Source organism: Hippopotamus amphibius, chromosome 13, assembly GCF_030028045.1.
Source record: "Hippopotamus amphibius kiboko isolate mHipAmp2 chromosome 13, mHipAmp2.hap2, whole genome shotgun sequence".
NCBI classification, from domain to species: Eukaryota; Metazoa; Chordata; class Mammalia; order Artiodactyla; family Hippopotamidae; genus Hippopotamus; species Hippopotamus amphibius.
The window spans coordinates 72,023,595-72,167,773 of NC_080198.1; the positions used below are offsets into that span (position 1 = coordinate 72,023,595).

At 37.9% G+C, this 144,179-nt stretch overlaps 2 protein-coding genes across 6 annotated transcripts; both read left to right on the plus strand.

Annotated features, from left to right (window-relative positions):
* Window positions 1-18,353: 18,353 nt before the first annotated feature.
* On the plus strand, window positions 18,354-58,214 carry LOC130835244 (cGMP-specific 3',5'-cyclic phosphodiesterase-like). 5 transcript variants are annotated; one of them, XM_057706677.1, is made up of 5 exons: window positions 18,354-18,997; window positions 27,896-27,985; window positions 38,898-39,018; window positions 40,019-40,122; window positions 58,071-58,214. In XM_057706677.1, the coding sequence occupies exons 1-3, from the start codon at window positions 18,413-18,415 to the stop codon at window positions 38,934-38,936; spliced, it is 714 nt and encodes a 237-aa protein (XP_057562660.1). In that variant the 5' UTR covers window positions 18,354-18,412; the 3' UTR covers window positions 38,937-39,018; window positions 40,019-40,122; window positions 58,071-58,214. The 5 variants fall into 5 exon arrangements, with proteins under 5 accessions (XP_057562660.1, XP_057562661.1, XP_057562663.1 ...); XM_057706678.1 differs by lacking the exon at window positions 58,071-58,214 and adding an exon at window positions 56,359-56,376; XM_057706680.1 differs by lacking the exons at window positions 40,019-40,122; window positions 58,071-58,214 and adding an exon at window positions 38,089-38,408 and having other exon boundaries at window positions 38,898-39,003.
* Window positions 58,215-62,641: 4,427 nt separating this feature from the next.
* On the plus strand, window positions 62,642-86,234 carry LOC130834493 (rho GTPase-activating protein 20-like). Its single transcript, XM_057704637.1, has 9 exons — window positions 62,642-62,745; window positions 68,453-68,528; window positions 72,185-72,251; window positions 77,653-77,828; window positions 79,219-79,380; window positions 82,812-82,921; window positions 83,459-83,648; window positions 84,872-85,001; window positions 85,932-86,234. Exons 1-9 carry the CDS (start codon window positions 62,642-62,644, stop codon window positions 86,060-86,062), a joined length of 1,146 nt encoding a protein of 381 aa, XP_057560620.1. The 3' UTR covers window positions 86,063-86,234.
* Window positions 86,235-144,179: the final 57,945 nt, after the last annotated feature.

The following is a 144,179-nucleotide window of genomic DNA, read 5'->3' on the forward strand; positions in this document are numbered from 1 at the left end:
TAAATTTGCATTCACTTAGAATGGCCACCTGTGCCTGTAAACAGGCTCCTTGGTAGAATTATTTCTACCTTATTTGATTTAATTGTTGTTTGACATTCATGCATGCTTCTCTGTTCTCTCCCCAAACTGAATGGTCTGCACTCAGTAGTAAGTCATTGAATAGAAGGAAGGTTCTGGCCCTCCTTAACTCTCATGTAAACACCTGTGAATTTTGGTTGACCTTGAAAGCAATTATCGCTGCTATATTTTACATTATTTCCTATAATTATCTTTCCTTAAAAGCTATAGCTTGTAGCACACAAATAGATGCTTTTTAGCAATCAAAACCTGTTTCAGTGAATTTTGAGAGTGTCAGTTGAACATTTCATAATATAATCTATTGGCATAAAAATTAATTTGAGACTAGTAACTAAAACCTATGGAAAACTTCCGCCCTCGCTATTATAGAAAACTTTGCAGTCCTGCAGGTTTGGGATGCTGTGTTCATTAAGGGCTTTAATGCTTGTACATTCACAGATGGAGCCTTTTTGGTGCTAATGCCACTTTAACAGCTGTTGTTATTCTTGACAGCATATTAGAATAATTTATCTTTCATTGGTTACTAATCAGCTCTGTGATTGTGGGGGATGTTTTTGATCCTTTAGTATTGTAGGGGTAATATGATTGACTTTTATTGCTTTGTTTTGCACTAGGCAAAAGCTTGAGAATATTTGGCATATACTGGAAATAGGAGATATTAAGTGAGGACAACTTTTTATGGCTACTTGGATCAAAGTCCAGAAACAGAAGTTTTACACTCCCATGTAGTTTTCTATGCTAGACTTTTTATTTGACATTGCAAAGCTGTGGTGAATTAGTTGATGTTTCAGGTCCTGTGTTTGGGATTTTCTTTTTCTCTTTCTTTTTCTTTTTTCTTTCTTTCTTTCTTTCTTTCTTTCTTTCTTTCTTTCTTTCTTTCTTTCTTTCTTTCTCTTTCTCTTTTTCTTCCTTCCTTCCTTTCTCTCTCTCTTTCTTTCTTTTTTTCTTTCTTTCTTTTTCTTTCTCTTCCTTCCTTCCTTTCTTCCTTTCTCTCTTTATATCTCCTTCTCTCTCTCTTTCTCTTCCTTCCTTCCTTCCTTCCTTCCTTCCTTCCTTCCTTCCTTCCTTCCTGTGTCTGTCTCTCTGTGTGTGTGTGTGTCTCTAAAAGCTATAACCTTTTATTTGCATGATATTTATCTTCAAGTCAGATGATGGGTGTAAAATAAATCTTGCTGTTCGATCTTAAAAATGATTGTTTCTGTGATCATATAGGAATATAAACTTTTCACAATTTTCAAACGAGTTGCTAAGCATATTTTGTTAAGCAGTCACTAATACTGAAGATAATAAAGTCCTGTGGGCATTGACTCAGTCTGGCTTTGATATTATTTCTATTTTCATTATGGTAATTCTGGTGTAATAATGTCCTTTTATCCGTGTATTGCTTATGACCAGGGTCCTTATAGCCAGCTCTAAGACACCTTTTAGTGCCCTAAAAGTACTCATGTGGATTGAATTTGCATAGGATTGAATCTGGAAGAATCCATAGGAGCCCCTGAAATGTTTCTCATTGCTCTTCTATCACCAGTGTTCTCAGGGTTTCATATTCAGTTCCATTTTGAAAGCCCCCAATACAAGATCATGATTCCTAAAACTGTGGCAGAACTAATCAGTGGCAATTAGTCATTCAAATCTATTTGCTTAGTGTAACACTTAAATAGGCTTGTAGTACAATTCAGCAGCTTTTTTTTGTTTTTGATCTGGAGATCTATAGAAATCACCAGTATTTTCTTAATATTGTTTTCAGTACCTAAAGATGAGCAGTTTTTAGCATTTTGATTATGTTGTGCAACCCAATTTCCTTTCTAAATAGTTCCACCTGAAGAAATGACTTGAGTCTGGTTTCTGATACGATTTCTTTTAAAATATATGAAAATGCTTTCAAGTTGTATGGGTAAAGTTTGTACCTTCACCCTTATCTGATTACAGAGAGTATGTCTTACTAAGATGCATGCTTCCCTTCTTCTAGATTTGAAAACACGAATTAACCTAAACATGCTTGAACTTCCTAATACTTTTTAATAATGCTTGGGAAAGAGTTCTTTCGTACGAGAAAAGTCTTTAAAAAAACTGCTTGGTATTTATTAGTTTGTCCCTCAAATATTTTTCAAACTAACAATTTATTAAACCCCTAACTGTTGCGTTAAGTTAGATTTTTTCTTTGTTCTCAGGGCTAATTGTAGGATAAAACCTCTTGCTTTGGTAAGGGCTTCAGGGCAATTAAATAAATCACTGAGTTGATTGATAGTGGACGGTTGAAAAATGACTAATTTTTGAATTTAGACTGCACACTAGCTACTGACTTTGCAGGACTTCCTATGAGATTACTTTAGCTGGACAGATGTTGATTCAGTTGATCAATGTTACAGCTGATTGATGTGGCCTTGGAAATATCTGTTAAATCAGATTCTCAGTAAAAAAAAAAAAAAAAAAAAAAAAAAAGTGCCTATGAATTACAACCTAAGAATAAAAATTGAAGAAACTCTTTCCACATGAGTCATTCGTTTGATATTTAGCTCTGTAATCTTATTTAATGACTTGGTATTCTCACTTTATTTTGAATCATATTTTTTTTCATGGTGTGAGTGCTTTATTCATTTTCTCTAACTGGTAGGAATTTCTACTTATTGCCAACTAAATATTTAAGGCAGGTAAGGTAAACTAAGTGTTACGTTCATAAGAATCATCCTGATGAATAGTCTAAAAAGCTTTATAAAAAGCCTTCTGTATATGGATGTATACATAGATGTATATATACACATACCCCATTTGTAGTTTGTAGTGAACATGCTTTTTAAAGTCTTAGGTGCCATTGTTAGCTTCTGTATTCTTTGAGACCTTTCCCTTATTTCTGAATTGTAAAGTAAAATTAACTTTTTGCAAATTGTCTTCTCGGAATAATTTTATTATATCTAAACTTGAGAAAGAAAAGATCCCTATCTGATCTCATATCCCTGGTAATAATTATTTTTTAAAAAGTCATCATTTCTACTTTCTGTTGAATAAGTATACTGAGGTTATAAGAAGAGAAAAAACCCTGATTTTTTAAGCTGATGAAATAATTAAAACACACAGGATCTTTGAACTGTAGAGTTAGAGGAGATCATGTCCAGTGTTCCTCAAATTTAAGTAATGTTTACCTTGTAAGAAAGACATTCTTATTGATCCCCAGTATCTTCGTTAAAAAGCTTTTGGTCACAAGTGACAGAATCGCATCTTAAACTCATACAAAATTAACTGACAATTGACATTCCTGGAGTTTGGTTTGGGTGTGAAATTCACCTGATGAAATAATCTTGTCAACATTCTTTTTGTCTGTATATCTGTCTAATCAATCTTCCTTCCTTCATTCCTTCTCTCCTTCCCTCCCTCCCTCCCTCTCTCCCTCCCTCCCTCCCTCTCTCCCTCCCTCCCTCCATCCCTGCTTCCCTCCATCCCTTTGGCCCTATGCAGCTTTGGCTTTATTCTCAGGCAGGCTTTCTTTGTGCACTGGAAAAGTTTCTTCTTGGCAAGTTTACCTGGGTCTTAAACTTTTGATGTTTGAGAAGTACCTTCTTATCCATATCAGTCATCTCAAGATTACTTGGCCTTGCTTGCATGACTTGCCTGCTCTGGACCTGTCATTGTGTCAGGAAGAATAGGGGTGTCTCACTACTTTGTTGGGGCAGGTCGCCCATAGTGTGATACGTCAGTGGGGGAGGAGAAATTCCCCAAAGAAAGTGATGTCAGCACCTCCAGAGGTTCCAGAGATCTGCCATACCTAGTACTGACTTTCTCTTATTTTAATGTTACTTAAATGTGGAATTCTTAAGAGTAGGTATAAGTTAATCCTAGTTATAGCAATTATACAACTAATACCAAAAAAAGTATATAAGTTAATTATGAATTAAATGATAAAACTCTAGCCAAATGTAAATTGACAGGCTTCATTAAATCATCCTGGTAAGCGTGACTGTGGCCCTGATTCCCCTGTGGGGGTCTGGTGAGGTCCGCTTGCCTTGGCTGCAGTTGCCTCCTGATGATTGTTTCTCCCAATGGGGCCCTCTTAACAGTCGTGCAACTTTTAGTGCCATAGCACAGTACACCAGCTTTGGGGTTTTATTTGGCTTGAAAGCATATTTGCATATTAAATCTACTTTTTTTTCTCTTTACCCCCGAACCATTGGGCTGCAGTGTGATTGTAAACAGAAATATAAACTTGACTGCTAAAATTGCAGGATAGTATTTGGTTATAAGGTGGTCATCCCAATCATTTAAAGTATATGTCTTTTACTTTTTTTTTTTTTAGGTTTTAATTGTCATTAGTGTGAAAACGCAAAACTGAAGCATTTCCATAGAAAAACTACAGATCTTCAAAACATACTTGCTTTGGACTGTCCCGGCTTCTCGTACCTTAGATTGAGACATGCCAATCTAGTCCAGTCTTTCCCATATCTAAGCTGCAAAACAAATCGGTTTACATATTTACAGTATAGATTTTGCTTATTAGGTTTTCTTTCAGATGTAAGCAGGTTTTCCATGAAAGAACATTTTTCATATATGTGATTGTGAATGCATGGAAAATTATAAAACATGTCTCTTCCAACTCTTGGTCAAATTTGAATGTAAAAATATGAAGCAGTTGTGCATTTTATTTATATTTGGTCCCAGTAAGCGTCTCAGATGTTCTCATAGCTGGAGAACACTTGGGAACATCAAATAACTTTAGGCAGCATTTGTTTCTAAACCATGCCAGAAGCAAAGGAACTACTCACTGTAACATCAGAGTAGAGATTATTGGAGGAATCACTTGGAGGTGTCCCAGATCGCCCATTTCATTTAATACCGTTATAGTATGTTAATCTTTTATTCATCCAAACCATTGCTTTTTTTTCTTTCCTTTTTTTTTTTAATTGAAGTATAGTTGATTTACAGTGTTGTGTTAGTTTCAGGTTTACAGCGAAGTGATTCATCTTTTTCAGATTCTTTTTCATTGTAGTAAACCATTGCTTCTTAAAGGGGATGCTGTTTGGCATTCCGTAGTGATACTTTTTGTTGTTGTGAGAAACTGTTCCGCGTGTTGCAGGATGTTTAACATCCCTGGGCCCCAGAAACTAAATGTCAGGAGCACCCCGATTATTGTGACACACATTTCCACATGACCCCCAAAGGCTGGCACCACTACTTGGTTAGGAGCCACTGTTCTGAACCCTTTAAAATTTACTTCTATTTATGGTGGTTAAGGGCCCCAGATAAGATAGATTTAAGCTTCAACCCCAGAACTACCGCTTTGTTAAAAGTACCTTTAGGTACTTTATTTGCTTTCCCTGCAAAATGGGAATAATAGCATTTACTTCTAGTGTTCTTAAGGAATTTAAAGGAACTAATACATATTTCCTTATCTTTTTTAGACTGATTTTCAGTAGGTTACTGTTTATTTTACTGAGAATCATCAGTGCTTTAATTATAATTGCAAACTTTGAGTCACCCCCTTATTCTGATAAGTGGGAATTAGAACAACAGAACAGGGACTTAATAGACTTTGTGTCCTTCTCATTTTTAGATGAGTTTTTATTAATGGTTGGAACAGAACCTTTTGTGGATTGTGTAAGGTACTGGAAAGGGAATTGAAATGGGAGTCCAGACCTCCTGCCTGTGTTCCCAGCTTTGTGACTGGCCCAGGTTAATTAATCTTGGCTTTAAAATGGGAGATAGGAGGGGGTGAGAAATCAAAGCAGAGAAATTCATAAATGAGTTTAACAATCTCTTTCAGCTCTAAGCATTCTTGATTCTCACCAGGAGAGCAGAATATCAGCTTCTCAGATTGAATAGTTTCCTTCTTTAAGTATTTTCCAAGTATGAGTGGTGGATCTAGGTCAATTATGCAAACAACACAACTAAAACTGTGTAAAATTAGGATCCAAGAGCAGAAGAAATATCTAACATTATATTTTATGTGAGTTATTTTTATGTTTTTCCTACAGATCATTTTATCACATTTCCCTATGTTATCAACCATCCCTTTTTAGACAGGAAATTAGTGTACTCTTTGTAATTCTGGTTTTAAGTGGTTAATTCCCATCAGTGATGGAGAAAGGCACTGGAGAGAAAGAGAAAGGGGTCATGTTTTAATAGGAGACTTAAAAACATGATTGTGCACTGTGTTTGTGGATCATTCAGGGCCTGTAACTTTTTCCTTTGTTTTGTTTGAGGCACCCTGCAAATCTCTGTAATGTTACTCAAGGGTAACATCCTTGAGACCCAGATATCAGCCTACCTATAGAATTCCCCCAAGTAAGCCCCCTTGGGTGGGAACTAAAGTGGACCAATTTTAATCCCCAGATCTCCTGTAGCAGAGTGTTAAAGCATTGTTTTTATCAAGTGTTGATATTTAAAACCATTCTCCAGTTTAGAGGTATGGTTGTTATGAAATATTGCTATGGTTTTTATCATAAGTAATTAGTTGTATATTTTATCACATTTGTTGTCAAACAGTTTTATTATATCTGTGATGTTTTGAAAAACTCATCACCGAAATTCTATAACTTATTTTTAAAAATTAAATTCTGAGTAGTAATAGAAAGACAGTGATTTTTCTCAAGAAACAAAACACAACACTGTTCAGCTCTTAATCTTTGTGCATTATTCAGGAAATTATGTCATATGTAAGTGTAGTTATTGGTCTAGGGAGTCTATGTTTTTTCAGTTCTAATTTGAGAAAATACCAACATTGAAACAATTTTTTTTTTTTTGCACAAGTGTTTCTATAGAGAAATTAGTGCTTTTAAACTAGGAGCTTAAAAAGAAACAAATGGGTAGCATCTCATTATTCTGTAGAAACCCATGAATAAATTATTTTTATTTTTACAAAATAAATTTTGAAAATATATTTCAGTTAATGTTCGATTAACTTGGGAATTTCCTGGTGGTCCAGTGTTTAGGACTCAGTGCTTTCACTGTCAATGGCCCGGGTTCGATCCTTGGTCAGGGAACTAAGATCCCACAGGCTGCATGGCGTGGCCAGAAAAAAAAAAATTCAGTTAACTTAAAAACAGTAATGACCACATATTAAACACTGTGTACTAGACTCTATGCTATTACTTTATAGGCATCATTTCCCTTAATTTTCTGAAGAACGCGATGAGGGTTAATGCCATTATCTCTATTTTATAGAGAGTGAATAATGCACCTGAGGTCTTATCTCAGAAGCAGCTCTGGGGTTGAAGCCTCAGTCTGTCCCACCAAGAGCCCTTACCCACCAATCTCTACTGAAGTTCAATATTCAATATTAACGGAAGCAAAGCAAAGACTCATAGATTTAATGTCGTGAGGAATTTAACTCAGGAAGAGGCTAAAGTTTCTCCTAGGGCCTCTTAATGTGCAAGCACGTTACTAAATGAGGTGCCTAAAGACTTTGCCCAAGTGGGTTTCGTTTCCATATATAATTTTAGAGTATGAAAAGTGGGACCTCGCCAATGACATTTTAAAATAGAACGGCTGAAAACTTGGGTACTAGACTGTTATCATTGTATTTTTAGTATTAGAACACAAATACCCTAAGTACAGTATATTTTCAAAGAATTTTTATCCTCTGATACGTTATTTTAGGCAAGAGTATGAAACACATTAAACTAGTTGCTCTACAAGTAGATTTCATCTAATTATATTTTTAACCCGTGAGAATTATGTTTACATCAGAATTTTACACTGCTTTGTAAATTTTTCTTTTCCTTACTTTTCTAGATGCCAGGAAATAGTCTATAAAACCTAGACAAAGTATTTAAATTATTTTTCCCTTTCAAGGCATCTGGAATACTGAATATGTACTTTAAGGTATTTCTGTCTTTTTAAGATGAGTGAGCACAGTAAAAGCTATTGCTTCGTGGAGCCCCTTTGTACACAGTTGAGAGTGCATGTGTGTTTGTGTTTGTGTGTGTGTGTGTGTCTCCCTTTTGCTAACCGTATTTGAAATGGTATGTGAGAATTTGCATCCCACTATGCAGTAAGTTTTGCATATTCTATTTAATACTTCTAGATAGTAAGCATTTGGAAGAAGCTATGACTTGTTTAGATTAGTGGGAAATTTCTAGAACACAAATTATAAACTGTAGTTTTCCTCCCTGGGATAGGTAATAATATTGAGTGAAAATTAGAAATTGCAAAAGGGGGAAAGTTGTCATTCGTAACAGAGTATGTGCCATCATCTGGTGACATTCCATTTTTTCAATGGATATTACTAATCAGTTTATAAAATTTTTGTAGAATATGAGATGAAGCATAGCTCATATCTAAAACTTAAACCTATTTAAATATCCCGCAAAAAGATATTCTTAGCTTGGTACCATTAAATTTAATCATTAACTTAATTGAATCTATCATTTTAAGAATGATACACTTTTCATCTTTAAAAATATGAGCACACAGGATGTGTAGGAATGAAATATGTAGCACTTTGTTTCTACCATGTGTGTAATTTTGATGAGATAACTCTTTGTTAAAACCGTTGTAAAAAATGACAATTCACCTCCTAGGCTTTATACCCCCTAGAATTTCTTCGATGCTTTTTTCTTATCATTCACGAATGAATTTATTCTTTCCATTTCTCTGTGTATTACCAAAGATCCCAAATGCCCGACACTGGAAATGTCAAGCTCAGCCTTTTCCTGCAGCAGCTGCTAGAACCTGGCCGCCTGGCCTTTTGAGTGCATGAACTCATTTAGTTTTGTAGGGTGCTCCAGCCACAATGAACATTGTCTTGAAGGATGCAGTGCCGTTAGGGCTTTACAGAAGCCTCCTGAAATCCAAATATGTTAAACGTTATTCCTCATGACACTGATTTTTGTATTAAATCATCATTGCACGGGTGGGACTCTTGAGCTGCAAGCGTCTTCAGTAAAGTAGAATACTGATAGTAGACTTCTGATTGGATTCATTGTTTTAAGAGATTCGGGGTTTAAAATCAAAGTCACATTTATGATAACTCATGGCACGTTTTGATCAGCTTCCAGTGGCTGTATTTCCAGCTATCTAATTAATTTCAATCTTTTGGGTTCTTTACTTGCTCAGGAAGGGAAAGGATCCCTTCGTGAGCCCTGAGCAGCATCTCTGGTACCTGTACGTTTGAAAGCACAGATGGTATTCACATTCATGTTACCTGAGTGAAGTAACTCCCAACATTGATTTTGGCACCCTCCAGGGTTTCTCCAGTTATTTTAAGACATATTGTAGAAGTTTAAAAACAAAACTACGTCGAATTTACCCATTTTAAAAAGGTGTATAATGCAACTCATTTATGAGGTGAGAAATTTTGTGTGTAATAAAATGTGGAAGGAAATAACTGACTGGAGAATAATAAAACAGATTTCGGTGAGGAGAGAAGGAATGACTTAGATGGGGTGTTAAACATCGGGATCTTGCCATCGATTATAAATTCTTGGCGTTAATTTTTATTGCATTTCCCTTGGCTGTGGGTTTTTTTCAAGGGTCCCGGGCCTGTTGTCCTTCATTAACCAGGGCCTGTTGTCTTTCATTAACAGCCTTGTAAAAGTTAAATCAACTCAAAGACTTCAAGAGGTCTGTTCTGCTTTCGATTGCAGGGCAGTTAGCAAGGACTTGCTGATACCTGAAAGCAGAGTCACTAAGTTATCAGTGCTTGTAGGAGAGGGTGGAATACCTTTGTGGAATGTGCATCCATTTTGTTCTTTTCGTTCAAATGGCGAGGATGTAACTTATGTAGAGTTATGATGTAACTCTTCTTTTTAGAGGGAGAACTCAGTGGGATTCTATAATGAGTGACAATCTGCAGTATCTGCTTTGGACAAGTACTCTGGATGCTCAGGGTGCAGGTAGTCAGCCTGTTTCCAAACCCTCTTAGGCCCACTCAGCCTGTGGGCCTGTACCACCAGGAATACAACCTTTTTCTCCCTCACTTTCCTGATTCTCTTGGCTGGACTTTAGGAGGGAGTGAACAGCCATGGCTCCTTACCCCAGCCCTACGTCTCCACTGGAATGAATCCTAAGGGTCTAGGAGATAGCAACATCTTCAATATATGGAAGAGATTTTGAAATGCTTCCATGTGCGTTTTCTAACTTGACTCGCACACCAACCCTGTGCGGTGAGTGAAGGAGGAAGACGTCTTTTGCCTGTTTAAAAATGAGGAAGCTGAGGGGCAAAAGGAGATGACAAGAGTTGACCAACCTAATCCTCATCACCTACTGGCCCGTTCATCATGTAAGCAGGCTTCATGACCTGTTCATATGGCTGACCGTGTGTACAATGAAGAACTTGTACTCTGGAGAAAATGAACTCCAGAGAAGTTGTGATTGGTTCAGCCTCACATCTGTGTATTCTTATAGTTGGAACTAGAGTTCTCTCCTGATGGCCAGTTTGGTATTCTTGGCTTCATACTCTGCTGAAGAAAGTCAGCACCTTGTGCTTCATGAAGAAGTTAGAATAGGCAGTATTTCCCCTATTATACAGAGGATGAAATCGAAACTCAGAAGAAGAAAATTGTTTGCCACTGGTCACAAATCCCATTGGTAGCAAAAGCTAAGATACAGATTGGAATTTAGGATTTATGGCTGAAAAACACAGCTTCTCGGGGTGTGGTTGTAAGTCCCAAGAGTTTTTAGCACTTAGTCAGCCTCCCTTTTATAAGTAGATTGCAGTTTGTTTTTTCTCTATTAAATATATGGTATAGTTTGGACAGTAAAATGAAAAAGCTTGATTTAAGGAAGACTTTTATGCCACAAATTATTAATCCAAGAGCTTTCAAAAGGTTCAGTTATCTTACACAGGATCCTTTGTGCTCTTTCAATGATAAAATTAGTATTAGTGATTTGATAGCCTGGAGCTCATTAGCATGCTGCATAGAACCTGCTTTTTTCTTTGTTGTCTACCTGCCAACAGTTTCACTTGGGAAAAATAGAATATCGAGTGACTAGTGTGGCCAGCTAAAATATAGGACACCCAGTAAAATTTGAATTTTAGATACTGCTGATATTAAAAAATTATTCATTGTTTACCTGAAACTGAGTTTTAACTGGATATCCAGGATTTTTATTTGCTAAATCTAGCAGCCCTGAGAATTATTCTTCTCTTGAACACATTTATTATATATTCTTTTCAGTGAATCATTTTCGGTTTGTAAAACATTTTATGCTTTCAGAGAAACATAGGCATGGGATTCAGTCAGATTTTTTTTCAGGACACTATCCTTAAGAATCTTGGTTCTCTGAATCCCTTGAGGCAGTGTTTTTACCTCAGTGGTTAAGTGTGCTGTCCTTTTATGATCTGGATGGAAAGAATTTAGTTAGAGGATGTGTATTATAGGTGATTTTATTTTCTCTATGCCTTGTGTGTTTAAATTTGATCTTTGACTCTTTCAGATGCAGCTAGACATTATGAAGTGTCTTCGTGACAAACATTGATGTTCTGGGAACTTTTAGGTTCTTGTAGGCCGTAAGACTTGGATTAGGAGACCCAGATTTGATTCCAGGTTTTGTTACCAGCTTGCAGAATGTGTTTGGTTCAGCCATTTAACTTAGCTTCATAATTTAGAAACTGGGATTGTGCATGCCTGCTTCACGAGGTTTAAATAAAATGGTGCTTTTTTTTCCCTTCCAATATCACTAATGTAAATACTTTTCAAAATCTCAGAGACTCAAGGAAGAGAAAGAAGGGAAAACAGAGATCCTATCTCAGGCCAAAGAAGTGATTTGCCCCATCAGAGCTACCAGCCAGGTTTCTTGAATCCCATCTGGTATATTACCCTCATATCTGACATGTTCATCTTTCCATCTTTTTTCATTCACATGCAGTTACATATAACTTCATATGACAGCAAATTCAGTGTGTGTGTAAATTCGCTGCTGGACACAATATAAGCTTCAGTTTGGGGAGGAGAGGTCTGGGCTTGCTCACTCCTGTATCCCTAGTGCCTGACACACTCAAGGACCTTCATGAGAATAATTTATTCTAGAAAAAAAAGGACACAAAAGTGAATCCAATTAAAACGGAAAAATATCAGTGAAAAGGCTTTGATTGGAACTTTATCTTGAAAAATGGAACCGTGGGTTATAAGAGTAAATTTACCTTATTTTAGATTTAAGAAGATTTAGATTATAATGAAAACTCCAAGCTATTAAAATAAACAATTTTCTGGCAAGGCTGTATCGTAAACACAAGTATCTTTACTTCTTATTTGGCATTCGCAGCAGGATCCTAAAGAGAGTCTTTTTTCCTCAAATATAGTTTTTTAAAATTAATATTTGACGTTTTTCCAGCAGCCTTTCTTAATCTAGAATGCAGTTCTTTGAATAGAATTCTCTTTTCACGTGTTTGTTATATCATGATCCTTGTTGATTTTTTCCAGTTGTTAGCTGTTTTTTAATTGGACTTAACCCTTAATTATCAGTGGCTTTATGTAATATTAGAATAGTTCTCCAATATCACCTTGGTTTCCTTCTAGAAATTCTATATCTTACATAAGAGTGTAAAATTTCAGTCTCCAGGTGATTTGTATTTGCAGAGATTAAAGTATTAAAAAACAATCAACAGGAGATGATAGATATTAGTCTTAGGAAGGAAGGCCCACTTCATACAGCCACATAGGTCATGCACTGCAAAACCTCAAGGGATGCCTAAAGAGAGAGAGGTGTGAGAGAGGATTTAATTTCATTTATGCTTGGTTTATAAGTGATTGTTTTGATGTTATGATAACATATGTTTTCCTACGCAGGGACATATCTACAGGGACTCGGATGATCAATAATGTGGTCGTGAGAAAACCCTTCCCTCCATGACTGGTAGTTAATAAAAATTGTTGATTGAGTCACTGAATATACCAGATCTATTTTTCCTGTGTCATTTAATACTGAGTTCATCTCTCCAAGAAAATATCTAAAAGTAAAACACTTGTGACACAATTAAATATAATACAAAACACCTAACAAAGAATTTTTGGACACTGGCTTAGTTTAAGACATATATTAGGCCCTATAGGATATCCTATAGGGTAAATTAGCCATGGTCAGTTATGAGACTCACATCCAAAGGAAGATGAACATTAATAGCTAAAACACAATGTTGATTTTCTGTAACAAATATACCAGCATTCAGATTTTCAAAGGACTATTGTCCCTTTTAATGCAGTTAATTTAGGAGGCTTCATTTATTTATTCATTCACACAAATAGTTATCAAGGACTTAGTATGTGCAAGGCATTTTCTAAGTACAGACATGCAGCCGTGAACAAGACAGACAGACAAGTATGACATTTACATCTCCTCGGAGGAGGCAGACAATAAACCAACAGATTGATAAACAAGAAAAATAGAGGATAGTAAGAATTCAGATAGCGTGGGGGGAGAACATAGTGTGTCGAGGCCACTTGAGGTGGAGTGATCAGGGAAGACCTGTCTGCGCAGGGGCTGAGGAGCTGCGATCAGCCGGGTGCAGGTGAGTAGAGTGGTCCAGACTGGGGGCAGTTAGAGTTTGATGTGATGAGGAGTATCAAGGGGCCGGCATGGGCGAGAGGGGCTATGGTAGGGGATAGAAAGAGTTTGAGTTTGAGTCTCAATTCAGTGAGAAGCCAAGTAGGGTAGTTAAGATGTTAAGGTTTTCTTTGTTCAAAGATGACTCTGGCTGCTGTGTGGAGAATGGATTGAAGGGAGGCTAGTATAATATCAGAGAGACCAGTTAAGGGGCTGTGGCCACAGTCCCAGGTGAGAGGTGGTGGGCTTGGATCAGGGAGGTAGTACAGGAGATAGAAATGAACAGACTAGAATATAGGGTTTTGAAAGTCACGTAGACAAGACTTGGCTGCTGGATTGGACGTGTGAGTTGAAAGAAACAGAAATTCAGAGTAACTCCTAGATGTTTGGTTGAGTAGCTAGGGAGATCATGGTGCTACTTATTAATATGAAGAAAACTGTTAAGGAGTGAGGTTGAAGCAAGACGAAGGATGGGCCATTAGGAATTCTGATTTCACAATTTTAAGGTGTCTGTTTAGATGTTCAGATGGAGTTGTCAAGTAGGTGGTTTGATTAAAAAATTTAAAAGTTGATCACCATTTTTCAATGAGAGGATAAGAAATAAGTTGAGGCTGTGTTTCAGGTTTGTAGCTGAAATAGTTAAAATGCCTATTTTTGTATGCATTTGAGAATGTGTTACATGTACACACTTTTAAATCACATGAGATGTTAAGTTAAATGTATTGCTTTTTTCTGTCTTACATTTTATGAAACAGCTTATTCAAATGCTTCCTGTGCATTTTTCACATACATGTCTGACATCAGTGTCTTTGGCACTACTGCTGTGATTCTGGAGGTAATGCAAGCATTTCCCAAAGTATGTCCCCCTCATTTCTGTCAAAGTTTTTGAGATACAGCATTATTTTATTATCAGCGTATGTTCTCATCGCTGGAAATTTTGTCCCAAGCCTTGTCATGAATTTATAAAACATTAGGCAATTATATTTTAAAAGATTCTGTGCTGTAGGTATACACCGGGGATCTGTACAGTATACTTACTACATTGCTTTTCTAAAAATAATTTTATTTATTTATTTATTTATTTATTTATTTATTGGCTGCGTTAGGTCTTCATTGCTACGTGCGGGCTTTCTCTAGTTGCGGAAAGCAGAGGCTACTCTTCGTTGTGGTGCATGGGCTTTTCAGTACAGTGGCTTCTCTTGTGGCAGAGCATGGGCTCTAGGTGCATGGGCTTCAGTAGTTGTGGTGCACAGGCTTAGTTGCTCCATGGCATGTGGGATCTTCCCAGACCAGGAATTGAACCCATCTGTGTTCCCTGCACTAGCAGGCGGATTCTTTTTTTTCTTTTTTTTTTAATTTTTTAGTTATCTTTGTGTCATTTTTTTAAATTTAAGCTCTTTTTCGGAATATAATTGCTTTACAGTGCTGTGCCAATTTTTAAGGTACACCAAAATGAATCAGCTGTATTTATACACATATCCCCACCCTCCCGTGACTCCCTCCAACCCTCCCTATCCCGGCCCTCTAAGTCATCACCCATCATCGAGTTTGTCTCCTTACGTTATGCAGGAACTTCTCATGAGCTATATATTTTACATTTGGTTGTGTATATATGTCAAAGCTACTCTCTCACTTCGTCTCAGCTTCCCCATTCCTTCCCCCTCCCCCAACCCTGTGTGCTCAAGTCCATTCTCTACATCTGCATCTTTATTCTTGCCCTGTCACTGGGTTCATCAGTACCTTTGTTTTTTTTTTTTAGATTCCATATGTATGAGTTAGCATACAGTATTTGTTTTTCTCTTTCTGGCTTACTTCGCTCTGCATGACCGACTCTGGGTCTATCCACCTCATTACAAATGACTCAATTTCATTCTTTTTTATGGCTGAGTAATATTCCATTGTATATATGTGCCACAACTTCTTTATTCATCTGTTGATGGGCATTTAGGTTGCTTCCACGTCCTGGCTGTTGTAAGCAGTGCTGCAATGAACATTATGGTACATGTTTCTTTTGGGATTATGGTTTGCTTTGGGTATATGCCTAGTATTGGAATTGCTGGGTCATATGTTAGTTCCATTTTTAGTTTTTTAAGGAACCTCCAAACTGTTTTCCATAGTGGCTGTACCCCAACTTACATTCCCACCAGCAGTGCAGGAGAGTTCCCTTTTCTCCACACCCTCTCCAGCATTTATTGTTTTTAGTTGTTTTGATGATGGCCATTCTGATTGGTGTGAGGTGATACCTCATTGTGGCTTTGACTTGCATTTCTCTAATGAGTAGTGATGTTGAGCATCTTTTCATGTGTTTGTTGGCCATCTGCAGGTCTTCTTTGGAGAAATATCTATTTAGGTCTTCTGCCCATTTGTGGATTGGGTTATTTGCTTTTTTGGTATTAAGCTGCATGAGCTGCTTGTATATTTTGAAGATTAATCCTTTGTCCGTTGCTTCATTGGCAAATATTTTCTCCCATTCTGAGGGTTGTCTTCTAGTCCTGTTTATGGTTTCTTTCCCTGTGCAATGGCGGGCGGATTCTTAACCACTGCACCACCAGGAAGCCCTACATTGCTTTTTTAAAAACTAATTATTATTATTATTATTATTATTATTATTATTACTATTTTGGCCCATGCTGCGTCACATGCAGGATCTTAGTTCCCCAATCAGGGATCAAACCTGTGCCCCCTGCACTTGAGGGCATGCAGTCTTAACCGCTGGACCACGGGGGAGGTCCCTACATTGCTTTTTAAAGAGAACTTTAAAATTTATACCTGTATCTAACACTTGGAATTATGGGGTAATCCTGATCATATCTGTGTTATCTTTTTTTTGACCCATTTCATTCTAGACTGGTGTCATTTCAGGGTAGTACAGTATTTACCAAACAATAGTTGCTGTTCAAAATAAAATAATTAAGGGAACATTCTATAAGTGAAAGACTTAGTAGAGACTCAGAAAAAAGGCTAACTCTTCTTTCTCCCTTCTGGATCTTCTTTTTTCACTTAATAAATTGTGATAACTATTCACATCAGTACCTATGACCATTTTTAAATGTCTGCCTAGTGTTCCCTTTATAAATGTGCCATGATGTGTTTTTTTTTTTTTTTTTTTTTTTTTGGCACGCGGGCTTAGTTGCTCCGTGGCATGTGGGATATTCCTGGAGCTGGGATCGAACCCGTGACCTCTGCATTGTCAGGTGGATTCTTAACCACTGCGCCACCTAGGAAGTCCGCCATGATGTGTTTTTGCCAGGCTTCTGTTTGTGGTATTAGGTTGCTTCTTATCTTCGCTATAACAAAAAGTACCACAGTAAATAAATACCCTGGTACTTCTTTTCCCACATGCGTAAAATCTGTGGAACAAAGGATAAATGCATTTTAAAACTTGTTAGCTATTGCCTACTTGCCCTCTGAAGAGGTGTTAACAATTTCTATTGCATTCAGAAGGATTAGAGAGTGCCTGTTTCCCTGCACTCTCCAAAATGATACACTGTCAAACTTTTTTATCCTGGCTCCTTGGTAAAAATAATCAGTAAGTCATTGTCAAGTGGAGATTGCATTGCTTTTATAGGGCAGTTCTTTTAAGTATCCTCAGTGGTAGCAAGTTTCTGTCTCTTGAAAGTGAATTTGAGTTTCAGAAAAAGTCAAGTCTAATGCATAAGATATACATTAAGTTAGCTTTTACTCTAGGTTTTTGTGGTTTTACTTGCTTGTTTTGAGAGGAAGGCTTAGTGAAAAACAAGATCTAACTTTAAGATAAAACAAATATTCTTTCTACTCAATACTCTGTAATGGCTTACATGGGAAAAGAATCAAAAACAGAGTGGATATATGTATAACTGATTCACTTTGCTGTACAGCGGAAACTCACACAACATTGTAAATCAACTGTACTCCAAAAAAAATTAATTTAAAAACTAATATTCTTATGTGGCTCTTGAAAATTTTTAGAAGTTAGTTTCAAAAGAAGAGTTCCAAAAATGTCTAAAGTAATGGCACCATCAGTTGGCATGAGAATGCAGCTTCCCAAGAGGAATTGTTTGACCTGAACAACAATCATTTGGATGTGTATGATCTCTGGCATATTTGTTTTAAAAAATCACCCACTGTGAAGGCTTTAGCCCAAATGGGTTCTTTTCATGGGATGGCACATTAATAACATAAATAACTTAAGTTTTCTTGGACTGAATTTTCTATATGTTATTACCTACCTTTTTTGTTTTCTCCTTTATACAAGGAGCAGATAATCTAGAAGAAGAGATCATCTTTACCATTAATTGAACAAATCTTATTAGGATGATTTTAATGGAAATCTATAATCTTTCTACCACATACCGGATCAAGTGGTTTATATTTTCCATTTCCCTTTCTAAATCTAATCTATATGTAGCGATATAGATTAAAACAACTATCTACAATTAAGCATATTAGCTAGCCAATTTTATATAAATTTTTAAAAATTTTTAAATATTTAACTTCAGAAAAAGTTGTATGTTTTAAATAGCAGATAAATTTCCATATTTATATTTTCCTAAGACTCTTGTCAAATTTAGTGTCTTTTACTTTAACACAAACTGATTTGAGAGGAGCAGACTTGACAATGTGTTATAAATCAGATATCTGAAAATACACGTTATAGGAGTTAGGCTTTATTAAAATGTTCACTGAAGCAATTGTCCTCTAGAGTTTTTCAAAATAAAACTGTCTTAAATAAACCATCTTGTTTTTATTTTCTATGACAAATCAATCATTACCACATCAGTTTACCATGAGCGGACTTTTAGAAGCTTTCGGGGGTAGCAATATTTAAGAAGGGGTATTCCTCCAACATTTACTGTGTCTACATGTTCTTTTCTGCAGAGAAATGGTCAATGCATGGTTTGCTGAGAGAGTTCACACCATCCCTGTGTGCAAGGAAGGCGTCAGAGGCCACACGGAAGCTTGCTCTTGCCCCTCGCAGCAGAGTCCCCGTGCAGAGAGCAGCGTCCCTGGAACACCAACCAGGAAAATCTCCGCCTCCGAATTTGATCGGCCTCTTAGACCCATCATCGTCAAGGATTCTGAGGGAACTGTGAGCTTCCTCTCTGACTCAGAAAAGAAGGAACAGATGCCTCTAACCCCCCCAAGGTTTGATAATGATGAAGGGGACCAGTGCTCAAGACTCTTGGAATTAGTGAAAGATATTTCTAGTCACTTGGATGTCACAGCCTTATGTCACAGAATTTTCTTGCACATCCATGGACTCATCTCCGCTGACCGCTATTCCCTGTTCCTTGTCTGTGAGGACAGCTCCAATGACAAGTTTCTTATCAGCCGCCTCTTTGATGTTGCAGAAGGTTCAACACTGGAAGAAGCTTCAAATAACTGTATCCGCTTAGAGTGGAACAAAGGCATCGTGGGACATGTGGCTGCTCTTGGTGAGCCCTTGAACATCAAAGATGCATATGAGGTAAATAAGAAACAGAGGCGGGGTGGGAGGTGGAGCGTGGGTGGGGCCTTGGACAACTACTGTGAATTGTGGGGATATTTGAAACTGAGATGTAAAAATGTGCATACTTGTTAAAAATGGGACTGTATGGTAAGGACCTCCCCATCTTTTAAATGCCAGAGTTTCTTCACTGGGGGCTGAATCAAGGATAGAGGCCTGAGGGAAATATTGTCTTGTTTTCCTGCTTAATGATAATTTAACATAGCTCATCTCACAGTTGTATTCTTTCATCTTTTTACCTGATCACTATACATATCCCCTATCTATGTTATCTCCACATGAACTTCTGGGGACTTTACTAAGATTCTAAAATGATAGGTCCAAAAAGTGTCAGAAAACCAAACCCATAGTCTTTTTAAATTCATTCATTCAATTCATCATATTCATTCATTTGAAGTCCCTTTGACACCAAAGTCTGAGTTTCTTACTTTCCACTCTTCCATTTCATTAAACAAATAAATGTGTGGATAGCTCTAGAAAATGGACATTTTTGCCCTACAATATTTCAATGGAAAGATTTGATATTTCTTCCACTTTTGCTTCCATTATGAACAGATCTTTATTATGGACTTAAAGTTTACACTGTATGATTTTTCAAATTTCCCATTTAAAATGATTCTTTTATTAATTGAATTAGAGTTTTTAAACAAATCATCTTAATTGAATGACACTTAGTATGTTTATGAATTATGTTCTGGCATCATGATAGAACAATTATGCTAGTTACTTATCATGTGGTACACTTTGAAGATTCCATAATAATACCAGCTTGAGGCTCCTCTGTGTCATTTGAGGGGTCATAGATGTTTTATTCACTCCTGTACTCCTGATGCCTAATACAGTGCCTGGAACATACACAAGTGTTAATAAATATTGATTGGGAGAAAATTATAGTAGATGAGATAAATAAGTAGACTAGATAGCAGGTCATAATTGATCCAGGGAAAATATGTTAGGTTCAGGGAAGCAGGAGATCACATATAATTGGGGAGATGGAGAGAGGTTTCTTTGAGGAAGCAATGATTGATATGGACCCTGGAAGATGGATAAGATTTCAGTAGATTGAGTCGTGTGCATATTGAGATCCAGTTGCAAAAAGAAGTTTGAGGAAGAAACAGGAAGTTGGACCATGGGGTGCTTGTAAGGAAATGTGTGGGTGATAGTATAGACGTTGAGGAGCTACTGGAGATTACTGGGGTCTTAAATGCCAAGCTGAGGAGTATTCATTTGATTCAGAGCCATGAGGACTAATTAAAGATGGTTTGAAAGGGGGACTGGCATGATTCAGACTGTGCTTTAGAAAGATGAATATTATGGTGGCCATAAAATGAATTAGAGGGAAAAATACTGGAAACTGGGAGGACAGGTTAAATAGTCTGAGGGAGTAAGCACCTGAACCAGAGCACTGGCCTTTGAGACCAAAAGGAGGGAATGGATTAAAGATGAAGAAGCTGAATCTGCTAGACTTGGCAGCTAACAGGAGGTGGAAGTGAGGAGAAAAGAGGAGTTGGAGAAGACTCAGGTTTTGAAGTTGGGTGAATAAGTAATAGTAACTGGTGAGAAATCCTGAGGGCAGGTATCTGGGGGAAGATGTGATAGTTCAGATTGGCTAAATCCTGAGATAGCTTTCAGAATCCACTCTATACCAGCAGTCTTTTCAATTTTGATTCTTCACGGAGCTATCTCCATGACCTCTTTGAGCTCTGTAAGTAATGTCACAGCATAGCAGACTCCAAGAGGGGTATTAAGGACACAGCTGAAGGATCGCTGCCAAATTTGCAGAATTCCCTTCCTGTCTTAGGTGACAGCTGGGTTTCCGCTTTTCAATGGCACTATAGTCCCAAGTACAGTAGGACCATAAATATACTACAGCTTTGCGGGGAAAGCCTTCATCTGTTTGCATGGTCCTAAATTTCTCCAGCCCTGAGAATTTCTTCACTTATATGCACGTTATTTAACCTATTTACCATCTTTAGAGTTTTGATGGTGTAATCTTTGTTTTGCAGTTAGTAATGATTTAATTCTTGTACTGCCATCTAAAATAGGCTCAGTGTCCTTGATTTGCAGTGACCCCAGACTGAAGCCTCTTAGTCTGTGGATTTCTCATGTTGCTGCTTCACCCTTGACACCCTTGATCTGTGTTTATAGAGGCCTTGCAGAAGTTATTCCCATCCCAGGAATTTCATTAGAAGTTGTGGGATTGATCTGGGCCATAATTTACATTGGTATTAACAGTGGAAATCAGTTGGCTAGTGGGTAATTCATCACTTAGCCCACTCATAATTTGAATAGTCAAAATACTGTCTCATAGCCGTTTATGAAAATCGTCAGAATATGAAAGTACGTTCTTTGTTTTCTGAGTCCTACTTCTTTAAATACGTGTCTGTGAAAATGACACATTTCTTCAGCTTATGAGACCACAGAACACTTAAAAATTAATAATGTAGCAGTAGAAAACCAAGAAGTGGCCGTGAAACAAAGTAGTGCTCAGATTGAAGCTAAGAGTAAAAAAATAGTCTGCTAGATAGATTAATTGTAAGAAATGGTCAACTTTTGATTTGCTTTTTAAAACTTTGCAACAGAATGATATAAATTTAGGGATTCAACTATTTTGTTGTTAATAAAATAACACATTCATATGTTTAAAATAGAAGACAAGGTCCACAATTTAGACCAGTGAGTTTCAATTAGACCACAAATACCAATGGTGTTCAGTCACACATCATCTCCTCCTTCATCAGCCCCATCATTCGTGCAAATTTCTTGAATGTGGCACAGTATTTATTAATAATAAGATATTAACACATAATAATCAGAACAACTATATAAATATGTTGGCATTATCCTCATATGTGAAAACTAGATATCATCCAATATCTAGATTGAATTGTGTATTAGTCAGTGTTCTTCAGAGAAACAGAACCAGTAGGATATCCAGAGATAAATAAGTGATTTATTGTAGGGATTAGCTCACTTGGATATGGAGGCCTAGAAGTTCCACAATCTGCCCACCATCTGCACAATCTGGAGAACCAGATAAATTGATGGTATAATCAACTGAAGGCCTAAGAATCAGGGAGGGGTCAATTGTGTAACTCTGGTTTGAGTCCAAAAGCTTTAGTTCCAAGAGCTCTGATGGACAGCAGGAGGGCAAGAGAAGATGGATGTCTTAGCTCCGAAAGCAAATTCGTCCTCCCTCTCCCTTTTTGTTCTGTTCAGGTACTCAAGGGATTGGGTGATGCCCACTGTGTTGATGAAGATCTTCTTTACTCATTCTCCTGATTCAAATGTTCATCTCTTCTGGAGACGTCCTCATAGACACACCTAGAAATTACATTTTATCAGCCACTTGGGTATCCCTTCGCCTAGTCAAGGTGACACAGAAAATTAACCATCGCAAATTGCTTTGAACCCCTGGTTCCATGTCCTGTGGAAGCCATAAGCCTCCCCAAGATTTCCTATGTCAAAGGATTTACATTGTCTAAACAACCCTTTTTCCTAAGTCAACTGGAATGCAAAACTTGTACTCTTCTCTTGTTTCCTGGAGACAGCCTCTCCATGGATACCATGATTTCTAGGGAGGAAACTTGGAAGGTCTTAGGGAACGGTCACATTGCCACTCATGTGGCCTTCACCCACCCCCACTTTATTCCTCCCTTTTCAGTCCTTCTCCAGATAAACAAATCTTCACCAGCTCTCATCCTACAGGTCTCACTTGCTACTCAAGTGAATTTCTGATGAATGAAATTATTTCTAAAATGAATTTTCAGAGGAAAGAAAGAACAACAGCAACTGTTTTAATTTTGATAAGTCTTTAATTTATCAAAATTATTAATTGTGATAAATTTGATAAATTTGTCATGGCATAATTGTACTCCAGGAAACACAGTTTGGGAACTGCTCTATCTTTGTTCAATGTTCTAATAATCTTTAGGTATTCCACTTTGCGGAAGAAAACCGACATATAATTTGGCAAGTCTACTGTGTTATTTCCGTTTTCGTTTTCTTTTATCTTTTATTTTTATATTATTTCAAGCTTACAGAAAGGTTGCAAGACCAGCATCACAAACTTGTGTATACCCTTTATGCAGATTCTCCAATTGTTTATATTTTGTGCCATTTGCTTTATTATTTTCTTTTTTTATGTATAATGCATGTAAGTAATATATGCATATTATTTTTTTCTGAACCATTTGGAGACTTTTTTATGAGTATATATTTTCTAACAAGAATATTCTCTTACACAATTGTGATACATTAATCAAAATCTGGAAATTTTATGATACAGTACTCTTATCTGACATTCTATAGTCAAATTTGGTCAGTTGTTCCATGATGTCCTTTATAGTTGTTTTTTCCCTCTGATCAAGGCTCTAATTCAGGATTGCATATTGCATATACTTGTTCTATCTCTTTAGTCTCCATTAAATCTGGAATAGTTTCTCAGTGTTTATCTTTCTTAACATGTATTTTGGAAGAATACAGGGCAGTTATCTTGTAGAATGTTTTCCTTGAATAGATACAAGTTAGGCACTTTTGGCAGGAATACCACAGATGTTGACCTTGAGACCTTGTTTGGTTTTACAAACAACAGTCAGTTCTTCACTTCTCCTGCACCCGCTTTGAGCTACATTCCAGCTCAATTCAGACACTAGCTACCTGGAGTTAGTGCAGACCCCACAGGTTAAGGACTCAGTGCCACAGTATTGTCCCCGCTTCAGATGCCAGCCATAAATAGGATCCCCACATCCATGTCTGGCTAGCTACAGATTCAGGAGTCCCCTGCTCAGATTTGATGATTTCTTAAAATGACTCAGAACTCAGAAAGCACCATAATTAACACTACAGTTTTATTATAAAGGATACAATTCAGAAATAGCCAAACAGAAGAGATGCATAGGGCAAGGAACAAGGTGGGGGACACAAAACTTCCATGCCCTCTCGAGTGGGAGGAGGGGCAGTGCATCACCATCCCAGCACACAGATGCCGTCATAACCCAAATCTCTGACAAATGGGGCAAGAATATACAATGGATAAAAGACAGTCTCTTCAGTAAATGGCGCTGGGAAAACTGAACAGCCACATGTGAAAGAATGAAATTAGAACATTCTCTAACACCATACACAAAAATAAACTCAAAATGGATTAAAGACCTAAATGTAAGACCAGACACTATAAAACTCCTAGAGGAAAACAGAAAACACTATAAAACTCCTTAACATAAATCATAGCAATATCTTTCTGAATTCATTTCCTTATTCTTTATATATGTGTGCATGTGCTCAAGCCATGTTCCAAGCTCTTTACTCCTCTCTGTAGAATCTCTTATCTTTCTCTTCAAGCTGAAGAGCTTTCATTAACTCTTCTTTAGTACCCGTGTGGTGGTGACCAATTCTCTGATTTCGTTTATCTGAAAATGCCTTTATTTTGACTGTAATCCTAAAAGATATTTTCACTGCCTGGACAATTCTTAGTTAATAGTAGTTTCCTTTCAACACTTAAAATGTTCTCCCACGTTTTTCTGGTTTTAATTTTTCTTATGAGAAGTCAGCCAGCCTTCATTTTTCACCTTATGAGTTTCACAATATATGTCATTTTCACACTATGTGTGTATGTTTAAGGTTTTCACTAATGTTGGGAAATTTTTGGTCATGTGTTTATTTTTTCTGCCCCATTCACTTCTCTTTGAACTCCAATTGTATATATGTTAGACCATTTGATGTTGGACTCAGAGAACACTGAGGCTCTGTTAAATTTTTTATAGATTTTTTTTTTTGTCCTCTCAGTCCTTTTGACTAGATATTTTCTGTTGATCTATCTTCAGGTTCACTGACCCTTCTGTTGTTTCCAGTCTGTTGTTAAATCCATCAATGAACTTTTGTATTTTTCAGTTCTAGAATTTCCATTTGGCTTTTTTAAAATACTTCTTTCTTTCTACAGAGATGTCCATCTGTTCATTATTACCATATTTTCTATTCAGTCCTTAAACACACTTATAATAGCTGCTTTAAAGTCCCTGTTTGTTAATTCCAACCTCTGAATCATCTTGAGGTCATTTTCTATTGACTGCTTTTTTTCTTTACTGTGGGTTTCAATTTCCTATTTCTTCACACATGTTGTGATTTTTTTAAAATTTTTTTATTGTAGGTTGGATATTGCGAATGTTTTGTTGTGGGGCATTTGGATTATATCAACTTCCTTTAAAACAGGACTGACCTTTGTTCTTGTAGGCAGTGGAGTTCCTGGAAGAGGCTTTCTGTCTTGTCAGGTTTGGTATTATTATTTGTTAGGATGGATCTACTTTAGTTTTAAATTTAGTCTTAGGAAATGTTGTCTGAATCTAGGGTATGGTCCTTACTTCCAAGGAGTGGCCCTTCTGTGTCTCAACTGAATGCCTGAGGTGCCTAGTAAGGTATCTCCTCTGGTGGGTGGGACCCCAGTGTCTTCAGACATTGTTATAATTGGTATCACCACTTGCTTTCAGGCTTCAACAGGTAATTTTTGCTGCTTCTCTTAGAGTCTTGCCAAATACATGTCTGAAGTGACTAGCCACTCAGTCTTCTGCCACTCCTTTACACTCCCTACCCCCACCCACAACACTGCCTCTCTTATCAGGTACTTTGCCTTGCACATTCCAGCCACTTTAGAAGCCCTGAATTCAGTTCCATTTGGAACTATTACTCTGGATGCCAATTGTCTTCTCCTCCTGGGGGAAAAGTGCACCCAGGAAGAACCAGATTAATTCAAGTCAGTCGTGTGTATTCCCCTCTTCACTGTGTGTGTTTTAGTTATTGCATGTATGTGGTCTAATCTTATATTTTTCAGCTGGAGGGCAAGTCTGGTACTAGTTATTTTATTATGAGAGATGCGTATCTAAGCTTTGTGTTTTTTTTACACTGTCATGTTCTCATAAACAGTGAAAGAAATAATCACAATAATAGTTGTGCTCTATTTTTCTTTCGATGGGGCTTAGAAGTTCTCTATGTGTTTACAGCCCCTGCAGTGGGTGCATTGTTAAAGGAGAATTCTTTGAGATGCTAAAATTCGCTTAAAGTGATTTTGAAGCATACATTCCTCCTACCTCCTTCAATAAAGAGTGAAATCCAGGGCTGCTGTTTATTTTAAACTTCCAGTATGCACAAAAAAATTCTGTGAAAGTCCTTCTAATTTCAGACTCTTGCTTTGCTTAGATAGTTGGGTTGAATCCTCTTTTTTATAAATTGGTCTTGTAATTCAGATATTCATTAACAAAATAATTGCTGAGGATGCATTACTATTCATATTTTGATTATTAGCTTGTAGAATAATTCACTATATAAATTCATAATTTTTAACTTCTTTTACTTCATCCATGTCAGTATCCTGTCTGCTCTCTTTAGATACCTAGCAATATAGTATGTTATTTAAGAACTGCTTTTTGGAAACATTCAGCCAAGGTTTTCTCTGTCTTTCAATATAACTTTGAGCTCTTTTGCAGAAAAATTAAAAATGCAATCGTGTTTATTTATAATATAAAATATTCATATTGATTTTCCACCATTTTATAACTTTTCTTCTGAAATTTTCTTTACTGCCAAAGTTTGGTCCTCTCAGGGGAAAATTGGCCTCATTTCTGACCCTAGTTGATGGAATCTAGTGTAATCATTTACTTCATTCACAGCTTTGGCTTTGCGTGACTTTAGACTAATTAAAAAAAAAAAAAAACAGAAATGACCTTCAAAGATGAGGATTTTTCCAGTGTGACTATTCCATATTCTCTGAAGGGAATTCCAAAAGCAGAGTTTTTAGAACAATAATGCTATTATTAGGTTGAGCATGTAAGTTCCCAAGGCAGTTGCTTTGAAGGGAACAATATGCATTCAGATGTTTATGTTCTGGTATGTTTGCTTCCATTCTAATTGTATCTCATATACTGGTCTCTGTCCATTTCCTCAAGTATATTTTTCCTCCTACCTATAAGATTTGCTTTAAACTATAGTAAGCTAAAAATGATCATATTGGATAACTATGATATCATTTGTTAATGATATCATGATTTCCTTCATTTATTGAACAAATGTTTCTGAGTTCCTGTGCTAATAGTGGGAATACAGTGATGAACCAAAAAAAAGCCCCTCGTAGAGTTTACAGCCTACCTTTAATCTTCTCAATCTGGTTTAATGGAAAATAGCCTGTATCTTTCTTTCTTTAAGCCACATTTAGAAATTTTACACTTTTCAGAAGTCCTTTGTGATTATTGAATGTGCAAGGATGTATTTTGTAAAAGGGGAGAGAGATTCAAAAGATTGAGAAATTGATTATAGATGAAGGCCATGCAGTTTTATTATATACAAAAAAGGTAAGATTTTAATTCTTATGCACATCTGAGATAGAAACACAGAACAGTGAGGAAATATATAAACAGTCATTATGAGGGAAGTCAAGTCAGTATTGGAATGGTCATTTTGGAGGTGATGGGTTTTATAGGAAAAGTTTCAGACCAAAGATGCGTTTCTTTTTCAGAAGAATCAGTGAGATGGAAATAGGCAAACGGTATTACAGAGGGGGAGAGTTGCCACTTTCCCCCGAGTTTAAGTGAGGCTGTCTAAATTGGTTAATATTTTGAATTTCCTTTATTTCTTCACATTTGTTTCCATCTATATTTTTTCATAAATACTAGCTGCTAAAAAACCCTTAAATTTATCTTTGTCCAAGATGATGTGTACTTATATGCTTTGATGCCTCTTACAATGATAAAATTGTCATTCAGAGCAACAAGGTGAGTCAAAGGTTAGATTTCTCTAATCCTATAAAGCAGAAAAATCAAATCAGTCTTTGAACAGGTCAGTCACTAAATTGAATTTCTTCTTCCTTACTAGGATCCTCGGTTCAATGCAGAAGTTGACCAAATTACAGGCTACAAGACACAAAGTATTCTTTGTATGCCAATTAAGAATCATAGGGAAGAGGTAAGCCAGTTTTCCATTTTATAAAAGGTCATTTGGAAACATTTTTCTTCTTTGAAAAAAGTTTTTTCACTTTGCGCACTTATGAAATAATGCTATAGTGACAAGTTAACTATAAAGTGCTTAAATGTTCTGCTTGATGTGTTTTATTTAGACTTTAGTAATAGGGTTGAATCCTGATACTTTACTTTGACCTAGAAATAAATTTTAGACATGTCATTTCTGTACCTCTCTTTCCTGAGGACCTTACTGACTCCTAAGATACATAATTTCTATTGTGGTTGTAATCAGTTTATTTCATATTATATTTTAAACATCTCAAAAACACTTATTTCATAAATGGTTATCCATTGCAGTGGTCGTCAGCTGATTTTTTTGTTTGGATGCAAAATGAGGTTTTGAAAAAATGGAAATTGCAGCCAAGTCCAAGCAAAATTTATTGTGAAATTATAACAAGCCATTGAAAATAAGTTAGTTTATATTTCATCTAACTAGAAGGTTTGGATTCTGTAAGCACTGAATTCTCTCTTCATTTTACATTTATTTGAAAAAAAATAGTTAATACATTATCATTTAAACTGAGCGCTTCAAATGAATGTTCTCAGTCCTGTCTGCACATTACAATCAACTGTGAAACTCTAAAACATTACCAATTAAATCAGGATCTCTAAGAGCTGGGTCTAGATACTGATACATTTTTAAAGCTCCCCAGATAATTCTGAAGTGTAGCCAGAGTTGAAAATCATTTCTTTAAGTGAAAACAAATAGATTGGAAGAGCCCATGTTTGTGGTTCTTAATCTTGGCTACACATTAGAATCACCTGTGGAGCATTTAGAAGTTGTCATGCCCAGGTTTCACCTTAAATCAGAATCTCTGGGGTTGGGACCCAGGCACATCAGTATTTCTATTTTTTTTAAGCTCTTTATTGGAGTATAATTGCTTTACACAGTTGTGCCAGTTTCTGCTGTACACCAAAGTGAATCAGCTGTATTTATACATACATCCCCGTATCCCCTCCCTCCCACGACTCCTTCCTGTCCTCCCTATCTCACCCCTCTAAGTCATCACCCATCATCCAGTGGATCTCCCTGTGTTGTGCAGCAGCTTTCCACTAGCTAGCTGTTTTACATTTGGTAGCGTACATGTCAGTGCTACTTTCTCACTTCGTCCCAGCTTCCCCTTCACCCCCACCCCTTGTCCTCGAATCCGTTCTCTACATCTGCATCTATATTCTTGCCCTATCACTGGGTTCATCAGTACCATTTTTTTTAGATTCCACATACATGAGTTAGCACACAGTATTTGTTTTTCTCTTTCTGGCTTACTTTGCTCTGTATGACAGACTCTAGGTCCATCCACCTCATTACAAATAACTCAATTTCATTCTTTCTTATGGCTGAGTAATATTCCATTGTATATATGTGCCACATCTTTTTTATCCATTCATCTGTTGATGGGCATTTAGGTTGCTTCCATGTCCTGGCTATTGTAAATAGTGCTGCAGTGAACATTGTGGCACATGTTTCTTTTTGGATTATGGTTTTCTCAGGGTATATGCCCATTTCTCCAGAGAAGACATGCAGATGGCTAACAAACACATGAAAAGATGCTCAACATCACTCATCATTAGAGAAATGCAAGTCAAAGCCACAATGAGGTATCACCTCACACCAGTCAGAATGGCCATCATCAGAAAATCTAAGAACAGTAAATGCTGGAGAGGGTGCAGAGAAAAGGGATCCCTCTAACACTGTTGGTGGGAATGAAAATTGGTACAGCCACTATGGAAAACAGTATGGAGGTTCCTTAAAAAACTAAAAATAGAACTACCATATGACCCAGCAATCCCACAACTCGGCATATACATCAGTATTTCTTAAAGCTCCCAGGTGGTTATCATGTGCTGCTAGGGTTGAGAACCACTGCCAAGAATACGAGAAACACTTTGCTGATTCTACTTGATTTATATTCGGATTCTGATATCTTTCCTTTCCCTCCCCCATCCAGTCCTTTACCAAGTCCCATCGCTTTTTTTTCTGTTAGTGTTTCTCATTTCGATTTCTTTCTTTTCATTCCTGCTGCCTGTACCATCATTCAGATCTTGAAGTAATGCCTAAACTTTTAAAATATTCTTGTAAGGGGTTTTTGTACTTTAAGTCAATTTTCCTTTAATCCACCCTGCATATGCCCTTGGGAATTTTCCTGAAACACAGCTTTCTAAATCAGTGCTTCTAAAACAGTAATGTGCATATGACTTTTTTTATTTATTTATTTATTATTTTTTGGGGGGGTACACCAAGCTCAATCATCTGTTTTTATACACATATCCCCATATTCCCTCCCTTCCTTGACTCCCCCCACCTCGAGTGCCCCCCACCCTCCCCGCCCCAGTCCTCTAAGGCATCTTCCATCCTGGAGTTGGACTCCCTTTGTTAGACAACAACTTCCCACTGACTATCTATGCATATGACTTTTAAACTGCAGATTCTGAGTTCAGGCGGTCTAGGTGAGACCTGAGTGAGGTTCTTTTCTAACAAGCACCAAGTTGATGCCAGTGTCCGCAGATCACAATTTGATGAACAGGATCCTAAATCAGTCACTTCTCAGTCGTCTAAGATAAGTTCTCAGTGCCTTAGAGTTGCTATGTGGTTTCTTAAGAGGGTAGTTACAGCCACAGTTACTGAAAATCCCTGTAGCTAAAACATGCAAATGAGCTTAAATAATTGATTAGCTAATTAATTGTGAATGAATAAATAAAATTGAAAAGGCCATGCATGGACCAGTAGTGTTCTTAATCGGATCGCCAGATAAAGCAAATAAAAACCATGTCTTATGCAATATTGGGGACATAGATTATATTAAAAAATTATTTGTTGTTCATCTAAAATTAAATTTGACTGGATGTCCTATATTTTATCTGGCTGCCCTAGTTATAAACCAAGGACTATGATTGTGTGCACTTAAGAAGATGATGTTCAGCTTTTAATTTGTAAGTATGTTTTAAAACCATGGCCTGAAAAAACAACTTTGTACTGGCCGAGAGACTCAGCTTGAATCACACTCTGGTGAAATATCTCTTCCTAAGTAGCATGAACGGTGGGGATTGGGGGAAGCCATGAGCAACAAAAACCCCAGGGTGAAGCAGGTGAGACTGCCCTTCTGTAAGAGAGCGTCCTCTGGATCCGTGCACTTCTGTCTTTATGGTTACCAGTGAGGGTGATGTAAACTAAAACACCAATAACAAACCCCCCTGCTGTAGTGAGGTGTAAATTACGTACCATATAATTCACCCATTTGAAGTGTATAATTTGATGAGATTTTGACACATGCATGTGTAGTCATATAAACACCACTGTCATCAAGATACAGAACATTTCTGTCACCTCAGATAGTTCCCTGTACCGCTTGTAGTTGATCTGCTCCTCCTCCCTCAACCCCCAACCCCCACAATCACCGCTCTGTTTTCCATCACTATTGTTCTGCCTTTTCTAGAGTGTCGTAGAAGCCATATACGTGGAATCATACAGGAGGTAGTCTTGTATGTCTGGCTTCCCTCACTTAGCGTAACGCTTGTGAGATTCATCCATGCTGTTGCATGTGTCCGTGGTGTGTTCCTTTTTATGGTGGTTATTCCATGGTATGGGTGTGCCACAATCTGAATATCCGTTCATCCATTGACAGACATTGAGTTGTTTCCAGGTTTTGTCTTGTTAGGAGAAAAGCCGCTGTTGATGTTTGTGTGCAAGTCTTTTTGTGAACATGTTTTCATTTCTCTTTGGTAAATATATGAGGGGAATTTCCAGGTCATGGGTGGGTATATGTTTAATTGTATGAGAAACTTGCAAGCTCCTATCCAAAGTGGCTGTACCATATACTTTCTTACCAGCAATGAATGAGAGTTGCAGTTGCTTCACATCTGAGGCAACACATGGTATTGTCAATTTAAAAACATCGTAGCCATTCAGTTTGATTACGTGAATGAATAACCCCACTCTCAGTCAAGAGCCGTCCGCTCACCAACAGACCTGATTAAAGTGGATTCAGCTACAGGTCCCCAGATTGGGATTGTCCAGAGCTCTCCCTAAGCGTCCTGCTGGGTTCCTCAGGATCCTCAGGGCTGTCTGCCTCCACACTCCCTCATCCTCTCCTGCTGCCTCTGTTTTACCCTGTGATGACTTGATATAAGGCTGGGCTCTTCACTTGTTTCCACAAAAGTTTTTTTCACACGAAGCATTTCATGAGATTAAAAAAAAAAAAAACCTTCAGTAACTTCACTGGAGTCTTAGTAACTTTACTGATGGGAAGGTTTCCAAATACAGCTTTTTAAACATCTTGCTGACCCTCCCCATTCTCTGTCCTCTCCCCCTTGTTCCCTCTCCTCCCACGCTCACACTGCCCTGTTTGAAATTATTTCCTGTGAGAATTATTTCTTCAGAAAAAAGGAATGAAGAGAAACAGTCAGAAAAACAGGCATACGCTCAGCATGGCTGTTGTAGTATAAAAAGTAATCTGGCTGACTGAGAACCACAGCCCCTAAGAAGATGCAATATATGACTTCCAGAATTATCTTTAAATTTACAGCTACGTAAACAAACTCAGGGCAATGTTTGCTGTTGTGTACACACAGTAGAAAAGTACTCTTTCTCCCACGAGCGTTTGAAATCAAAATAGAGAGTCACAGTAAGGCTTTTGGGAGTAATTCTTAAGATTGCTTGCTGTGGGCTTGAATCCCATCTTCACCACTTACTTGATGAGTAGCCAGGATGGAATTGGTGAATCCCTTCATTCTTCAGTTCCCTCATCTGCACAATGAGGGTTATAAAAGGACCCACCTCATAGGGTTGTTGTGAAGATTAAATGCGTTTGTGCATGCAAAGGGCTTAACATATTTCCTGGCACACTGGAAGTGACTGATAAATGTCAGCTGTTACTTTTGAAAGGAGATCTAGAACTAAGCAAACTCTTAGGAGAAACAAGGAATGATAAGTTGTATGCAGAGGTCATCAGCCACATTATAACCAGTCAGCTGAGATCAAATGACAACCCAGCACCGTCCCTGACTTAACTGGTCTGTTACCCTCTAACACACTTTACGCTTAAAAGAAAAAGACTTTTCATTGTTTTTCCTCATAAATGAGGCAAAGTGAATTTGGTTTCTTCTCTCTGTGTTAGTCCAATTGTACTCATTCCGACTAATTACCAAGGAACCTAAGATGAAATGTGGTTGTTCATAACATGTCTTGGTACCTTTTCGTGACTCTAATTTCTTAAGGTGCCAACTCTGAAGAGCTGCTTGAATGGAGCAGTTGACTATTGAATGCTAAAGTCTGAACTACAACACAGTCCAGAAAATTCAGAAAGATTTTTAAGATTCAGTAAAATCTGTAATCACTGCATCTGCCTCTCTTCTTGGGAAGTATTTCAACTAATTAAAATTTTTCGAGAGTTCTTTTCATCCGTGTTATAACCATAAGTGTAATAGCATAATGCCTTTTTAGAAGTCAGGATCATAGATATTCCTCAAACCTCTATGACAGAATTATTTTTGAATCGTAAAGGATAAGTTTTTGCAATTTTCTCCTCTCTGTACTCTCTTCTAAGACAATGGAATTAATGGGCAGTGTGGTGGGGGTAGGGTGGGGACTGGAGAAGCTAGAGGAAGCTAAAATAATTTATTTTGGAAAGGTCACAGAGCTATTGGCTAGAGAAAATGAATGAAGACAAAAAGTAAAGGGGTCAAGGGAGAGAAGAGAGACAGCCCAGGCTGTATAATAGAATAGTTAGAGGAAAGACAGGGTAGGACTTTGGAAATAACTGCCTATCCTGTGGAAGCTATTCTAAGGACTTGACATATATTCTTTCATTTAATCTTCATAACAACCATAGGAGGTAGTTATTATTTTATTCCCACGTAACAGATGATGAAACGGAGACACGGGACATTTAGGGAACTTGGCCAAAGTCACAGAACTAAAGACTGGCGAAGCTCAGATTCAAGCCTAGACAAGAGGGTTTCTTAAAATTCTGCCGTGGATGACGACTGCACTCTCTTTTCTTCCCCCTCAGTGTTTTCTTGAGCCACTGCAGTCAACATGTAGATTCCTGTTGATTTGGGGGTGGGAGGTACACTGATGGGAGATGCGGCTTCACATATTGTAGAAGCAGGGCTCGAAGGGGGAGACAAGGAGAGCTGGCTGTACCCTGATGGTTCTTCAACGTCAAGTGTTGAGACCACTCTGCAGACAAACTTTTTAAAAAGAGAGAGAGGGGTAGCAGGGAGAAAGAAGGCAGGGGAGCAGGGGCGGGGGAGAGAAAGAGGGATCAGAGTCACATCCTCTGTAATGTCTTAAGAGGACTCCATCTAGTAAACAAGAAGAAATTTTTACCAGGGATGAAAGAGTTACAGGAGCATGTTTCATGTTCATCTGGGCCAGTGTGCTCTGTGATATGCACAGGAAGCATCATGAAAAAAATTTGCAGCAAGTGTGTGAATGTTTAGGGCTGCTGTTAAATTTCTTTCAGGCTTAACGCTGGATTTTTCAGACCTGGGCACTTGGATCCGTTTTTTATTTTTGTCACGTGCGTTACTTATTTCTATAAGCAGACGTTTCTTTTATGCTTAGTAAAGAAGTGCAGGGAAACTCAACTCTTTCTAGCTCAGATGACCTATTTCTGAAATCCTGCCCTCTCTTGAAGTATTGCTTGTTATGACATGGTAGCGATGAGTGCTTTTTTTTCTTTTTTTAATTTGTAGGGGCTGCACCAATGAGGTGGAAGCCAGGACATTGTGAAATAATGCATGTTCTATGAAAATTTTGTATTGATCTGAGGTAGAGATTCTATCCAATAATATCAGGCTAGGCATAACCTGTTTTCTCTTGGTTGAATGTCAACTCCAATTTTTATTAAGTAAAAATCTAATTTGGAATCAGAGCTCTTATCCTCCTTCTCTGTTTTTATCATTTTGATTTTATTTTATCATATTTGATGATATACTTATAATTCTTTGATGAAATGTAACAGTTATAATAAAAGATTTATGGTAAGTTTTTTTACAGTATAAGGGAGCATTTTTAGCTAAATATCCAGTTGTTTATATATTCTTTTAAAAGAAAACTGACAAACTTCAAAAAATATCAGCTAATTTTATGAGATTTTTATGAAATAAGTACAATACTTTGATGAATCAGAGATTTAATGTCTGCTGAAAATCGTAAAGTAAAGCATTAATGGAATCAAAAGTGTAATTCTAGCTGCAATATACAAAAGTAAATGTTTTCTAGAATTTAAGGTACATAACTTTATCTGCTGATCCCCTCCTAAATTATCTTGCTTTGAAAGTAATTGTTGAATCACTGCACTAAGTAGAGCCCTGGTCTAGGCAGTGAGGATATGAAAAAAAATGAAGCAAGGAAGATACTTGAAACTTTTTTTTCAATTTCAATGAGAGGGAGACCTTATATACCAAAAAGCAAATATCAATGCAAGGTAGCAAGACAGATGTTAAATAAGTTCAATATTCAACACATAAGTTCGAAGGAAAGTCTGTGGATTTCAGGAGCTGGAGGAATCACAGAGGAAGGCCGAAAACTGTGGTTTCATACAGCAGATCCCTGCTGTGTTTATCCCACAGGCTTAAGAGAGGAAGCTGGAACATGCTTTCTGTGAGAGGGTGGAGGCAGGGTGGATGCTTGCCTATGATCTTCAGCTCGCAGTACTGACTAGGGCTTTTCTTAAACTTGACCCGTAAGCTTGGAACAGATAAACGTTACAGCTTTATACATAATCCTACAATTCGAAGTCAGACTAGATGAAAATAGAGCTACAAGAATAAGCAGAGTTTAATTGCAGACTGTCAGTTGATCTAGATCTATTTTAGTCTTAAAGAATTGGCTACTTATGTGTTTTTTGAAAACTTATAAATTGTGCATTGCATTTATTCCCCTGTGATATTTGTTTTAGAAACAAAACAGAAATACTCCGAAAAGTTTCCATTGGTACTGGACTTGATATGGTGATGGTGAAGATCTTTTCCTTTTTTTTTTTTCCACATTACCCTTTGAATAACAAACAAGTGTATTTTACAAAGAAGAAGATGGTAACCACTTTCCTAAGGAAAAAAACATTTCTTAAGAGCATCAGATGAAAAACATAGTGCTAGTAAGTTAAATCCCTGAGGCTACACTGCTGATCCAGGAGAAGAAAGAATGAATAAAAGCTTGAGACTGAAAGTTAAGTTAATGGTAGGCTATATTTACCCAAATCTTATTTTCAATGCTCAGAAAATTTGGTTCAGACTGAATGCTATGTTTTATTCAATATAAAGTTAATCTTCATTGGTACTTTTAGAATTCCAGCAGTTGTTGGAATGCCTTGCATTTTTCATTTGATAGAGCATTTGTAAGTTTAATTTTGAGAAGTTTTATATAGATCCTGAATTATGGCTAGTAGAGGTCTGGAACCAGCTGCAGGTAAGCGAAAATAATTTCTTTGTATAATATCTGACCCAGAACCACATAATGAGACCTTGGGATGGATTTTGATTATTAAATAATGTTCATGCATTCTTAAAGAGTTAAGGTAGTTGTCAGTGAAATTGCTGCTCTCAATAGATATATGTATGCAAACATCTTTATTCATCTAAGAGCTAAGATTATATAGGCAAAGTGCTTTAAAAACTATGTACTCTGTATTCCTTCTTATTAAATCCTCACCTAAAAGTTCTTACTTGTTTCTCTTCTACCATAAAGTGAAAATTAATATTCTGGGTGGAATTCAAATAAAAGTATAGAGTTGGTGATCTTATAAAATTTTTGAATCATATCTTATCTCTCTCTCTCTCTTTTTTTTTTTTTTTTTTGCATCACTTGGTAGCAGTGAAATAAAGTGAAGATGACCTGGATTTAGAACTTCCAGATGCATTTGATTATTACACATTATTTGATGATCCTGTGTATGACATTAGTGATCTCTTACAGCATAACAGATTACCCTAAGCTTAGTGATTCTGAACACGAGCCTTTCCTATCTCGGTTTCTGTGGTTCAGGAATGCCAGAGCGGCCTAGCTGGCTGGGTGGTTCTGGCCCAGGTTCCCTGCCCGTGGCTGCACTCAGGATGCAGCAGGGAGGCCTGACTCACGCTGGAGCGTGCACTTCCCAGAGGGCTCGCTCGCGTGGCTGCTGGCAGGAGGCCTCAGTTCCCGGCCAAGCAGGCCTCTCTGTAGGTCACTCTGTGTCCTTGACACACGGCAGAGGGTGAGCAAGGAGGAAGCAGCAGCGCCTTGCACGTCCAAGTTGTTCACCTTCGCTTCACGGTAGCTGTTCATTAGAAGCCAGGCCTCATGTCCGACCCAAACTCAGGGAGGGCAGTTAGGTCCCACCTCTTGAAGAGAGCAGCATCAAAGGATGTGTGGAGATACTGTGAAACCACCAAAAGTCCTAAGAGTACTTTGAGGCTTTAGTCTCTTTCCTTAAAACTGGTCAGATGATAAATGAGGAACTCTGCTTGTTAATTAAAATAATATCTTAAACAATAAGGACCTACTGTATAGGACAAGAAACTGTATTCAATATCTTCTAATAACCTATACTGGAAAAGAATCTGAAAAAGACTATACGTGTGTGTGTGTGTGTGTGTGTGTGTGTGTGTGTGTGTGTAAAAACTGAGTCACTCTGCTGTACACCTGAAACATTATAAACCAACCATTCTTCAATTAAAAAGATCTTAAAACATAGTGTTTTCTCAACCTTTCATGTTCTAAAAATAACATCAGCTACCAGAGACAGCATAGACTGGATTTAAAATAAGGTGGTAAGTTGGAGTGTGTGCCCTGCCAGATTGGCTTGAATCAAAGGGAAAAGAGCAAGTAGAATTAAAAGAGGAGAACTGAGGAGGAGAAGAGGAAGATCCCTGCTGTTTGAGCTGCGACAAATGATTGGGGTATTAAAAGTCTTCTAAAATATTATGTCACAAATGCAGGTCTTCGTGAGGTCACTCTTTGTGTGTAGCTTAAGTACTTTGCTTCTTAATACCTATGGAAAATGCTCACTGGTATATCCTTATTATCTCTCTGCACCATTGTTTTTCGCCTCCCTCGTGGATCAGGATTGGAGGGAATGTGTCTAGTATTTCGGCACAGTGTTTGCTTGGGTGTAAACTGGAGGCGAGGCCATGCAGGCAAGCTGAGGCGGGATTGTGAAGAGTCGGCAAGTTGCCATGCAAAAGAGGTGCTGGATTTTTTTTTTTTTTTTTAAGCCAGGAAACATTTGCTGTCATTTAAAGATCTGTGTGGCCAGAGTGTTAAGGATGAACAGTTTTCTTTGTTTAATCTCTAACCCAGAGCCACATGATTTGACATGATAGATTTTGATTTCCATATTTGTTCATATGCAGGGAAAACCCTGGGTCTGGAAGCAGGGAAGCTGGTAAGGAGGCTTTTGCATAATCCAGACTAGGGGTGGATTTGTTACACTTCTGTTTGGGCAATTGAGGGATTGATTTGATGGAGGGTTAAGTAGAAGGAAGAATCTAGAATACTTTCTAGGTTTTTTAGGTAGATGTAATGGGGTAGAATTGTGATATTCCCTAAAGTGAAACATGCTACAGAGAGAATTGGTTTGTGGGGATCAAAACCATTAGCTCTTTTTTGGGGGGTATGTTTTGCTATCTGTTCCTTTCTCCTCTCTCCTCAAATCTCAGTGCTGCATCCCCATCCTCACTTTCAGCCAGTGGTCTTGCTTACTGAGAATTTGAAAACAGGAGCTAGGTTATTGATGGGGCAAGTTTTCTGTATAATTTGGAGGAGATCCATAATAGCAGTGGTAGAAATTTGCTGAGGATCGGAAGTAGGACCTAAGAAAAGAATTGCTTTGTATTTCCGTGAACCAAAAAAGATGCTTTGTTATGTATTACAGAATGGTTATACAAGTGTTCAGTTCAGAAATTGGTGGTAGTCATCTCAAATATTGAAAGTGGGGAGGTCCTTGAAAGATGGCAGTTTGATATTGAGTGTGACAAGACTGCAAAAGATGACAGGTAAGTAGGAATTTAAATTATTTCCACCTTAATATGCTTGTTCTAAAACTTGTTGTCTTTACTAAATGAGTTCTAATGATATTGAACAAGTTTCATATAAGGTATAGTTTTTTCTACAATGTTTAATTTGATCTTCAGTCTCCTATGGAAAAGAATTGTGCTTATGACTTTAGCATGTCATTAACTTCTAGTACTTTTAACATAATTGCCTTTAGTCTAAATTGGTGAATTTCAGATTGTAGTATTTATGGTGGTATATGCAAAACTACATATGATGTACTAGGTGGCCCATGTAATGAATTGTTTAAAACTGCTTTTAACCATAAGGGATTATCCTAGACTCTCCCAGCTTAAGGTGCAACTCTGTTGCATTGCACTTAATGCCACAGATTTCCTAAGACACTTCATAAACCCTGAAGTTTCCAGACCACCGGAATGGGAAATGCGCATCGTTATATGCTGATGTCTAGCATTGTCCTAGGCATACTTACCTGTAAATTCAGAACCATTTCTCATAATGAAATGTAGTTTGCTTCTGAAGCCTTTGGTCTATTTTAGGAAATGTTTAGCTTATAAAAATAATTTGATATACAATTTAATATCTTGTTTTAGACAATAGGGAATTAGACATTTAGGCATTACTAAAAATGCCAAAATGACTATATCCGTTAAACATTTTAGATACCACTGTTATTTTTATTTTTTAAGAGGTGCTGAAGCTTTCCTAACTTGAAGCACTTGGCAAATTTTCTGGTCATCTGATACAGAATGACCTGATACTAAGACCAACCCTAAAAAAATGATTAGAAGGATAAATGAAATAATAAAAATACGTAGTATGTCTACTGTGGTATGGGTCCTAATGATACACTCATTTTTTAAAAACACCCCTTTTTAATGTATTACTTCTTTGATTTTGGAGTCATTAAATCAGATAAATAACCTTACAGATGTTTTCAGTAAGTCATTAAAACTTAAACTGATTTGATCTCTTTGATAGTGCACCCAGAGAAAAGTCTCAGAAAGCTATCCAAGATGAAATCCGTTCAGTGATCAGACAGATGACAGCTACAGTGACATTTCTGCCACTGTTGGAAGTTTCTTGTAAGTATTATACAACTTCACATTGACTTAAATTTGTTGGGGAAAAGACTAAGCTACTATTTTAAGAATTACCATTTTATTAAATTTTTTCTTAGTTATCAATATCATGTAATAAAACTAAGGAAGCATTATAAAGGAAAAGTAATGTTATATGCATTCTGTAAAATCTGGAAATGCTGAAAAGAAAGGAATTAAAGTATTCCACAGTACTCACCCTTGAATGTTTTAATGTAATTCCTTCCTTAATTTCTTATACATTTTTATGTATTGATATATATTTAAGACTACAGCTATAATTGTGTCTTACTTGTCTACCTTCCTTACTCCTTCAAACATCACATGTGTGCTGAATACCTACTATGTGCCAGACTCTGTTCTAGGCACTAGGATACTGCAATCACAGAACCAAGATGTCAGTTCTCCTGTAGGTTATATTCATGTTATCCCATGTTACTGATTATACACTTTCTACAAATATCTTTAACGGGTTTCCTCTTTAAAGAAAAGAAAAAAACTTGAAGTTTTCATAAGATAAAGTGAAAGGAGTGCAATATTTTCTGTACTACAGTAAATTTCCATTGAGGAAAAGCAATTAACTAGTTATTACAGACCAGGCTAAACTACTTTTCTAACACTATGAGTGGTTCAAAATGTGAGGGAGATAGGGCAGGCAGTTTTACTTTTGAAAAAATAATGTAGTTCAATGATTTTATCTGCAATTTAGGTTCATTTGATCTCCTGATTTATACAGACAAGGATTTGGTTGTACCTGAAAAATGGGAAGAGTCGGGACCACAGTTCATTACCAATTCTGAGGAAGTTCGTCTTCGTTCATTTACTACTAGAATTCACAAAGTAAATAGCATGGTAGCCTACAAAATTCCTGTCAACGACTGAGGATGAGATAAAGACAGTATAATGTACTTGTATTCTCAAATGTGGTTTTCCTGAAACCAAATCAACTGTAGTTGATATGTTTTATTTCATTGGCTAATTTTTAGATGGGGAAAACTTAACATTATGCTTTACTGAATCTGTGCATAACCGTTCCATTCCTTGGTACCTGTTTCACTTTCCATAGGGTTGACGTAAGTTATTGCACACTGTTCCAAAGGGAACTAGCAGATTACATCAGCATTGTAATGTCAGTTCCTTTGATGATGGTAACTGTAGATGGAAAAACTTTTGCGATACAGCTAAATGTCTTTCTAAATCAGACCTTTTGGTCAAGCACCTTGACTCAGAGTATACAGAAATATCTAAATATAAAATAGAGCAAAAGAAATATGAATATTGAGAACATGTGTTTAGATCTTGAAAGGAACTAATGATAGTCCATAAGTAATGAAATATTGATCCTGTTAGGTCCCTTTGCCATTTATTTGTATAGTTTCCATATTGAAAAGTTTTCCAATTATTTGATTTTAATTTATATAACTCGAATCTATGAAGCCATGGATAGTCCTGCTATTCAAATTCCTGTGATACTGAACTTTTCAGAATGTCTTTTTATGTTTTATAAAATCAAGCTTTAAAGGACAATGATGAAATAAAGTTAAATGTGTATGTTCTAAATTTGTCTTAAAATATTCTTATATTGGTGTGGTGTTGATACAGTTAAATAGTTATAATGGATTCAGTGCAGCATATTATTTCTTGTGCCTACTATGGTTAGCCTAAGAATTCAAAGTTGAGTAAGTCTTGAGGTACTTTCACTTTAATGGACAAGCTTTTATTGTACCCCCTTCATCTCAACAGTACATTTAAAATAAATGTTCTTTTTATGAAATGATAAATGTCCTTTGGAATTAATTCAGTTTAGCAAATGTTGAGTTGTAGAACCTTTCTGTACTCTTAGCCTACTGCCAGTCTAATGTTCCATATACAGTTGACCCTTGAACAGGGCAGGGATTGGCTCACTGACCCTCCAAGCAGTTGAAAATCCCAGTATAACTTATAGCCAGCCCTCCACATCCATGGTTACCCCATACCCATGGATTCAACCAACCACAGATCGTGTAGTACTGTAGTATTTATTACAGTACTGAAGCTTGAGATCTTATGAAGGAGAGGAAAATACACAGCAGAGGACTATGAAGTAACCAAACAGTTTACTTCATTATGTATTGTCTTTGTTGTTTCACCTGGATAATCTTCTCTCTGATCCAACAGTGTGCTTGTTAAGAATAAAGGGCAATGTCTTATATTCTTCCATCTCTTAGAGCTGCTGGACGAATAGGTGCCCGTTTTTGATGATGGGTATCATGAATGCTGTTGCAAAAGCCAGTCTCTGAAGTGTTGTTGAAGCTATCTAACAGGTTCACCCACAAGTCTTCCTAAATAAGAAAGTAGTTACTCGGAAATACTGTTGATTTAGGGATGGTCAAGAGTCAACATTTGAATTCTTGAGCTGTTCATAATCTGTTAACATTTGAAATATGCGTTGAGAAGGAAAGCAGAAATAGAACTTGAGTAAAAATATGGAGAGTGTTGAAAATCATGGTCCTGTTTTTAGGAAATACGCTTGAACGTTTTTATAGAAAGCAATGACTGCTTCAGGGAACGCCGAATGTGCCCTCTGTTAGACAGTGGGAATAATGATGTGGTTCTTCCCCTCCCCGCCCCCAAAAAAGCTCACCATTGTATATTACTGATGACGCTTAAATTTCCATCATGTGTATTTTTGACAAATTAAGTGACCTTTAATATTAGTACTTTTCATTTGTGATTTATTATGTTACTTCTGCTTTAAGAGTTATGTCCAAAAATTAATGCTGTGGATTTGAAACTCTCAATAACAAGCTTCTGCCATACAATCTGTTGCCCACAGGTTACTCTATAGTATCAGGTCTGCATCAGCTAGGCTCTTCTTTTTTTGAAAACAGCAAAAATTGGTGCTGAAAAATTTAATGGAATAATATTAGCTACGTAAAGAATCAAAGGGAAGGCTGAAAACCAGAGGACTAGGGCAGCCCCAGGGATTTTCAGTGACAAATTTGTGCGATCTGTATATCTTTATGTAATAAATGGGTCACTAGTGTTACTCAGTGATCTATCCAAATGACTCAGGTTGATGGTTTAAAAAAAAGTGACAATGAAAAGCTTTATTTCCATTTTAACAAGTTGAGATGTAAGACTAAGAATTCTGGGAAATTGCATTTTAAAATACCTTGATCATTTCATCTCGGCCAACATCCTTAACATGGTTAAATTAGACTTCCCACACCATTTGCATGTTAATATTTACTCTTGTGAGAATTCTGAGGAGCTAGTCATGATCTCTCTTACCTCTTATAGATTATATGTCAGTTCAGAATTACACATATTTGAGTTGAGTGGGAGCCAAGCTATAAGCTTTAGTGATTAAACGAGATTGGGAAAGCTTTGGTCTAAGGTTCCAACTGGACTTGTTCCACCCTCTTTCTATACCGTGAGGCACACCCTGGGAGGGAGGTACTTAAACCAACAGATGAAAGAATTGTGACTGACTTCCACACCGTGTTAAATATAGAGAAGCTAAGATCCCAAGAGTCTGGTGGGCCTCTAGAGCTGCCTGGGCTCTGACTCAGTTTTGCTTACCAAGGAGGTAGAGGAATGAAACCAGGTTCCAGGGGAGCCCATCAAGTTCTGAAATAGAGCCCCAGAAGGGACTGAACCATACCTGGTCTTCAGGATCCTTCTCCCAGTACCATCAATCCGACAGAGAAGCCAAGCCTGTGGGAATTTTTACACATAGGTTTAACAATCTCATGTATCAATTGGCTTTTGTTGTAGAGCAAACAACCATACCATTAGCAACAATAAGCATTTTTTCCTCAAGTCTGCAGGTCAGCTGGGGTGTTTATCTCATTCTCAGCTAAGCCTGCAGGTCATGTGTCTTGTTCTACCACTGAAGGGGCAGTGACTAGCCAGAATTCTCGAAGCTTCGGTTCAGAACTTGCACACTGACACTTCTCCACATTCCACTGGCCAAGGCACGTCTTATGGCTAAGCCAAACGTCAGTGGGGAAGGGAAGTATACTCCTCCCAAGGAGATGGGGGGAGAGGTATGACAATCCCATGACAGGATCTAATAGACCAGGGGTTGGCGAACTTTTTCCGTAAAGGGTCAGATACTAGTTTAGGCTTTGCAGCCATATGGTCTCTTGCACCTACTCGAGGGATTCAGTTGTAACTTGAAAGCAGCCTTAGACAACAGGTAAATGAATGAGCATGGCTGTGGTCCAATAACAAAAACCAGATGGTGGGCTATATTTGGTCCATGGGTTGTAGTTGGCTGACCCTGTAATAGATCTGTTTGCTGTTTTGTTTACAAATATTCAAACCCCTCCCTGGTTCAGAGCAATTGATTCTATGATATTCAAGGCTCACATTTAAAACAGCATCATTTGTTTTTTCCATCCATGGTACCTCAAATGGGACAGCTCTCTGTCTTATCTCAATCCTGTATTCTGTGAAACACAACTGGCTATTTCTTTAAGGTACTCCTCAGGACACCCCACAGTGAATTATGATCTGAAAACTTGGGAAGGGAGGTTCTTTAGCACATGATGCATACAGAGATTCCAAATAGCATAAAGACATAGACATTACCTTCTGTTACCATTTAATTGCTTCATCTGTGAAATTTACCTTAATTTTATCTGTGAAAGATCAGAATAGCTACAATGCTATATTGTAATACCTGTATTTTCCACCAGGTGTCACTAATGTTGGGATCCTTAAAGTGAATTTCCTCTGACTCTAAAGACTACAATATTCAGCTTTTCTTACTGGAAGTTAACACTGGTATTTCTGTCTACAAAAATGTAAAGATACCGGGGGGAGGGGGGAACACAGCATCTGTCTTTTGCTAGGCACTTCACATGAACTATTTCATTTAATTCTCATGCTTTGGTGCACAAACAGAATTGCAGAGTCAGTGTGCATGCAAACGGCACCATGTTTTTTAAAGTTTAGATGGTCTCTTTTGACCACAGCCAAGGAAGCTCATCTGACTCCACAACAAGCACATCAAAAGCAATTCTTCTTCCGCCTTTTCTTAATGGTTCTTACCTTCTACATCCTTTGAGCAATTGAGTGTCCTGAACAAATTACTTTTTCTTTACTGGGCTTTAAGTTTCATTGGTGAGTTTGTATTTATGCTTTCCTCAGATGACTTTGACCAATGAATGGAAAGAACCAAAACACAGAGGACTTTATCCTATACCTTATCTATACTGTTTACAGAATAAATCAAGTATGAATTTTCAAGCATCTGTGAAACAGTTTTCCAACTAATCAGGAGAATTGTTCATTTAACAATCTCAGTTACTCCTTGGGGAATTAATTTTTTTGCTTAACTTGTAAATAATAGTTTCTCATTCTTTTTCTATTCAGTGTATGAAATTGTAAAGTTATTTTGTTCAATGTAACCATGATAAAGGTTTGTGTTGGAATAACTGTGAAATAGAACCTGTCTGCTAAACTTCAAATTTTATGAGTTATATTTTCTAAAAACAGATCTTCAGTGATCTTTCCGTTCTTGAATGTGGCTTTGAAAGCCAGCAGTATTAACCTACGCTTATTAAAAAAAAAAATCTAGCTGGGAAAGCTACTTAATCTCCATTAGAGTTGACAATCCTGTTCCAATCTGGCAAAAACACTGTAGCCCTAGCAACAAAACTATTAGAAAAGGCCTAGAGAGAAAAATGTCAGAGTTGACCCTCTGATTTCACAAGTCAGTTTATGTTACCACTTCACCTATTTTTGTCCTCCTGCCATTTGATCTATTTTTATACTAGAGAAACATAATATAGTTTCATTTATTTGTGTAAAGTCCGTTTTCATCCATGTTTATCTGCATCATTTTGCTATGCAAGCCTGTTTGCACCAAGGAACTTGCATGAGATCAAAATCTTTATTATCTTGGAATTTTATCTGTGCTGGAAAAGGCCGCTGAGCATAAGGAGGCAAACCATACTCTTTCTATGCAAGGGAAAGATCTCAAAATGTCTTTAAAAACTATCTAGATATGAACATATTGAGTGGATGCCTAGACATGGATATGATTTCTATTTGAATGGCAGTCTCACTAAGTGCAGAAGTTAGTGGTTTTAAAGATTGAGTCAGTGATATCCAAAATATTTCATTTCTAAAATACAGTTCTTGGATCACTGTACTCAATCATAATAGTCAATACAGCTCTGTAGAAAACAGTTCAAAGCTTCCAGATCTAAGAAAAGAAATTTATAGGTAATGAGCATCTACTGCGTGCCAAATACCAATTCGGTGCTTTACACCTGTTCAGCCTGGTTCCTTCTAGGTGGGGAAGTGGGAGACTTGGGCTACAGCCTGTGGTCTTGGAAACTGGTGATGGGACATAGGCAGAGCCACGAAGCAAAGAAAATGATGAAGTCTGAGTTCCAAATGACAAGTCCTCCAGAGTAAGGAATAGCTCCAAAACTTCAGGTCTGTGAGGGGAGAAGAGTGTGGAAAGAGAAGGACTGGATCCAGAATGAAGGTTGTATAACTGCTGATCCCCAGTAAGTCCCAGAGGATAACCGTGAAGGAACACTGAGTAGGGAGAAAGAATCCTTCCTAGAGTATCTTTAGCTCAATTTGTGGGCAGGGAGGGGATCCGGCATCAAGTTAGTACATTACACATGCATTATCTCAGTCCTCACAACAACCCAATGAGAGTTACTATCCCCATTTTATACCTGTAAACAGTGAGATTCAGGAAGGTTAAGTAATTTGCCCAACTTGAAACATCCAGAATACATCCCCAGACCCGACTCCAAAGCCCATATTCTTTCTACTGTATCTCATTGCTTCTCAGAGACTGGGGAACAAAGAAGGGTTCCCCTGTTTCCCTGTGCAGACTCAGCCAAGGAGACTACAATACCACACGACTCTAACCCCAAGCTGGAGAAGTGAAAACTCACAGCCACAATATTTGAGTGTCAAGGAACATTAACTTTTTAAAAAACTCTTTTGCATAATAAGCTATCACTAAATGTTTATTAACACAAAACATTTTGTTGTGTAACAGGAGCATTCGTTTTCTTCAGTCAACATTTTCTTCTCTCATTTCTTTCACTTGTTTTTGTAACTAAATGCTGTGTTGGAATTTGGGCTTCTGCTTTATGGACTTTAGCCAGGTTGAGAAATAGACCCAGGAAGCAGAGATTGAAATGTATGTCTTATCATCTAAATTATGGGGTTCCCTAGTAAAGCTGAGTAGGAGATGAGGCTTAGGCCTAAAGCAGAAATAGGTTTGCTCCAGTTCTCCACAAATGAACTTCAGTCTTCCTCACTCAAGCCCAGCTCCAGCGTGGGAGTAAGAAGTACTGCTCCCTGAACGCCAAGGGCAGAATTAGAAAACGCTGTACCTGAGCTCCTGCAAGTCTTAGAAACTGAGTTCTTCTTTGTTGCCTGGGAAGGTGTGAGAGAGAAGGTGTAGAGAGGGGCCCTAAATATTTATCTAGTATCACTTTCCATCAACAGGATTAGAACAGAAACCTGAAGAGTGAAGCAACACGCATCCCTCCCCTTCTCTGCCAGGTTTCTCATCTTTTAGCATATTACAGTGTGTGTCCCACTGGCATTATGTCAGTTGATTTCAGGTAGCAGGGTGATGGTGACAGGCATTTTTTTTAATTTTAGTAATTATGCATTTTAATCTGTATTCAGAAAAAAATATATTTTAACATATCATGAGCTCAAGAATTTTAAAGTACACACAATATTTTTAAAAATGTATCAGTATTAGCATGGGTGATGCGCAAATAAATAAAAATCCCAAAGCAGCGCGTATATGAAGGAAGGCTGGGAAACGATGTCATAAGGCATTGTTCTTAAGCGAGTTAGAAGTCAGCCTGGGCTGCCGTCCTCTCAGCAGGGCAGGCAGCTGCTCACAGTGCTGCTGTGCTCTCACCATCGTACACTCTGCTCCTTTCTACACAACGTTCCCCTCTGGAACTGCTGATGGGCATTTCACCTTTTGCCCACAAAAGACTCTAGCATCATGAGTCAGCCAGGATTCCATGCGGCACCCTAAGCTCAAAATTCACTCCCTATTCTATTCTTATCAGTAATTATCTCCTGTCATGTTGTCCAGAATAGATCCACCAGATTTTATGAAATGAATACAAAGACTGGATCAACAACATAAACATGTCCCAAATTTGAACAATAGGAAACTCTTATTATTCAACGTCCTCAAAACGAAATCCCCTTGCAAATAAAAGCCCACAGAAATTAAAGTCCAAATGCCTTCATTCCCAATTTTATACGACTGGCTCCGTCTCAGCCAGAGGGTCTTACTTACTTGTCTGGGTTCCCACATCGGCAGCTGTGTCCCAAGCTGTCTTTCATAGGTATGTAGCTTCTTCAGCCTCTTTAAATTCAAATCTCTGGTTAGTTTTACTCTCCAAGGGGTCAGTAGCCACAAAGGAAACTGCAGCTCCACTGCAGAAGTTATCACAAACAAAATTATGATCCCCAAATTAAATGAATGGTGGAATGTCGTTCGATGTTGCTATTCTCAGCCAAAGAGCATGGCAGGTCACTTAGTGGTAGCTGTGTGGGAGACAGTGAGAACCTGAGAACACCTGGTTTCAGTCCCATGGCAGGCCAGCCAGCTGCACCAGTGTTGAGTCCACAGCCTGGGCATCTGTGTGTACTGACCAGAAACTGCCCAACAGTTGTATTTCTACGTGTATAATATATGTATTTCTGTGTTTCTTCTTGTTTTGTTTTGTTTGGGAGATGCTTGTGGGGATTCCCCCCGTATGTGTTGCCTACTTTCTCTCAGAGAGTGACATGCGAGACATTATTGCCTTCTTATTTAGATATTCTGGTTTCTTCATTTCCTCCTGTCTATTGTCTCATGTAAGACTGTGGTCTAGAGAAAACCTCTACTCCCAGATCCTTCCAAGTGTGTTCTCTGTAGGGGTGAAGTACACTATTCTCCATGAAAACGTGAGGAATGGAGTAGAGACCATCACCCTACTTCCTTAGCACTATGTTTTAACTTAATAATGTACACTGTTTTATTTACTCTGATACTAGTAATTGTCATCACTTTTCCATAAACGTTTCCTTCCTACCTAGGCAGGCTGAGTTGGACCCAGGTGGGCAGTAGGTAACTAGAGTCAAAATAAAAAAAAAAAAAAATTAAAACACTAGGATCAGGACTTCCCTGGTGGTCCAGTGGGTACGACTCTGCACTCCCAGTGCAGGGGGCTGGGGTTCAGTGCCTGACGGGGGAACTTGGTCCCACTTGCGTGCTGCAGCTAAGACGTCTGCATGCCATAACTACGTTCGCATGCTGCACCTATGACCTGGAGCAGCCCAAATAAGTATTAAAGAGCAAAAAACAGAAACAAACAAAAAAACACCAGGATCACAACAGAGGCCAGTGAGTCAGGATTACTCTTGTGCACTGTTGGTAGGAATGTAAACTGGTTCAGCCACTGTGGAAAACAGTATGGAAACGCCTCAAAAATTTACTAGAACTTCTAAATGACCCAGCAGTTCTACTTCTGGGTATTTACCTGAAGAAAACAAAAACACTAATTTGAAAAGATATATGCACCCCTATGTTTACTGCAGCATTATTACAACAGCCAAGATATGGACACAACCGAAACGTCCAAGGATGGGTGAATGGATAAAGAAGATGCAGTGTATATAGACACAACAGAATACCGTATAGCCATAAAAGAAGGAAATCTTGCCATTTGCGACAACATGGATGGACCTTGAGGGCATTATGCTAAGTGAAATAAGCCAGAAGAAGAAAGACAAATACCATATAATTTCTCTTTTATGTGCAATATAAAAACCAAAACAAACAAAACAAAAGCAAACTCACAGATTCAGAGAACAGATTGGTGTTTACCAGAAGGAAGAGGGTTGGAGGAAGGGTGAAGTGAGTGAAGGAGAGCAATTGTATGGTGATGGATGGTAGCTAGACGTACAGTGCTGATTATTTTGTAGTGTATACAAATATTGATTTATAATGTTGCATACCTGAAATTTGTATAAATGTTATATACCAATTTTACCTTGATTGAAAAAACAAAAAAAAGAAGAAAAAGTAACAGGAGGATACCAAAGTTTAGCAAAACTTTAAGGAGATTCTAGATATCACAGATGTAAGTAGTCAAAAGTTAGTATTCCAAAAGGTTGGGCCACTGAAAAGACAGAGCACAAGCACAGACAAACAAAAAATACTTAAACCTAAACTTCAGGGTAGAAACTTTTCTGTTCTTACGCATTCCTGTCTCAGTAGGATCTGACCATCAGTGTAAGGAGAGAGACTGCAGCTGTGGAGGAAAATGGTGCCAAGAGCTGCAGCTGCAGAATTTTTTTGGTTTGTTTTTTGTGTGTGTGTGTTTTTTCACTTTTTACTTTAACCTGTAAAATTAATACATGCACAAGTTAAAAAAAATAAAACAGTACAGAGTGGTACTAAAAAATGTAAGTTCTCTACCTGACCTCGTTCTCCCACGGCCCATTTCTAACCCAGCTTCCTACTTTTTTAATTAATTTTTATTGGCGTATAGTTGCTTTACAATGTTGTGTTAGTTTCTGCTGTAGAGCCAAGTGAATCAGCTATATGTATACATATATCCCCTCTTTTTTGGATTTCCTTTCCACTTAGGTCACCACAGAGCACTGAGTAGAGTTCCCTATACTATACAGTAGGTTTTCATTAGTTATCTATTTTATACTTAGTAGTGTATATATGTCAATCCCAAAGTCCCAATTCATCCCACCACCCCTTACTCCCTATTTTTAAACATCTTTTATTCTGTTGCTGGTTATTACCATACCTCTGAAACTTATGCTAATTCCTCCACTTCTCATTCATCAACTTTAGATAGTATCTATTGAAAGACAATAAACTTAGTTCATATTTCCTTATCCATTACTAAGTTTTTCCAGTTATAGTGCTTTGGTTCTTCTGGTGGTTATCTATAATTTTAAAGAATATGCTTAAACCCCATATTTCGTTACATCAATTTTAGATAGTATATCTGATTCATTACTAGATAACGTGAGAAAAATCTGTCTGATATTACCTTCCACATCTCTCTGCTGCCTTAAAAGTCAGACTTCCATTTTTATACATTATCAATGTTATTAATATTAGATTCTCTTTTATAGCTACTATTGTCTTCCAAGTTTTGTTTATATGTTGATTCTACAAACTGAAATAGCATTTACATTATTCCGATTATTAAATTACTCCTTGTTGAAAGACTGAATAGCTCTACCTATTGAGGAAAAAAAGGTAATCTATATCATTAAAATGGAAAGATGAATGTTCCAAGTGTCAAGCTCAAATGGGATTCCTTAAACCCAATCTTCAAGACTTCCTACTAAATTATTCATTTAGCCAAGGATACCTTTAATTTCCAAGAAATCTTTCTTCTTTGATTATTCTCATTTCCCAGCCACCTATTCTTTGGCTTCTTGACTCTGAAGATGTTAGGGTTTGGGGTGTTTTTTTTTTTATCAATTTTTTCTTCAGTTGTCTTAATTAACTGTTTTCTTCAGGAGTCAACTGTTATATCGGTTCCACTTGGACCCTATCATTTTTGCTGCTGGTTTCTACTACACTTTCTGGGGTTTTTTTCTCATACACATGCATGATGAAAAAGACTGATCAATACTGTTAGCATGATTTTCAACTCTGCTATCAGACCTGTCCCTTGAGTGAAAAGATGGATGGTAGGGTCTATGTACATATAAGATGGTACAGTCAGCCCTATGCATCCATGAGTTCCACGGATTCAACCAACTTAAGGTCCAAAATATTCCAAAAAAAATTCCAGAAATTTCCAGAAAGCGATACTTAAATTTGCTGCACACTGGCAACTGTGTACCTAGAATTTACATTGTATTAGCTATTATAAGTACTCTGTAGATGATGTAAAGCATACAGAAGGATGTGCATAGGTTATATGCAAATACTATGCCATTTTACATAACAGACTCAAACATCCGTGGATTGTAGTATCCACAAGGAATCCTGGAACTAATCCCCCACAGATACTGAGGGATGACTGTATTCTTTAAGGATACATTGAGATATTTTGTTAATCATGTATTTTTTTTTGAAATTTGAAATATATTTTAAAGTATTTTTTTGAAATTTGCCTTTTAAAAATAATGCATGAAAATATCACTTATTTTATTTACTTAGTTTTTTTGTGTGTGCCAGGATTCACTCACTCTATTAGGAATCTGGCTTGGACCAAGGGCCTGGGGGTTAAACATAATTCCCAGGTATGGTCAGCAGGGGGCAGAAAAGGGTAGTGGAACAAGTACTCACTGCCAAGGCCTGGGCATCCCTCTCTTTCCCCTTTCTGCGGAGGTAAAAATCAATTAGTAGGTAGTAGACGGTCCAGAGTGCCAGAATCAGGAGAGAAATTACTCACAGAGACAGTGACCCAGAATGGCGAGTAGGCTGAGGAGGCAGGGGAAAGGTTTAGCCACCATTCACAGCCTGGTCTGTGTCACAGAGACGTGGACAACCAGACATCAGGAGGTGAATCATCAGAGCACTTTCACAGTCCTGACTGCTACTCCCAGCCTGCCTGAAGCCCAAGGTCTGGCTCCTTAAAGTAACAGGAGTCGACGATCCACCTTGGGAGCTGATATAAACTTCCTGTCTGAGAGCTAGTCCATGCTGCCAGCCAAGGGTTCCACAACCAGCCACTTTAAGGAGGACAGAGTAGGGTATGGGCACCAAATGCAAATGCTGACAGTTAATGAAAACACTTAGATACATTCCAATTAAATAATTTGGGAGCCAACCTAAACCTGATGTGGCTTAAATATATTTTCTTCCCTCCTCCAGAAGGGAAACATTGTTCAGTTGTGCAAACATTTTGACTTTGAAATGAGACAAACGTGACTCTAAACTGTTTGGTATATGGTTCTCAGTTACTTAACCTTTCTGAGCCTCAGTTTCTCCATCTCTAAAACTAGAAATAATGATTCTCACCTCACAAATCTGCTGCAAAGAAATGAGATGATGTACATAAACTGCATGGCAAAGAGCTTGGCAACTTGTAGTCAGTCAGTCAACATTGGTAGCTGTTCTAGCTCCCTGTCTTTGTCTTGGAAGAATATCCACCATGCTGCTTGCTATCTTTGAATACAAAGTTTCAGTCTCCTAAAAGTATGACTAACATTAACTGAGGGATTACTGTGTTAGGTACCACAGTAAGTTTTCTGAAGTATAATCTCACTTAATTTTCATGATGTACTTTTATCATCATCTCTATTTTACAAATAAGGACACTGCACACCGATTTTCCTAGTCTTTCCACATGGTAAAGAACAAGGAAGGATTCAAAACTAGGTAACTGGATTCCAGAACTCATGCTCTTGACAATACCCAATCTGTTTTCCAATACAGACATTTAATCAAAGAGTTAAAAATCTAAAGGAAAAAACAGAATAGTCTCATCTTTGCAATGTGTTTAAATGTTGGTACTATTGTCATAGGATCACCTCTTCTATTTGATACTTAGGGCAAAAGTTCAGTGTTCAATGAAATAAATGAAAACGCGCCTTGTCGCAGACACAGAGAATGGACATGTGGACACGGAGGGAGATGGAGAGGGTGGGACAAATTGGGAGATTATGATTGACATATATACACTACCATGTGTAAAATAGATAGCTGGTGGGGACCTGCTGTATAGCACAGGGAGCTCAGCTCGGTGCTCTGTAATGACCTAGATGGGTGGGATTGGGGGTGGGGGTGTAGGGAGATCCAAGAGGGAGGGGATATATGTATACATATAGCTGATCCACTTCATTGTACAGCAGAAACTAATACAACATTGTAAGGCAACTATACCCCAATAAAAAAATTAAATAAAGTTAAAAAAAAAAAGAAAACACATGTCACTGTTTTTCCATTTAGAATTCTTTCATAAAATTAAAAGAACTAACAATGGTATTTTGGAAGAAATTCAGCTTTAGCTATTACATTTAAAGATTACTATTACATGACTAAGGAACCCTTCCTTGATCTTTCTGAGAAGTGTTCTCTCTTTTGCTTCACTAGAAAGGGAAGATGGTGTAAGAATACTTCTTCCTCAACTGATGCCTAAAAAAACAATCACAGTCCTGGTCCTATGTAAGGATCACGCAAAACACTTTTTATAAATACAGGTTTTCTGGATCTGGTAACTCAACATTTCTGGGAGAGGACAGCCTAAAAAGCTCCTCGACGAATATCAGAACTGATTACCAGTGACTAGATTCTAGAAGGGGAGACATCTTCCTGGCCCCTAACCTCTCCAAAAGGGAGAGGCAGAGAATGGAGATAATATGGGAACTGGGGAAGGTGCAGAGATATGTCTGCCTACATTTCTTGCCTTAAATAGATTCTGCCAAATGCTTGATGAGAGGCCAGAAAGTGTTGCCCAATGAGCCTCCACGGTTCTAATCACAGTCAAGCATGTCCAGACCAGCACTGTCCCTTTAAAAGTGCTGAATAGTCTCTGGAGGCCACTGTCTATATGCCGCTTCTATGCTAGTTCATTTTAAGAGTGAAGACCTTAACAAAGTCACAAAGGACTAATAAGACCCGTGCTTCTGGCCTCCACCCACCTTTCCTGACTTACTTCACCTTCCTGTACCTTCTGTTAGTGTCTCCAACCTACCAAACTCTTTCACGTCTCTGAAATTTCATATATTCAGATTCTATCCCTTCAGCAAGAAATATGAAACATCCTCTCCCAACACACACTTTTCTCTTCTCTTCTCTTCTTCTCCCTCTTTCCCTCTCTCTCTTTCCGCTCCTTCCCTCCAACCCTCTTTACCTCTCTCCTTTCCTCTCCACCCTCCTAATTAATTCCAAATTATCTTTTTAAAAAATCTATTATTTATTTTGGCTATGCCGGGTCTTCGTTGTGGCATGTGGAGTCTTAGTTGTGGTATGCATGTGGGATATAGTTCCCTGACCAGGGATCGAACCTGGGCCCTCTTCATTGGGAGCACAGAGTCTTACCCACTGGACCACCAGGGAAGTCCCCCAAATTATCTTGTAAAGCTCATTTCACAGGAGCTGTTCAAAGAAGCCTTCCTTGCCTGCCCTCTCCACAAAGTCAGGTGTCTGGTCCGTCTTGTAATTGCTCATCTCACTCTTTAATTTTTCTTTGTAGTACCTACCAGAGTCTGACATAAGAGTTATTAGTGAGATTCTGTTTAATTTCTGTCTCCCCCATTTAAATCTAGGTTTTGTGAGAGAGCTGGGCCAGAGTCCCTTTTGCTCCCTGCTGCCCAGACCTAACCAAGTGCCTTTCCTTCAGTACAGGTTCAAATACTCTCTGTTAAATGAATGAAGTAAAAGGAAGAGGGACTTTTAGATTCTCTCTTTTTTTCCTTCACCCAGGGCAGAAAGCTATATCATTGATTTACTCAATAAAATGTTTTGAATTCCTCCAATGTGCCAATGCCTGTGAGAATTTAATGATACATCAAAAAATAGACTCATTCCTTGAGGTCCTTAGAGTCTAGTGGGGAATAAAAGACATGTATTCAGATAACTATTACAGGAGCTTGCAAGGGAAACCACAAACTTTCTTACATAATCAAATTTCAGTCCTTCACTGTTGTCAGAGCAAAGAGACCATCCCTGTGAGAAAAGATTAGGGGCCTCACTGCCCAGAGGCTGTGTGACCTCCAGAGTCAGCAGGATTTGAATCCTTCCGTTACACTGTGGCTGCTTGGGTTCATGGTACCTAAACTATCTGTGCAGCAGCCTCCTCAACTGCACAATGGTCAGTTTTCTAGTGGAAAGAGAAAGGTGTCTTTACAGGAAATGTTTTTGGCAGATTACCGTAGGTTCGTAAAACTGAAGAAGATATACAGATGGCAAATAAGCACATGAAAAGATGTTCAGTGTCATTAACTATTAGGGAAATGCAAATTAAATCCACAATGAGATGGAGCTACCCAGCTATCAGAATGCCTAAAATAAAAAATGACACCACCAAATGTTTGTGTGGATTTGGGGAAACAAACACATACAGTACTGGTGAGAATGTGAAATGGTACAGCCACTCTGGAAAATGATTTGACCGTTTCTTTAAAAACAAAAGGTACAACTACCATACAACCAGACATTTGCACTCCTGGGCATTTAGCCTAGAGAAAGGGAAACCTATGTTGACACAAAAATGTGTACACAAGTTTTTGTTGCGGCTTTATTTGTAACAGGCCAAAACTGAAGACAACCCAGTTGGTTAAGCAAACTGTGATACATCATTATCCTGGACTACTACCAAGAGTTACAAAGAAACGAACTATTATACCTGCAACAATCTGGATGAATCTCCAATTATGCTGAGTGGACAAGAGCAAATCCCAAAATGTGACATACTGTATGATCCCATTGGTATAACATTCTTGAAAATGGCAAAAATTAAAGAAATGGAGAAAGATTAGTGGTTGCCAGGGATTAAAGAGGTGGTAAAAGTTGGAGGGAAGTCTACATAGCTGTAGAAGGGTAATTTAAAGGATTGCTGAGGTGATGGAAATGTGCTGTATCTTTACTGTTTCAATGTTAATATCCTAGTTATGATATTGTATTATAGCTTAGAGACATGTTACCATTGGGAGAAACTGAGTAAAAGGTTATAGACTCTGTATTATTTCCTATAGCTACATGGGAATCTACAGTTATTTCAAAATAAAAAGAGTAATTTTAAAATATGAAAAGGTGGAAGCAAAGTCAGCAAAACAAGTATGGCATTTGTCAGTTATAGCATAAGCCTCAAAACTCTGACATCATAATGGCCAGTGATCTTGACTACTACGGAATCCTGAGCTTTCGTGGATTTGTCCACAGTACTCTGCCAAGTGCTGTAGACATACTCTGGTTTCAGTGCCAAGAATTGGAGAAAAAACGATGTTCGCGTCAATCAGAAAGCACTTTGAGCTTTTTGGTGGTCATTCAAGGTTTCGCCGCCTCAGGTAGTCTTTTAATATACTATTTTTGATCATCAAAACAGATGGTGGTCACAGGAATTGTTTTGTTTTATTTCCTCAAAGACATATGAACTAATTTTTAACTTCAGCACTGGTTTCATGAAAAGCTACTGGTGTTCATAGGATTCAGTGCTGCTGAACACAAGTGAGCAGCTTTACATTCCTGGGGTGGAGTGGGGAGTAGGAGACACTTTTTTGGCTCCACGGGGGAGAACTTTCTGTAGATCTATGAAAACGTCTGTTCTATTTATCAAAGAGTATTTTCTGTTCAACTTAGTTGTTTTACCTATCATGACCTGAGAGTTATGTTAGAGCGTAGTCATAGCTCAACCAAAGAATAGCTAAGCACTACCATACTTAGAAACTTTTTGATGTTTCCAGCATTATTTGCTGATCTTTGAGAATTTTCCCCCAAATTGGAATACTTAGATAAGATTGGGGTCAATCTTCCAGAATCCTCAGTTATCTAAAGTTTTATGTTCACGTGAAACTGCATTGTAATTACTTCTTTGCAAATCTCCACATCCTTTTATTTTATCTATATGAGGCCACACATTGTCCTGTTTTGGGTGGTTGTTGTTGGTTTGGTGGTGGTGGTGGTTTTCACCTTCTTGTCATACTCTCTACCTTTGGCCTCTTGGTTCTCCTCTTCCTAACAGTTCCTGAGCAGCTTTGCTGCTTTCTTCTTTTCCCCACCTTTAAGAGTCCACATGCCCCAGGGTTTTGTTCCTGAAACTGTTCTCTGTCCATATCAACTCCCTAGGTGACCTCATTTCTTTCAGGAACGTTCTATAACTTACTGACTCCTGAGTTTGAGCTATGAAGCCCTGTTTGGGAGATTGAGTCTAATTTTTAGAGGTGTGTCGAGCTTGACATTTAACATAAACTCCATCCCATATCTGACCAGCGACTCGCTGTTCTATGGTGTTTGTGTTTTGCAGGAGAAGCCCTTCCGTTGAGGTGGACACCCACAGCCAAAATACTACATCCTCTGAGGGAGCCAATCATACCCTGCTGATCCACAGCCCCGTAGAACTCAAAAGAGGCTGGAGGAGGCAGAAGCAGCACCTCTTCTTATACAGCGATGTGTTGCTTATATCTAATACCAAGTGCGTATACATGGCATGCTCTCCCGAGGATCATAAAATTGCACATTCGCTAACCCTCATTGTAGGAAAATATGACAGTGTCTCTCTTGCCCGGGGCTTGCAGATAGATGATAAAAATAAGAGGGGGAAATTACAGATTGTGATGAGTGCTTCTGATACAAGGGAGATAGGGTACCGTGTAGAGGATGGGACCCTCTTAGAGAGGGGTTGTGCAGGAGAACCTCTCAAGGCGGCAGCCTCTAAACTGGACCTGCGGGGTGAGCAGCAGCCACCATCCCCAGCCAAGGTGCATGAGTCTCCTAGGCGTCTAGGCCCAAGTGGGTGCGGCTCAGTCCCCTGGAGGGAGGAGTTCAGGGAAGGCCAGTGTGACTGGAGCCTAAAGCAGGGGGCGTGACATTAGATGTGATATGGTAGTCAGGTCACAGAGGGTCTCCACAGGCCTGGAAGGGGTTGAAATACTCTGCTGAAGGGTGTTTAACTAGGATAGGAGCCATATCTAGTGTATATTTTTAGCAGAATTTTCTAACTATTGGAAGATGATGGACTTTTGGGTAAGCAAGAGTGGAAGCACGGAGACTAGTTAGAGGAGGCAACAGTCCTGATGAACAGGAACAAAGGCTCCATCGTGGGGTTGACAGTGAAAATGAAAGATGAGGCCAGACAGATCTGGAATACATGTTGGAGACAGAACCAACTGGGTGCACTTTGCTCTCAACCCTGAATACAAATGCAACTAATACCATAGACTTGGTGGCGTAAACAACAGAAACTTATTTTCTGATAGTTCTGGAGGCTGGAGGTCCAAGATCAGGCACCAGCGTAGGGAAGTTCTAATGAGAGCTCTCTTCCTGGCTTGCAGATGGCTGTGCTCTCACTGTATGTTCACATGGCATTTCCTCAGTGCATGGATGTGGGGAGAGTGGAAGAAAGCTCTCTCCCTCCTCTAACAAGCCCACCCATCCTACTGGATTAGAATCTTAGCCTCATGACCTCCTAAGCCTTCATTACACCCTAAAAGCTCCATCTCCAAATATAGTCGTGTTGGCAGTGAGGGCGTCAGGGTGTGAAGGTGTTGGCAGGGAGCGGGGGGAACACAATTCTTCCATTGCAATAACTAGCAGGACTGAATGCCGCCAACCTTGCACAAATTTTCTCCACAATTTTTAGAAAACTACCTACAAGATCATTCCCATAATACATTTAGGTATAGTCATGATCATTATTAATATGAAAGAAAAATTGTTTTTTTTTATTCCAGAAAGAAACAACAAAAAAGAAATAGCCTTCTGTGATAACAAACGTACTTCTTCCCTGTCGTGCCTCATCTTTTTAGATGGAGGACCGTGTTATGCCCTGAATCAGTCTGTTCCAATTAATAATCTGAGTTTAGCACCCAGTTTTTCCACTTGCCGTAAGAAGGGGTGGAGGGACTGAATGAAGTTTCCTTTTACCTCAGCTCACCTTCAGACTTCAGGTGAAAACTCACTCATCTTTAGACTGATGCTACAGAAATCAACACAAATGGAATAAACAGCTGATTGCTACCTATGTAGTTGGTCAGAATAAGTAAAATTTAGCTTGTATGTAATAATAAGGGGGATTAAAATGTTTATTTCTTCACAAAGAAATTATATTTCTCCAGTTGTGTGGGATGTTAATATTCAGTGAAAATTGTTTTGAGGTTTTTGTCCTTTCTTTTTCATACTACATACACTAGAAAATTCTGTTCTCAAGAATTAAACTCAGATGAAATCTTCAATATCACTTTTGATATTCATTAGAATGCTTAATAAGTTATTTTTCAAATAAAATTATTACCTCTGTTGTTTAGAACAGGATCTGCTTTGTAAATACTAAGATATTAATACTAGTAGAGGTCCATGAAGAATTTACAAATGGGAAGGGACTGTACGTAGCTCACACCATCTTTAGACATCACTATCCTCATGTTTAGTTATTGAAGAATACAGAAACAATGAAAAAATGAATTTTATTTAGGTCAAAAGATGACGATTACTATTAATTTACCAGTGAAATGACAGATACTTACAGAATACACCACAATCCCTTCTCCTAAGCATCTAAGGGGACACCCCTGTGTAAAGAGAAATCTCCCTAGACTCCTATAAATTCCACAAACCATTGGGGCTTACTCCCTGGTATAAAGGTTGAGGTAAAGGAAAGGAGAGGGGTATCCATAGTAAGGGACACACGATAGAAATGAAAACTGCAGCCCTCCTCTCCCTTCTTCTCGAGTTAGTTTACATTAGCTTTGTTCTTTCTGACCTCTACTGAGAAAATCTCACTGAGTTGTGACTGAGTGTGAAGAAACACAATGAGACCCTAGGAGAATCACTGTAGTATAAAGCTTTGTTGTGATACAGTTTAAACATTTCCAAGCTAGCATCTAGCTCTGTTGGTATAATATCATGAGATATATCATCTCACTCCACAAATAAAAGAACAATCCCATCAGAAAGCCTGGTGGCTCTGTGGGAAGAGGTGGGGCTGAGGACAGGCAAGAGGAGGAGGCTTCTTCCGGGACCTACAGGTCAACACCCATGGAGGCCAAGTGGTTACGAGCACAGGCTCATGAGTCAGGTTGTCTGAGTTCAAACCCTGTTTCTGCTGCTTTTGGCAATTCACTTAACCTCTCTGAGTTTCCTCATCTGTAAAATGGGGCTAAAAAAGACTGCCCGGTGTGGTTGTTTGACAATTAAAGGAAATAGTGTTTATAAAATATTTACAACAGTGCTTGGCATATGGTAAGTGCTCAATGTTATAGGAGAGTGGAAACCATGCTCTGGACTTTTGGATAACTCCTAGGTTTGGTTTCAAGGGAGTGGATAATTTTGGCACTTCATTTCACTAAGAAGAGAATTACTGAAATGACTTTTGCAAGGTCAGTGTATTGGGAAGTTTCTGCACAGTACTTTGGGTGTCAATACACATGGATATCTACATCAGAAAAAAAATCTATAAAATCCAGCAGATAGGTGTCTATCTTCCCCATTGGCCATATATTTTTAGCTTCATAATGTCTTTAGAATTACTATGTAGAAAAAGAATTTTATCTGATAATTGTGTTTCATAGAAATCTTAAAATACACAGACATAGGGTAAAACTGTTGAAATTAAGTGTAGAAAAAAGCCACCTTGAATTATAAGGTATGTTTCCATATATATATATATATATATATATATATATATATATATATATATATATATTCATAGTGCCCACTGAATCTAGATTATCCTTCAGGTGGGCTTCCTGCAAAATTATTTTCATTTCATAAATCCCACTGAAGAGTTGTAGCTTTAACTGTTCCATGAATCAGTGGAGTCACAGGGATTTCTGCACGTGAGGTGTCTTTGATCTCATTCTACCTTTAGTGTTTCTACATGTGGTTCTGGCTAGTGGGGAGTTCCAGAGCAGTGTGCCCAAGTCCCCTAGGCATCTTTCATAGGACTTGTAAAGATCTAAATCCTAGGCCCACCTAAGTGTTCAATTTGTGAATTAACCAAAAGATATGGTAGTTTCCATATCAGAAGTCAAAAGAGAATCAGCAGAAACTGTCAGAAAGCAGTTTCACTGGTGACAATCACCTTCTGACTCCCCAGAGATAAATGGGAAGTATGTCTATCACTTACACATGAGACACCCTAGCCACTGGTCTGAGATTGACTGACTGATTTTTCAGTTGGGGTTCAGCCTGTATGCTAACAGTTTTTCAGTTTTAGCTATAATCAAAGAGAAAATTGTATGAACAACATCTTAAGAAAGGAAACTTAAAATAACCTATACTAAAAAATCTTTTTAAAAATTAAGGTTGAAAATGTATTTTAAATCTCTCTAATCCCAGCTTTTATTTTGCCTGTCTCTGCTAGGAAAAAGACTGTATAATTATTTTTACAAACCATGTACCATGTATCTTTGTTCAGCCCCTCAATACTTTTTGAAGTAGGCAAGACGTGAGTGTATAATAAATTATAATTACAAAAATACATATATAATATATAGTGTCATAAATAACAAATATAAGAATGAGTTAATGGTTCTGTAAATAAAGCTCTAAAATATAAACGATGGTCCATACTCAACACTCAACATTCAGAAAATGCCTATTTCCTGCCATCGAGGAAGTGTTTTCAGGGCCTTCCTGGACCAGCCTCTGCTCAGCACACACTTTGAAAAGGTCTATCAAACTACTCGCTATGCTGTGCACACAGAGTAACAGAGATGAAGGAGACATGCTTTGCCCTGGAGCAGTGAGAACTAGCATCCTTAGCATGAACACAGCTTCTCCCATTACATTTAAGAAACAGACTAACAGAAGTGTTGTTTGGTTCTTTCCAGGTATAAAAAGAACTTGAAGGTAAAAAATGAAATACCACTGAGCACCATGTGGACTGCCAACTGTACAGACAAAGTTGCTGAAGCCAACATTGGTGCCAGGAAGGCCTTTGTCCTAGGCTGGCCCACGGTGAACTTTGTGGCCACCTTCAGGTAAGACCTACAGCTTGGTCCTGTATTTGTAAGGGTTAAAAAAGGAAAACACTTAAATCTGATCGTATATCACGCCAGTGATCACCTTTTGACAGCCCATGACACTTGTATGCCTTGTACTTTCCCCAAAAACGGTTTTTATGTGCAAATACGTGCATATTGATCATAAATAGTGGGAACTACTGGAATAACTTCCTTTGGTTTTGACCAGCGGTTTTTCAATGGGCCATGTGAGCTTGGGAAGTTGCATCTTCATGTGTTCATGGTGTTCGTGTATCGGGAAGGAGGAGCATGAGAGCAAGACCCTAGGAACCCACTCCAACTTCCTGCCCCCTAATCTCAAGGGAGTATCTGTGTCTTTAAATCACTAGAATATCTTTCTTGAGCAAGTACAATTACATTTGAAAAACTGACTTTATATTCCCAAATTAATTCCCTTAAAAACAGGATTTAATTAGACACATAACATTCATCATTTCATCAAATACTAGGTCGCCTAAATTGCTGTGTACAGGTTATCTTATTTGGTGTCTGCAGAGGGGTGACAGTCTAAAACAAAGGTATGATTTCATGGAGTACAGGTCAGTTTTCCAAGACGCATCCTTAGGCTGGAGTGAGGATGGGGAATGTGGACATCCTAGGTCGACACTGCTGGGTTCCCAGGGGTCACGCAACACTTATGCCTGCCCTTCGGGAACAACCACACCTCAAGTCTCATTCTTATGCACACTGAGTGCTCATCACAGGCACTCAACACTCCTCTTTCTTGTCCCCCCCGCCCCACTCCACCAAAATCTCTGGCACCATCACAAAGACAGGACAACGAAAATGTTGCCAAGTTGTTAATTTATACTCTATTCTAGAATGCAGCTGTTGACTTCAGGAACATTTTCAAAGCTTTTTGGGAAGAAACATGTATTTGTGTCATTCTCTACATGTCTACTTTCCATGACTTACTTCTCGAAAGATTATCAGCTCCTATGGCTTAACATCTTTTCCATGTTGCAAGTGAAAGGAAGCAGTTTCAACTGGGAATATTCAAAGATTATGATAAGGGAGGGTCCAAGATTCTTGTTTTCTAGTGAGGGGGGAATGCGAAAGGCAGGTTCACACGTGTCATACTGGCTAAAAATCTGTGTAAGAACATATACAGCATGTATGACAATGCCTGGCACCTAGCGCTTTTGCCATTGGCTGTTTTGCTCTCCCGCAGACTGCCATGAGTAATTAGAAGCTGTGTCATGTACATATGTCGGTTGCGGAGATAAGTGGGCATTTCCACTTCCTGATTAAAACACGTCCTGAAATGGTGATGGAGGGGGCAGGAGCAGCGTTGCGGACAGGAAAATAAAATGTGGCAGCCCCTGGAGAACATATATATTCTGGGTATATACCCAAAGGAAATGAAAACACACATCCACACAAAAATCTATACACACATGCTCACAGAAGCATTATCCACAATAGCCAAATAAACAAGCCTAAGTGTTTATCAGCTGATGAATGTATAAACAAAATGTGGAACAGGGCCTGAGGGTGGGGGGATGGGGAGTGACTGCTTAATGGACACTGGGTTTGCTTTTGGGTGACGAAAATGCTCCAGAACCAGATAGTGGTGAGGGTTGCACGATACTGTTAATGTACTGAAGGTCACTCATGGTCAATTTTATGTTATGTGAAATTTACTACAATAAATAAAAGCTAGTAAGTGATAAGTCCACACATGAATGAGACTTAAAACATTTTCAGCTTTGGATAGTAAATGCTGCACAAACTTTAGCAGACAAACTACTACTCTTTAATAACTTAGCAGTAGGTAGACTGATCTCGATCAGAGGATCACAGTACTGAAAAACGTGTTTTCTAGAAACTAATTTAATGTATTACAATCTGCTATACGCTATACATATAAAGGAATAAAATACTGTAGGGTTTTTTCCCTAAAAAGATACTCTTGTTTCTGGGACAAGACAGTTCCATCCAAATGCCAGTTCCTAAGTATGATGTAATCTGAATAATAATGTTCTTTATACCTGAATCGCACTTCCAGCTGCAAGAACACTCTGAGGTATAATTAACCCTTCTTCAGTTCTGAAAACTGAAGCTCACAGTGGTTAAGCGACTTGCCCGTGATGACACAGCTTGCATTACACAGCTGCAATCAAGTGTTTAGATTCCAAACCAGTTTCTCTTAAGATCTACTTGCGATCGCTGTAATACTGCTTGAAAAAGAGCAGAGTCCATCCATCAAAAGCCCAGTTATGAGGAAGGTACAACTTACACATGCATACACATCGGTTAACAACTGGCTGCTGATATTTTTATCTGGAATGGCACTTGATATGTTAGTACAAGTCTTAATATGTTAGTGTAAGTATTTCATGTAATTTTTTCTCCCACTTTTTAATATTACAGTTTTTCCGAACTAAAGGAAAAATGGCGCTCTTTCCTTCAAAGGTATTTTGCATACATATCTTAAATCTTTAATCCATGATAGAAGAATACAAATCTCTTCAAGGCAGTGCCCCCAAACTTTTCTCCCTCTCTTTGGTAGGAATTGTTAGACTACCCTCTTGTGTAGATTTATCATGGCTCCTGCTGCAAATACTGTTCTCTCATTTACATGTATGTTCTGCTTATTTTTGAGGAAGTTCTGATGATCACTCTCATCTTTCCCTTTTCTCCATCCTTATGGCCGGAGCTAACATTATTCTCAAAACATATATTAAATTTCCATAAGTGCAGGTTACTGACTGTACTGAATGATTCTCAAAGCAACTGCTACTTCCTACCCTTGAACCCAGGAAGGCACTGGGCCTGCCAACCTAGGCAGGAAAGCTTTGAGGACTGGATCTGCTGCCCACATCTCACATGACAAAGGAGACCTGTTATTTTCTGGGTCATATCTTATTTTCCTGAAACATTTTTGCATATTTTCTTCCAACCCCTAATTTGATTTTGTTGAGTCTATCTACATGCTTTGAGAATAAAAAAGACTATTTAAAATATTAGCAACACAGATTGATTTGAAAATAAGCTAATAGCTAATTCGTCTACTCTGTTTTGGGTTATTACTGAATTTTATTAGGTACATCAAGTTAGCCAAAGAGAAGGACCAGCCAAAAAGCATTCCCCTCAAAATCTTCACTGAGGACATCAAGAACTGTGCCTGTGTAAGTGTTTTTAAGATCAAACAAGAAATTCCAAGTTCTTGGCTTAGCAAAATGAAACTGATAGAGATATACAGGAGAGAGAAAGAGAGAGAGAGAGAGATGGGATGGGTGGAAGGGAGGGAGAATAAAAGAGAGTGGAAAGAGAGAGGGAGTATTTAGAAAGTACTATGTGGGAACATGTATTTTCCTATAAAAATGTGTGTCTTCACACACACACACAGGGGTGAGTCAGAAATTATCTGCACTCTGGCTGTAGAATTTAACTTTCAGAAAAGACAAATACATCATTTTTCGATGTAATCTCCTCGCTTTTCAACACACTTTGTCCATCTGTCAACAAGCTTTCGTATTCCCTCATTAAAAATGTTCAAATGCACTGCTGTCTTCACTTCTTCATCAGAAGTGAATCTGGCTCCTTCTTGATGGCTAACACTTGTGTGACCTTCCTTGAACTCCTCTATGCATTCATACACACTTCGTCACAACAAAACACTTTCTCCATACTGCGCACAAAGTCTTCGATAAATATCGGCACCGGGTACACCCTCAGACCACAAAAAACAAATCACTGCATGCTGCTCTTCTTTTGTGCAGATCACAAGTGGGGCATCCATTTTTGCTTGCACTGCAGTTACAAATGAACTGATGTAACACGTTCACACCTCCACACCAGTGACTGGGGAGACAGTAGCCTTGAACAGAAAGCGCTGATAAGACAGTACAGCCAACAGAAGTTTTAATATAACCGGAGTGCGGATAATTTTTGACTCTCCCTCATAAAAAGTGAATCCTAGGCAATATGAAGCAAGAGGAATCCACGACAGCTACACTGTTTAAGCATGGAAAGAATACTGACCGTTAAGTGTCCATAATATTTCTCTGGATTCTTCTAATAACGACTTTAGTGGTTCACTGTAATAAAGTAATTTTCATAAGCAGGTATTTCCTATTGAAATTAAACATTTTTTCTTCTAATTGTTGCTACTTACATACATTGTGGTTTGGATTGTTTCCACAGTTTTCTTTTTTTCCTGTGATGTTTTTATTTGGAATAATTGCAAACTTACAGAAAAGCTACAAAAATAAAAACAGTGCAAAGAATACTCCACATACCCTTGACCTAGATTCATCTATTTATGAACACTTTGTTCCATTTACTTTATCATTTCTCCTTCCCTCTCTGTCTCTCTCTCTGTAGGTGTATGTGTCTAACTATTTTTGAGGGTCATACATACACCATGGCCCTTTATGCTTAAATACTGAGGTATCTCCTAAGAATGAGGATATTCTCTCATATAACCACCACACAGTTATGACCTTTACTAAATTTAACATTGATGTAATACTTTAATCAACCATTCATGTTCCCATTTTGTCAGCTGACCTCAGTGCTGTCCCCTTTCCAGTACAGGATCAAGGGGATGGTGTTGCTTTTAGTCATGTCAAATGCAGAAGACTTCTGAAAGGTCTTTCATTCTGAAGAATGTCAGGATCGAATTGAGCTGAAAGGGATGACACTCTGAAATTACCAGCATATTTCTACCTGATTTTGTTTCCGCTGTTGGAGGAAAAAAAAAGTCACACCATTAGCCCCAGTTATCTGTATATAATTTAATTTCTGAACGTGTACTGTAGTAGCCAAAACATTTACAGTGACAAGATATTCTGGGTACTTTTTATGACATTCTGTTCTGCTCTAGTTTACAGTAGCTCTAGATCACACAAAATAGTATTTGCAGACAGAAGAAGAGGTAGTTTAAGACAGTTATTTCCTGGCCAACAGCAAAAGCCATGCAAATATTCTGATCTGTTTCTGAGCACCAGATAAATGCAATGGTTGAGGGAGATGAGACTAGAGAGTTCTCCTGTAGCAAAGCCCACTCTTTATCTCTGCCAGCTTTGATTTGTGGCAGCGGGTTACACTCAGAATTTTTCACAGAAAATCACCTTGAAATTTTAAAAAATCAACTTTATATATAATTTACACAAAATAAACATTTCTGATGTTTTTCATTCCTGAAGATCCAAGTTTCCCTCTGGTACTACCTCATTTCATCCTGAGGAAACTGTCCTTAGCTTTTCTTGTACAGATCTGGTGCTAACAGATTTTCTTAGTTTCTTTTATCTAAAAATGTCTTTACTTTGGGAGACTTCCCTGGCAGCCAAGTGGTTAAGACGTTGCCTTCCAATGCAAGGGGTGCAGGTTCAATCCCTGGTCAGGGAGATAAGATCCCACGTGCCTCAGGGTCAAAAAAAAAAAAAACCAAAAAACATAAGACAGAAGCAATATCGTAATAAAGTCAATAAAGACCTTTTAAAAAGTCTATCTCACCTTAACTCTTGAAGGCGATTTTTGCTGGCTATAGAATTTTGTTTGCAAATGTTTTCCTCTCAGCACTTTAAAGATGTTCCATTGTCTTTTAGTCTCTGTGTTTTCTGATGAGTATTCTGTGCTCAAACATTAATCCCCTGTATGTGATTTGTCATTTTTCTTTGGCTGCTTTCAAGATTTTTTCTTTATTTTTCGTTTTTAGCAGCGTGGCGATGAAGTTTCAAAGCATGGTCTTTTTCGAATCTGCCTGTTTGGCATTTTCTGAACTTCTTGAATTTGTAAATTTATGTCTTTCACCAAGTTTGCAAAATTTTAATCATTATTACCTCATATTAATTTTCTATAAATTGTCTTCCTATTTTTTTGGAGCAGCTTCTTAATGTGATGTGTGGTAGAGCTATTATAAATACCCTATTCACGGGCAGAGTTCGGAATGGAACTGGAATCTTTAAAATTTTCCATCTCATTTCCTAGATTCATTGATTTTATTTAATTGACTCAACAGATTTCTTTTTTTTAATTAATTAATTAATTTGTTTGTTTTTGGCTGCATTGGGTCTTTGTTGCTGTGCACGAGGGCTTTCTCTAGTTGCAGCGAGAGGCGACTACTCTTCATTGCAGTGCGCGGGCTTCTCATTGTGGTGGCTTCTCGTTGCAGAGCACAGGCTCTAGGCGTGCAGGCTTCAGTAGCTGTGGCACACGGGCGGAGCAGTTGTCACTCTCGGGCTCTAGAGTGCAGCCTCAGTAGTTGTGGCACACGGGCTTGGTTGCTCCTCGGAATGAGGGATCTTCCCTGACCAGGGATCGAACCTGCGTCCCCTGCATTGTTAGTTGGATTCTTAACCACTGTGCCACCAGGGAAGTCCTCAACAGATTTCAATCATGAAAATCTTAGTAACCATGATACCTGACACAGAGAAAGTACTCACTAAATAGTAGTTTTTTTAGAAATATATTTTATAGCCAGCTCTTATTCTAATTTTACTAATTTACTTTACTATGTAATTGCAAAGCAATAAAACCATACTATAAAAACACAACTCAGGAAGAGAGAAGAGGGTCCAGATCCTTCTTTTTAAACTATCCTTCCTCTATTATAGACACAGCCTTAAGGTGCTGAAGACCAGCCCATGTGCCCTCTCAGAATTCTGTCTTTCTCTTTCTTACTTAAGCTTCTATATTTTGTGTGCCACAAATCCTTTAAGAGAAATATCTGTTTTACTGAAATGCTTTCTCCTAGCTAGCTTCATGTTATATAAAGAAATGGAAATCAACTATAATTAGGGGTTTGTGTTCTACATGCGCTTTACATTGTCATTACCTGAAAACAAGCTTTGCCTTTAGAATATGGATAATAATTTGACAATAGTTATTACTCACCTGTTTAAAACTTATTTATAGCAACTTTTCTTGCTTCTTGCAGTCTGTCACTATAACAGTAACAAATTCAGACACAGTGAATGATGTTATCAACATGTCACTTTCAAAGCTAGGAATAACTGTAAGTACCTGAAAGTTATTTTTAGTTAAAAACCAACTTTGATTTTTGAGATTCGTGTGTGTGTGTGTGTGTGTGTGTGTGTGTAATGTACCTACCATCATAAGACAGCTGATTATTACAGATATGTAAGTCATATTTTGTCCCCTAAATTTAGAAGTTGAAGGCAGCAAAGCTATATTATTAGCCTATGCATGTTATTCTTGTATTCTCATTTTAAATTTTGTGTGAGTTGAAAGTCACAGCATAATGAAATCGGGCTATAATTTTAGAGTGCTAATGAAAACATGTGCTTTTTATTGTCTATATTATATATATAGACAATAAAATCTTATAAGATTCTAAACATCTCCTCCTCTCTAGGACTGTTCTTTCTGTATCTTCATTCCTGATTCCTCTAGTCCCATCCCTATTTATCCTGATTGCCACCTGAGGACTCAATCTCAGCATCAGAAATCCTAAATGATATGTTTTGTTGTAAATTTGACATAAAGACCACCTGGCTAGACACTACATCCCCTTGATGCAGGTCCTGAGAACTAGATGGCTAATGCCACCTGTGAACTGGTAAAGAAGATAAGTTCTGAGTAAGACCATGGATCTGCGGGCATCTGTGTACACATCACTTTCATCTTGTTTTGCTTTCAAGTGTCTGTTCCTTTTTTTTTTTTTTTTTGATATTTTGATTATTTTATTTGTTAAAGCTCTTTATTGGAATATAATTGCTTTACACTCTTGTACCAGTTTTTGAGGTACACCAAAGTCAACCAGCTGTATTTATACACATATCCCCATATTCCCTCCCTCCCGCGACTCCCTCTCCTTTATGTTTTGATAGGACTGTTATGGCTTGTAAGAATTTTTTGGTGAAAGGGATGGCTATGGGGATGAGGGTGCATAGGGGAAAAGAGAGGGAGAGGGACATTCAGATGGACAGAATTGAAAAAAGCACTTGTAAAGCACGGCTCCTTATATAAAATTTATATATACAAATATGAATATATATTTATATATATATATACATAAATGCGAAAATGTCTTGCTATTGTGAAATGACATAATTAAAATATTTGTATTTAAGTTTTGTCTGACTCAGTGGTATAATATAGCCCCTTAAAAACTCAGGGCAGCCAGAATTTGATATAAGAAAGCGTTGATTCTGTAAAAATGGAATTTAATAATACATTATAAATAAAATTGAATTTATATGCACTGGGTGAAGTACCCCTCTGCATTGATTTCTAACCTACTTGATACGTATGTCCTGAATAAGAATTAAATCTTACAAGAGAGTGGTTTTAGGGATAAGGCTGGGGAGACTCATTAATGTTAGAGCTCATTTTATTTCATTTTTGTAATTTTCCTTTGCTTAAAGTGATCAATCTCACTAGACAAGAAAAAATTTCTATTTTAATGAAGAATTGGGGTTATTTGCCTATATGTGTATGCCTGATTTAAGGGATTCCAACACAGTTTTTTCAATCTTTACCTTAAAAGAAAAGATTTTTTATTAGCTTTCACTTCTTATTTGCAATACAATTTTGAGCAGGTTTAGCTGTGTGTGTGTGTGTGTGTGTGTGACTGCTTCCACTACCTGGGACCTTGCCTCCTTCATGGCAAGGCCATGGTTTTTAATCAGAAGTCAAGGGCAAGCATAGTACCTATCACCAACAACTCTATTTCAAACATTTTTTTGCTTTATCCTCTCCTGGAGGACTCTTTAATTCAGCATTTTTTATAATTTAGGCTTGTTTCAAATGGGATATCCAATATTCCTAGGCAGTGATTGTTTTCTGCATCTGACACTCTCTAGGCTACAGTCCTTGTCCCTTCTCTCCCTTGAATGGCACTCATCTACATCAGAGCCAGTGGGCTGACTTGATTCTGCCATCTACTCAAAGCCTCTTGGGCATCTGTCTCCTTTTGCTCATGGTTGCTGAGCTTATGATGCCTTTCAAGTTGTACTTTGCTCAGGAATGGTCATGGCAGAGTGTGTGGCTCTCTGCACAACATGCTTGTCTGGGCTGGGATATTCGAAGCCAAAAGCCAACATTCTCCAAGGAATCTAGAGACAGCAGAAAGCAGGACTCCTGAGATTAGACTTCTCCTCCACAGCGAAGGGGCATTACTGCGATTTTTTTTATGCCATGGGCCGCCCACAAAGTGAGGGGCTAATTGCACTGTGGTCCCATAGATCCCCACCCTTTACCAAAAAGGACAAGAATCTCAGAAGGTCCACTGGAGGCTGCGAAAGAGACAGGAGATCCTGAAATCAGCATTGTTAACTCAAAAATTGTAGCCACCCCCATGCACCACATAGCATTTATACTGGCCCAAGTTCTTTCTCTTTGGAAGTATAAAAGTGCTAAGGAAATGGGTTCTTCAAGTACCTACTGGGAAGATTTGCTGTGACACACAGTTCTTTTTGTCTCCAAGGGCTCTGAGAAAGATTACCAGCTGTGGGCCAGTTCTGGTAAGAAAGAGGCCTCATACCCACTCATCGGTAAGTGTCAGGGAAAACCTAAGATGGGGTTGATTGGGTTCAAAACTGTAACTCTAAAGTCTCAAAGTAATAGCTGATCAGTCTTGAACTTAAATACCCTTAAAAATGAAAATCTCATGCAATATTTATTCATACATTTATTAACGAATTCCAAGCACTTACTCTATCCTGAGCACTAATAACATCTCTTCATTCAGCAACTTACGGTCTAGCTGGGGAGAGAAATGGGAATTTTTCTTCTTTACTTTTTTCACTTGACAAACAGACTTGTCTTGAAAACATTGATTTACCTCCCTACGTACTTACTTACTTAGGTATGAAAGCAACACAAACTGGAATTTCTTTTTCTCATACATTACTTTTCTTTTCTTAAGCTCTTTATTGGAATATAATTGCTTCACACTGTTGTGCCAGTTTTTGCTGTACAACAAAGTGAATCAGCTGTATTTATACATATATCCCCATAGCCTCTCCCTCCTGCGACTCCTTCCCACCTTCCCTATACTTTTCATATTCCAGTCTTGAAGTCCTCTGATCCATTTCCTAACTACTAAGCAGTCTCTATTTTGTGAGACTCTTCTAAAATCCAGCCATGCCTCTGTACCCGAGTACATTTATTTAATAATCTGCTCTGTGCCCAAAACTTTTCTCAGCATCATAAAGAGAATGAGATAATCACACTCAGATTCTTCAAGTCTTCACTGACTAAACCACCTGTACTTTGCTGTTTCTCAAGCTGTTTACCAGCATTGCTCTTGAGGTTTTTGATACATAGATTCCATCTTTCCTACAATAGTTATTATATAATAGTTAGAAATAATAATAATATAATAATAGCTAAAAATAATCTAGCTTTTCTAAAGCTAGGAAAGACTTGCTTTTCTTAGATCAGCAAGTCTGTTCAGTGTGTTCAGTGAAAAAGGAGGGAATAAAACAAAGGAAAGGACAAAACCTGTAGCAGAACTTGCAATACAGTAACGGTGACAATGATTTCTGCTAGAAATCTTAGAGCATTCCCTCTTTTTTCTTTTTTTAATCTCTTCAATAATCCTGTGAGGCTTTTACTCTTTCAAGTGACCTGAAGAACGTTTTCAAGTGATCTAGAAAATCTAATCAACTGAGCTTTTTCTATGATATGTATATTCCCAGTCTCAGAAATACATGGAGTCACCAAGCACCAAGCTGAGGACAAACTCCCCTCACCTATTTCATGTGTTTTTCTTGTTTAATGTTGACATTTTTGTAAAAGTCCACCAGCAATAAGGTGAAAAAAATCGAATACTTAAATATATTTATTTTAATGAAATGCATTCATTTAAACAAAACCATGTAAATGACAATCTTTAGGCTTAGAACAGCTTCACGCACCGTGGCTGGCTCTAAGGACTCCTAAGAGCCTGGCCTTCATGATGCTACCTCAGCAGTCACCCTGAATGCATTTCCTAACCTGCTCTCAACTCACAGTTACGGATTAGCTCCTGGTTATCCTGGTGATTTGGTTGCATGTTATTGCTGTCATGGAAGCTTCTTTTGCTTTAAAGGATGGAAGTCACTGTGATTCTTGCTCTGAACAGAACGCTGACATTGCACTTATGTTAGATGAAAAGCAAAAGCAAGAGCTCCCCAAGTTACATTCAATAATAAATCAGAAACAAAAGAAAAGGAACTTTCCTTCTATTCTTAAAAAATGAAATCCACGTCACAACACAGGGTCTTTGGGCATTCTATGGAGAGGAAGCACTGTAAAGCATGAAAGAGCAAAACAAATCCCTTGGCAGGCAACTCCTGAGGATTTCTGGTGTGGTTTTCCACTCTGTAAACACTGGTTTGCACTTTGCTTCCGGGTTTCCACCACCGCGCAGCCTTGCCTCTGATCACTGCCTCGCAGGAACCCCCCCCACGGAGGGAAGGCAGCAATGGGAGGGAAACATAAAGGCAAACCACCCCGCTGCTCTGGAATAGCTCTGGCTGTTGAACTGACAAAAGGAAATGAAAAATCTGTGTGTTAAACTGACATGTGTGAGAGAACAGTGATCAGAGCAATTCTTAACGTATATAGTCCAATCATTTTAAAAATATTAAGCACCAATGTTTATTCATATATTTACTTTGCTCCTTATCAGTCTATGTGAGGGTGAGCATTTCAAAGGAAGAACGTAAGGCTTGCCTGAGATGTACAATCTAGTGAGTGTCAAGGCAGAAACTAGAAGGCCTTCAATATTCTCAGATGGAAACACAACAAAAGTCAACATTGTGCAATGCAGGGATGGATATATACATTCCAAACCAAGCAAGGTGTCTCAAAACATTCTTCTCTTTACTATTTAAACTCATTTGCTTGGGCACCTGCTTTTTGCAGGGTGTCCCCCATGACAGTGCACATCCTACTCAGAAAGTACAGCCTTCTCTACCCAGAAGCCCCAGAAGAACAGCAGCCACACCAGTGTGGGGCACTTGCTCACGGTAAGGTAGGTTTGACTGTACCCATCATATCAGCCTGAATCTATATGTAGATTTTTCTCCACATAGGGCATGAACATCCCTATGGAATTAAAATGAGCCATCTTCCAGCTACTGTGCTCCTGCAGCGGGGATCGGAGGACTCCACCTCTCCTTCTGCCCTCCAGGAGGCCTTCCCACTGCAGCAGGAGTCCCAAGAGATCCAAGGCCGGTTTATCCTGAAACCCAAGCACACAGCCAGGAACCAAGCCAGGAATCAGCAGGGGAAAGGTAAGCCCCTTCCTTTCCTGGAAGTGTCTTCCCTTGGCTCTTGTCTCTCCTGCTGTAAACAAACTCATGACATACAGCCGATTCTCCATGTGGGGTTAAGGGAACCGTATAGGCAGGCCCCAATACCCACAGAATCAAGCTCAGAGAAACACCAAAGGTCTGAAATCAAGATCCAACTCACTTCCAGGAAGGTTCTGGCTTTTGGTTTTTTGGTTTTTTTTTTTTTTTTAATTCCTCCAGGTACACATCTCCCTTCTCTGTATTCCCCAGAGCACTGCCTACATATAATTACATCTGTACACATCTGTGTGTCTTATTAGAATATGAGCTTTTTATGGCCTGGGAACACATGTTCCCCATGTTGTGTCTAGCATCTCGTGCCTTCACAGGAGGTGGTTAGATGACTGTATGGCTTAGAAAAGACTTCAAGTCTATTCTGGACTTAGGCTGAAGTGGCTCTGGGGGTTCTGGTTAGAATTGAACTCTTAATTCTACCCCCACAGCAGTCTCATTTCCACGTTTGCTTCAGACCCAGGTTGCGATTGGAACTGAACGTTTATGGCTGGGGTTTTTAAAAATCTTCCCTCTTGCAATTTTCTCCCCCTACCATTCCAATATTGTCCCACTGATATTTCTTTCTCTGAATAAAATGTTCATAATTAATCTGGGAAGTACTGGGGCCAGAATAGAATTCCTACTTAAAGTATTTTTATTGTTATGATTGTTATTCTGTAAGCAAAAAGTTTCAAAAATTATATATTTTTTTAATATTCAAACCCTAATCTGAGCATCAGGAAACACTAAACTACATCTTGCCAAGACTGTGTAAGAAAGATGAGGTTGTAAGGTTAGCTTGTTTACTAGTCTCCATATTTTTCATGGCTATAGCATATATTTTGATTGGTCACAGAGGCAACATGAACTTTAATGTACATTATGAGAGGTCCAACTAAGCCTGAAAGTATCTTTGAGAAAGTATAGGACTCAAGGTCTATTTTGCTTTCTGTCTATGCTCATAGAGTAGCTGGATATATAGCTTTATAGCAAGGGATAGAGCACTCTTCTTAGGAGTATTCTTATTAAAGCTGAACAGTGAATGAATACAGTTGGAATACATGAGTACATTTGGATAGCTTTAAAAATAATACAGTCAGGTTAAGAATAGGGAAACCAGGTTGCATAAAACAACTCAACCTATCTAAACATGTATCTTAAACTTCTGTACATGTTAAGGTAGAAAAATCTCCTCCTGGATTTAAGAATGTATTTGCTTTCTTCATTCTCTCCTTTTAAAATGATGGAGGTATACATGCCAGGGCAGGAAGAGCCTAAGGTGGACTGGTGGCATTCGTTCATGACTGCACATCTGCAGGCTGCAAAATCAACTGAAGAATGGGGGTGGGGTCTGCTTTGCAGGGAGGAGACTGATGTCTAGGCTGCCTTAGGCTCTCTGAGGGGGGGGAAATTACCTCTGCTAAGGCTGCTATGAGCCATGTCTTGTGTTGAGTAGTACATTACATTATGTAGTTCAATGAAGTGTAGGTAGCATCATTTATGTTAAATTTGAGCAAACCAAAGCTCAAAGAGTTTAAAGTAACTTATCCAACTAGCTGGCAGAACAGGAGCCTTCTGGTTCTCTCATCCAGAACCAGAAGTGTTCCGTCCACATGAGTGGACATGGTGATGCAGTCACTATGTCTCAGGAAAGCCAAGTGGATGGGCGTTTAAGGATATTTGGTAAAATGTTGCTCATCTGTTTATTTTCCTACAACTTGGCACCTCTGTTGACTTTTTTCGTTGGTTATTTCAGCAGGTTTTTTAAGTAAATGTTAAACAGGTTACTTAAGCAAATATCCAGAAAATACTCACAGTTAGGCAGTAGAAATTTTGAACTCAGCTTTTCATTGATGATCACTTTTTCTTTAAAAGCCTGTCTTCAGCTTTCCTTTGACAGGGGCCTGGGTAGCTGGGTAGGGTGTTACAGGAAGATGGCCACCTGGCATCTTACCATATAGCCAGCATTTAATGACTACTTCCCAAGGACCCTGACTGCAGAAAGTCATCTATAGAGCTGCCAGAGGGTTGTGGCCACCCAGAAGAGAGGTCCAGAAGCTGGCTGAGAAGTGGGGTCAGGCAGGATGTGTCATGACAGGCAGATCCTTTTGACGGGAGAAAGTTGACCATGGTTGGGTACTCAGCCAAACAGGAAATCTAAGAGTGGGAAGAAACCTACTACAAAAGTAAATGATTACCAAACTCTGCTTGATTTGAATACCAAATCTTTTTGGCTTTTAAAATGAGATCTGACACCTGAATCCACTGATAACACTTAACATCAGGAAATTTGTATAATAGAGGTTAAGTGCCTCAGGACACAGTTAAGAGGCAGTAGATAGCACTGTCTGGGGAATACTGTCACTGGGAGAATCAGTCCTGAGTCTAATCAAGCCTCTAAGTTTAAATACTGGGTTGCAGGATACGTTGAAGAAGAATACATGAACACCACAAGGATGCAAGTAGCCAATTTCAGAATGTGGGAAATTCTGTACAACAAATGACTCAGTTTTGCTCTCTTCCGGCCACTGCAATGAATATGCTGTAAAATGTAAACCGTGGAAATCAGGTTAAATAAACTACACTGCTATTCGTAATAATCTCACTTCTTCCTTAGATGCAGGCCAAAAGACAGTCAAGAAGAGTTCTGCCAAAAACTGGGCCTTCTGGCGGAGCTTCAGGACTCGCCGGGACAGCCAGGGCCCAGCCCCACCGCCCACAAAGCCAAAACCGCTCTTCGGAGTTTCTCTGGAGGACGTGTGCGATGATGACAGCCTGCCCACCCCAATCCGAGTAGGTCTCATTTTGGGCTTCTGCAGCCCTCCTGAGGAGGGGAGCTCTGAGAGATCACGTGTTCTCATCCAAATCCACCCTCAAATGGAGACGTCATTAGACAGCCCCTGGCTCTGACTGAGAAGTTTTGTTAACACTATTTCAAAGAATAGGATCTGATTTAGGGAGCGCAGAGTCATAAGGCAAATGCAACAAGGAAAAGATGTTCTTGGCCATTCCACTGGTTTCAGCAAAGACCCACCTGCACCTGGTCAGATCAACTGTAACGGGCTCTGTGCATATGAATCTCTGAAAACCCACCTCATCCTCATATCCTCATCTCCTTCCTTGAACTCCATACAAGTCTCAAGTCTCCTTCAGCTGAGTCTACTCCACCTTACCACTCAAAACATCTCACAGAGATTTCATTTGTAATTCACATGCTTAAGCATAAAGATATCCTCTGGCAAATACGAATCATTTAATCCTGACAGAATGTGTCCAATGAAAGTCACAGAGTTTGGCCTCTGTTATCTCAAAGTAGTGTATTGAATTGTCAGTGTTAACATCTGTTCACGGTCCACTATCCCTCCAAGCACTGTCCTAGATGCAGGGATTCTTACGCTATCTATGAAGAAATGTATCACACTATTAATAGGTACATGCTAGCTCCTACCCCAGTCCTTGCACCTTTCACAGCAAATTTGGGGCTAACTATGATAATTACCATCCCCACTTCATAAATGAAAAATAAAAAAGCCTCAATAAAGTATGTGCTGTGCCCATAGTCACACAGCAGATGAGTAGCATAACAGAGTTCAGAGTGCTTGGATTACCTGACTCCAACATCTGTTATCTCTCTACCCTGTAAGTACAGGACCTGAAGACACAGCAAAAGGAAATGAAAGACTGATGGGAAGGGAATGTGATCAGAGAAGGAGGAGAAGGGTTTTGAGCCTGTTTTAAAGAGAGGGGAGGAAATACCGGAAGTAGAAATGGGGTGTACAGTCACGGAAAAAAGAAAAAACAAATGGGAAATGAGTATGGAAAAAGATTTCTACACTTAGGAAGGAGCATCTATATTAGGTAATACTGAGAAAGGAACAGTGGAGGAGGAGAGGATGATTCTACTAACACCTCAAAGCAGAGAAGTTTGACTTAGTGTAAATTTACTAAAAAGGAAAATCTGATTAAGCAAGTGTGTCAAATGTTTCAGTGTATGAATGTAAAATGGATTGTTGGGTAGAAAATATATTTAGAGACACTGAAAAAAAATTTCAAATTGACTCCAGTCCTTGCAGCTCTAGCACTGTACCCTCATACACCTCAGCTCTGTCAAAGAGGGGGCAAGCTTGTGCTCTGAGCTTGTAGATATGAAATGCTGCACAGTTTTCTTTTTGTTTCTCTATAGGATATACTTTACTTTATCAATCAAAAAGGGCCACTCACAGAAGGCATCTTCAGAAAACCAGGCAGTATAAAATCATGCAGAGCCCTACAGGAGAAGATAAACTCTGGGGACAAAGTGAACTTGGATGAGGAATCTGTTCTTGTGGCAGCGTCCGTCTTCAAGGTAGGGTAATTTCTAGCATTATCCACACAGAGTAACTCTGAAGCTATATGACTGGTCCTGCATCATGACTGCCCAAGAACCCTAACAGGCGTAATAGAAAAACACTTCACTCACCTCACCGGTTAGAATGGGGATCATCAGAAAATCTAAAAACAGTAGATGGTGGAGAGGGTGTGGAGAGAAGGGAATGCTCTTGAACTGTGGTGGGAATGTAAATTAATACAGCCACTATGGAGAACAGTTGGGAGGTTCCTTGCAAAACTAAAACTAGAGTTCCATATGACCCAGCAATCCCACTACTGGGCATATACCCAGAGGGCACCATAATTCAAAAAGACACATGCACTCCAATGTTCACTGCAGCACTATTTTCAATAGCCAGGACATGGAAGCAACCTAAATGTCCATCAACAGATGAATGGATAAAAAAGATGTGGTACATAGATACAGTGGACTATTACGCAGCTGTAAAAAGCAACAAAACGGGGACATTTGTAGAGACATGGATGGACCTAGAGACTGTCATACAGAGTGAAATGAGTCAGAAAGAGAAAAACAAATATCGTATATTAACATATATATGCGGAATATAGAAAAATGGTACAAATCAACCGGTTTGCAAGGCAAAAATAGAGACACAGATGTAGAGAACAAACATATGGACACCAAGTGGGGAGGGTTGGGGGGAATGAACTGGGAGATTGGGATTGCCATATATACATTGCTAAGAAAAAAAATACCAAATTGTACACTCTAAATATATGCAGTTTATTGTATGTTAACTATGTCTCAATAAAAGTTCTTAAAGAAAACTTCACCAAGTCAGAATTGGAGGAAGCTACTTTGGGTGTTAAAAGCCCCACATGTTAGATATACTTTCCTTTTTTCATCACACAACACCCTCCCCCATTTACTCCTGAACACTCTATGCAAAAGAATAAAAATAATAAATTTCAAAACACACACTTATACACACAGAGTGTTTACCAAAACAAGCTTCCTGCTTGTAATGACTTCCTCGCCACTAATGAAGGCAAAGTTCATAGTAAAGAAAATTCATATTAAGCTTTTGGAAACAGTTACAGAAGTTTACCACAGTAAGTAAACATTTGCCTTACCATAAATCAAAAAATGCTCAGTGAGGCCACTGAAATCGCTGACCATTTCATCTTCCTTCCCCTGTCTCTCAATGCCTTTTACTTTAAAGTTAGTGTAGGGATGACTCCACCCTTTGTTCCTCCTTTTTCCTCCTTGTACCACCTTTGGCATCCTTTGTTAATACTTGTTATGTTTAACCCACCACCTGCGGTTATAGTTACATGGTAACCAGCTCCTACCCACGTGCCTTTTCCTATAAATCTGACTTTTAAAGTGGGTGCAGCAGTCAAAATCAGTTTGGAATTCTGAAAATTCAATAGATTCATACAAAAATAGATTGAGTTTGAAATGATACAGCTGAATTACAAGTGTCTAGTTACATTCTACTTGTTAGTAGCTCTGAACAAAAATATGTTAATGTAGTAAACAGGTTATTAAAATTATCTTAGGAACTCAGTAACATGTGGTCTTTCCCTGTCCCCTATTACTGTTCGGTCATAATTCAATTATATGATAAAGAGCGACAGTTTAGAAATGACTTAGAGTTGACTGCTACTACACTCGCACCATAATAATACACACTAGGTAGGCAAACAGCAAGCTAAGTGTTGCCCTCTGTAAGGTACACACATGGAACTGACTTGATTTTCTAGCAAGAGTTAGTAGGCTCTTACCTATTTCCGTGTTATAAGCACAGACTAGCAAGAGGGTGGCTATTCATGGGTACGGTTCTTAGACATTCCCAAAGTTTTCTCTTCCTAAAGTTGACGGACCTTGGTGGAGGATCAGACTTTGCAACCTTGACCTTGATGATACCACGTGTCAAACTAACCAGAGAGTTGGCCTCAATCAGAAATGAATGTATCATGCGTACCGCACCGAGTTTGCCATTAAACTTTCTGTAAACAGAGGTCCAACAGCAAATACCCTTGGCATATTCTGCATGGGTCATGTTCTGGCTTAATGACACTCAGCCCCACCAGTGGGCTCTGCAGCACAGGGTCCAGGAAAGAGAGGAGACACACACTCCAAGTGCATGCAGTTTGGTACACATGAGGCAAAGGCCCTGCTGCACCCTCCCAGACTCCCAGAACCAGCCAAAGCTGGAGTGCTGCGTCTCTCCAAAGACACTGGGGTCACTCCGTAGGAAACAGTGAAGAACTTAAAGACCGTGAGTGGGTATTGTATACCAATAACACAGTGAAGGTTTGAGAGAACTGAGACTTTGTCCATTGTCTTCACTGCTCTATCCCCAGTACTCAGCAGAGTGTCTGGCACAAAGAGTAGCTCAATAAGTATCAGAACAAGTGGACAGTTACTGGATTATAATCATGATAGTTGCCTAGAAGCACTTCCTGGACAAACTACTACTAAGAGAAGTCGGGCTATATATTAAGATCAGTGGAAGCAAGGTGTGCCTTTGAAACTAGCAAGGCAATGCAATAATTTCCCCTCAGTCTTGCACAGAAGATTACAACTTCATAAATTTTAATGGACCCAATTCTATGATATTAAGACTTGTTCCTCAGCCCTCTAAAGGGACAAATTTTCCAGGCCTCCACTTGGCAAACTTACATTTGCATATCACTAGCCTGATACTCAGAGGCCTGAAGCTGCTATATATCTAAATTTTTAATTTCCTTTTTTTAGGAGGATGTGTTCCATTCAAGGAGGTGTAAGAGGTAACATGTAGTTACCCACTGGGGATTTTGATATATTTCAACACCTGCTGCTTAGAAGTCTGCAGAACAAACTTTTATATAGTTATAAAAAAAAGGAAGACTGAAACTATTATTAGAGTAGTTTTTTCCCAAGGAGCACACATACCTCAAGTCAGAAAGCCCAGTTCTCTCTTAAGATGCAAGAGCATGTGGGAGTGTGTTTTTTGGTTATTTTTTTGTTTCAGAACTTCTCTTGCTTGAATTAAGAGCAAGCACTGTGTCTAAAGTAAACAAGCAAAATGGGTATGTGCATTTCTTTTCAAAAAACTAATACGATTTAGGATGAGCTATCACCAGACCTTGTCAGTTTGTGCTACTGTGCTAACATGTACACAAAGAGTAAGTTCCAGGTGATAGAAGGGGCTTTAGCTTCACTCTCTCTACAGCCCAGACTCTACTTTTATGCTTCTAATTTCAGTTGCAGAAAATCCAAGCAATGCTTCTGGATGTGCAAGTCTATGGAGAATCAGAGCCAAGCTCTGTGTGGATCACAGTTTGTGTAGTTGTGAAGGAAATGGGCACTGAACTCAATTTTTCAACTAAATGTTTTCTCCGTAATTTCTCCAACATATTTAACTTAAGATTAATATATATTTTTTTTACCCACGTAAGGATTTTCTTCGAAATATCCAAGGAAGTATATTTTCGGCCAGTCTCTATGATAAATGGCTTGGTGTTATTGACCAGGGGAACGAGGAGGAGAAAATAGCTGCAGCCCAGAGGTAATGATGCAATAATTACTCAACCCTGTTCACACCTCAAAAATGCAACCAACATACTCTCAGGAAAATCTTAGCTTATAGTTTACAGCTTTGTCCACTAAAATAATGACCAATGTCAAAGGGTTCCACTTAACCATGGCAGCCAGTATAAAAAATAGACACATGCCTTACTGCTGATATTGAATTCGTGTTTTTCTCCTAATCTTATTAATATGGAATCCTTGACCCTTTTATACCTTCTAAATACATGAAACTGCTGGAGATGAAATCCACTGGTCTAAAAAGAGATGCTAAAGGACCAATCTGCCAGGGGTATATGATTTTAACTTTGTCAAACACATAACTAACCAGAGGCGTTCTTATCTGGATCAGGAATTAAATTCAATGAAACATTTTTGTATGCATTCACGCCTGCAACTCTGTGAGAGTGGAATGTGTACATAGTATACAAAGAAGTCCTCTATTTTCTGTCTTTGTATTTCCACTTCCTAAGCAAAATGACTTGTTTTATTTAGAAGTGCATTCTTCTGCCTTTAGTCTTTTAGGCCAGCTGCCAAGAGCTAATGTAGTTCTCTTGCAATACCTTTTTGGAGTGTTACGCAACATTGAGCAGAATTCCTCATCCAATCAGATGACAGCTCACAATTTATCAGTGTGTATAGCCCCAAGCATTCTTTGCCCACCTCGTTCTGGCAGCTCAGCATTAGAAAACGACTTCAGAAAAAAGGTAATAAGATCTCTCATTTTTATGCCTTATGGGAAGGGGTCCCCGCTTCGAACCTGAAGTTTGTGGTATTAACTCTGATGGACCAGTTTTTTAAAGTGCACATTTTAATTACACTCCCCTGGAGTGGCAGAGTCCTTCTCTGGTGGGATATGGGAAGGTGGGCTATTAAGCGGGAAGCTGAGAGCAGTTGAGTCACTTCTCCTTTTCCATCTAGGAGACCCAAACAATAGAAAGATGAGAGTAGGATGATATGATAGAAAAGAATCTGGGCTTTGAAGTCTGAGAGCCAAGGTTCAACTCTCAGCCTAATCACTGAAGGATGTGTAAACTTGGGCAAAGTTTCCAAGCCATGGTTTCATCAGTACATAGTGATGCCAACACCTTGCGGCTCCAGTCACTGCTGGCACATCCTAGGTGGCTCGGGCAACGTGAGCACCTGTGGCGCCACACATGCTGGCCTCCCGCTGGCTCGTTCAGAAAAATACTTGGCTGCTATTTCACCTCCACTACAGGATGAAGAAACTAGTAAAAGATTTCAGAACATCCTAACAGAGCCACAACATGCCTAATAGGATCACAGCTCTTCCCCCAAGCTTACCCAGAGCAAGCATGAGGCAAGGCAATGCAGTTAGACAAGCAGACATGTTTTCTCTCCAGCTGCTTCCTTCTTTCACAAAAAACCACTGAAATCTCTGCTTCCCATATTTCAGATATTTCTTAACTGAAGTAAACCACACAAGTTTTTCTGTATTGGATACTTTATAAATTTTAATAAGATGTTATATATAAATTATATCTCAATAAAACTGGAAAAATTTTTAAATAAAAATAAATAAAATTTAATAAGAGAATATACACCTTGGCCCCAAACATTCTATGTGGGTTACTTGAAAATTATCCTAGTATTAAAGACATAACCATCATTACAAAAATGTTCGCTATTTAAACTAGCCCACAAATTATAACTTTAGCCCACTGATTGAAAGAATTTTAAAATCTGTGCCCAAAGTCCTCTTGAAAGTATTGGTTATTTCTTAGAGAAAACTGGTTTATAAATATGTATGTGTGTGTATATATATATATATATTTTTTTTTAATCAAGTCTGAATTTCTCTCAGGATTATTTTGCTTTTTTGTTAGAGCCAAGATTCATATATGAAGTGTGATTTACCACTATGCCATATGTAAAATAATACCTTGTTTTTGGCCCTTTTGTGTAACAGATTTCTTTTGTACAATTTCTCATTGAAAACTGCCTCAAGATATTTGGAGAAGATATCACTTCCCTCTTTGAAGAGAGCTCAATGAGTTGTGATAGTAGTGATATCACTGATAGCCGTGAGAAGGCTGCAGGTACTGTGAATAATTTAACTGGCCTTGATGAGAAAGACAGCAAGGCTGCCAGGGGTCACGGCAGATCCTTAGACTGTGCTGTGCTGGAGCCTAAAGCACATCCCAAGGGCAACGATTTCCATGTGCTCCAGGTCAGATGAGGTTTCACACTGTTGTGAGAGCAAAGAAAGGATGAGACAGATCTAACTGCAAGAAGTTGCAAGCACAGCATTAGGAGACATCACGGTATAATACAGCATTTGGTTTTTCAAACAAAACTTTAAATGGGACTGATATATGTATCACATGTGCTCTGGTTGAAACCAGAGTGAGAGGCCCAGAGCACTGCTTGGTTTATTCCCCTCTCTCTCCTTTTTCTGGTCAGTGGTTCCTGACGTACCACAGGTACCCCGTGTCTTTGAAATAGGTTGAAAAGAACCAGCATCACTGAGAGAAAAAGGACTTGACTTCACGTCAAACAGCCTTTCCAGACTATAACCTCATGTGCCTCTATTTACCAGCTGCGTTAACTTCAGCCAGTTATTCTAGCTCAGTTTCAGTTTCTTCGTCTCTAAAATGTGAATAAAAATAATGTCTAAATCTTAGGATTATTGAAAAGATTAAATGAAACAATGGATGTAAAATAAATTTGTAAAAAAGCAATTAATGGGGCCAGTAGACGTTTCCGTGAGATCAGAGCTAGTTCTAACTGAGCCTAGCTAATCACAGCTAACGGATAGCAGTCCATTTTATGCGGCAGCATTTAGATTCAGAACCTGAGGACATGTGTCATGCGTTCCTTCATATTTTTCACATTTCTTGGTTTTATGACATTTACCTCACTGCTTTGAGGAAACCGTTAGGAAAAGCCATTTAATCAGGCATTGAGATGAGCCTAATATCTGAGAAGATGCTTATACTTAGATAACTGTTTGTTTTTCATTTCATCAGTGACAACAGAACAACCTCTTGAATCCAAGCCAGTGAGAGAGACAGTGATTTACAAAAAGGCACAACTGCAGGATGATGCCAAGACCCCGCCTAGCATGGGTCCACCCAGCGACGTGTCTACAACTTTCTAAGTCCCCGAAGGTTATAATCTCCATAATCACACTTGACCCTTCCTTTTCCTCTCTTTAGCCACCTGTCTACAATTTGCAAAGTCACTGAAGATTAGAATTCCCCATAATCACACCTGACCCTTCCTTTTTGTGTATTTCCTATAATACCTCATTTGAATTTTATTAAAGGCTTTTTCTGCATCTATTGAGATGATCATATGGTTTTTATCCCTCAGCTTGTCAATATGTATCACATTGATTGATTTGCGTATCGTGAAGAATCCTTGCATTCCAGGGTATTCATGGAATACTTGCATTCATGGTATATGATCTTTTTAATGTGCTCTTGGATTCTGTTTGCTCGTATTTTTTTGAGGATTTTTACATCTATATTCATCAGTGATATTGGCCTGAAATTTTCTTTTTTGGGTGACATCTTTTTCTGGTGTTGGTATCAGGGTGATGGTGGCCTCGTAGAATGAGTTTGGGAGTGTTCCTCCTTCTACTATATTCTGGAAGAGTTTGAGAAGCATAGGTGTTAGCTCTTCTCTAAATGTTTGATAGAATTCACCTGTGAAGCCATCTGGCCCTGGACTTTTGTTTCTTGGGAGATTTTTAATCACCATCTCAATTTCAGTGCTTGTCATTGGTCTGTTCATATATTCTATTTCTTCCTGGTTCAGTCTTGCCCCCAAATAGTCAAAGCAATCTTGAGAAGGAAAGATGGAGCCAGAGGAATCAGGCTCCCTGACTTCAAACGGTACTAAAGGCTACAGTGATCAAGACAGTATGGTACTGGCACAAAAACAGAAACATAGATCAATGAACAGAATAGAGAGCCCACAGATAAACCCACGCACATATGAGCACCAAAGGAGGCAAGAATATACAGTGGAGAAAAGACAGCCTCTTCAATAAGTGGAGCCGGGAAAATTGGACAGCTACATGTAAAAGAATGAAATTAGAACACTTCCTAACACCATACACAAAAATAAACTCAAAATGGATTAACGACCTAAATGTAAGGCCAGACACTATAAAACTCTTAGAGGAAAACACAGGCAGAACACTCTATGACATACATCAAAGCAAGATCCTTTTTGATCCACCTCCTAGAATAATGGAAATAAAATAAAAAATAAACAAATCGGACCTAATGAAACTTAGGTACCATTTGCACAGCAAAAGAAACCCTAAACAAGACAAGAAGGGATTTCCTAGGTGGCGCAGTGGTTAAGAATCCGCCTGCCAACACAGGGGACACGGGTTCAATCCCTGCCCCAGGAAGATACCACATGCTGCAGAGCAACTAAGGCCATGCGCCAAAAAAACAAAAACTAAAAACAAACACAAGACAAGAAGACAACGCTCAGAATGGGAGAAAATATTTGCCAGCAAAGCAACGGACAAAGGATTAATCTTCAAAATATACAAGCAGCTCATGCAGCTCAATATCAAAAAAAGCAAATAACCCAATCCAAAAATGGTCAGGAAACCTAAATAGATATTTCTCCAAAGAAGACATGCAGATGGCTAACGAACACATGAAAAGATGCTCAACATCACTCATCATCAGAGGAATGCAAGTCAAAACCACAATGAGGTATCACCTCACACCGGTCAGAATGGCCATCATCACAAAATCTAAAAACAGCAAAAGATGGAGACGATACAGAGAAAAGGGAACCCTCCTGCACTGTTGGTGGGAATGTAAGTTGGTACAGCCACTATGGAGAACAGTATGGAGGTTCCTTAAAAAACTACAAATAGAACTACCATATGAGCCAGCAATCCCACTCTTGGGCATATACCCTGAGAAAACCATAATCCAAAAAGAAACATGTACCACAGTGTTCACTGCAGCACTATTTACAATAGTCAGGACATGGAAGTAACCTAAATGCCCACCAACAGATGAATGGATAAAGAAGATGTGGCACACATATACAATGAAATATTACTCAGCCATAAAAAGGAATGAAACTGATTTATTTGTAGTGAGGTGGATGGACCTAGAGTCTGTCATACAGAGCGAAGTAAGCCAGAAAGAGAAAAACAAATACTGTATGCTAACTCATATATATGGAATCTAAAAAAATGGTACTGATGAACCCAGTGACAGGGAAAGAATAAAGATGCAGATGTAGAGAACGGATTTGAGGACACGGGGTGGGGGGTGAAGGGGAAGTTGGGACGAAGTGAGAGAGTAGCATTGACATATATACACTACCAAATGTAAAATAGATAGCTAGGGGAAAGCTGCTGCATAGCACAGGGAGATCAACTGGATGATGGGTGACGACTTAGAGGGCTGGGATAGGAAGGGTTGGGAAGGAGTCACGGGAGGGAGGGGATATGGGAGCATGTGTATAAATACAGTTGATTCACTTTGTTGTACAGCAGAAACTGGCACAACAATGTAAAGCAAGTATATTCCAATAAAGAGCTTAAAAGAAATATCTCTTTGAGAACTCTATTCACAAAACATGTGCATGATTTTGTTAAGTCTGGATTAAATCCTCAGATCCTGTCCAGAAATAAATGAATTTCCTGGCAGAAGGATATACATGAGGCACCTTAAACCAAGAAAACACTGTAGATCACTGAATGAAAGTTAAGACCTTACAAGGTCGCAACTCATCCCATTTGAGTTTTCTTTGTCTTGATCCCATGTATGCATATTTGAGAAAATCTTCCCACAAAATATCTCCTCTATCTTCTATTCCTGCCATATTATATTTTTTGTATTTTACTGTACATTTTTATATTAATAAAAGTGGGTTAGACAACCATTTTATTTGCTTATGATTCATATTAACACTGGTGGTGGCTCATCTGGCAGTCTGGGTCTCAACTAAGATCACTTACGCACCCTGCAGTCAGCTGGCAGCTCACCTGGAGCTGACTTACATGTCTGCTGGTTGCTGTTGGCTCTGGGTCGACCCCCATTGTCTTCAACAAGCTAGCCAGTCTTCTTCACATGGTGGAAGAAGAGTTCCCAACAGCACGAGAGGCTTTTCAAGAGTCAATGTAGGAGAGGACTCCACAAAAGACCACAAAGACAATGAGTTATTCATTATTTACTGAGGGCTATTCCTGTAATCTACCAGACATGAAAATCATAACTCGACAGCATTACTACCACACACCTCCCTTTCTTCATCCACTTTCAACCCTCCGTTCTTCAGAACAGCACTTCCCAAGGGGTGTTAGGAAGTGTGGTAGAAAATACCTCTGAAACAATAATTGATTTTTTTTCCTCAGATATTTCTTGCCTCTACCCTTCTCCCCGTCTTAAGCTGTCTTAAGAGACAGCTAGATCATTTCCTCAGGGAACAGAAGTTACAGAAGAATATGAGGGGAAAAGAGCTCTTTGTTGCTTATCAGTTTTGAAAATTTATTGCAAACAAAACAAAACAATTCATGGCACAGAGTAAAGATTTAGGTGGAAACCTCATGGGAAAAGCCCAAAACCATTCGATGTACGGAACATGTGACCCATTTCCTGAACAGAAACCAAGAGGAATCAGGAAGCCCTCACAGAACAACTAAATGACATGTCTAAGAAAGATGGGGTGTTGTACATTCATGCAGAATTTCTTGTACCTCAACATGGAACACATCAGTGAAGTTATTCCCATCAATCTGAGAATGGTATGGAAGGAACAAAGCCACTGGAATTGAATGACACGTCTCAGCAACAGTTGTACAGACCAATTCCCTGGGACCAGATAGGAATTAGGACATCTCAGCAGATGCCCAGCATACACAGATGACACAGAGGATAAGTTACATGTCATCTCCCCGCTCCATAACCTCCTAACTCCTTGGCACTAGAAGACTCCAGCACATGGACACACTCATGGAGAAAACAGATCTTGAATTTCTGCCAATCTGGGAACAAAGGATTAAACCAGAAATCAAATGAGTTATTTAAAAGTATAGAACAGTACATATCTTACATATATCAGTTTGTAGACTGAGATTAGTACCAATACATGCTGAATACTTGATCCACGCATGGTTTTCCTAGAAGGGGTTCCATGATCACATAGGTTTGGGAAATGCTGTATTTTCTTTTCAGAAATCAAAATGCCCATTAACATATTAATGTCTTAGAGAAGACCCACAGTACAGAAAACACAGTATTTTCCACATTTATTTGACCTGGGAGATCCTTTGGGAGGAACCCTATTAATGAATGAATAAATAAATGAATATATTAATAAACTTTGCTCTACATTTATCTTCTTAGGTCATAGAAGATCCTCCACAATGCAACCTGCTCCAGTAATCAGTTTTCTCTTCACTATTTCCCAGTGTAGAACCTTTTCTTTAGCTAGGTCAGACACTCCACTGTTTCCCGAACAAGATACACTCATGTTTCTACGTACAATTATCAACTACCCTTGGTCTCTACATATCCACAAACTAGGTAGCCACTTGGGTTCTACTCTCCTAGAAATTTCACAAAGCTGTCCTTGACCATTCCAGCTCAAATTAATTGTTTTTTTTTTAATAATGCACGAGCATTTGATTTCATTAGACATTGGCTCATATGCTGCTTTGCAACATCAGGAATTATGCTGGTATGTTTATACATAGCTCAACAAATCCAAATTCCTGTGGTAAATGGTTATACCTTGTGTTAGTTTTATATTACTTTTAACGCCTGGCTAAATGTGTACTAAAAAAAATGTCTGAATTTGTGAGCTTTTCTAAGAATATAGAAATTTTACATAGATTGGTAATGACTGCAAATTTTAAACCTGAAGAGGTAGAACACAGCACAAATGGAATTTCAGTGGGTGGCAATAAGACATCAGTTTGACTAAAGTGTTTTAGATAAAGTCATATCTTCACAGTCTACTATTCACAGGTTCTGGGATATACTAGTTTTATTCATCTTGCAAAAAATGGGATATTGGTGTGATGTATTTGGGAATAATTACATGCTTGTGTGAAATTTCTTTTAAATAGCAACAATTCCATAATAAAAGGGGCAAAAAACATAGTTGGGCAGTGCAACTGTGAGTTTTTGAGCCAATAAAGATATACAAAAGTCCCTCAAATTTGAAAAGAAGAAATAATAGGAGGTAAAGAAAAGCTGAAAATAACTAATTTGTCAATTGTAACTCATAGAGGAGAGTCTTGCCATGTGGAAATGGTCAATAAATGTTTTTCCCCCTCAGGATGCTCAAGTATAATGTATCATTGAGAAAGTCAATTTATTAAATTTTAGAAAATTTAGGAACTGATAAACTATAAAAGGACCCAGTTGTCTGATCCAGAATGTACAAAAGGCAATTAAGACTTTCTGATATTGGTCTTTACCAGCTGGTAAGATCTGTATAATCATCAATCAACCTGCATTTAATGATGTAATTAAGATGAAACATTTTCAAAAGTAAAGCAGATACTGAGGATGAAAATCTTATTTTATTTCAGAAACAAAGCTATTCATAGGCTACCTTTATGAGAAAACTAATCCTCTTTATGGTAATTAATTACTATGATATATTGAATGGAAAAATATATATAATATGTATAATACATATATTCAACTTTTATTCCACAAAAGCAACATGTAAGAATTGGGGGGATGGAGTATATATTTGTACAAAAAGCCATCTTTTTTCAGAAAGGATTGGGCAATGCCTTTCATATTTCTCCATCATTCCTCCCATGCTAGCCAAATGAGCCAGTAGGTACTCTAAAGATCTGTAGTGAATGGTGACTGTATTTTCCACTTTTATGCTTTACATGTCCACAGCATAACTGGTGCTAGGAAGACAACTGATTTCTTTTTGGCCTTGGGTCTAAATGTCAGTATTCATTTGGTTGGCTAAGTCTTTCCAAAGAATGAAATCATTCCTTTGTCATGTAAAAGAAACTACTAGAAAACAAAATTCTCAAAGGAGGAGTTATAGTTTCCTAAAATGGGAAAAGAGAAACTACTTTGTGACAGTGGGAGTTTTTCTGAAATGCAGAGGTATAAAACTAGTTGGAAAAGTAAAATAAAACAAAACGATACTGACTTCAGGATAACGGATACCTCTGTGGATGAAAGGAAGAGAACGGGATATAGGAAAGGTGAAAAAGAGACTTCAAGCATATGTATATTATTTTATTGCTTAAAAGATTTTTAAATGCTAACATTTTGCCATATGCTTCCATTTTTTTAAGAAATAGAATGTTAATAGGTAATTTTGTTACATAAATACCCGCAACACACTAATGCGCGCGCGCACACACACACACACACACACACACACATATACATTTTTATATATAACATAAAACTTTATCCAGTGAATAAATAAAACAGAAATTTTTATCATTCAGCAACTTTATTCTTTTCCTTAACATATGTTTTTGTGATTTCTGTATACTGATACATGCAGGCCCGATTCACTCAGTCTAGTTGCTGTATAGTAGTATTCCATGATAAGAATCACGCATTAATCTGCGTACGTATTGGACTGGCCAAAAAGTTCATTCGGGTTTTCCCATGAGATGTTACTTTTGGGCCAACCCAATATATCTATCTTGCTCAAACTTTCTAGAGCCTTGACTAGTTTACTAGCTTTCAAAGGAATAGATTTTTAAAATTATCTCCATTAATGTTTTTCCTAGATTAATGTGTTTTTATAATTTCATTGCTTCAACCTTCTTACTCTTCTTTTGATTTCTTCATCTAGCTTCTTAGATTAAATGCTAGCTCATTTACTTATAATAAATACATTTAAGACTATTCATAACTTCTAGGTACTGCTTTAGCTACATCTCATAAATTTTTTATTTTTATTTTTTTAGTAATTTAGTTTTTTTAATCATCAGTTAATACATTTTATAATTTCTTTGTGAATTTTTTTAATCCATTCATTGTTTAGGCTTTTTATTTTTTCAGGTTTTCCATTACTATTTATAATACTTCATTTCTAATTTAATTACATAGTGATCAGATGATATGTGAATCACTGTGATTCTTTATGACTGAAAGTATACAGTAAATTTTATACATTTAAAATGTTGAATGCATTCTCTGTTGGGTTCTCTTTTGGATACAGAGACATATACGTTCAAAATCATGCTATATGTGTTATTCAAATCCTCTGTTATATATTCTCCAAATAAGTAGTTTCTAAGAGAGGTGTTAAATTCTGCCATTATGATAATGAGTTTGTCAACTTTATTTTGTAATTCTGAGTTTCTGTAGGTTTTTTTTTTGTGTGTGTGTGTTTTACAGCTTGTCTACGTTAAGTATACATAAATTTATAATTTTTATACTCTTTTCATACATATTCTTTATTCATGTTAATGCTTTTGCTTCATCTTGTATTTTGAGCGACACTGTTATACCAGCTCTTTTTTGGTCCATATAGCCTGGCATATCTCTTTTTCTTTTTTTCTTTTTAAATGTTCTGTTTTAGGGTAGTAGGTATGCATGGGTGTGGCAATGTGTGTATGTGTGTGTCAGTGTCTCCTATAAAGAGCATATAACTGATCTTTTTATATGCAAGCTAATAATTTGATTTTTAATTTAATCAGAATCATGTACTCCATTTACATTTACTGTCACTATAATGTATTTGGAGTTACACTCACCATTTTATTCCATGATTTACGTTCATCAGCAATTTCTCACGGCTTCATTTCTCCTCCCTTCCTAACTTTTCTTGGATTGGTAAACTGTAGACTAGTGTTTTCCCTATTGATTTTTATTTATACACATTAAAATTTCTCAGGCATTATCTCTTTGAATATGCTGCTATAATATTCCTCTATTTTGCTAGAATCCCATTAAAACTTTACGAAACAAGGATTCTTGAAGAACACCGTATCTCAACAACTTTTTCAATTTTTTTCTTTATGCTGCATCCTGGGTATAATTCTTAGTTCTCTCTTCCAGTTTATTAAGTCTTTAACTTTGTTCATTCCAGAGTTTATACTTTCAGTTTTATGACTTTTTTAATGCTGATATAGTTTCTGGGGTTACTAATTGGATCTTTTTCCTATTCACATATATGATTTTATCTTTTTAAACAGAGGTCATTCCTTCCTTTTCCTCTCTGATCCTGGTACCAAGAAGTAGGATGCTTCTGTAGTAAATAACTAAAAATGTGGAAGGGGCTTTGCAACTGGGTAGTGAGTAGAGGCTAGAGTTTTTGAGATGCATATTAGGAAAAGCCTGAATTGCTGTGAAAGCAGTATTGCCTTCTGAGCCTCACCAGAAAGATCTTTAACATCCATATTTCTACTAACATTCTGGTCATGATTATTTATGTATTCTCAAACTCTCCTCTTTTCTTTCTGAACCCTTGCTAGAATCTAGAGACAGTCTGTATCTTCTTCAAGAATACATAAATAATCATGAACAGAATGTTAGTAGAAACATAGACGGTAAAGGTCATTCTGGTGACGTCTCAGATGGAAATGAACATGTTACTGGAAAGTGTAAGAAAAAAATAACCATGTTATAAAGGGCAAAAAATTTGGCTGATCTGGTCTTCTAGTGTTTTGTGGAAGACAGAACTTGCAAGCAGTAAAAATGAGTATTTAGTTCAGTGGCAGGATTTCCACTACTCTGTCTTCCAGATCACTGATCCATTCCTCTGTATCATTTAGTCTACTGTTGATTTCTTCTAGTGTATTTTTCATTTCAGTTATTGTAGTCTTCCTCTCTGGCTGGTTGTTCTTTATATTTTCTCTTTGTTAAAAACTTCTAACTTCTCACTCTGTGCATCCATTCATACTGTGGAAAACAGTATGGAAGTTTCTCAAAACCTCCAAAAACAGAACTACCACATGACCCAACAATTTCATTTCTGAGTATATATCTGAAAAGACCAAAAACGAATTTGAAAAGATACATGCACCCCAATGTCCATAGCAGCATTAATCACAATTGTCAAGACATGCAAGCACCTTAAGTGTCCATCAACAGATGAACGGAATGTACATATATACAATGGAATACTACTCAGCCATAAAAAAGAATGAAATTTTGCCATTTGCAGCAACATGGATGGACTTGGGGGGCATTATGCTAAGTGAAATAAGTCAACAAAGACAAATACTACATGGTATCACTTACATGTGGAATCTAAAAAAATACAAGAGACTAGTGAATAAAACAAAAAAGAAACTCACAGATACAGAGAACAAACTAGTGGTTACAAGTAGGGACAGGACATGAGGGAATTAATAGGTACAAGCTATTAGGTATAAAATAAGCTACAAGAACATATTGTACAACACGGGAAATATGGTAAATATTTTATAATTATAAATGGAATATAATCTTTACAAATTGTGAATCACTAAATCATATACCTGTAACTTCTATAATATTATATAGCAACTATGCTTCAATTAAAAAATAAAATTTAGGGACTTCCCTGGTGCTGCAGTGGTTAAGAATCCACCTGCCAATGCAGGGGACATGGGTTCGAGCCCTGGGACAGGAAGATCTCACATGCTGTGGAGCAACTAAGCCCATGCACCACAACTACTGAGCCCATGTGCTGCAGCTACTGAAGCCTGCATGCCTAGAGCCCATACTCTGCAACAAGAGAAGCCACCGCACTGAGGAGCCCCAGCACCACAATGAAGAGTAGCCTCTGCTTGCTGCAAGTAGAGAAAGTCCTTTCACAGCAACAAAGATCCAACTCAAAAATAAAACATAAATTAAAAATAATTTCTTTAAATAAAATAAAATTTTAAAAAATGGGTATTTAGCTGAGGAGTTTGCTCAGCAAAAACGTTAAAGGAGCAGTGTGGTTCCTCCTGACTGCTTACAGTCAAATGCAAGAAGAGGGAGATGAACTAAAGAAAGAATTGTTAAGCAAAAGGGAACCATAACTTGAAGACTTAAAAAATTCTCAGTCTACCCATTTTATAAAAAATGAGAAAGCTTGTACTGAAGAAAACACAGAGGGTATGGCTAAACAACCATTTGAAAGGAAGATTAGCAGGGAGTAGAATCACAAATTTATTCAGCTACCTCAGCAAAAACAAGGGATAGAGATGGGATTCTACTAGCAGAAACACTGCCAGCCAAGGAGACTGAGACAGGATGAAATGAAAGAAGGCTGTCAACCTTAGATTCTACAAGACAGGACCGCAGAGCTATTTGGGTGCAAATGTACACTATTCTTTAAGAAAAGGGAAGCATTACTCCAAAGGTCATTCAGAGATCATTGGCGCTGCCTCTTCAGCTTCGAAGGGTAGGGCCATCACCTTGGTTTCAACAGGCCAGCCAACCTCCAACTGAAGGCTTGGAGATGAGACCCCACCCAGCAGAGAGCCACAGGACTGCCACCCCAGTGGGTCCAGAAGGTGGGGCATGGAGCCAAAGAGGATTATTCCCAAGCCTTAAAATCTAGTGGACTTTGCCTACTAGGTTTTGGACTTGCCCGGGACCTGTCACCCCATCCTTCTTTCCCATTTCTTTCTTCTGGAGTGGGGAATGTCTATGCCTGTCCCACCACTGTAGTTCACAAGCACATAAACTGTCTGGTATCACAGGTTCACAGCTGGAGAGGAATTTTTGTTTCAGGACAAACTGTACCTTGAGTCTCATCCATATCTCATTTAGATGATATTTAGATTAGACTGTGAACTTTAGACTTAAGAGTTGATGCTAGAATGAGTTAAGGCTTTGGGGGTTGTTGGGACAGAATGAACGTATTTTGCACATGATAAAGACATGAATTTGGAGTGGCTAGAGGCATATTTGAACTGAATTGTGTCCCCTCCCCAACTGTATATGTTGAAACCCTAATCCCCTATGTGACTGTATTAGAGATAGAGCCTTTAAGAAGATGATTAAGGTTAAATGAAGTCAGAAGGGTGGTAATCTGATACACTGGAACTGGTGTCCCTATGAAAGAGGAGACATCAGATTCCACACCCCCTCCCTCTCGACATATGAGGACAAAGTGAGAAGGTAGCCCTCTGCAAGCTAGAAAGAGAGCCCTCACCAGAAGCAGACCCTGCGAGCACCTTGATCTTGGACTTCCCAGCCTCCAGAACTGTGAGAAAATAAATTTCTGTTGTTTAAGCCACCCAGTCTTTGGTATTACATTACGGCAGCCTGAGCAGACTAAGACAGCATTTTAAACAGACAAAGTCGTTTTAAGACGGCTCATTTTCTTCATTTTTATCTGGAATGAATTCATCTTCTGAATGGTTAGTTTTTTACTGTCTTCATATCTCCTATATTTTTAGTTTGATGGCTCCCCTTGAATAAACATTTTTAAAGCTCTTTTCCTGCCCTTGTCATTCTCATTTCATGTTCTTCAGCTGCCCCCTATCTAGCCCCCTGAAGCTACCAGCCTAAAGAAAGACTTTTCTATCAGTAGCACAGAGCTTCATCAGCACGAATATTGGGAATATCAGAGTCAGTCCCAGGGCTTCAAGGCTAGGTCTATTTCATGCCTTATAAGTGGTTCCCTAGGCAGTTTTTCAGTGTTTTGGGCCGACTTTATTTATAACAACTTAGGATTTTCTGGTCTCTAGTTAGTAGATCAGAGCTATAGACTAGGTGGTCACAACTCCTGGACTGCACACGTGCATCATTATATGACTGTATTAATCACGTCTTTATTTTCTGCATTCTGATGCTTTGACATCTGACACCTTGCTAGCTTGAAAGAACTGCCCCTCCCAGTGTCAGCCAATTCTTAGGAAACCAAAAACAAAAAACAAAAAAAACCTCTCCCTTGCATGCACCTTTCAAATGTAAACCAAACAATCCAGAGCCCACATCCCCAATGACTTCCTTTATTGGGCTCTTACACCCCAGACCAATATCCCCTTGTCCCAATTCCTCCAAAGGCTAGGTACAGTAAGTCCCCTACATACAAACCTTCAAGTGCGAACTTTCAAAGATGCAAACATGCATTCACACGTCCAATCACGTACGTTAGTTCACGTGTCTGGCGTACATTTTCAGGTGCGGGCATCCTCTACAAGTGGTTGTACTTTTGTGTACCTTACCATACAGTACTATATAGAGTACAGTAGTACAGTATCTTTATTTCAAGCCCAGGATGTCCAGAAGCAAGTGTAAAAGCAATGGTGATGTAGCTGGTACTGCTAAGAAGCGCCAATACATAACGATGGAAACAAAAGTGAAAAAAATTGAGTGGAGTGAGATGAAAAGATGGTAGACATCGCTCATTTTTATAACATGAATCGTTCGACTAGCGGCACAATTCCAAAGAACAAAGACAAGATCATGGAACATGTGAAGTCTGCTGTGCCGATGATGTCGACAATAATACCAAAGAAGTGTGGAAAAGTGATGGAGGAGATGGAGACACTTCTCACTGTGTGGATGCAGGTTCAGCATCAGCATCGAGTCCAGCTCAGCTTAATGCTGATTCAAGAGAAAGCTAAAAGGCTTTATGAAGACTCGAAGAAGAAACACGGCGAAGAATCAGAGGGCGCATCTTTTGATGCCAGCCATGGCTGGTTTCATTGGTTCAAGGCTACAGCCAAACTTCCCAATGTAAAAGTAGGTGGTGAGGCAGCAAGTGCAGATACTGTAGTTGCCCAAGAATTTCCTGAAATGCTTTGAGAAATTATTGATGAAGGCACATATTTACCTGAGTAGGTTTTTGATGTGGATGAGAGAGGTCTGTCCTGGAAGAGAATCCAGACCACAGTTACATCAGTAAGGAGGAAAAGCTGATGCCGGGCTATACAGCAGCAAAGGATAGGCTAACTCTGTTTGGTGGCAATGCTTCCAGCGATATAGGAAGCTGAAGCCTCTCTTAGTTCATCATTCAGACAATCCAAGAGCCCTTACAAACATAGCCAAGGGCTCTCTCCCTGTTGTGTGCAAGAGTAACCCCAAAGCCTGGGTTACACAGGCCATTTTCCAGGACTGGTTTTTCTACCACTTCATCCCAGAGGTAGAGAAATATTGCTTGGAGAAGGACGTCCCATTCAACATTCTTCTGCTGTTCAACAATCTCCGGGCCACCTCCCCCTGCCCCCCAATTCATGGACAACTTTCATCCCAATGTCAAAGCACCGCATCTGCCACCGAATGCTACATCACTCATCTAGCCTATGGACCAGGGAGCTATAGCGACTTTCAATAAATATTATTGATGTCACGCTTTTCGTCAGGCAGTAAAGGCAAGTGATGAATCAGGAACAAACCTGTGATAATTTTGGAAGGACTATAACATCTACAAGGCCATAAAAACACTGACTTTGCTTGGCGTGAGGTTACGGCTGTTGCCATGAATGGGGTTTGGAAGAACCTTTGCCTGCAGTTTGTTCACTATTTTCCTGGATTTGAGAAGGTGGATGAGGAGTCCAAAGAGGTCTTCAGCAACTTAATGACCCTCAGTGAGAAGCTGGAGCTAGATCTGCAGGAGGACAATGTCACTGAACTCCTTGCTGTGCAACAGCAAGAGCTTACTAATGAAGACCTGATGGAATGGGAGGCCCAGAGAAAGGACGAAGAGACAAAAGAGGAAGAGGTAACTGAAGAATTGAAGAGATTCACAACACAGGAAATGGCAAGGGGGTTTTCTTTATTTGAGGAGGGACTGCTAGTTTTGGAGGCACAGAACCCAAACACAGAATGGTACACGAAGGCTGCAGCAGCTGGTCAGAATGCAATACAGTGCTACCGTGTCATCTACGATGAGAAAAAAAGAGCTGTTACCCAGACGTCACTGGATCGTTTTTTTAAGAAGGTGGATAGAATTGAATCCAGCAGGGAACCAGAACCTGTGCCATGAACATCAGGCATGAGTGAAATTGCAGCTTGCCCTCCGTCTTCTACTGCGGACGATCCTTCAGCTCTACCACCTCCCACCTCCTCTCCCTCCTCCCGTCAGTAACTCTTCTTGCCTGTTCACGCGATGCCAGTCCCTGTACGCCAGCTGTTGTACTGTACTCCTGTACTTTTCAAGCTACTGTACTATACGATGAAAAATGTCTCATTTTTTGTGTTTGTTTTTTATATATTATTGGTGTGAAAAGTATTATAAACCTATTACAGTACAGTATTATGTTAGTTGGGTACCTGGGCTCCCTTTGTCGGACTAACGAACAAATTGGACTTACAAATGCTCTCTCAGAAGGGGACGCGTTCATAAATAGGGGATTTACTGTACTAGACAATGAAGCCCTACGCCCCCAGGGACTGCTGCACCTCTTCAAACTAGCCAATCGTGAACCCGTTTACACGGCCTCACCTGTGCCTTCCCTTGGAAACCACAGTAAAGGCTCCTGCCCATGATGTCCTCCACGCCCTCTGCCTCCTGACCAACTGGGCGGTCCCCCTGCAGGGTGTGCTGTGCCTCCTCTTTCTAGGGATCTGTGAGAGTTCTTGCTTCATAAACATTCATTTCCTAGTCTGCATGTCTTACCATACCTTATTAAAATAAATCCCAAGTACCATCAAGGCTATGATGAACTACTTGAATGACAGAAAAATAAAGTAACTTGCGGTAGTGGAAAACACATGTCTCTGTACTTGGTTAACTCTAGTCCATTTAACACCATAATTGCAAAGTTTTGAGGGTTTGGGAATGTGTGCTTTTATAATATTGTGAACCCAATAGTTCAAATCAATATTGGATTATTACTTTAAAAACATAATTGCATTGGAACTTCCCTGGTGGTCCTGTGGTTAAGACTCCGTGCTTCCACTCAGGGGGCGTGGGTTCAATTTGTGGCACAGCCAAAATGTAAAAAGAAAAAAAATGTAATTGCATTAACAATACATAGTTTAAATATGAGGTCTATAGGAGCAAACAGCACAGGGCGCTTTTCTAATTGAAAAAAAAAAAGCTCTGCCATTAACTCCTGAATCCAATAAAACTTCCTCATTTTACACTGAATTTTAAACACCCAATATGTATTGGGGAAAGTTCTAAACGCTTAATGTTCAGAGGTGATCCAACACTTCCGGTGTCCTGCCCCCAGTAATGCTTCTCAATCTATCCAATTATTTCAACTACTCATCACACAGCCTCTTCCCTCCACACTGGTGAGTCTCCCAATGTCAATTTCTGTCATTCCTGCTCCAGCACGTATGCTCACGCTGTCACCACTCCTAGATGGTTCCCTTCTTGTCCTTTTCCTTGTCCGAATCCGACATATTGAGTGCTGGCTTCCCAGTGAAGGCTGTCTTGATTTGTTCAGTCACACTGTCATTTACTCTTCTGAATTTCTATAGCCTTGTAATCATTTTCACATAATTTTTGTGCAATGGAGTCTTTAAGCCACGCACCTTTTAATTTAAAAATTTCTGAAACTGAAGTACTTCTCTATGTATATATGTGTTTTTGTTTTTCTTCCCCTAGTGATTCAACCAAATGTGTTTAAATGAAATAACACACGTACAATTCTTGGGTTCTAGAAATGGAGAAAATAGGATATACTGATTTCTCAATGGTTCTCAGGTAGCCCCTCCACAGCACCTCCGGAGCCCCCAGGAGCAGGGCTGAAGCAGTAGGAAATTGAGGGAAACCAGTGGGGCCCTGCTCTGGTCACTCCTACAACCTTGAACAAGCAGCTCAACTTATTCTTTTTTTTTTTTTCTTTTGGTGGTTTTTGCTTTACTATTTTATTCATGCATCTGAACAAAAGGTTCTGTGAGCCTGAAAATATTTATGTAAATGCTTAGTATGTGTTAGCTTGGTCTCTCTCATTAGATTCCAGGCTTCTGCACCCAAAGAGCCTGGCACAGTTATGGCCAGATAATTGGGTCAGCTTGTTCCTAACAGGTTCATGTGCAACACGCAGACTACATCCACAGTGATCATTTCTCTTCATCTTTTCAAACAACTCTATGCCAGTCTCCTAAATGTTAGTTCCTTTCTGTGTTCTCTCATTTTCTTAAAAAATGGTGTCTTGGGCTTCCCAGAATGAACATGAATTACAGCTTCATTATGTCTTTATAGATAGCAACTTTGGCTTTCTTGCCAAAGCACACAAATAGATTTTAAGGAGATCTGCAAATGGTTATAATTTAAGATCAGAGGGTACTATCCTTGAGATAAGATTAGAATTTGGCAGGAAAAAAACACAACTTTTATTTAGAAACTTGGCATCTTGAACATAGAATTTTAGTGAGGCAGAAGTTCAAGTTAGACACTTGGGATGCAAGAAGTAAAGGTTGGAAAACGAGAAGTAGATGAAATTTGAAGAGACTATGTAGTGAGTGAATTTACACCTTAAACTGTTGTCTACTTCCCCCCTTCATTTTGTTGTACTGAAATTTGTTTATTTATTTGTTTATTTCAGGCAGAGAGAGGGAGAGAGAGAAAGCACACACAAGCACTTCATCATAAGAAACTAGTTTAAATGTTCATGAGGGCTGGCAAGTCTGAGATCTGCAGGGCAAGCGAACAGGCTAGAAATTCAACTAAGAGTTAATGTCACAGTCTTGAGTCCAAATTCTGAAAGCTGGTCAGGCAGGTGAGAAACTCAGGCAGGGCTTCTACACTGGAGTCTTAAGGCTGAAATCCTTCTGCTTGGGAATCTAGACTAATGTTGACCAAACTACTGTACACCACAGCCTAGTCAAGTTGACATAAAATTAACCATCACTGTGGCTTGTTACCTGTTAGGCTCTGTTTTCTGAAATCTTTTCCTCAGTCAGCTCTGCTCAATTCCACCTTACTCCACAAAGTAAAATGCAACTTAATATTAGCCTTTTAAGGGTCTCCAGTTTGCTATAGACTTGAAATCACTGAATTCATCTGGATTTCAGAGAGCTTCTGGATGATACAGCTACACAGACCAAATCCCCGGTGGCCTTGTGCATCAGAGGCTTTCCTGGCTGGTATGTTTGGTGGAAGAGAAAACAGAGACAGAAATGGGTTCTGTGAGGCAGGTCGACCCCCCAGTTTTCATACAGACTTGTCACTGAATCAGTATGATTATGGACGGTATGTCACTTATGTCATTATTGCTGTAAGTAAATTTTCATGAAGCCTTTGAGGCAGTCCACTGGTAAGGTACATACGTCAAGAGTGGGGGTAGGTGTGGATCCGAACGGCTCTTTCATCCTGTGTTTGGTATCTCAGTGGTCATCTCCATGGATTCGTTTAGAGCAGAACTGAGGTATTCAACACCATAATTCAAGCTCCCAAAATGACATTTGTCCAAATGAACACAAGCGGCCTCATAAAATGAACACTAAAAAATGAGGTTAACCGTTGTAGTAACGCTTTATGAGCCTTTGTGTGCTGCTTGAGTTTTTCTTCTAGTGCCATGGTAACAGGAAACTTACTTGTAGCATTCATGTCTGTTTAAAAAGCAGCACATATGCATTTCCACATTTGATTCTCCTTCCAAATAACACTAAGACAAAATACTGTTGTCCTACAGATACGTAACTGGAGGTTCGGAATTCAGATTTCACATGCTGAAGGACGAACAGTAAATACTGGGGTCAGAACTAGATCAGAGCTTTTTCCACTACATCATCTAGTCTGTTAAACATTCATAATTACTGTTCTGGGAAATAGAAATCATTATGTTTCTAAAGTAAATTATGGACAAGCAGCACTGAACTACTTATTCTAGAGGTAGGGGTTCTGACAGGAAAAACAAAAAACAAAAAACCAAAAACTGGCATTACTTTGAAAGTCTCTTATAGTGAATTGCCAGAGGAAAAATAAACTTTACATGAATCTCACTGATTTAAAATGTAACATTAAAAAAAATGGAAGAAGAAAGAAATGATATTTTTCAGTTATGATAATAAAGGAAGCAATTTTCTTTTGTGCCTGGTAATTACAGTGAAAACATGACTGCAGGTCAAATTTAGCTGGATCTTTGAAGAAGTAGAGCGGGTAAGAGATTCATTTGTGGATTCTGAGGATCAACTTGATCCTCCCTTCTTTCATAGAGATCAAAAGAGTTATTGTTACTTGAGAAGGAGAAGCAAGATTCAACAATGGCTGAGATGGAAGACACCAGGAGCAGAGTAGCTGCCTTTTCAACATTCCTAATTGGGTATCCTGTCTCCAACTAGATACTCTTTTAATTGATTCTTCAAAATCTTAATTCCAATAAGTAAGCCAGTTGAGACACTGGAAAGATGTTAACAGAGTCCAGTAAGAGCAATACAACTCAAAGCCATTGCAAATGACAAAAGTGGAAAAGTGACAAAGGAATTGGAAGATAATTTATTTTTCCTAGCCCTCCAAAATTAATCTGCAATGCCTCAAATTTATCTTTCACAGGACAAATAATATGTCTTTGAACTCTCAGAACTTGTTTCTCTTTATCTGTATAAATCCATCCTGTGTTTTACATGCAAAATCTAATTATTCCATGTTGGTTTTCCATTCTATCATCGTTAGCACTCTGACCTAGAGCTCTGCACCACTCAGGAAATCTGCTGATTGTTGAATTCAGCAGTAAATTCCCACTTCTGGATAGTCTATAAAAGGTTCATTTAGTTCAGTTTAAGATGGTGGTTCACTATTTTTTATACTATAAAAAAAATTTAGAATTTTTTCCAAAAAAATATTTCTCTTAAGAAATTACCTAGTGAAATTAATCTATGTATAAATATAATATGGATTTCATACAAAAATCCCTAAAATATTCCCCAAAAGTAGGTGATAAAGCCCCAAATGCATTTAATTTGTGTAACATGATCAATTAAATGTCCCCTGTTTCTAAAAGAAGATCACGTGTTCTAAAAAACCTCATCTTGCCTTGTTTCATTTACTTCAGAGCTTTAGTCACTGCCTGAAATGACCTTGAGTTGCTCGTGGTTGATTTTCCCTTACTAGAATTAAGTTCTATGAAAGCGGAGCTCTTTTCTGTCATGTGCTCTTCTAGATCCTGAAACACCAAAGGTGGGTGCTTGGCACGTAGTAGGTGTTCACGCTTTTTTTCAATAAATTCCAGGCACAAGTCTACACACACTACGAATATTACATCATATATTCTCAAAATCATCTTGAAATGCAAATATTATTATTCTTCTTTTACAGTAAGAAATCAAGGTTTAAAGGAATTAAGTAACTTGTCAAAAAGCAAGCGATTAAAAAGAGGGGATTTAAGCTTAGGGCTGATGCACATTCTGTCTGTGCACCATGTTATAAGGCATGTTTCCTAAAGTGGACGATGGCTGGAAACAAGACGATTATGGGTATTTTTTAAAGTGGCATTAAATAACATAGCATTAGATCATAAGAAAATTACTCCTTTAAAAGTTTCCTTTTGACTAACTTTATTACATCAAAGATAAAGTCTCAGTGTCAGTGTATATTTAATGCTTCTCTGATAATTGCTACTCTCTCTCTCCTCATTTCAGTTAAGGGCAGGTAAGAAAATAAAGTCAAAGTTTTGTTTTCAGTGTATCATGTTTATCTGATTATCAGATAGATGATTATATTTATAAATTACATAAATATGATCTGTTTATAAAGGAACTATATAACTATTGCAAATGGGAAATCAGAATCACCTGCCTTATTCTGGCTTCCCACTTGCAGTAGTTATATCGTTCCTTCGTAAATAAATTTTAGATAAAAGTCTTGAATTTGTTTAAAGAAAATATTGATTAGCTAACAGTATAGATGACATATTTGGCAAAAACTGTGGAGGTGGTACATAACGTCTAGTTTCAAAAATACTACGGCGGAGCAATTTATAGGCCCTGGAATAGAAACAAGCAATAGAAGGCATTGTTGTGATAGGGAAACAGACATGGAAAAGAATTACCCCCAAGCTACTGTAAAAGTGGTGTACTTGATGCACAAAAAATTAAAGACTACTAACTCGTGGCATAACTGGGGAAGATGCCACTGATACAAATGCTGGGTCTACAATTAAGTTATAGTCCCTGGCTAATTGTGCCTAAAAGATAGTGGGGGAGATACTCAAATAATCCGAGTACAGGTTAGGTTTCAGGAAACACAAAATGCGCAAAGGGAAAAAAATACATGGGATGTGAAAGTTCATAGTTCTACAAAGTATTAATTACCTTGTTATTATTAAATTCGTTAATTGTAATTAATAATTACATTAGTTATATATTTTACTTAAGTTATAATACATAAATTACAGAAATATCAAATTCATTAACTTAATTATAATTTTATCATTAATAATTTTATTACCCATGCTCAGAATAATAATGAATAGCCTTGCTGATTCTAATATATAGAAATAGAAATGAGAACATATAGCTGTATCCCCTGTTTTGGATAAGCCTACAAATGAGAACTATTCACACTTGCCAAAGCGTGAGGCATCCTTTTCTATAATTGCAAGAGAAGCCTTGAGGGGTTTGGCAAAAAAGACCTGCTAAACTGCCAGCCATTTAAACAATAATCAAATTCATAACCCCAGCAAACTTACACATCTTTAATATGGCACAAAGTTAGTGTTTCACTAAGGTTGGGTGCTGCCTGAGAAAATGTCATCACTTAGTATACTTTAGGGTAAACTCTTAACAATGAAGGGACTGGTTTTCCTCTTAACTTCTTTATGCTGACATCTGTTTATAGGGAAAATCAGAATAAATACACATGGTCCAAAAACTTGGGCTTTCTGTGAGGCCACTTCAGTGAACTGGAGTAAAGTACAGTGTTTATCTCATTAAGTTATTTTGAATGTTAAGTGAAATAAAGCAAGAGAACGTAGGTATCTGGCACATAATAAGCCCTCAGTTATCATTAGCTACTATTAGCCTCTGGTATGAAGCACAATGTTCTCTCCTCTGGGCCCTTCCAGAGACCTCAGGTAACATGATCCTTTTAACCTTTCTTGGACTGGTACCTACTATAGTGCTTCAGGCCGGCTCGCCCTAGGCTCTGTCAAATCCATTTCCCTCTGCTAGTACAAATAGAAAGGCGGCGTTAAAACTCAAACACGGACTTTTTGATTTCTCCAAACTGGGAGCTCTGACTTTTCATCATATCCTTTGTAGTCTAGAACATCCCTTTCTTTTGTCATTTTCTTCTACAGCTAGATCTACTGGCTAAGGGTAACATTCAATATGACGCTTCTCTTAATCTTTTTATAGCTACCAACTGTAGCTCTCTGGAAACTTTTGCCTCTGACAAACACTATGTCAGACATTTTCCCAAACAAAATATAAAGAAAATGTTGAACTCAGCCTGTTCTATTTTTGTATACTTTTTTCTTTATAGCCAAGTACTAGGATAAAGAGGATGCATAAGTTCAGTGAGTTTTAAAAAAAGGGTATCCCCTTAGACTCATTCACCTGTGTATAAAACAAAATGTTTTAATTCTTTGGAACATCTATTTGGAGGAAGGATCATTCCTGAATTTTATATTTTCACCCATGTACACTGATTGTGAAGTAAGCCCCTACTGCTCTGTTCTATAACCTGCCAGGATGACCATATAGATCCAACAGTCAACTGGACTCTGAGAGACAACTGGAGCTAAGAAACCACAGGAGATCCCTCGAGTTACCCTGGTGTTCACTCTTCCCGAGGCTTGGTTGTTCAAATCTCCTTGCTTTCTCAACATATCTGAATAGCCTCATTGTAAATTTCCTCTTTCACCTTAAGCAAGCAGAAGTGGATATCTGTTGCAAATAACCTAAAGATTCCTAGTTTATGATTTAAATTTAAAAATTAAAGATATTAAACTTGTCAGTAATATTAGGCTTTTATATGTTTCTAAACATATTAAATATGGGATGAGAAAGATAGTACTTTTTTTTCACTATAAAACCCACGCTACTTGCTTCAACAGGCAGAGTTAACTACCTATAAAAATACCAGCAAAGAGAAACACTCTTATTCAGTGAATTTCTCAAAGGAAGTGGAAGATCTACACACTGAAAACTACATAACATTAAGGAAAAAGCTGAAGTAAACATAAACAAATGGAAAGATATTCCATGCTCATGGAGTGGAAGAATTAATAATATTAATATATCCATACTACCTAAAGCATTCTACAGATTCAATGCAATCCCTGTCAAAATACAGTAAGTCCCCTACATACGAATGAGTTCCGTTCAGAGACTGCGTGAGTCCAATTTGTTCATAAGCCCAACAAAGTTAGCCTAGGTACCCAACTAACACAGTCAGCTATATAGTACTGTACTAACTTATGTGATGGGACATGCGAACACGTTTGCATCTTTCAAAGTTCACAACTTGAAGGTTCATATGTAGGGGACTTACGATACCAGTGGCATTCTTCACAGAACGAAAACAAAAAATTATAAAAGTTGTATGGAAACACAGAAGACCCAGAACAGCTGAAACAATCTTGAGAAAGAATAAAGCTGGACGCGTCATGCTCCTGATTTCAAACTCTATTACAAAGCTGTAGTAAAACAGTATGGAATTGGCATGAAACAGACACACAGATCAATGGAACAGGATAAACAGCCCAGAAGTAAACCCACGCGTGTACGGTCAGTTAATTTATGACAAAGGAGCCAAGACTATACAATGGGGAAAGGACAATATCTTTGATAAGCGGTGTTGGGGAAACTGGACAACCACATACAAAAAAATGAAACTTGACCACTATCTTACATTATACACAAAAACAAACACAAAATAGATTAAAGATCTGAACATCAAGTCCCGACCTCAAAACTCCTAGAAGAAAACATAGGAGGTAAGCTCCTTGACATAGGTCTTGGTGATGATTTTTTGGTTTTGACACCAAAAGCAAAGGTAACAAAAGCACAAATAAACAAGTGGGACTACATCAAACTAAAAAGCTCTGCACAGCAAAGGAAACCATTACCAAATCAAAAAGCAACCTACCCAATGGGAGAAAATATTCACAAATATATATTTGATAAGGGATTAATATCCTATATACATATATATATATACACACACACACAAAGAACTCATACAATCCTATAGCAAAAAAAACAGAAACAGAAACCAAACAATCCAATTTTAAAAATGGGAAGAAGATCTAAATATTTATTTTCCATACAGATGGCCACAGGTATGTGAAAAGATGCTCAACATCACTAATCATTAAAGCAAATCAAATGCAAAATGCAAATCAAAACCACTATGAGATATCAGCTCACACCTGTCAGAATGGCTCTTTTTAAAAGGACAAGAAATAAGAAGTGTTGTCAAGGATGTGGAGAAAAGAGAATCTTGTGCAGTATTTGTGGGAATGTAAACTGGTGCAGCCACTATGGAAAACAGCATGAACATTCCTCAAAAAATTAAAAATAGAACTGCCATGTGATCCAGTAATTCCACTTTTGGGTATTTATCTGAAGGAACCAAAAACACTATTCACAAAGATATCTACATACCCATGTTCCTTACAGCATTATCAACAACAGCCAAGACATGGAAGCAACCTAAATGTCTACAGATGGATGAGTGGATAAAGAAGAGGTAGTATACATATACAGTGGAATGTTATTCAGCCATAAAAAAGAATGAAATTTTGCCATTTGGGATAACATGGACAGAGCTTGAGGGCACTGTGCTAAGTGAACTAAGTTAGGCAGAAAAAGGCAAATAAATACCATGTGACCTGTCATATGTAGAATCTAAAAAATATGATAATAAAAATTTAAAAATAAAAATCAAGCTCATAGGTACAGAAAACAGATTAGTAGGTGGCAAAGGGCAGGGGTGTGAGAAATGAGTGAAGGCTGTGAAAAGGTAAAAAAAAAAAGAATGGAAGGAAGGTAGGAAGGAAGGGAGGGAGGGATGGAGGGAGGGAGGGAGGGACCGTGAAACAATCCGGAGCTTGATGTTGTTAAGCCTCTAAACTAACCAAACTGTATATTTGTTTTTAGGTGAGCTAATCAGTGTCCTTACATTTAAGTCACTTTGGTTGGAGTTGTTCTGTGCAGCTGAAAACAATGTATCTAATAACCTACCAATAAACTGTCAGTTGAAAATAGAAATATATCAGTATTTGCCAACAGTTGAGTCCTTGCACAATATATAATGGTTCTGTCCCTCAAATTTAGTTTAATTCAATGTATCTCAAAAAGAAACTTGAATTAGTATCATGGGGGTGGGGAAAGGAAAGAAGTTGTTAAAATGCACATCCCTTGGCTTTACCATAAACCTACTAAACTGAACCTTGGGTATGGCAGGGAGAACAAAAACATGTATTTTAAGTAAGCACTTAAGTGATCCTAATATATTCTAAAAACTAAATGTCACTGACTTATTTAAGACTGGTCACGTGAATCAGTGAATAATATAAGGCAGGATATATAATAAAGTGTTGAAGTGTGAAATGTGGAATATGAGCTTTCAAGTTACGCAGACATTCAGAAGTAGCTTGGCAAATTGGAAAGCAAGATAGATTGAGGATAGAATACAGGTTCCACCACTTACCATCCAAGTGTTTCAGTTAATTCATCTTTAAACAGGGCTAATAGGGTCTACTTTGCTGTGTGGTTGTAAGTTCTAAGATTACATGTTTGAGAAGCATGCGGGGGGTGTGGTGAAACCAATGCAAAAAAAAAGTTGTATTCAATTAAACTGAAATATAATTCTAACAGACTTCTTTTGTCAATAGTAATTATACTCAGTGGCATATCTGCTTAGACATAGTTTCCAAGATTTTTAGTTAACTTTAAAACCCTGTACTAATATTACACTGGATTAATTAATAAATAATCTTTGAATACTTGGATAATTTCTATATAAAATAGAATACTGAAATATTGGTCACCAGTATTTGCTTATTAGTTACATATTTATGTTTTCTTATTATTCACATATTCTTTCATATTCACATAAATACTTTTTCTTTACTTAACATGTTCATTTTTGCCACTTTCTGAAGGTGTAAAAATGGTGCTTGTAGCTGTAGGTAGTTGTTTTTTGTGTGTTCATGAAATTTGCTGGTATGCTAACAAGATTGTGCATGAAACAGTTATTACTTATCTTTCAATTTTCTTTGCGAAAAATAAATCGGACATTTTGGTTTAAAATGAGTGTTGAAGCTATTCTGGGAACAATGATTAAAAGATTAAATATGTAGACAAAGTAACAGGATGTATTTTTATTTATCAGTGGGAAAAAAGAGTAGTTTCTTCTTAAAGCAAATATTCTGTACAGCAAGTTAAAGAAGGCAGTAGAAAACTTGTATGGGCAGAGAAAGTTTCGACGGTTTCAAGAAAATTAACTGTCTTAGTTTATAATAACTGCAAATGATGAGTCGGAAGAGAAGCAATGAAAGCCATTAAAATGTTGGCAAAGTCGGCTCAGCTTTTATGAGTTTATTTGTAAGATAAAGAGAAAAACCATGAATTCTTCACTGCTAAAATATTACATTAACACAGTACTAGAATGTCATTTTCTCTCTATTTAAAATGACAAATTTGTGTAGCAGTATTCAGTCTGCTCTCAGAAGTAGTTGTTTGTTACCTTCTGTATAACCTGCCCAGACAGATGAGATTCTTTTTCTTACTAGATTAGGCAGCATATAGGTGGGTCTTGTTTTTTTATCCATTCAGCCACCCTATGTCTTTTGCTTGGAGAAATTAGTGCATTTACATTTAAAATAATTATGGATAGGTATGTACTAATTGCCATTTTGTTAATTTTTTTTTCTGGCTGTTTCATAGTTCCTCTCTGTTTCTTCTCTCTTGCTTTCTTCTCTTGTTGTTGATGATCTTCTGTAGTGTTATGCTTCGATGCCTTTCTCGTTACCTTTTGGGTATCTATTATAGGTGTCTGCTTTAAGGTTACCATGAGGCTCACATATAACAGTCTCTATATATAACAGTTTATTTTAAATTGATAGCAAATGTGAACACATTCTACAAGTCTACATTTTTACACTCCCCCCATTTTATATTTTTGATGTCACATTTTACATTAAAAAATTTTTGTGTATCCATAATTAACTAATTATTGTATAGTTTTTACTATTTTTCTCTTTTAACCTTCATACTAGCTTTATAAGTGATTAATCCATTTCCTTTACTATATATTACCTTTATTAGTGAGATTTTTACTTTCCTATGTTTTCTAGTTACTAATTAGTACCCTTTCTTTTCACCTGAAAGAAGACCCTTTAACACTTCTTGTACAGCCAGTTTAGTGTTGATGAACTTCCTTAGCTTTTGCTAGTCTAGAAAACTTTTGATCTCTTCTTCAAATTTGAATGATAATCTTGCTGGGTAAAGTATTCTTGGTTGGAAGTTTTTTCCGTTAAGCCTTTTGTATACAGCATGCCAATCCCTTCTGATCTGCAAGGTTTCAGCTGAGAAATCTGCTGTTAGTCTTGTGGCAGTTCCCTTATACATAACAAATTGTTTTTCTCCTGCTGCTTTTAAGATTCTCTTTGACTTTCAGCATTTTAATTACAACGTGTCTTGGTGTGGGTCTCTTTGGGTTCCTCTTGTTAGGAACTCTCTAGGCTTCTTGGATCTGGACATCTGTTTCCTTACCCAGGTTAGGGAAGTTTTCAGCCATTATTTCTTCAAATAAGTTTCCTGCTCCTCTCCCTGCCTCTTGTCCTTATAGGACCCCTATAATATGAATATTACTTTGCTTGATGTTGTTCCACAGGTCCCTTAAGCCATCTTTTATTTTTCCTTGCTGCTTTGTTTGGGTACGTTCCACTGTCCTGTCTCCCAGATCACTAATTTTTTTCTTCTGCTTCATCTAAGCCCACTGTTGAACCCCTATAAATGTATCTTTTCAGTTCAGTTATTGTATTCTTCAGTTCTGTGACTTCTGTTTAGTACTTATACTGATATTTTCTATCTCTTTGCTGAAGTTCTCTCTGTTCTTCCATTCTCCTCCTGAGTTCAGTGAGCATCTTTAGGACCATTACTCTGAATTCTTCATTATGTAAATTACTTATCTTCCCATTTCATTTTTTTTTTCCTGGAGATTTATCTTGCTCTTTTGTTTGGAACCTATTCTTCTATTTCCTCATTTTGCTTGACTCTTCATGTTTGTTTCTGTGTGTTAGGTAAGACAGCTATCTCTCCCAGTCTGGAAGAGGTGGCCCCATGTAGGCAATGAGCTTTATTGTTAAATCCTGTCCTAGTTATTGGCTGTCTCTTGAAGTGTCTCTGTTTCAGAACCATGGGCTCAGAAATGCAATCCACCCAGCCACCAGAGCCCGATACTCAAGGGGCAGCCTCTGTGTGGGCTGCGTGTGCCCACTGGCTTTGGGGGTTTGTGGGGGAGGCAGGATATTCACCCACCACGTCCAATGAAGTGACAGGAACATACATGGAGGGGTGGGCACTCGCCCACCACCTCCAACAGGATTATGGCAGTGACACAGGGGATGGGGCACTCACCTGCTGCCTCTGGCAGGGCTATGGCAGGAGCATGGGGGTGTGGGTGCAAGTTAAAGTGAGAGTACACAAATGGCACCCACTAGCATGTCCGTCCCTGGAGAGAGTCCCAACAAGCTTCTGTCCTTCTGGCAGATGTTTTAAGAATAGCAAATGAACCCCCTTCACATATGGCCTAGGCTCTTTTCAAATTGCTGTTTGTAGACTGAGTCCCAGGGTAAATGAATCTGCGCATCAGCCCTTTAAGATCAGAATCACCATTCCCTACAGCCCTACGGTTCCTTAGGAGGTAAGCCCTGTTGGTTTTCAAAGCCAGAGGTTTTTGAGGGTTTGGCAGTGAAAACATAAGCTGGTTTTCTTATGCTTTGTTTCTATTTTATTGGTGAAATAAGGTCAATAGATGAGAGTGAGAAAAGTGGATAGGATTTTGGATGTTTGAAGTAAGAGAATATTTTATAGGGAATCTTTTGGGGAATGTGAGGGAAGATTGACAAAGGAAACATCACTGGACTGCTGGGCTTAACTGAGTGTTCCTTTGAGATTTGTCATAAATTTAACGTTGTCTTGTAGCTATATATAGCACATAATGAATGCAGCTGTGATCGTGTAATTTTTTTCCAGCTTCACTGAGCTAGTCCGTTGTAGGTGTGCAATATGTCAAGTGGCAGGTTTAACAAAGGTGAAATTTGTGCCAGGCAACTAGGACTTAGGGACAGAGGAGTAAGACTGTCAAGGCTAGGAGAGAGAGATGGAGTATAATACCGGATCATTAGGGCAGGTGAGTAGGAAATGAGCTATCTCTGGTGGTACTTGAATTTATGTCAGAAACTTTACAAATATGGGCAAAAGCTTTGACAGTAAGGATCAAACCAAATGCTCAGGCAAGGAAACCTAGAATAGTCTTACCAGCAAAGAGCAGGAAGGTAGAATAGGTAGGACAAAAGCAGGTCAGCGATGAAAGAGAGAATAAAGCAGCAAAATGTATCAGCCTTGAAAAGGCAGTGAACTTTAGTCAGCCAAAAATCAGCTGGGTTTGGACCGGGGACAATAGCAGAATAAAAAAACAAACCACGGGATGTGTTATGCTACCACAGAGAGCTATCAAATAATATCTTTCGGTGGGGTGGCCCAGGGCATCTCTGAGACACTCAAGTGGCCCATCCTGGCCCTAAAAAGGCTAATCCATCACAAGCTCAATCCCAATGAAGAATACACTTAAACTCAGTTCTCTCATGCTGGCTCACAGGACAGCCTTCAGCTTTCACGGTAGATCAAGGACCTTGCCACAAGCTTAATGGGAGCTAAATTTCCAAAATATCTGGGGTGGTAACACTGTGCCCCCAAAGCTGGGACAAGGGTTCCCATAGCTGTGTATTTGACTGGGTTGCCCACAAGGCTGTTCTTTTCTGACACAAAATGTAGGTACCCCCAAAGCAATTCTTTTTCCTATCATTTGCCCTTGAGGATCCATTACTATATTTCATCTTTTTCATATGCACTGTTAATTGCCAGAGTGAATGATTTTGTGAAAAATAATTTTCCTTTCCTCGGTAATGGGAAATTCTTTTCATGCCGTCCAAGTATAATAAGTACCATTCAGTGTTTATATATGCCTGACTACACTAAATTCCTTACATAGTCTCATTTATTCGTCTCAATATGCCTCTAAAGTCAGTATTATCATGATCCTATATTTTTTCATATGAGGTAACCGAAGCCCAGAAAGTATAACTGACCTGCCTAGAGTCACATGACCCATAAGGGCAGAAGCCAGTACTTAAACCTAGAACTTTCCCCAAAATTCCTGCTCTTAAACTGATTGCTATGCATAGGCAAGAATATGCAGTGGGAAGCAAGAGGGGACTGATATATTCATACAAGATGGGAGAATATTCTAGCTTCCACCTTCTCACTCGCATGTTCATTCAAGTCCATTATAGGTAAATAAAAAATCCCCCATTACAGATTTGTGGGAGTCTTCTGGGGACTCTTTCACCTACCAGCAAACTTTTCAGTAATGGTGGGGATTATTTTTAAAAAACAAAAAGGAGGAGAAAAGTGAGAAGTGGAAATGATGGAGAATATTTTCCCCTCCGGGTCCAGGCAAATGCATTTGTCTTATTAACTATCTTGACTCCTGGTGAAAAGACAGACACTCAGCAAGTGAAACTAGTGCTCTTCCCTAGTACCTGTCCTACCTGTGTGAGGACTAGAAATAATCAGGGGAGAATATCCTATTCAATCTTCTGCATCACATGCTTATTCGATTGGCATTGCTCCAGAGCAAATAAATTACTATGGAAGGAGCAGCTTTACTTGAGTTTCGACTAAACAATAACAATAATAGCAAAAGATAACCATATTAACCACTGTGGATTTGTGTGCCACCTGGATTTTTCAGGAATATGAGGTCCATAGCCCTGATGTGTCTGTTGTTTAATGCCTGGTCTACTATGGTACATACAGATCAAAAACTCTTCCCTGAAAACTCATGAGAAATTTACATACAGTGAATTCACAGAACCCTCAGTTTTTTTGGTAACAGAACCTGAACGATCATACTTTATTCCTTTCTACTTGACTTTCAAAAGTAACATTTTATTATGCAGGGACATCAAATGTCACATAATTTGCATATATTTGAAGAAATTAACAAGTTATATTTTTTATTCATTTAGTACCTGGCTCAAAATACCAACCTTGAAACATCTCAGAAGAATCCTTATTAATTAGAACTCTCAGTTTTTTATTATGCATTTGGTCAGGGACTAATGGCCATATCATAAACACTCTTTGAACAGCTGCTTTTTTTAAAATGTGTGTTGGTTTCTCGTTTAATCAAACAATACATTTTATTTCCCTTGAATATGGAATTCTAATTCAATATTTAACCTTGACTCAAATTTTACCCTTTTTAAAATAAAGACACATTAGTTTTGTAAAAATATTTTTTCTAATTATCTGCTAAGTAAACTTCTTTTCTTTTACCTCTAACGGAAACAACTCAATCTTTATGCAAAGATATTTGATGATATATATAATACTGGTTTTACAGAATACCATGTCATTTCATTGCATAATTCATTTTAGTGCTTCTATCTATCAAAATACAGTATTTTGATATTCATCAGAAGTTTCTCTAATAATTTTCTTTCTCCTTTCAAATAGGCACATATAAATGAAGGAACTGCCTTACAACACGTAATTGGGCTGACTTATTTACTTGTGTTTGGGGATTTATACAGTGATTTGTCTCCAAAGAGCAACGGAAGTAATTTCTAAAGATGGGAAACATAAAAATGTTAATGTGAAGACGAGAGGGGAGGTTTTAATTAAGGAGAGGGCTGATGAATTGTGCTGGTGATGACAACTCTGACATCATTGCCTGTCTCCGTGAGGACACGAGAGACAAAACAGGAGGGTGCCTTTGGGAAGTCGTAGTTATCATCACCCAAGGCAATGAGCTGTTCAGTACAGCTTAATTACGACTGCTGCTTGTCACCCCGATACTTGACAATGCACCATGTGCACTTTCCTTGCTCTGTCAACTGCCCGCTCTGTCAGCCGACGGAGCATTTGCTGCCAAACGTGTGGCCGTCTTCCATCGCCAGAGAAGATGGATGGTTTACCCACATCTAGCCTCCAGGCAAGGGCCAACTCATTTTCTCCTCAAAATATCTTGTTTCCTGGGACAGGTTCCACCAGAAATTTGACTGGAAATTTGTTTGCTTACTTACCACATCTTAGGTCAGAAAAAAAGGGAGGGAAAAAAATCCCTCGTTTCTGACTGTTCTCATGAAAAATGACTGAAATTGGTCAGATGACAGAATAATTTTAAAAGGAAAACAGCTGAGGTTTTCCAGAAGCTCAATGAGCTCCAGGAGCTAATGAAACAACTGTATCCTCCACAGACACAGCAAAGGAGCACAACGGATTCAAGGGCTGCTCTGAAGCTAACAGTTCTTTGAAAGTCTTTCATTTATTTCTCAGAAGAGATGAGCTCAAGTTGAATAAAGAATTGTTATTTTTTTAAAAAGACAGAGAATGGGAGCTTATAAAAAAGAGTATTTTAGATTCTTATACATGGAAAGACGCACATTTTTTAAAATTACAATCTATCTCTCACTAATGAAGAATATAATTCTCCAGTTTTCAAAGAGTAAAAATTAATGTTAAATTCCAATTTTTTTTTACAAATTGAATCATCCTTCAACTATTTCATGTGTTCACCATTGTTTTATTTTTGATTTTTATAGAAAATTGATACCATAGTTTAGGTAAATCAGCAGCCTTACAATTTTTTGTTTTGTTTTGTTTTAGTTAGGTAAAGTATTCTTTGCATGCACAAGTCCAAGACTCAAGAGTTAGTTTTCAGTGTTGGGCTGACAAATATGGCCTAGGTAACCTTTGCAATTATTTTTGCCTTTCAGAGTAAAAGACCTTTGTCCTTTAGCAGTTAACACCACACACACACTCTCTCTCTCTCTCTCACCACTTGAAAACTGAGCTTCTGCCAGGCCCCTCTGCCATCTGCCCATGTATGAAATCGGTAATTTGATAGGCTGTATCACATAGACTGACCATCTGCAATCCTGGTAACAGTATTTAAGCTCTGAGATCCCACTAGGAAATCTGTTCAAATATAGATCATCCACTGCTTTATGTTTTCAACTATTTTAAAACTAGATAAAAGAGAAACCTTGGTTATATTCATAGAAATTTCCTTTCCCAAAAGAGAATAACCCAAGTAAGCACTTTTGAAGTTTATATCCAGTTGCATACAATTAGACATTGTGCATTTCTGCAAAAATAGAAGGTTAGTTGGAGATATCAATCAGTAAACAGAGTCTGTAACATGTTCAACAAATACAGACATTGACTTTGGCATATTCATAGAATTAATGTCTTTTTGGATATAATAGTAGATAATTTTTGTTCTTTAGAATTAACATAAGTTTACATAGTTACTTTCAGTAAATTTAATCACTGGAACTGAAAGAAAGCTGCCTATGCAGCAGTATTGAATGGAGCACTTACAATGTATCTGTAGCATAAGTGGAATGTGCTAGGGAAAAGAAAATTCGAAGATAACTTCAGGAAGAGTTCCATGGCAAAAATAATTTCTACAAATCACATAAAGAACTATTTGTTTCCTCTCATAAATGTACAGTGAGAATATCTGGTTTAAGTTGTAAAAGATACACACAAAGGCTATCCATAAAGTATTTAATTAATTATACATTTTATAAAGGTACATTTCTATGTCTAGTTACTAATAGTATCAAAATGCCTTAGTGTTCCCCAATCTTATAAAACTTAATATTCAAGAATGGGTTTGATTTCACTGTTTGTTGTCCATTAAAAAAAAAACAGCTTCAATTAATCCAAACATATTCCTTATATTATTAGGCATTAGAGAAACACTGAAGCATCTGTGGCTCCAACAATCCTTCTTTCTAACTCTGGGCACCTACGTGCCAACAGACAACGCAGAGTGGAGCAGACAGTAAACACCTGCTCTTCAGGATCAGTGATCATTAACCCTGGAGCTCTTCCTAGCAATTCTCTTCCACTCTGGATCTTACCTCCTTACTTCTCTATTCCGCCCCCCCTTAGCCAACTTCCCTGATCACTGCTGTTTGTTTCCTTAAACCTTTAACATCTTCCAGCTCTCTCCTCTCATCTAGATTTCCTGTGGGAGCCTCCTGACCACCTTGCTCAATTGTCACTTAGTACCTCAGGATTACAGTCTGTGTCTTAACTCTCCTACAAGATTCAAAGCTCCTCAAGGCTATACACATTTTATGCTTCAACCATACAAACTATTTTGCTAATTACATTACTCAGTAAATTTAAGTCAGTCTCTAGGGCCATCCGATTTCAGCATCAAATTCGCTGGACTAGATCAAAAATAGTCAGAAGATTTTAATCTGCAGGACCCTCCGGTTTATTGGAACTGGCTGCCTGAAAAAAGACTGCATAGCAATACCTGCCATGTCTGTGGGAGGTGGGAATAATGACACACGTGCAAATGTCTGCTCCCCGAGACTAAGTGATCTTGGCACGACTTAAATACAAGACGTTGCAGCTTCTCACCCAATTGTTTTCAGAAGATTCTGCAGAAAAAGAATCTTTGACTGGACTTTTATAGGATAATACATGTCCCTGGTTATATGCTCTGCTTCTGCTGAAATGAATATTTGCTTCAGATGAGTATTTATTTCCTTTAGACCAGTGGGTCAGACTCTGCTCAAGAGTCTGAGAAACGTGTTGGGTGCAGCCCAAAATGAATGCTTGCTTTTGGGGATGCAGATCTTTGGGCCTGCATAATATTATCCTTTATACGTACCCTGCTCCTACTCTAAGGATGGGCCGTGTGCAAGGATGTTCAGCCTCCACAAGGGACTGACTCGCCACTGTTTCAGATTTTAGTAGTAACAGCCATAACAATAGTAATTTCCTGATTTTATTTGCTTTAAGTTTTATTTTATCATATTTAATAGCAATTGTTGAAATTTTTATGACATAAAAACAGAGGCCAAGGCAAGTAGACTTGTATAAGCTTTGAAATTAAAATAAATGGTACTTTGCTTTTCCCAGAACATCCTAATCCCACAGACACTAAAGGATCCTGAGTGTCACTGAACGTGAGGCTTGGGCTCTCATCTCTCCATCTCACATCCTCCACTGCACTGCCAGAGCCAATCTTGATAACAGTTCTTTATTAGCGTGTTCTCATCACAAAACACCACACACCACATTAAACAGCTAAGAAGTCAGCCAAGTTGCCATTTGCCTTTCATCACTGTCTTAAATCTTAGAAGTTTAGATTTCAGAAGACCAAACAGTACTTCTCTTGGAATTATAAAGCATTATGTAACCAATTCCATTACCTAAGAAAGTAAAAGCTAACGTGACAGTTGCCTACTTGTGCCAAATGACCTACCTGTGCTTTAATTTCACTCAATTTACTCTTAGGATCTCACAGCTGCTATGTCTCAAGAGCTGCTGGGGATGCTTTTTCTACTAAATCTACAGAGGTCTTAATATATGGGGGTAATTTTCCTCCTGCATGGAGAGTAAATAAACTAGATAATCAAAATCAGGCTCTATACTGATGGAAGCAGTGATACAAAAAAAAATATATAAAAAGTTTCACACTTGGAGAAATAATTATGAGTGGAAGAAAAGAGAAACCAAACACTTAAAAAGTACGAAAAAAAAAAAAAGTACACAAATTTAAAATACTAACAGCATGTATAAACAAATGGGTTAGCCCATACTGTGAAGTGGTAAATGGACTGAGCAAAATGATATGTTCCACTTTCTCTTATCTACACTCGTCAAAGTTAATATTGTATAAAGACTTTTGGCTAGCTTATATGTTCCCATTTGTAAAAAAGACCTCTGCACACTCTTCGTATCTTTTCCCCCCTTTTTTGTTGATAGGCAGGAAGTTTCATATATACATTTTGCTTATTTTTCTCTGTCAATAGTTTCTTCAGGTCAGTGTAACATTAGAATGATTTGATCTTTTAAGAAAAAGTGTGCTACTGTTTTAAATAACTTTTAAGTAAAATTTTTATTTCATTTCTTTATGACGGAGTTGGCACATAAAGTTTAGAAGATTAAACATACTTTCTTTGATATACTGGTGTGGTTTTATTTCTCTTCTGTGACACGGGACTAAGAGTCACTTAAACACTCACATGGGGTGATCTGTGGATTGTACAATGACAAATGCATTTTTAAATAAACCTCTCGCTGGTGCTTAGCTTTGCGGGAGAAGAACTAAATTAAAGGCAGAGAAGTGCATTCCATTTTCAACATACACATTAAGAAGAACTGTACATCATATCCTTCAAAGTCTTTCCAGTTTCATGGCCCTGTCGTTAAAAATGTGCTGAGTGTGGTTTCTCTTCTTAGCTTACATATAAGACATGCATATACTTACTCATTTTTGTCATTACTTTCCCACTCATGTCATACCTCTCCCACTAAACAGCTTACATGAGGTTAATTTTTACCCTGAACTTCAGAATGTTAGTACTTTGTATTCATATAACTTTAATTTTGTAGAAAACAAGATTATTTAACAGTCTCTCTAATGGAGTAGGGAAGGGGACAGGACATGTGAAAAACACCTTTTCCAAAATGGATTTGAGCTTATCTGGCACCTTGGAATTTACCAAAGCATCTTGGGAACTTACCAAGTCCCACTTGCATTTAAGGGACCTAGATATTCTCTGCTGAGGACGTGACAGGTAAGTTTGATTTCAATTCAAATACATTTTGCAAGTGAATATTTGCAAATGTGAATGACTCCATAAAATGAAGAGTTACACCAGATACGGAAGGATTTTTAAAGCAAGGGATGCAATACACTTTGATATAACTATCAGAACATTTGTACACTGGGTTTCAACTTTTTCAGATTTAACAGCATCTATCTTAATAGCTATGATTTAAACTCTCACTAAGAAGACTGAGCAAATATTGTAATAAAAATGTTAGAAAAATTGTTACACTTTTGTATAAACAATGTAACTTGTTTTAGATGTATTTTGCACATGCAGATGTTTAACCTGTCCCCATTTTATTGATCCCACTGTTTTAATCCTGAGAATGCTTCGATATTTCTTTATAAATGTAAATATTTAAATAAAAATTTTGTCTTCATTGGAATTTTATTTGAAAATATTCACCAGGTATCAATTACTTTCTATAACATTTTACATTAAGCTTTCCTTTGATTAATCAGTTTGTTTTCCATATCCACTTTTTATTTTTTGGCCATGCCATGGCACATGGGATCTTAGTTCCCCAACCAGGGATTGAAACTGTGCCCTCTGCAGTGGAAGCATGGAGTCCTAACCTCTGGACCACAAGGGAATTCCCTCATAAATCCACTCTTTTTTTTAATGTATTATTTTACTTATTTATTTATTTTTGGCTGCATTGGTTATTTGTTGCTGCCTGCGGGCTTTCTCTAGTTGTGGCAAGCAGGGGCTACCCTTTGTTGTGGTGCACAGGCTTCTCAGTGCGGTGGCTTCTCTTGGTTGCGGACCACAGGCTCTAGGCTCTCGGGCTTCAGTAAATGCGGCACATGGACTCAGTAGTTATGGCACATGGGCTTAGTTGCTCCACAGCATGTGGGATCTTCCTGGACCAGGGCTCAAACCCGTGTCCCCTGCATTGGCAGGCAGATTCTTAACCACTGCGCCAGCAGGGAAGTCCTATCCACTTTTATACTTTGTAGCTTTTGCCTTTTCAAGTGTTCTTTTGCAGACATAAATCTATCAAATCCAAATTTCTCCATTCAAATTTTGTAGTTTTGCTGTGTGTGGTTTTTACTGTCAATTTAAGTTTCTGTTGTTTATTTTCACTATTAATATTTACTGTGAATCCTCGCACATAATTAATTGAGGATTTCCACATTGGTCTAGGATAAATCTACTATAATACTATTTAATACAACCTACCAATTCTAAATATAAACTTTTGGAAAAAAGTCATTTTTTTCCATAGTGACATAAAATTTAATTGTCTTAGATTGACTCTTTTTAGAGTCAATGGAGCAGTAATTTAATTTTCCAAACACTTATGCTCACTTTGGATATAATACACAAACTTACTATTGCAGAGCAAATGAAGATTAAGAACAGGCACAAGGTGATTTCAAGATCAAATCACTGGGTACAAATTGGCATGTGTCATTTTCCCTGTTCTCTATGACTTCTGCTATGCAGCTAGGAGAGGTTTTTTCCCTCTTGCATGTGCCCTTTAGGCCCCCCTCAAATTCACATCAGCCAACTAAAATAATTATCAAATGGACTTCCCTGGTGGTGCAGCAGTTAAGAATTCACCTGCCAATGCAGAGAACACGAGTTTGATTCCTGGTCCAGGAAGATCCCACATGCTGTGGAGCAACTAAACCCCTGAGCCACAACTACTGAGCCTGTGCTCTAGAGCCCATGAGTCACAACTACTGAGCCCTTGCACCGCAACTACTGAAGCCTGCACACCCTAGAGCGCGTGCTCTGCAACAAGAGAAGCCATCACAATGAGAAGCCTGTGTACCACAATGAAGACCCAATGCAGCAAATAAATAAATAAATAAATAAATAAATAAATAAATAAATATAAAATACTAAAGGAATCACCTTTTTGCAACCTACTGGGACTATTTTCTTCTGGTCAATTATCTAAAAGAAGTTACTCTGTCCCAGCCCAGTGCCAGACACAGAGCATGAGCTACATAAATATTTATAAGTCTATTCTTGAGATGTAAGGGAATACAGAAACCAGTAGTTTTTGAAAGCAAGGTACATTGTGTACATTTATAACATTAGACATCAGTCTGGAAATACCACATTATCTCAACACTTTGCAAGTCTTTAAATAAGCATTTTGGACGTCTTAATGCTGATTTCCATGCTCCCAGTCTATTGATGCATCTGTGAAAAACCTTTTGACAAAGATAATCTACATTTTATTTGTGTATCGCTTAAACTTAAATTAAAGGAGTCATTCAACAGCAGTAGAGAGCTCAACCAATACTCTAGAAGCAGCTGGAAGGCACCCAGTTGATACCAAGAGCATCCTTTACATGGGAATTCCTCCTTCATGGCAAAGAAAAGAGACAGAAACAAGGAGAGATGATAGAAAAGCCCTCAAACTTGTTGTCTCTGGAAGATTGTAAAAACTGTTTAGACCCAGAAAATTTAAAATCAAGTTAGACTATTTGCAAAGAGTAATAACAAAGAGCTCCTAATGACACACATCCCTAGAGGGTTAATGTCCCTGAGTAAGTGTGGACAGAAACAAACTGGACAAACCTTGAAAGGTGGAAGAATGATAAGTTAAAAATTATGGGTGAGAAAGATGAGGAGGAGGAGGAGAAGCAGTTGAGAAAAACCTAAAGTAAATTATGCACATGTTAGATTTCTGTTATTTGTTGCTTTCTTTTTAAACTAGAACATTGCACAGGTAATATGTATATAGGAAAGTTAGTAGATGTATATTATTTTGATAAATCACTTCCAAACATTTTATTATATTATTACCTCCACATTTTTTTTATAAAGACAAGATGTACTGGGGACAATATTTTAACATCTATGTGGACTTTGAGTTCTGGCCATGATAGAATACAGCCAGAAAAAACTACAGAACTGGAAAAACCATGTCAAGCTATTGCTTTTAGGCACTGGACAACAGAAAGAACGGGATATAATCCTTCAGAAAAGAGAAATGCATGAGGCTACACATTCACTCTGATTTTTTCCTGGGAGCCCTCTTTCCAAAATGAAGTGGAAGCAAGCTGAGTCCAAAAAGAAAACAGTGATCATACTGACTGGAGGAAACAGAAATCAATGTTTGGGGATGCTGAGGGAACTGGAATTTGCTGGAAAGGTACCAGAGAGGAATAAGATGTTCAGAAAAGGAACAGAAATCTTCACAGGATTCCACTGAGTCTGGGCCAAATACTACTTTATACTATGTACAGGGCAAAATGTTACAAGGACTAGAACAGAACAGTTACTGGGGGGCTGTGAGTTGAATAATGATTCTGGAGACAATATGATGCTAGGAAAAACTGGAATTCCAACTATCCACGGTGGAGAGAACTTGCTGAACATTCTGGGCATTTAGTTGAGAGCCCAAAATGGATCTGCTTCAGGGGAGTTACACTAAGGCCATCCCAAGCACAACAAAATAAAGTCTTAAACCAAGCCTCAACAGGATCAAGCTGACCCTCTAGTACATTACCTGCCCATAAGTATGAAACTCAATGATCTTTATATGAAAACAAGAAAATCTAGATTCTCAATAATATAGCATCTACAATTCCCTGCAGACTATAAAAAATGACTAGATGTGTGAAGACATAGGAAGGTATAATATGTAACCATGAGAAACAATAGACAAAACAAACAGTCTCAAAGATGACACAGATGTTGGCATTGGAAAGTAAGGTCTTTAAAAACAGCCATTTATAAACACATGAAGGGTTAAAAAAGTACACGTCAAGATGCTAAAGAGTCAAATTATCAAGAAATCCTATACAAACAGATGAAGGGACATACCATGTTCTTAGATTGGAAGAATCAATATTGTGAAAATGACTATACTACCCAAAGCAATTGACAGATTCAATGCAATCCTTATCAGTTTACCAGTGGCATTTTTCACAGAACTAAAACAAGGAATTTTATTATTTGTATGGAAACACAAAAGACCCCGAATAGCCAAAGCAATCTTGAGAAGGAAAGATGGAGCTGGAGGAATCAGGCTTCCTGACTTCAAACTGCACTACAAGGCTACAGTGATCAAGACAGTATGGTACTGGCACAAAAACAGAAAGGAAGATCAATGGAACAGAATAGAGAGCCCAGAGATAAACCCACGCACATATGGGCACCTTGTCTTTGACAAAGGAGGCAAGAACATACAATGGAGAAAAGACAGCCTCTTCAATAAGTGGTGCTGGGAAAATTGGACAGCTACATGTAAAAGAATGAAATTAGAACACTTCCTAACATCATACACAAAAAATAAAATCAAAATGGATTAAAGACCTACATGGAAGGCCAGACACTATCAAACTCCTAGAGGAAAACATAGGCAGAACACTCTATGACATAAATCAAAGCAAGATCCTTTCTGACCCACCTCCTAGAATAATGGAAATAAAATCAAAAATAAACAAATGGGACCTCATGAAACTTAAAAACTTTTGCACAGCAAAAGAAAATCATAAACAAGACAAGAAGACAATCCTCAGAATGGGAGAAAATATTTGCCAACAAAGCAACGGACAAAGGATTAACCTCCAAAATATACAAGCAGCTCATGCAGCTCAATATCAAAAAAAACAAATAACCCAATCCAAAAATGGGTGGAAGACCTAAACAGACATTTCTCCAAAGAAGACATACAGATGGCTAATGAACACATGAAAAGATGCTCAACAACACTAATCATTAGAGAAATGCAAGTCAAAGCCACAATGACGTATAACCTCACACTGGTCAGAATGGGCATCATCAGAAAACCTAGAAACAATAAATGCTGGAGAGGGTGTGGAGAAAAGGGAACCCTCCTGCACTGTTGGTGGGAATGTAAGTTGGTACAGCCACTATGGAAAACAGTTTGGAGGTTCCTTAAAAAACTAAAAATAGAACTACCATATGACCCAGCAATCCCACTACTGGGCATATACCCTGAGAAAACCGTAATCCAAAAAGAAATATGTATCACAATGTTCATTGCGGCACTATTTACAATAGCCAGGACATGGAAGTAACCTAAATACCCACCAACAGATGAATGGATAAAGAAGATGTGGCACACATAGACAATGGTATGTTACTCAGCCATAAAAAAGAATGAAATTGAGTTATTTATAGTGAGGTGGATGGACCTAGAGACTGTCATACAGAGCGAAGTAAGCCAGAAAGAGAAAAACAAATACCGTATGCTAACGCATATATGGAATCTAAAAGAATGGTACTGATGAACCCAGTGACAGGGCAAGAATAAAGAGGCAGATATAGAGCACAGATTGAGGACACAGAGGGTGGGGCAAAGGGGAAGCTGGGACAAACTGAGAGAGTAGCACTGACATATATACACTACCAAATGTAAAATAGATAGTGGGAAGCTGCTGTATAACACAGGGACCTCAACTCTATGATGAGTGATGACTTAGAGGGCTGGGATAGGGAGTGTGGGAGGGAGTCGTAGGAGGGAGGGGATATGGGGATATATGCATAAATACAGCTGATTCACTTTGTTGCACAGCAGAAACTGGTACAACAGTGTAAAGCAATTATACTCCAATAAAGTGCTTAAAAAAAAGCCATAATCCTCTTTCAATGCACAGAGTTTCAAACCACATACTTAAAAAAAAATGAAAAAAATGAAAGGGGAGAACTGACAAAGCCACAATTATAGTTAGATATTTTAACATTCCTCTCTCAGTCACTGACAGAATAAGGAAACTGAAAAATCAGAAAAAATATAAAAGACAATATTATCAACCAATTTAATCTAACTGATTGTATTTATGAATACTACACCTAGCATCTAGAGAATACATATTCCTTTAAAGTGCACATGTAATATTCACCAAGAAAAATCCTGTACTGAGCAAAAAAGAAGTCTCAAAAAATGTAATAAGATTAAAATCATGCAAAGTATGCTCTCTGACCACAATAAAATTAAATTAAAAATCAATGAACAGGGCTTCCTAGGTGATGCAGTGGTTAAGAATCCGCCTGCCAATGCAGGGGCACGGGTTCGAGCCCTGCTCCAGGAAGGTCCCACATACCGTGGAGCAACTAAGCCCGTGCGCCACAACTATTGAGCCTGCACTTTAGAGCCTGTGAGTCACAACTATCGAGCTCATGTGCTGCAACTCCTGGAGCCCTTGTGCCTAGAGCCGGTGCTCCGCAACAAGAGAAGCCACAGCAATGAGGAGCCCGCGCACCACAATGAAGAGTAACCCCCACTCACTGCAACTAAAGAAAGCCCAAGCACAGCAAAAAAAAAAAAAGACCCAACACAGGCAATAAAATAGATAATAAATAAATAAATAAATAAAATTTAAAAAAAATCAATGAACACAAAATATCAGATATCAAATATTTGAAAATATCAAAATATTGGAAAATTAAGCAATACATTTCTAAATACTTCCATAGGTCCCAAAAAAGCATATAATAATTAGGTAATACTTTTAACTAAATGATAATGAAAGCAAAACAGGTACAAATTTGTGCAATACGGCTAAAGGGAAATTTATAGCTCTATATTAGAAGAGAAGAAGTAAGTTCAACTTTAGCTTTAAAAAGAAAACTAAATTAAATGCAAATAAACAAAAGGAAGAAAATAATAAATATAGAAGCAGAAATCAATGAAACAGAATTTAAACAAACACTAGAGATAATCAACAAAGTCAAGAGTTGATTCTTTGAAAAGATTAATAAAATTGATAAACCTATACCTAGACTGACCAAGAATAAAAGAGGGGTGAAAATACTAGCATCAAGAATGAAAGAGGGTGTCACTAGGGAAAACTGCATACATTATATATCAAAAAGTACTATTATTAAAGATTTTTTGCTGAAAAACTGGACAACTCAGGACAAATGCAAGAAAAAACCTGAGGGGAGGAGACACAAATTGCCAAAACAGACACAAGAAGTTAGAAAATCTGAGTACTACAACATCGCTTTGAATTTGTAATCAGAAGCTTTCCCTCAAGGAAAATTCCAGGCTAATCTGGAGTCTCTGGTGAATTCTACTAGCATGTAAGGAAGAAATAATACTAATTCTAAACAATTTTTTTCAGAAAATAGAAGGAGAAGAAATACTTTCCAACTCATTTTATGAGGCTCGGATAATCTTGATACCAAAACCAGATAATGACATTACAAAAAAAAAAAATTTACAGACCAATATCTCGCATGAACATAGACACAAAAGTCCCTAACAAAATATTAGTAATTAAATCTAGCAATGTATAAAAGAGAAAATATACCACAACTGAGTGAAATTTTTCACAGGAAGGCAAAGTTAGTTCAACACCAGAAAATCAATTAATACAGTTAACCACATAAACATTAAAATGGAAAATTGTATGATCATCTCAATAGAGACAGAAAAAAGTCAACATCTCTTCATGATAAAAAAAAAAAGTTAACACTTTAGGAATAGACTCTTATGAGAGATATTTGTAGAAAACCTACAGTTAAAAGTATATTTGATGGTAAAGGACTGAAGGCTTTCTTTTTAAGATTGGGAACAAGCAAGAGATGTCCACGCTCACCACTTCTATTCAACATTTTTCTTGAAGTTCTAGCCAATGAAACAATATGGGAAAAAAAGTATAAACATTGGAAAAAAAAAACTAAAACTCTCCCTTATTTACATATAATTGTTTATATAGAAAATGCCAAAGAATCTACAAAACAACTTCTAGAACTCTTATGTACCTTTAGCAAGGTTACAGGATACCAATACAGGTCAAATACAAAAATCAAGTGTTTTTCTAGATTTTAGCAATGAGTACTCAGAAAATGAAATTTAAAACCATCATATATAATAATATTAAAAATATAAAAAATACAATACTCAGAGATAAACTTAGTAAAATATGTGCAAGAGCTCCTCACTAAAAACTACTAATCATAGCTGAGAAAAAATTAAAGAACACCTGCACTAAAAGAGAAATAGACATCTATGAATTGGAAAGCTCAATATTTCTAAAATGTTATTTTTTCCCAAATTGATCTGTAGATTGAATGCAATCCCAATCACAATCCCAGCAGGCTTTTTAACATTTGTTTCGCTTTTAGAAACTGGTAAGTTGGTTCCAAAATGTATATGAAATGCAAAATATCTAGAAAACTAATCTTGAAAAAGGAGAAATAGATTGGAGAATTTACAGTACTTGTTCAAGAAATACTATAAATTTATAGTAATCAAACTAGTGCAGTATTGGCATAAGGACAGACAAGTTGATCAAGGGAAAGGCATAGAAATTGCAGAAAGAAACCCACACTTACTTAAGATCATGAACCTAAAAGCAAAAGCTAAAATGTTGATACATCTAGGAGAATTTTAGGAGAATTTCTTTGCCAACTTGATTTAGGCAAACACTTCTTAGAAGACAGAAAGCGCTAACAATAAAAAAAACAAAACAGAAAAAAAAACTAGATTTCATTCAAATTAAAAACTTCTGCTCACCAGAGACACCATTAAGAACATTAATAAGCAAGCCACAGACCAGGAGAAAATCTTTGCAAAATATATATCAGACAAAGAACTTGTTTCCAGAATACATAAATAAGTCCTACAAATCACTAACAATAAGACAACCTCATGTGAAAAAAAACTGGCAAAAGATTGAACAGATACTTTACAAATGAAAAATATACAAATGACAAGTAAGACATGAAAAGTGCTTAACATGTTTATCAGGGAAATTAAAATTAAACCCCAAATGCAATACCACTACACACATACTAGGATGACTCAAATGAAAAGCAATGACAATACCAAGTGTTGGTGGCAACAACCAGAACTCTCACACATCGCTAGTGAGAGGGTAAAATGTCACAAGATTTGGAAGACAGCTGTGAGGTTTCTTATAGCCTTAAATTCCTACCTATGTCCCATCAATTCCCTGGATATATACCTGAAATTAACGTAAATGTATGTCCACAAATGTGTGTACAAGAATGTTCATGGCAAATTTATTCACAAGTTGATATGAAGTTAATATTTATAATTCATATCATTTATTCACAGTAAGCCCTAAATGGAAACAATCCAAATGTATGTCAAAAGGAAAGTAAGTAAACAAACTGTGCTATATTCAGACAATGGAATACTGTGAAGTGACACAAAGGAATGAACCACTGCTGTATGCAACAACAGGAATGAATCTCCAAAATACTCTGAGCGAAAGAAACCAGATTCATTGATATGAAGATGCAGAACAGGCAAAACTACTTTATGGGTTTAGTCCACAGCAGGAGTTTCCTATAGCAAAGGGAGTTGACTGGGAAGGGACAAGAAGAAATTGGGAGGAAGGAAAATTTCTATTATCTTGAAAATGATGTGGGTTAGATTTACATGAATTTGTCAAAACTCTTCAAATTATGCTCTTATGATCTGTGCATTTCACTGTATGTAAATTTTACATTAATACCCTTTTTAAAAAAGGAAACCATATCTACTCACGGTTTGCTCTAAGAATACAGTTCTTTCTGAAAACCTAACAATGTCAATGCATGCGTAGACAAGGTGCTTTGTTCATTTCTGTCAAGGCTTTGGTTTTGCATTGGTACTTGATCTGGACCATATTTCATAGGATCCACTAACAAATACATTTGAAACATTACTAATTGTTTCTCTAAATGATTCAACCTTTGGTACACTTTTCTACCACTTGAAAAACAACCCATTTTTGTTGTCAAGAATCTGGTCAGTAGCAAGGAGTGTTTTTAGTGAGGATTAGCTGCTTCCTGCCGCATTAACTCCTTCCCGTATACCCTGCAGTTCAGTAATAACTCTCTGCCATTAAAACAGAATTTCCTGGGGGCTTTCCTGGGGGCGCAGTGGTTAAGAATCCACCTGCCAATGCACGGAACACGGGTTCGAGCCCTGGTCAGGGAAGATCCCACATGCCACGGAGCAACTAAGCCCGTGCGCCACAACTACTGAAGCCTACAGGCCTGAAGCCTGTGCTCCACAAGAGAAGCAACTGCACTTGAGAAGCCCGTGCACTGCAAAGAAGAGTAGCCCCCACTTGAAAGCCCATGCGCAGCAACAAAGACCCACCACAGCCAATAAATAAATTTATAAAAAAACAAAACAAAACAAAACATAATTTCCTATGTCCTTGAGCTTGGGCAGCTCTTTCCACCTCTGTATTTTGGTTTGCACTTTGTGCATGATCTGAACAACTTCTGCTTTTCTGCATTTCTCATTCATTCAATAAATATTTATTGCATAGCAACCAGGGGTCAGGTGATGGGTGACTGTATTCAGGCTGGTAAGCATCCAATCCAAAAAAAAAAGCAGATAAGGTTTCATCTCTGAGTTTATAGTCTGGAGTATCTCGGTTCAGACAAATCAAATAATCACACAGGAACGTGTAATTAGAAGTGTCAAACAGCACGACACACACACTGGGAATAGAAGTGAGATGGTACATGACAGCATTTAACAAGTGGATCTCATTTATAACATAACAAGTAGACTTTGATGAGATAAAATTTTAATTGACATCAAGAGACTTTAGAAGAGCAAACTGGGAAATACAGATGAGATGGTGGGTGAATGGGTTTCAGGCAGAGGGAGTGAGTGGCATGTCCAAAATCGTTACAGCAGGAGGGAGCACGGCATTCTACAGGAGCCAAAAGAAGACCAGAGTACTAGAGGGCGCAGGATCAATTAAAGCTGGAGAAACACGCATGCTAAATACTCTAGCCTTTTTGTTCTTGAACAGTAGGAAGCCACCACGGGGGTTTAAGTATACCTGTTGGGGAGAAGAAAGAATTTTTAAATAGATTTGAAAACACTGCTTTAGCAGTCACAATTCTTCAAGGCTGTTTTACATACTACCTCCCCCATTGTCTTTCCCCTCTAGCAGAGGTGATTTCTATCTCCTCTGAACACCACAGCCATTTTCTTCATCCCTTGTAGAATCCTCACTTACAAAAGTCTCGTACTATTGCTTACTTGTTTACTCATTTCTACAGTATTAAAATGTTGGCAGTCTGGGAATTTCTATTTCACCTTAACTCTCTGCCGTCCTAACAGTGTACTAGGGGTCCAATGTATTTGTTGTCAAATCTATGAAAAACAGTAGGGGGAAAGGTACTGATTTATTCTCATCAAATGACCAAACACAGGATGAGCCAGAGCATGTCCATACTTGGCGTAATAAGTGTTGCAATGAGGATACAACACATGGCAGTGAGGTCAGTTACCTCTCAGGAGAGATCTGTTGGCTTCCCAACAGGCCCACGCAGTCAGGAGAACCTCAGGACCATGATCTCATTCCAGTTCAGCTTTGGATGTCTGGGACTTTGATTTCTGGTACATGTAAGGAAATCAGACTCTGGGGAATTGATTCATGGTAACCAAATTCAGAAACAACTGGTATTTTTTTTTAAAGGATGTTACTTTCATTTTACAGAGAACAATTATGTCTTGTACTCAAATTATGATTTGTAAATTATAGGTGAATATAGCTATAGTTGAAAACATCTCTTGAAAAAGCAAAAAAAAAAAAAAAAAAAAAAAAGAAAAAGCAAAGAATCAGAGCAAGATAAGTTGTCTACCCTGGATGACCAGAGTTACCCAGCTACCCCACTAGGTATGTAGCAAGGGCCACATCATCAGATTTGTTAGCCAAGGCAAGCTTTTCCTGGTTAGTGCTAGGGACACTCTGGGAAAAATTACTGAAAAACTTTCCTTTCCTAAAAGGGGCATGATATTCTTTGGTATGATAGTCTTTTCTTCAATGTATTAAAATTTTCAAAAAGGTTATGGGTAAGCCTAACAGTGCAGTTTATGAGTAAAACATTTAAAACAATGCCCAGTAAATTATTATCTGATTCATTTAAAGTGAGTTCTTGAATATCTCTTTTCTTATTTTTTTAAGCTCTTTATTGGAATATAATTGCTTTACACTCTTGTACCAGCTTATGAGGTACACCAAAGTGAATCAGTTGTACTTATACACATATCCCCATATCCCCTCCCTCCCGCGATGTCCCCCCACCCTCCCCATCCCGGCCCTCTAAAGCATCACCCAACATCGAGTTGATCTCCCTTTGTTATACAGCAACTTCCCACTAGCTATCTATTTTACAGTTGGTAGTATATATATGTCTATGCCACTCTCTCACTTCGTCCCAGCTTCCCCTTCGCCCCCTCACCCCCCCAACCCCGTCCTCCAGTCCATTCTCTGCGTCTGCATCTTTATTCTTGTTCTGTCACTGGGTTCATCAGTACCATTTTTAAAAAAATTTTTTTAGATTCCGTATATATGAGTTAGCATACAATATTTGTTTTTCTCTTGGAATATCTCTTTTCTGATCCAGTATGAACTGATGTAATAATTTATATCTGGGACTTCCTAGATGGAGCAGTGGTTAAGAATCTGCCTGCCAATGCAGGGGATACAGGTTCGATCCCTGCTCCAGGAAGATCCCACATGCCACAGGCCAACTAAGCCCATGCACCACAACTATTGAGCCTGCGCTCTAGAGCCCATGAGCCACAACTATTGAGCCTATGTGCCACAACTACTGAAGCCCGAGTGCTTAGAGCCTGTGCTCTGCAACAAGAGAAGCTACTGCAATGAGGAGCCCGGGCACCACAATGAAGAGTAGCCCTGCTCACAGCAACTAGAGAAAGCCCGTGTGCAGCATCAAAGACGCAACACAGCCAATAAATAAATAAATTAACTAATTTAAAAAAGTATGGCATTAACTATTAAAAAAATAATAATTTACCCCTGAGAGGCAATCGTATTTCTTTACTTCCACGTTCTTAAGCATGGAGAAGGTTCCTCGCTATTCTTTATTGGAAGCAAGCTACATTTATTTTGAATAAGTATAACATCTTTACAGCAGTCATCCAAACAATATTTCCTAACGAGTGCAATAAAGCATCTCGATAGCTCAAGAGTTAATTAAGAATCCTAGGGTGCCTAAATTACTTCCCCCCAAATTAACTCAATCTTTATTAGGAAGCATCTCAGTGGGAACATAAGGCTGTGAGAGCCACAGTTTTAACCTTCAGCATCATGCAGGTTAAATTCACACACTTTATGAAATATCTGGCATTAGTAAGAGTGCCGGCATATCCGTAGGTCAATCAGAACAAGCTGGTTTATTTTGTTGTTCACTTGTCTGAGAACCTAGTAATTACACACAGATACATGTTAACATATTCCACTATGTGGTAACATACTTTTCTAAGATTATGAACTTGTCAAATTTGTTTTTTTATATATCTAGGGGCTAATTTATTAGGTACGTTAGAAGTTTAGGGTTAGTAGATGCTCTCAAAGAATATTAGTCATAATATTGTTATCCTCTTTATCTTCAGTAATACATTTTGCCTTAAAGTCTGCCAAGCCTGATTCTAATACACATGCATGTTTTTTGGTCTATCTTTTGTCACCCTTGTACTTTCAACTTCTCCTTATGTTTAAGATATTTTTCTTAAGAACAGCACATAGCTGTATTTTTAATGCAATCATATAATCTCATTCTCAAAGTATGATTTTCAAATTGCGGTCTGAACCCATGAGGGTCCCCAAGAACCTTTGGTGGTGGTGGATATCTTAGTCCATTTGGGCTGGTATAGGGCTGGATCATGTCATAGCTGTTTGTTTGTTTTTCAGGAACCTCCATATTGCCAGCTTTCGATAATGGCTGTACCGATAATTTACATTTCCACCAACAGTGCACAAAGATTCCCTCTTCTCCACATCTTCACCCGTATGTATTACCTCATCTTTTGGATAACAGACATTCTAATAGGTGTGAGGTGATATCTCATTGTGGTTTGGATTTGCATTTCCTCAATAATGATATTGAGCATTTTTTCATGTACTTGGCCATTTGTATGTCTTTGGAAAAATGTCTATTCAGGCTCTCTGCCCATTTTTTAATCAGATTTTTGCGTCTTGCGATTGAATTGTGTGAGTTCCTTATATTTTGGATATAAATCCCTTATCAGATGTATGGTTTGCAAATATGTTCCCCCATTCTGCAGGTTGCCTTTACATTTTCTTGATTGTTTCTTTTGTAGTGCAGAAACTTTTTCACTTGATGTAGTCCCAATTGTTGATTTTTACTTTTGTTGCTTGTGCTTTAGATGTCATATCCCACAAAATCCATTGCCAATCCAATGTCAAGCAGATTTTCCCCTATGTTTTCTTCTAGGATTTTTATAGTTTCAGTTCTTATATATAAAAGTCCTTAGTCCATTTTGAGTTAATTTTTGTGAATGGCATTAAGATAGGGGTCCAATTTCATTCTTTTGCATGTGAATATCCAGCTTTTTCAACACCATTTATTGAAGTATCACCACTATCCTTTCCCCATTGAGTATTTTTGGCTGCCTTGTTAAATATTAATTGGCCCTGTATGTGTGGGATTATTTCTTGGGCTCTCAATTCTGTTCCATTGGTCTATGTGTCTGTTTTTATATTAATACCATACTGAGAAACTCTTTTTAATTATTACTAAGACATTGTTTCTGTCATTCTCATTCATTCATGAGTGTACTGTGGTTTTCCAGAGGCTAGATAGTGCGTGATATTGCATGAGGTTGAATGCAGAAGCAGATGTGTAAATCCAGCCAGACAGTCAAGTCAGACAATAAAGAGATTTGTAAAAATGCAAAAACACCTTTTAACAATTTGAAACTCTCAGATCTTACTGACAACAATGAGATCTTATTGATGACAATAATTCATTTTATCTTGACACTTGTGTGAAAATTTAACTGAGGTAGAATTCCAGATTACAGTTATATCCTCTTGATATTCTGAAGGTATTATTCCATTGTCTTCTTATTTCTTTTATTACGTTTGAGAGTTAGTTGTGTTGGCTGAAATTCTTAGGGATATAATCTTGATGTTTTCTGATCTGTTGATTCTAGCTCATGGAGTAAATATTTCCTCATATGTTCTACAATTTAAATTGTGGGTTTATCTTCATTGAGACCTAATACCTGCACAGTTCAAAATGAGAGAGGAAGTCCCTCTGAGGATGTTTTGTATTTGCTCCCTTCAAGTGCTTCAAGGTGACCACCAGTCTCAGACCATTTTTTTTTAATTTTGGTAAAGTATACACAACAAAATATTTATCATTTTAACCATTTGTAAATATACAGTTCCGTGACATTAAATACATTCACAGTGTTGTGTGAACCACTTTTATGCCCAAAACTTTTTCTTCATCTCCAGCATAAATTTTGTATCTATTAAACAATAACTTTCCATTTTTCCCTCCCACAACCTCAGGTAATCTCTATTTTCTGTATCTAGGAATTTGCCTATTCTAGGTACCTCATATAAGTGGAATCATACAATATTTGTCCTTCTCTGTCTGGCTTATTTCACTTAAAATAATGTTTTCAGAGTCTATGCATGTTGTAGCATATATTAAGATTTCATTCCTTTTCGTGGCTGAATAATAGTCCACTGTATGTATATACCACTTTTGTTTATCCATTCATCTGTTGATAGACACTTAAGGTTGTTTCTACCTTTCAGCTGTTTTGGATAATGCTGTTATAAAAATTGGTGTACAAATACTTAAGTCCTTGCTTTTAATTTGTTTAGATATGTACCTAGGAATGGAATTACTGGGTCATACGGTAGATCTGTGTTTAACTTTTGGAGGAACCATCAAACTGTTTACCCCAGCAGCTCCACCATTTTACATTCCCACCATAATGTATGAGGGTTCCAATTTCTCCACATCCTGGCTAACACTTGATACTTTCCACTTTATTGATTATAACCATCATAGTAGGTGTGATGTAGAGACCACTCGTGATTTAATTCGTTAGCTTGGGGTTTCCTGGACCTCACAGGTAGTTCATACTCAAAACCCAAACTTGTGTGAGGGCTGATCCTGGCTATCAAATCCTCAGGGGATCAGATTATTTCCATACAATGGCCTAAGAGCCTATGCCTATCCCAACAAGCTTCCTATCATCTCATTGTCCAAGTAAGCAGATTTTTCTAAGCCACCCATTTCACTAAAGTGCAGACCTCCAATATATAGAATATGATTGCATGTGCCCATCATCAGAAGACACTGTAGCTGGATTACCATTAAAATCCAAACTATCCCACCCCCCCGACACACACACACACACACACACACACACACACACACACACACACTTCTCCCTTAGCCCTCCTTTTTCAGGGCGCCAACAAAATCAGCTCACAGATTTTCTCCTAGGGTTCACCTACCCACAAAAGCCTGCTTCACGTGCCACCTTTATCTGTGACCCAAGAGGATTCTCCTTACTTTATTGCAATTCGGCGATGCTTTAAAATATATTTATCTTATTTTACTTTATATTTTAGTATTTTTATTGGGAGGATTTTCAGATTACTTAGTCCATCTATTGTCAAATTATCCTCCAAAATATTATGTTCAATCTTCTGGCTTTATTTTTAGAAACCAATCATACTATGTGATTGGCAAATTTAAAAATCTAGAAATAATTCTACTTATTCACCTTTTAAAGGTATGTTCAACATTTGATCAAAATATTGACAATCCTTAGGAGTAAAGTGCAAAAATATGTCATCATAAAAGTTTGGATTATTGACATATTGCAATATTTCTCAGAGTTGGGTAGAACAATTTTCAAAATCAACTAATATTTTAATTATGAAAATAACTATTACAATATCATTAGCAAAGTGTTGTATTAAACCAGATTAAACCCCTTTCATAACTGCAAGACGTATGTAACATACATGCTGAATCTCTAAGAATGCATTTCTCACGTTTATCTTCTTGGAGCATTTTGTGGTACTAAATATTCAGACACATCACTTCTGGGAACTCTGACTTCGACATTTAAAATTCAAATTTCCAATTTTTCCATCAAGTTATATAAATCAGGCCGTTATCATATCTGGATCATGACATAAATGAGTCAGTAGCTTTTAGAATTAATGATGGGCTCTGATTCTTGGTAGCGACAATATTTTTACCTTAAAAAAAGCTCAACTTTTAATTCTTCATTTTTAATATTACCATAATCTCTGATACATATTTTATATATCAATAATCATAATAAAATGTTTTAGAATACTTATAGTCTTTGATATGTTAGATTATGGGAATATAGAAAGGAATTACAGATCTCAATACAGAAGGGAAAACACATATTTAAGGAGTAAGTTCTCCATAGCAACAGAATCATATATATTTGTCCCACAGTGATTGTACCAAAATAACTTATCTGAAGCCCTGGACACTTTAAGTTAATGGAAAAACTGAAGAGAACATTAAAGTCTCATGACTCTAGGTGGTGATTTATGAATTAGGTTTAATAGTCTAAGTATTCTCCCATCTGCTGAAAAATATATCTTTAGAGATTTAATATTAATTTTAATAATTCGGGTTTTGAAAGCAGTTTTTCATAGAACTTGTTAAAAGCATTTGTAATACTTCTTTGAAAAAAACCTCTAAAGTTTCATATGATTGCAATTGCTCTGAAATATAAAAACAAAGCCATTAAAATATATGTAAATATCAAAGGAATGGAAATAACTTCATAAAAAAATTACACGGTTCATTGTCTACTAAAGGACTGATTTTCCAGTTTGTAAATTGTGGTAATTCCTAGATTATTCTCCTGATTTATTTTCTACTAACTAGTCATATCTCTGTTAATTAACTATATCAAAAGGTGAACAAAACTGAAAATTTTTTAAATCACAAAATATTTGAGTAGGAAAAGTCCCCAGAGAGGATCTATTGAAGCCACTTAATTTACAAATAAGGAAACTGATGCCAGTTTCTGCACTGTTTAAATTTTAATAAATTCCATTATCAAAATGACTAAAATCCCAAATAAAAGATTACTGTATTGTTCTAAAATAATTCCATATTGGCAAAACATATCACTGCCATTGGTCACATTCCTTTAAGGGAGAGCACTCACAATAAGAGTATCACAGTTTTGCTTCAGCTATTTGTTTCATTTTTATTTTAAATCTTAAAATGGTGGTAACTGTACCTCTCTCTTAGAGCTATGGTGAGAACTGAATGAGAGAATGAAACCAGAGTGCCTAGCTCAGAGTCTGGGGCATAGCAGGTGGTCAAAATAAATATCGCTTTACTTCGCTCTCTGCATTGTCATTATATAATTATTCCATTATATAATTATTTTACCTTTAGTTCAAATGCAGTAAAAAGTGTAAAACTCGATGGAAAACTATGGCCCACTTCAAATTACTTTTTCCAAGTTACTCAAGAATTCAAAATAAATTGATAAGACATAAACAAATAAGAAAAATAAAGAAATGTCCCATCTTGCCTGTGCTTACTTGGAAGATATAAGACAGGTTATACTAAAGCTCCAGGTTTGCCATTGAAAGCTCAGTCCACTCCTCTATCTTTTTTAGTACCAGAAAGTAACCTGAGGGACACCTAGACATAAGGAAATCACCCAGATGCAGTTGACTTTCAGCAGCTCTAGTTTTAATCAGGAATTCAACACACATACATTATGGAGCAACTGCTATGTAGTGGCCACTGGCGTAGTTGTTCATGAGTATCAAAATTAATAAGAAACTGTCCTTTTCCTCAGAAAACTAAGAAATCTATTACAGCACTTAAGCTCAGTATAGAAAACGAAATACGACAGAAAGGAATAAAGGTGGAGAACTGTTTAGGGAGATGTCTGCCTGCTTGGAAGTAGAAGGAGAAATTAGGTCTGAGCTTCGTCTTGACTAGGAATTAGCCAATTCAAGGGCTGGCAGAAAGGAGAACATTTGATCCAGGACATGCAGAGACAAGAGACAAGATGTTATGAAGTGGATGGGAAAGCGTGACAGTGCAAGCCACAGGAACATACGGGAACTTGAGGCAATTATTGTGGAGACTTGTTGATTTTCCTTTCAGTAACAATTATTTCTGATGAGAGTGACAGATATTCAGGGAAGAACCTTGCCACATATAAATTTTCTTTTTAAGAAAAGATGACTAGCTACAAATTTCAATATAAATTATTCAATAAACAAAGAACAACCTAACCTTAGACCTAAAACAATTAGAAAAAGAAGAACAAAGAAACCCCAAAGTGAGCAGAAGAAAAGAAATCATAAAGATCAGAGCAGAAATAAATGAAAAAGAAAGGAAGGAAGCCATAGCAAAAATTAATAAAACTAAAAGCTGGCTCTTTGAGAAGATTAACAAAATTGATAAACCACTAGCCACACTCATCAAGAAGAAAAGGGAGAAGATGCAAATCAACAGAATTAGAAATGAAAAAGGAGAAGTCACAACGGACACCTCAGAAATACAAAAGATCATGAGAGACGACTACAAGCAACTCTATGCCAATCAATTGGATAACCTGGAAGAAATGGATACATTCTTAGAAAAATACAGTCTTCCAAGACTGAACCAGGAAGAAATAGAAACCATGAACACACCAATCACAAGTATGGAAATTGAGGCAGTGATTAAAAATCTCCCAACACACAAAAGCCCAGGACCAGATGGGTTCATGGGCAAATTCTATCAAACATTTAGAGAAGAGCTAACACCTATCCTTCTCAAACTCTTCCAAAATATGGCAGAAGGCGGAACACTCCCAAACTCATTCTACGAGGCCACCATCACCCTGATACCAAAACCAGGCAAAGATGTCACAAAAAAAGAAAATTATAGACCGATATCACTGATGAATATAGATGCAAAAATCCTCAACAAAATACTAGCTAACAGACTCCAACAGCACATTAAAAAAATCATACACCATGATCAAGTGGGGTTTATCCCTGGGATGCAAAGATTCTTCAATATACACAAATCAATCAACGTGATACATCATATCAACAAACTGAAGGATAAAAACCATATGATCATCTCAATAGATGCAGAAAAAGAATTTGACAATGTTCAACATCCATTTATGATAAAAGCTCTTCAGAAAATGGGCATAGAAGGAAATTACCTCAACATAATAAAAGCCATATGTCAAAAACCCAAAGCCAACATCGTTCTCAATGGGGAAAAACTGGAAGAATTCCCTCTAAGAACAGGAACAAGACAAGGGTGTCCACTCTCACAATTATTATTCAACATAGTTTTGGAAGTGTTAGCCACAGCAATCAGAGAAGAAAAAGTAATAAAAGGAATCCCAATTGGAAAAGAAGAAATAAAATTGTCACTCTTTGCAGATGACATGATATTATATATAGAAAACCCTCAAGATGCTACCAGAAAACTGCGAGCACTAATTGCTGAGTTTAGTAAAGTAGCAGGATACAAAATTAATGCACAGAAATCTCTTGCATTCCTATACACGAACAACGGAAGAGCAGAAAGAGAAATTAAGGAAACTCTCCCATTCACCATTGCAACCAGAAGAATAAAATACCTAGGAATAAACCTGCCTAAGGAGGCAAAAGATCTGTATGCAGAAAACTTTAAGACATTGATGAAAGAAATCAAAGACGACACAAACAGATGGAGGGATATACCATGTTCCTGGATTGGAAGAATCAACATCGTGAAAATGACTGTACTCCCCAAAGCAATTTACAGATTCAATGCAATCCCGATCAAATTACCAACGGCATTTTTCACAGAACTAGAGCAAGAAATTTTATGATTTGTATGGAAATGCAAAAGACTCCAAATAGCCAAAGCAATCTTGAGAAGGAAAGACAGATTTGGTAGAATCAGGCTTCCTGACTTCAAACTATACTACAAGGCCATAGTGATCAAGACAGTATGGTAATGGCACAAAAACAGAAAGTGAGATCAATAGAACAGAATAGAGAACTCAGAGGAAAACGCAAACACATATGCGCAGCTTATCTTTCACAAAGGAGGCACGAATATACAATGGAAAAAAGACAGCCTCTTCAGTAAGTGGTGCTGGGAAAATTGGACAGCAACATATAAAAGAATGAAATTAGAACACTTCCTAACACCATACACAAAAATAAACTCCAAATGGATTAAAGACCTACATGGAAGGCCAGACACTATCAAACTCCTAGAGGAAAACATAGGCAGAACACTCTTTGACATCCATCAAAGCAAGATCCTTTCTGACCCACCTCCTAGAATCATGGACATAAAATCAAGAATAAACAAATGGGACCGCATAAAACTTAAAACCTTTTGCGCTGCGAAAGAAACCATAAACAAGACTAAAAGGCAACCCTCAGAATGGGAAAAAACAGTTGCCTATGAAACAACGGACAAAGGATTAACCTCCAAAATATACAAGCAGCTCATGCAGCTTAATACCAAAAAGCAAATAACCCAATCCACAAATGGGCGGAAGACCTAAATAGACATTTCTCCAAAGAAGACAAACAGATGGCCAACACACACATGAAAAGATGCTCAACATCACTAATCATTAGAGAAATGCAAGTCAAAGCCACAATGAGGTGTCACCTCACACCGATCAGAATGGCCATCATCACAAAATCTGGAAACAACAAATGTTGGAGAGGGTGTGGAGGAAAGGGAACTCTCCTGCACTATTGGTGGGATTGTAAATTGGTACAACCACTATGGAAAACAATTTGAAGGTTCCTTAAAAAACTACAACTAGAACGACCATATGATCCAGTGATCCCACTACTGAGCATATACCCAAAGAAAACCATAATCCCAAAAGAAACATGTACCATAATGTTTATTGCAGCACTATTTACAATAGCCAGGACATAGAAGCAACCTAAATGCCCTTCAACAAATGAATGGATAAAGAAGATGTGGCATATATATACAATGGAATATTACTCAGCTATAAAAAGGGATGAGATGGAGCTCTATGTAATGAGGTGGATAGACCTAGAGTCTGTCATACAGAGTGAAGTCAGTCCGAAAGAGAAAGACAAATATTGTATGCTAACTCACATATACGGAATCTAAAAATGGTACTGATGATCTCAGGGACAAGAACAAGGACGCAGGTGCAGAGAATGGACTGGAGAACTCGAGGTTTGGGAGGGGCCGGGGGGTGAAGGGGAAGCTGAGACGAAGCAAGAGAGTAGCACAGACATATATATACTACCAAGTGTAACGTAGATAGCCAGTGGGAAGCTGTTGTATAACAAAGGGAGTTCAACTCGAGGATGGAAGATGCCTTAGAGGACTGGGACAGGGAGGGTGGGGGGAACTCAAGGGAGGGTGGGGGAGGGAGTCAAGGGAGGGAGGGAATACGGGGATATGTGTATAAAAACAGATGATTGAACTTGGTGTACCCCCCAAAAAATAATAAATAAATAAATAAAATTTAAAAACAAAAAAGAAAAGATGACTAGCTACAAATTTCAATATAAATTATTAAATAAACAAAGAAAGTAAAGTGACTGATAAGGTGGTCAGGATAGGCTTCGTAAGAGCAGGAAGGATTAAAAAATAGACATGCATGAACCCACTGAAATAAAGTGGTTGTACAGGTTTGGAGCAACTAGGAACAGACTTTTAAGTAAAGAAAAGCAAGTCTGAGGATTGACTCCACCTGACTTCAAAACTTACTATAAAGCTGCCGTGATCAGGACAGTATGATATTCATAAAAGAATAAAAAAATAAATCTATGAA

Excerpts from the sequence above, each read along its gene's own strand:
- LOC130834493 (XM_057704637.1), top strand. The coding sequence starts at position 62,642 with ATGTGGACTGCCAACTGTACAGACAAAGTTGCTGAAGCCAACATTGGT. Across the intron at positions 72,252-77,652 it reads GGCCTCATACCCACTCATCG|ATGCAGGCCAAAAGACAGTC; the intron begins GTAAGTGTCAGG and ends CTTCTTCCTTAG. Across the intron at positions 82,922-83,458 it reads AAAATAGCTGCAGCCCAGAG|TCTTTTAGGCCAGCTGCCAA; the intron begins GTAATGATGCAA and ends TTCTGCCTTTAG.
- LOC130835244 (XM_057706676.1), top strand. The coding sequence starts at position 18,413 with ATGGTCAATGCATGGTTTGCTGAGAGAGTTCACACCATCCCTGTGTGC. Across the intron at positions 18,998-27,895 it reads ACATCAAAGATGCATATGAG|GATCCTCGGTTCAATGCAGA; the intron begins GTAAATAAGAAA and ends CTTCCTTACTAG. Across the intron at positions 27,986-35,945 it reads TTAAGAATCATAGGGAAGAG|AAACAAAACAGAAATACTCC; the intron begins GTAAGCCAGTTT and ends TATTTGTTTTAG.